The sequence below is a fragment of the Nematostella vectensis genome, chromosome 4, assembly GCF_932526225.1.
Source record: "Nematostella vectensis chromosome 4, jaNemVect1.1, whole genome shotgun sequence".
NCBI lineage: Eukaryota > Metazoa > Cnidaria > Anthozoa > Actiniaria > Edwardsiidae > Nematostella > Nematostella vectensis.
In genome coordinates, this window is record NC_064037.1 from 11,380,617 (window position 1) to 11,498,683 (window position 118,067).

Here is a 118,067-nt window from a genome sequence, read left to right on the forward strand (position 1 = left end):
ACGGGGTCGAAGCTTCCGTATTCTGAGTCTTCATAGTAATCAGCGTCACAACAGCAGTGTTCAGGCCCCACATCCGCAGTGTTACTCACATTCACCTCCAGCACCGAGCAACCGCCGGCTGTAGCCGCATCGTTTTTAATCTTCACCTCCGTCTTTAATGTCATTTTATCTAGGGCCTCATACGTCTTTAGACCAGAATAGCCCCTTGAGCTCCCCCTAGGTGCGACATGTGACAAAGTGATTGACAGGTGGGCTTGGCTATCACGTGATAAAGTGATTGACAGGTTCTTGACAAAGTGATTGACAGGTTTTTAAAGTGATTGACAGGTGGGCGTGGCTATCACGTGACAAAGTGATTGACAGGTGGGCGTGGTCGTGCAAGAGATCTTTGGCAAACTCGCGCATGCGCAGGTCGCGAGGCTTGGCGGAGGTGTGCGGAGACTTTTGCGCCACTTTTGGAATGAAATTTGGGGAGATCAAAAAGTTGCGCCAGCTGCGCCAAAATCCTACTACTCCCAGGGAGTATTTTTGTTGAAATTCTGTATTCTTGCATGGTGCTTAGCAAGAAGGACAACAATTCTGGTCCACATTTAAATGCAAACATTAAGTGATATATAAGAGACACGCGAAAAAAGCTCACAGCCATTGAGCTTCCTGTTCCGAATAAACAATACTTGTGTCATATTTCATGCGTTTTGTTGGTTCATCAGTTCAATAAATTCATACAAGATTGGCATGTTTCATATATCTGTTAGTATTTATTTCATTGATGACAGACTAATGACAATTCTCTTAAATTTACATTGTTTTACAGGGACCTGAACCTGATGTGCCTGATGCTATTACCAAATATTTGCATCATAAGCACAACGGCCACAAGGAGATATTTAATTGGGGTGTGGCACTGGCCCCACTATTTGAATGCATAAAAAAATAGAAGATAGGGGAGAGGGGTGGCTGCACCATTGTTGGATCTACCCTTCTCTCTTTTCCTAATCTACGACAAGCTGTTATAAGCTTAGAGTAGAGGGGGGGTGTCACTTTTCAGATTAAGTCATTTTTATAATGATTAGCCTATTTCTGTGATACCCAAAAGGTAAGGGGGAAACAAGAACCCAGTATGTATGTATGTATGATCAGGAAGAAAAACAATATATTATTAGGAAAGTCATGAGGAGTAGGTTATGAAACAAAAACAACCTCTTATCCTTGTGGAGATGAGAAAAAGTAGCCCAGGTGTCAGGGGATTCAAAATAGTCCATTTAGAACTTGAAGTTAACTAGTGAGGAATTCAAGAAAATATCATCATGCTCATCTCATGTAATGACTTTTCAAGGAAGCATGTGTTCGTGCTTCAAGACAAGCACAGAAGGAGGGCGCTAACACATTCTGTATCCCAATTATACACCTCATTCAAAAAACGTTCTCAGTGAAAATGACAAATGGCAGCTCAAAGACCAAAAGTTGTATGGGTACTAATTATTCGCAAAGATAAAACTTAATGAACTCCAGCGATGCCAGTGACAAACACTGAAAGCCTTGATGAGACCCATAGTACCTTTCGGTCTTAGACCTGCTATTTGCCGTTTTGATGACACGTTTTTTGAGATAGCTATGTATATAAGGCCGCCTTACCAAGTTGAATATCCGAGTCTCAAACCAGGATCATAAAAGGCAGCCTAAGGGATGAATGTCCTACCCACGGAAACAACCGTGCTTCTCTCGATATCTACCTGGTTCCCACTAGTAGTACAGGCAGTGATAAATAACTGTACCATGCATTAGTTACGGCTGGTCGACTTGTGGTTAACGTAAACTGTTCCAGATTTGCTTATTAAAATGTAAAAACAGTATATCAGTATTTAGCCTGTCTAGCAGCGCAAGGAGTATGAAAACTGGAGAGGAAAGTCAAAGGGAACAAATGGAAGACCTCCTCTAACGTTTGTTCTTCGCCAACGGCATCCTCATACTCACTTGCCCCTGCTTCGCAGGTACCCTGGGTACCAGAGGCTCGAGCTTCACTCGTTCACTGTCACTGTAGCCTCGCTCCTCGTAGACAAGACCGGCGTGACAGTACCCAGACTGGTACCCAGGTTACTTCTCAGGCTATATACGCGAGAATCAGCTTGATTGACATATAGTGGAAACTGTCATGACTAAAACAATTGCTTTGAGGAGGCAATATTACTGTATCCAAAGCTCTTAGGGCCTGAGAGTGAAAACACTGTGTCCTATGCTCCACAGAAGACTAAGGTAATGTAGAGTAAAATTGCGACGTCGAGCTAATGAAACGCCCTCGCACCTGTCTTGTCGCCTGTGATCAATTACAATGCAAGCTATCCGCATTCTCCAAAGATGAAGAAAACGAGTCTCCACCATGGAGAAATCTAGAAGTTTTAGTATTCCATTGTTCAAAGAAATGCCTCGCCAACGTACAGACAAAACACGTCGATGAAATACCAGGAAAAATAATAACAGCAATAATACACAACACGAGGCAATAATAGTACACCCTTTTCGTCACCGTATTACCCTTCACGTATCCAACATCAATTTGGGCTGGCCCGAGTTCGTAGCAATGCCCGTGATCACGGGTCCAATAACGCTTAGCCAATACCCAGATTTAGATCTTTACTCTGGGGACACCTTACAAGAAAACTTTAATAAAGAACTTTTATTATATAAGAATTTTTCCTGCTCGTATGGGGCTTCTGCTGTAGCTTCTGTCTAGATGTTAAAGCCCTATTGTCACCTCTATTCCAGAGGTCCGACGGAAACCTCAACCCTTAAAAAACAAAGTAATCTATTAGAATCCGAGACATTTAACAAGCCATCCGCTTTAAATTATCAATCACATACTCAAAGAAACTTCCAATAGACACACTGCTTTCAATATTTTGAAATAATTTTCCGTTAAAAATAGTCGGAGATTGCTACGTAATCGACCGGAGATAAATTGGTAACAATACGGCCGCTTTACCCTGGGAACCAGAGGCTCGAACTTCACTCCGACAACAATTAGCCGCGAAGCTCCTCGAAGTCAGTAGACGGTGCATGGTAAACGAACGAAGCTTGAGACTCTGGTACACTCCTGGCGCTTTTTTTGAGCTGAATTTACAAATAAAACAGACCGAAAACAGATACCTCCCCCCCCCTACTTTGAGTTTTATACAGCCCGTCAAAGCCAAACACCGCTGCAACTAGTCAGCGGTATCCTAGCTTTCCAACAGTGCCTTGCGGTCCCATTTCCAATCCCTCGTCGCTGTGCCAAATGCCAGCACAAGTTGATGGTTGCTTGTATTTTTCATAAAAAATGCAACTATGAGCATATTGGGAGGGTGTCCTAGGACATTATAAGGTCTATCGGGGCATAATTGAGTGCTGTGCTTATGGATATTTTTTATTTATGGAAAAGTTGGATTAATGGGGATTTTTTATTGTTTGGCTTTGCCTGGATTCGACTGGATAAAAACAATAATTTTCTAATGAGTCACCACAGCTCTTCTAAATGCTGTCTTAACCCTGAAACCAAATTGATTCCAAAATTGTTTACACTGCTATTCTGGGTCTTTATGGCCTGGAATTGATAACTTTGGCTGTGGTGTGAAAAGATTTAAAAAAATAAACGTCTGACTTTGGGGAGAGGAGTGTTGACTGATCCTCCCCTAGGAGTTTTTTTTTCCCAAATCTCCCAGAATGCTTTGCAATCCATTATGGCATCCAAGATGGTTTCTCAAGCTTTCAAGGAGTGGACATTGTGTTTTGAGGCCATGGAAATGAACCTGGAGGATCAGAATAAAGGTACCTATGTGTGTCTTTAGCTGTGTTTGGTGATCTCTCTCCCTTGTGTGGTATTTTGAGCGTTTTATTGAGAGAGGTGCTTTTCTTTCCTTGTTCGGTTTGAAATTTGTCAAAGAACCTGTGCTATTATTTGGCATAAGAGTAGTTACCAACACCTTGGTTGGATGCATAACTTAAAGACCATTTATCCCTTAGACTGATGCCTGAGTATCTTCATCTTGTTGTGTTTATCTTGCATTTATGAATTTTTTTAGTACTTCACAAATCCGGTACAGGCCGGTTGAGGGGTCAATGTGTTTACCAACACACCCTAAAAAATTATGCTTGCCTCACTGCCTGAGAACAATGCCTTTGCCTTTTTCGCAAGCTAAGGTGCATACAACAGTGTAAGCAAATTCTGCCTGATAGACAAACAAGCCTTAATTAAATTTTGGCTGATATTCTAACAGATAATTTTTTATGTTAAAACCATTGGGGAAACCACAGGGAACCCAAATTCTATAAAAAATATTTGCCTTTATAAATTCAAAGCAGCAGTGTCAACAAACTTTTGATACTTTTCCTGTATATTCACCGTCAAAGTAATCTTATCACAAAACCTTGCCTGAATCTGATGTTTTCTTGGGCATTTTTTCTAAAAAAGCTATGCATATTATCCCTATCAATGAGTCCAGTCATGTCCAAGTAAAAAAATTATATTTTCTAGGTTAAAGATATTCACTTGCTAGAAATGGCATATATGTGATCCAATCCACTGGTGTATCTCACAGCACAAGTCTAAAAAGGCCTAGTTATTTTGATTAAAATCTAGGGGTGGTGGATTAACCCATTGACTCCTGGCTTTTTTGGAGCTGAATTTACAAAAAACAGACTGAAAACAGATACCTCCCCCCTATTCTGAGTTTTATACAGCCCGTCAAAGTCAAACACAGCTGCACCTAGTCAGCGGTATCCAAGCTTTCCAACAGTGCTTTGCGGTCCCCACTTTTAATCCCTCGTCGATGTGCTGAAGCCAGCACAAGTTGATGGTTGCTTGTATTTTTCATCAAAAATACAGCTATGAGCATATTAGGAGAGTGTCTCAGGACATCATGAAGTCTTTTGGGGCATAATTGAGTGCCTTGCTTATGGATATTTGCAAGCAAAGGTGGATTCATGATGATTTTTTCTTGTTTGGCTTTGCCCGGATGAGAAAATAATTTTCTAATGAATCACCACAGCTCTCCTAAATGCTGTCTTTTCTGAAACCAAATTGATTCCAAAATTGTTTACACTGCTATTCTGGGTGTGTATGACCTGGAATTGATTTGTTTGGCTTTGGGGTGAAAAGACTTATAAAAAACCATCTGACTTTGGGAAGAGGAGTGTTGACTGGCCCTCCCCTCGTGATTTTTTCTTTGGATCTCCCAGAATGCTTTGCAATCCGTAAAGGCATCTTCGTGGTTTTACAAGCCTTCAAGGAGTTGACATTGTGTTTTGAGGCCATGGAAATGAACCTGGAGGATCAGAATAAAGGTATCTATTTGTGTCTAGAGCTGTGTTTGGTGATCTCTCTCCCTTGTGTGGTATTTTGAGCGTTTTATTGAGAGGGGTGCTTTTCTTTCCTTGTTCGGTTTGAAATTTGTCAAAGAACCTGTGCTATTATTTGGCTTAAGAGTAGTTGCCAACACCTTGGTTGGATGCATAACTTAAAGACCATTTATCTCTTAGACTGATGCCTGAGTATCTTCATCTTGTTGTGTTTATTTTGCATTTATGAATTTTTTGGGTACTTCTCAAAGCCGGTGGAGGGGTCAATGTGTTAAACACGAAGACGCGGTATAAAAGGCCGCTTTCCAGGGAAGCATCGGCTCATTTGTCAATCAACCGCCGTGGAATGAGGATCAAATTCAAGATGGCAAAAGTCAAGTACAAAATGCAGAGGGGAGAGGTTTCAAAGCGCCTCCTGATGTATAAAAATGCCAATTCTACCTTCTAGTCCGATAGAATGTGTAAAAAAGGAAGCTTAGTAGAAATAAAGCTACGAAACCATCGTGATTTACGCAAAAAAAAAACGAGCAAACGCATGAAAACAACGATTTGAAACCTCGAAAAAAGGTGAGTCTTTTATGCCTAAAATGTACTTTTCATATCTTTAAAACTCAGAACACATATAAATTAATATAATATAATATCATATAAATTAGTCATCAAAAGCTTATAGGTACTTAAAGTAGCGTGGAAACTCTGTATGCTAGAAAATGCAGTTATGTGTACTTTTGTCCACATAACTGCCGGTTGAAGTAATGCAGGCCTTCTATAGAAAAGATGTTGCTTGTAGATCAAATCTTGCTTTACTGTTGTTTGTTTTTATTTTTACATCGCCTCGAGCTCGGACAAGATTGTTTTGTGGTGTGTGAAGTTTTAATTCTATTTACAAGATACTATAAGATGGAATTTAAGTATAAATGTAGAAAATGGTAGTTTTATAAAGTTTATAAATTGGCACGAGGGCACAATGGCCTTATGACCAAGTGCTCTACAAGAAATCAAGTTGACTGCACTATAGACCCTATTCAAACAGGTGTACCTAGTACTCTGTTGAGTATACTTATAAATGACAGACAGGGTGAGGGTAAGTTGACAAGTTTCCTTAGCCTTTCTTTATAAGTCTTGTACTAACAGCAGGATGGCACCAGAGAAAGGACCCAAGGTAATTACCACCCTAGATAATGTAATATCAGAGTTTAACTTGCACATTCCCTGGATGCCGCTGAAATATATTACGAAACCGGGGTCGGTTGCCGAAGCCTGATCATAGTAAACATGTGTTTTGGTACATATTTACTGTACTAGCTGGGTTTGGAACTTGTCTTTATTCGGCCATTACAAGTCGAGTGTTTGCTCTGTACAAGTCCGCTGACTCCTAGCGGGCGCTACCACAGGGAGACCGATCATATCGTAACAACATGTATTGATCAACTATTAAATTTGGTACAAAGATAATAAAGATAAATCTTGACAAATTGCATTTCTGTCAAAGTAGAAGTCAACTGGGGTTTAACATCCCCTGACCTGCCCACTACACCAAATTTTCTTCCTGCTTAGGTAAATGTCAAAACACTTTATGGATTTTTGGTTAATTCTTAAACATATGTACAACAGCAGATAGGCACACTTTACATTTTTGTTTTACACCTGTTGCAGCAACAAGTAGAAATAATGGTTTCACTAGAATAAGTTTTACTGAAAGGTCCTCTTACACTACAGCTGTAAAGTGACTTATAAATAATAAAATATATATGATGTATCTTGACTTTATACCTTATGTTTGCTGCTTATGTTTAGTTCTAATGTCCTACTTTGTTTGTGTGCTATTTCAGTGTACAGAACTTACAAAAACACAGATTTCCCCTTTTAGGTGCTTCTTTCCAGAGTACAATGCTCTTCATTATTTCACCGAATGTCTAATTGAAATACGAATGCTACGGGCCAAAAAAGTGCGAAGAAATGAGGCGAAAACGCTAAACGAAACATGTTTTCTAAACACGCTAAGAATGGCAAAAATTAGCTCTGCTTGCACCCCGTTGCACGCATAATCCCTAAGGATAGGCTGCTAAGCAATAACTGTAGTCATTGCGGGCCCAAGCTCACCAAATGCTTCCCTAGGAAGGTCGGGAAGGTAAGCACACCACAAATGGCGTCAAAGGGAAAGGCGGGAGAATTGAAATCGCGCCGTAAATGTACGAATTCTAAGACAAATATGCATTTTTCGCTGCCAAGAAAGGCTTGAAGTACAAATCAAACACATTTTTTCTTTCATTTGGGAAATGATTTATTCGTTTGATATCAAATCATTAGATTTGGGGGCATTCTTTCTTGACTGGGCTCGTAACGGTAATGGCCGCCATATTAGAATTTTTCTCCATTTGGAAAATGGGGGCGGGGCTTAGGCCCTTATATACCGCGCCTTCGTGTTTAAAGTATCCCCTGAAATAGCCAGGCTAACCGCCTTCCGCTGACCTGATCGGGACAAAGCAGTGAAAGGTTAACAAGCCACCCTCTCCCCGCAGGAGGAGGTCTGTTGGCGTTGTCTAGTGGCCATTTAGAGTTTGCTGTTTTGGCTGCCAACCGAAACTTAGCAAAAATGACCGATTGACCGCTTTGTTTAGTAGAACATATAATATTTAGTCCTTTTTCCAACAATTTGAAAAGCTCTCGTATCTGATCACACTACAGCAAAAGCCCGCATATAAGAACCTAGTTGTTTTTTTGTCTTGCAAAACAGGTTCTTATATTTTGGGGTTCTTACTAAAAATTAAGGCAAAATAGGTTTTAATTAGGTTCTTAATTTTTTTTTTCAAAGTTGCTTAATAATCAGCAGTAGGATTCATAATACCGGAGTGTGACTGAATACTTAGCCATTTAGCTAACAGAGATATCCTACTGTATGTAAGATGTATCTGTAAACATATCTTGAATGACCAGCAAAACATTTAGCAAATTTATATTTTAAAGCCCCTTAATTTGTTTCAATTTTAATTGGACTAACTCATCAAATAAGAACCTTTTGATTTTTTTTTTGGCTTAGGTAGGTTTGTATATTTTGGGTTATTAGTTTTTAGTAAACATATGAGGTTAATATGAGCGGTCTAAGTCTAGGCAGATACATAGCAAAGGACAAATGAATCAAAATTGTATGTACCCCCCGCCCCTCCGGCAAAAATACAAGTAAACAGAGCCATATCTGTCTAGCTCTACGGCCTACGGCTCCAATCCTTCGCACATCGAAATAAAAAGATACCAAAACACAAGAAGCGGTTCGAAGATCATAACAGTCCAAAAATGGACCATGGCATATTTATTTGTTTACACTTCAAAACCAGTCGGAAAACTGCTACGCAGTAGCAAAAGATAATCAAGACCTAACTGGTCAACATATTTAGGAACCAATACCAAATGCGGTAAACCAAAAACTACCAGGTAAAAGAGCCTATGTATTCAAATGTTTATGGTATATTTTAATTATTTTATATTACGTACTCTTGGTCTAACTAACAATCTAGCAATACCACTGTTAATGGACACCAAAGTATGGGAAAGGCAGTAGAGTTTTCTCCAATACTGACTGCTCCAGCCTAACCAATTCTCCATGTGACCTTAAGCACATTAGCTTATAGCCCTCACAATATTCTTATAATCATGGCCTTTGTAATGACAATGGTGCCATAGAGATACAAATAGTTCTTCAGTTATTTGTGACTGTTTCTGTGCTATGTTGCATTAAAGGTACTTAAATTTTAATTCATACTGAACAATAACATTTTAAAGAGGAAAAGAAAACGTTCCTTTAAAGCACAGCTTTTAGGAAAATAATGACGGAGCCCCGGGCTCTGCAAAAAATAAGTGAAGTAAAGAGCTCGCTGTTTAGATTACAATTCAGTATTGGAGCTAATATTGATGTTTTTTAATTCCATGTCGCAGTATGTTTACTTTTCTTCGCAAACACTATATACAATATTATTATTTTTATGATTGAAATCAGTGACGAAGCGACTGTATTATTATGATTGTATTTATCTAGCTATACCATAATGATTCTGCTCATTCTAATTTACACATACCAAAACTTACAGAGGGGAAGCTACCAAAACACTATTCACGGATTAGATAATCAATCCTTAGACTCCAATATTAGGCAAGGTTTTCAATCTAGCTGCTAACGCGAGCACACGCTTGAATTTTTGTTTTAGGCTCTTCCTTGGTGTCACCATCGTAATCGGAGTCTTCCTCTCTCTTGTCGGCCGAGCGGGATCTCTTCCGTCTCCCAGCATTCGCATAAGGCGTCGTACTCCATCCCTTTAACACGGTGTCGCACTGATCCTTGTCAACCTGGGACTCTGGTTCCTCCACCATTTTCACATGATTGTTCTCAAGAATGCCAACATCATCTTGACCAACTACGTCAATCTCAATGTCTCTCTCGTCTTCAGAATGACTAAGCCCTTCGTCCGTATCTGTTTTTTCATCATCGTTATCTTCCAACTTAGACCATTCATTATAATACGTCTTGGTATCATTGTCAGAGGCTGCATGGTTTTCTTCGATCCCCGAGTCGTTTGTACAAGTACTCACAGCACCATTGCACTCACTTGAAACAGACGTTATGCATTTGACGCCCTCTTTGCTTGGACTCGGTGGAGTTTGAGTCGAAACAGACACTGGGCAGCTAGCCGCTGTTGCTGTTGTACAAGTTGATGGAGGTTTAGCATCTCCTATCGGTTTTACCTTGGAAACTTCTAAATTTGGTGGCAGCTTTCTCTCTGCTATTAAGAACTGTTTTAAGGCATCGGCTCGTTCACGCTTAGCACGGTTACTCAACTTTAGCTGGCCATACTCATTCTCATACTCTCGCTCTTGTTTCTTTAGAATCTGAAAAAGAAAAAAAAACAACTTGTATAAGCTATAGAAAGATGTTCTCTACACTTTCCAACTAACAACCCTTGATTTCAGACGTTACGCAGCTATTCACTCATTGTGTTAGGGTGTGAGCAAACGACCCTATTACCCTGTTAGGGTAAGTAAATGTAAGAATAGGGTTATTCGTACACAGGTCATTGTAATCCAAAGATCGGTAAGCTTCAAGGCTGACACGGGGATAGAGGTTTTCAATGACCTGCTCACAAACAACGGATATTGAAAAGGCTGTAGGGGCGTAGCCAGGGGGTGGCCTACCCCCCCCCCCCTTTTAGCAGCCAAAAATACAGTTAATGTTTTATACTTTATCTAAAGTACAGGGGAAAATGCATTCTGGGCCCCCTCCTGTTAAAAATTTTGGCTACACCACCGATGCATCCCAATTCTTGCTTTGCGCTCCACTTTCAAATTAACGGATTACATTTTATGATATTTTTAACATAACTTTTTCTACAAAGCGATTAACAGGCTGAGACATCACAACATCCATTTACATGTACACAATTTATTATTTAAAAAAAATACTTAAAATGTGCCATACGCATCTTTTAATGCATAAAATTACTTGATTTCACTTCTACAAATTTAACAAAACGTAAGGTTTAAAATGGTAAATAATTAGTATATGTGAAGCAGATACCTGAATTTAAATTACAGTATGTCAGTATTTGTTATTTCGTAAGTTAGCAAACTATCAAAGTGGTTAGTTCTCCTTGTTGGTTGCCTCTCAGGCATGTATCCAGAGACGGGATTCGAAATGGTTCTGGACCCCACCCTGCTCATGTAACGAGATGGTTCAGACCGGTTGATCCCTTTATTTTTAGTTTACACGGTTAATTTTATGTCTATTTTGATAGAAAAAAAAATTCTAGATGACTCCAGTGACCTATCACCAGAGCTAAGAAAGATGATTAGACTTGTCGTCAGTGAATTGCTAATCTGGAACCCACCCTACCTTTTTTCTCTGGACACAGCCCTTACAATTTGGAAACGATGACAAAATCATGAAAAAATGTTTAACACTTCTGTTGCAGCAGTTTTTCAACACTATCGTCAACATCCTACAGGCTTGGCCTAGATATTATGTGCCACACCCCTCCAAACACTTTTCAAAAACTTCTCAGTTATATGTATCACTTCCCTATTTTCTGCATGTATCAGACACATAAAAAAAAATAGGCCCCTTTAATTTTGGGGACTTATTGTCCGCTTACCCCCCTGATCATGGGTGTGTCTAGAGAACAGGGTAGCGAGTGGTACAGAGCAGTCATTCACTGAGGAGGGCCATAAGTTGTTATCAGATATTATGCAACCCTCGTTAAATAAAGTTTATTGTATTGTATGTATTGACTTCGTAGAACAGTCAAGTTCAAAATAGCATTCTTCCATGCCCAGTTAAGGTACTTGCACAGGCAAAAAATGAGGGTGTGCAATTAAAAAAAAATCCTACTCAAGTGGTTTTGGATAACCATCTATTCTTCATATATGCTATTTATTTTTCTTTGCATCAAAATATTCTCTCTCTAGAAGCAAGTTAAAACACGCTGTTTTTTTTGGATGTGAATCATTAATAGCTTTGCACATCTGTCAACACTTAGATAAGGTCATGCTTGTGCAACATCAAAATGTAAGTTTACTTAGTATTGAAGCGAAAAAAGTCGAATGTGCACCGAGTTATACATTCAATAACTCAAAATTGACAAAAGGAATGTAAAAAAACTTGGAAGGGTATTGTATTTAATTAATTTTGCACTGAAATTTATTTAGTAACATGCTGTTCAAAAGGTCAAATTAATTAGGGCTCATATATCACGCATTCCTAATTTGAATAGGATTGCACACAGAATTTTCCTTCTGGGGAGGGCTAGGAGCTATTTTTGGAGCAAAAGTCAGCAATATTTCAAGGAAAATACACAGGAGTTGATGCCAGCTTGTAGTTTTGCTGGAGTTTTAGTGGAATTTTGTGCAAAATGCATGCTTATTCAGCAAAATAATTGAACTATGGGGATTCAAACTATATTCTTTGGTGTATATCTACAGGATAAATAAAGAATTTGAGCCAAAATTGCAGTTACTGCTAAGGGCATTGAGGTAAACAAGTAAAGAGTTTTAAAACCCTGTTTCGTTGAGAGATTATAATTTTTTTGGCAGATTTACAATATTATCTCCTATACAGAAAGGGTCAAACACATTTTGCTCCAAGAAGAAAAATGGCTTTGCGATAAAACTTGCCATGTGTGTAGTAGAGCTAATAGGAAAGAAACAAGCGGGAGTTTTTTCCAAAATTCCATAATACAATTGCATGATGTTTTATGATATTTTGAATTTTTTTTCTCTATTTTCCCCGCAAAATGTTTAAAAAACTCCTGCTAGATTCTTTGTTTTATCATTGTGATTGAATATTGCTAAAAAAATTCTTTATTATCAAAAGCGTAGGTAAAAAACGCATATATAGTGAAAAAAGGACACAGGCTATTTAATTCAATTAACACCTTCGGCTGTCAATCTCATCAACCACCCTTTTCCAAAAAGTAGTAACTGTTCTTTCTATATCTGCAGTCAGTTTTGATCAATTCCATGGCAGTTCAATTTTATAACAAGCCCAAAATACCCAAAAATAGCCGGTGCTAGTACCTTAAGGCTAGTTGATTTAGAAAAAATCTCTGCAGTCTTTCTTGACTCTAACAGTAGTCTCCTACACTTTCACAAAAATTGCTCAGCCAAAAATATGTCCAGCAAATGTCTGTCTGATCTCTGCAATTTTCCATATCTATAACTAAGCATTTTCTCTTTTTACCAGTATTTGACACTAGCTGAGTTTAAATTGGCACAGCTTATTAGGCCAGATAATTAATTTGTTTGGATGGGTAGTAATAATTAAACAATGTGCAATTGTTTATTAAATAAAAAATGGACTGACCAAAAACATCTAGCTTATTAGCCCAATAATTTATTCGGTTGGATAGGTGTTAACATAAAGTGGGAATATGATAGTAAAGAATTAAACAACATGTTATTGTTTATTTTATAAACAAAACTAGGGAATGACCAAAAATATTTGAATCAATTTTTTTCTGTTATACTAACAAAGATTTGTGACATCTATAATAAAAGATATTCTTATAAAATTGTGTATGCTAACTAAGTTGATACTAAATGCAAAATGCCTGTACTTAAATCCAGGTAATTTTTCACTACAGTCCCTTCAATATTCCTTGAAGTGTACAGCTCAATATTTGAGCATCTGAATAATTTCTATGCCCTGAAAGCAACACCCAGCACAAAAAAAGCTTAGTGTAAGTTATATGAAATTACTGTAACCTGAAAGCAAGTTTACGTGACACATTGCAAACCCTTAGTCTTTACAAATCAGATGATATAAACAAGAGTTGAAGGTTACAGAATGCTGGAGAAGTGCCAAGTTCAGAGTGACTTATAGAGAACAACCAATAAGAGCAGCCCACAACATCCGATCCAGTCAGGCTATCATACCCAACAACCCCACAGCATTTATATAGCAAATTGTCAATTCTAAAACTACCCCCAGAGCGCATACAACTGACAGCATATCCCAAGCAGTTGATAGACAGCTTGTCTTGGTATTTCCCAAGAACCCTGGCTGTGGTGACAGAGGAATTTATATATATTGGTCTAATATCTTTATTGGATCAAACTGATTACCAATCTGACCACAAATAACTTTACAAGCCAAAATAAAAACATTTGAATTGAGTATTTAGGTCAAGGTGGCATAGGCAAATACAGAGATTCTGTAACCGAAATGTCATCAGTTCGACTGTAGCACTGTAAGCTACTCACCCCAGACAAGTCATATAATAGCACACTTTTAGGAAAAACAAATTAAGTATCAGTTTCACTTTAGCTAATTTAATCACAAGATAATTATGAACCATGAAGGAGGTTTAGCACAACACACAAATGGGACAATTAATAAACAAATGCTAAACTTAAACAGCATGATTTGTAAGTATGTGGACAATTGCAGCATGATTTGGAAGTATGTGGACAATTGACTGAATTTGATTGGTTGGCAAAATTATCACCCCATAACAACAGTTCCCATACAAAAAGAATCCAAACGCTAGAGAATTGCACAGGCTACAAAAATATTTTACAGACACTAGAGGCAACGTATCAATTGACTTGTAATTTGAAAGTTAATTTATAATAGACATTAACCATAATCGAAGCGGTAATGACTTTGAACAATAAAATTTGTACAGTCAATGTTTCCGTGATGTTATCTATATCTATTTTATCCCAATCGAATATGAGTAAAAATAAGAGGTTTTTTTATTCCAATAATTAAAAAGAAGTTCTAAATATGATGATTTATATAGAATCTTGGTAAAACTTTTAACAAAGGATTTTTTTTACAAGCCTGAACTTGTCCCTCCAAATTCCCGATTAAAATGCAAATGCGAGTACACATCACTAAAAATAATAAAACATAAAAAAAATATTACCTGAATGTGCTTTAAAGCACTTCTAAGTATGTTCAGATTGGAAGTTTTCTTGTCTTCTAAAGTTGGCACTTCTCGTTTGAGAACGTCGAAACACTCTTTCAGATGCGCTCGCCTACAAACAACACGGGACAGTGAAATAAGATCCGAACTACAGTGGCGTGAACTCTCCAGGGGCGAAGTGTCAAGCACGAAAACTTAAAATTTACCAATGAGAAAATATCCTAAAGCTTCGGTATAGTTACTGCACTTGCTATTGTTTATATGGATTTTAGGAATATGTTAAAAATATTCTGCAATAACTATGGATTTATTTTATAGGGCAATCACTCCAAATCAGCGGCGAAATACACACAAAGCTTCGCAAATCGAGAAATATATCGACCAGGTGAATCGTGGTTTTAATGTAAGAATAATATCCTATAAACTAATCGGTTCTTACCGATTCTTTTCCAGCTTATTGTGTGTTTCTCTTGTACCAGCACTAAAGAATACAAGTGATCCAAGGTCAGATTATACGACAAAGGAATTGCAAAGCGCGCCATCATAAGACTTGATCAAGACGACCTAAGACAAACAAACGAGTGTCTTCCTACCCGCCAGGTCTTCGGCGACGATCGAGGGCGTCAGACTCCGAGACAACTCTTCTCCTGTCTATATTAAAGACTACTGCATGTTGTCCTGTAGGTAGAATTACAAACTGGTGATTAAATAAGACGAGATTCCGAGGAATAGAGCGAGTTCTGGGTCCAAAACAACCATCTGGCGATTTGCACATGGCTAACTATTCCTACCACGTGTACTTGAATTTTCCCTCGGAGATCGCTCAGAAGAGAGCTCTAAAAACTCTGCAGCCTTCAGCAGTGTGTTTAAACTCATGACAATACTTTACGGCGGTCCGATTGAACCACGGGACTCGCAGAGCGTCGGTTTCTTATGTAGTGTTTTGCCCTTCTAGCAGGCCATGTGCAATTTTCCGCGCAATAACAACAAGGCAGCGGACAAAGATCTCTGCGTGTCGGAACGTCGTTTGATTGACAATAGTCCCTCGCTCTAAGCCAATCACGGGAAAGGATTCTGCCTCAACGTCAAAACCCTAAAACCACGTGGCTAGCCATGTGGCTCAACCTCGTTCTGATGTTTATAACTGGGAGGGGCAATTGAAAAAGGTCTTCGACCTCGAACCAAAACAATCGCTATATCGCAAGAAAATCTTCGGAAGATTGTATTTCCTACCTGTAAAGTTGAACTCATGTGTCAGCCCTAAAGAGGTTCTAAATATTTAGGCTATGACAGGAGAACATATACAAAATGAGGCGACTAAATCGGAAAACTTGAATACAGATTAACAACATAATAACATGGAAGACCATCTATAAACAAACGCAACAAGGATCGGACGACACAGGGAATGCTCTCGTACGTGTTTGATATCTCGAGAGGGGCCAAAGCAACAAATCAAAGAAGGACAACGAAACAGCGGACTATGTTACCATCCGAACTTCTGTCTGACCTTGCTATGTAGCCTGGCCTTCAGCTTATTTATCCCAAGGTTAAGTGAGTGGTTTTATGCAAGCGTTAGGGTAAAATAAATACAATGGCTGCTGAAAGTAAGTCTGTTGATTTTTCTGACGGGTGCTTAGTCAAGCTAGCCCAAGCTCGAGGCCCTGTAACCAAGGTAACAAAAAGAAGTGGAGTCGTGAAAGCTGGGAAGGAGGTCGAAGCCTCGCATAGCAATCTTCGCTTTACTCTGGGAGAGAAGTGAATACGCGGGGGGGGGGGGGGGGGGGGGGTATTCCCATGTAGACCTGATAGGGATGTGGACTTTAAAAGCACACTAGCATACACACATTGGCACCAGTCGGGCCAAGACGGGACTCTAGCACAGTCTATTACCCGTGCAGTTCGTCAACCATGGACAGCTGTTTCGTCCTTATTAGGACTCGTCAGCATGGCATAGCCGGTTTGCCTCAGTTAAACTTCATCGGCAAAAAAACTGCAGGGCGACTTCGACTCGAACGAAGTGCTTGAAACCACAGCTTAGATCCATGTGGGATCTAGAGCTGCGACCGGACTAGCGTGATGCCAATTGTGCGGATCACGCATGCGACCTTTGCTAGTCTAAAACTCCGTCGGATAGCCAAACTATCCTTGCGAGTATGTATACATAAATGTGGACTTGGTGCCAATGTGTGTATGCTTTTTGACAAATGGGGACTTTCATAGACACGGAAACGCCCCTCCGGGCCTCCCAGCCTCATTTTAGGCTTGGGGGGTGCGCTGGGCCCCTCCGACCCTTCCAATCCCATTTTAGGCTTGGGAGGTGCGCTAGGCCCCGCCGACCCCCCCAGCCCCATTCCAGGCTTGGGAGGCGCGGCGCGCCCCTCCGAGCCCCCCAGCCCCGTCTCATGCAGATGAGGCCCCGCGTAGATTAATAATTGCTAATTATCAATCTAGGTCGGGACCACTTCGCGTAGATAAATAATTGGCAATTACTAATCTACGTCAGGACCACTTCGCGTAGATAAATAATTAGCAATGGTTAGCAATCATTAATCCGGCGGAACTGGGGCCTTTCATAGAAACGGGTGGGAACCTTGAATTTAGACCCCCGTCTGTCCTGTAGTATATATATATATATATATATATATATATATATATATATATATATATATATATATATATATATATATGCACATGTGCAAAGCGTTGGGTTGGGCCGCCACCCTACGGAGCGCGGAATGACCGTTTTTCGGCCGTAAATTCAAAGCCGCTGGCGTGGCGTTTAAACCTGAGCTTTACTCGAACACCTCGCTCCCGAACTCCTCGCGAATTTCTCGCAGCCTCTTTTTCATCTTTTCGCGTGTTTCCAGGGAGGGCCCTTTCTTGCTTTTTTTCTCACGCGATGCAAGGCGGTATCGAGCTCTGATAGCGGCCTTGAGCGCGTAGTATCTCTCTTGTTCCTGAAGTATTAGCCGAAACTCTTCGTCTGAGATATGCCCGTCCTGCAGAGCCTTAGAGACCAGCTCGCTGATCGAGTTTTTCTTACTCTCCGCTAAAACCATCGTGTCTTCGTGTTTACTCACCTTGCTCGTAAGACCCCTAGAGACTACCCCTGCGCCCACGACACCGACCAGCCCAGCGACCCCTGCCAGCGGACCGCCGATCAGAACCCCTATCCCACTCAAAGAGACCCCCACCCCGGCGCTGGAAAGCGCCCCTGCAGCGATGCCGGATGTCACAGACACAGCATGGGTAACGGCAAAGGCGCGCTTATACTTCTTCCGCACCTGTCGATGATGCGTTATCTCGTTGTCTAGAACCGCCTGAGTGTCACATATTTTCTGGAGTCGGAAGCTTTGCACGTCGCTGCCGATGCTTGCCGGAACGGCAGGCGTCATGTGCGTACCCTTCGGGGGGCAAACACTGGGAAGCGAGGGGTATATGGCACTACTGCTAACGTCGCTGTTTGCCATGCTTGTTATGTCGGACCTAGGTTAGCTCTAATAGAAGGCGAACAGGCTTGCCCTTAAAGTCCACCCGTCTACCGCGGTCATCCCTGATCCATATTTGGATACTCGAGACAAACTCAGAGGAAGATGCTGCTGCACAAACGGGGATGTCGGGTCCATAGACGACTTTCTTGTGCGGCCTCCCGCGGGTTTCTAGGCAAGCGAGAACGTTTGAAGGCTCGCCTAAGGAGAGGCATTGCGTGCGGTCTACGATATCGCAGCAGATGTAGAGGGCCTCTATTTTCGGCAAAGTAACCTAAAGTGGGGGCCCCCCAAGGGAAGTGCGAGGCCCCGCTCCCCCAACTGATCGTCTTTAGCCTCTAGGCCAAATAGTGCGCAAAGTTCGGCATTCAGGAACGCAACGCCATTGGACATGAGCGCGATCTTCCCGGTGAGGGGATCCAGCTTCGCGGTCAGAATCTTGCTTTCAGCGCGGTTGATCGTTTCCACGATGGACTCGGCCGTGTGGTGCCCGGCTGGCAGAGTAGCGATGGGCGGGAGGGCAACTATAGTCGTTATCTGATGTTCCCGCTCGAGATTATACCAGCTGTTAAACAGCGAACACTGCCGGAGCGCCACGCAGCGTGGGCGCCTTATCGGCCGCTTGAAGAAGAGCGTCTGTTCGCCTTTGGTGAGCACAATATGTAGGACCACCATTGTGTTGAACACAGCCCGCCTTCGTGTTTAATAGGGCTGAGCATGGATTGGGAAGGCTCGCGGATGCTGAACGAGGGGGCGATTCCCCGAAGGGAGGTGGAAGAGACGAAGAAGGCGGCAACTGCGGCGGGAGCCTCTATAGCCGAACATATCAAACACGCTATAGCCGAACAAGTCAAACGCGCAATACCCGGTTTCCCTAGGCCTCTGACCCTCGGGCAAAAGCTCCTCTACGCCGTGCCCGCGACCGCCGTGGAGAGCACGGCCTCGGACATCACCCCACTACTCACGCAGCTAGAGATACACGTGGCTGAGAACAAACCATTCACGACTAGGGTCCGAGACATATTCAAAGAGACAGTAGTCACGCACAAGTCCGCCAAGGAGTCTCGCCGGTGGCTATCGGAGCCTTCCTATGTGTACTGGCCACAGCAACTCAACTTTGCGGTCTGGTGCGCAACCGCCGGATGCGGGGTGTCCCTAACCGACCCCGCTTTCGCCAAGCTCCCCTCTGTCATCAGGGGATTTCTAAGGTTTCACGTCTACTTCACCACGCGGAGGATACTCTTCGAGCTCGGCGTCCCCCTGCCTGGCGACAGCCCGTTCACGCAAAAAAGTAACCCCTACAAGAAGGCCGCTTTCGAGCGTCTATGTATAGAATTCGGTTTGCCGTGTAAGCCGGACTTCCGATGGAAAGGCGGGCGGAACCACGGGCTAGGCGATGTGTTTGTGTTCTACCCGGGGGAGGGGTATCGCAACGTGCACGTGATCAGTGGCTACGACACGGCGGCGGACGAGTACCCGAGCCACCTCAATCTGTTTAGCGACGAAGGTGGGACGTACAATAGTGGGAAGCAGGTGGGTCGAGGCGTTCGTCTACACAGTGCTTGGCGCGCAGGTAAACGTCCGTTCCTCTATCGCGGGGGCCGGTGGGCCGGCCATGGAGGCGCAGGCGGAATTCACGAAGCTGCTTGAAGACGCGATCATAGAAAACGACATCGCTCAAAGCGTGCAAAGGTACCAGTTAGCCGTGCAGGAGGCCAAGGTGAGACTGAGTCTTGCGGTCGCACCAGGAGTGTGGCTGATGCCGAGCGATCTGGTGATAAACACGCAAAGCGTCGTGGGCTACAACAATAAACTGCAGAAAGCCACAGACTCCATGACGCTCGGCGCAAACGCGATCAACACCGAGACAAAGCCAGTCGGTGCTCATAACATGGCCGGTGGGCATCCTAGGGTGCAACACGTGACTGATCCGAGGATCGACCGCGTGCCGTTCCGGCGGCGAAGCAAGGCTTTAGCACCTGCGAAAGCGCACGCAGAGGGCGCGGCGCCTGCCCACTCTCCACGTATGCATGCTGCGCATAGCATGACTGCCGTTGGAACGATAGCCCGATAGCCGTAAGCCCGTTACCGACCCCTCTGGCCACGGAGGAGAGCGACTTGCCGAGCGACGTCACAATAACCGCGATCGTCGTCGCTACTGCCAACCCGATAATATCGACGAATAATACCGTCGTGAACAACGTCGGCCGAAATCTCGTGAGCCGCCTGAAAATCACGTTTGCAGGAGAAACGCTCCAGGACACCAGCCGCTACGATGTCTTCAAGACGTATGAGGAGCTTTACCTGTCCAAGGTCGAGAGAGAGGACCGCCTGGAGCAGGGCATACAGTCAGAAAACATGCGCAAGCTTCGCTCCAAGGCTGGCGATAAAGCGACTAGTAACGACAAGGAGAACGCTCTAAACGCCGCCCACGGGGCGAAGTACACCATCCCGCTAGACCATTCTCTGCTGACGGACCACGGCGTACTGTACCCAAGAGCGCTCTCCGAGGCGCTGCTCTTCGAGATCACGCTCGCAACGGTTGACCAGGTAGTAGTCGGAAGCGATGCTACAAAATTATCCTACGGCATCAAAACCCCTAGAGCTGGAATACGAAAGCCTGAGGGACGACAACCTTGCCCGGTCTGCAGCCGCCGCCTACCAAAGCGGCACAACGTTCTTCTACGAGCAAGTGAACCTCCACAAGACCTTCGTGATTAGCAAAGGGACGGACAGCATAATCAACGAGAGTGTCAACCTGCCGCGAAGGTCTATGAGTGGTCTGTTGCTCCTCTTTGTGGAGCCATACACGGCAGGAGCTCGCGACTTTGAGAAGTTCGTGTACCCCGACATCAAGAGCGTCCGCGTTACGATCGACGGCATGCCAAACAAGGTCTTCAGCCAGGGGACTACGGCCCACTGATTTCTAAAGGGAGGCGAAAAGGCGGTTCGTCCGCCCCTCCCCGGGGGGCACAGCGGAGCGCCTGCCGCCCCGGCAGTCAGCCCCGAGTTGTTTTATGGCGATAACAAGTTTGCTCTGTGGATCGACCTTCGAACGACGGACGACAGTGCTATCCATGGGGGTGGTCTCCGATTAGTCAATACCCGCGACGGTGTGCGTCTCGAGATAAAACGCACGGCAAGCGGCCAGGGTACCGTAAACTGTCACGTGTTTGTGGTGGCCGACGCCCAAATGAACCTTATGAACGGACAGCTAGAGTCCATACAATACTGAGCACAGACACCGAAACGCGTTTCTGCGAGAAGCGCTGCGCCGGAACGGCAAGCGGTATGGACCCGAAAAACATCCCATTTAACGCTCTCATCGTGAGCCCGACGTCATGCGGGAAGACCCGATTCATAGTGGACCGGCTGCGCGGCCCTTTCCGGGGTTTGACTACATCGTACTCGTGTGCCCTACCTTTGTCTACAACAAAACATACGACGGCTTTGGCGAGGGCGACAATCATCTGTTTGTCGTCACACCTGAGGCGGGTCAGATCGACATACTGCTGAGGTTTGTCACCGCTGTCTTCGAAGGAACTAATACGCTAATCATACTCGACGACTGTGCGGCCTCGAAAGACGTAAAAAGGCGCTCTGACCAGCTCGTCAACTTGGCGTTCAGCGCGCGCCACGTGGGTATTAGCGTGTGGGTGATCACGCAGCAGCTCACCAGCATCACGAAGCCGTTCCATGAGAACATCGCGGCCTTGGTGGTCTTCTATACGCCGAGCAAGGCGGACATAAAGCTATCCTGCATGACTACTGCGCGGAGCTCTCAGAAGAGAGCTCGAAGTTAGAGTTTTGCTTGCGTCCCCCCTATACCATCGCCCTAGTTGAAGGGTAAGCGCAGTAAACCACTGCCCACGTATACGTATATATATATATATATATATATATATACACGCATCGATCACACCGCCCTCAAGGCACGTGAATACGTTTACGTATATATACACACGTGTTGCACCTTAGCCACGGCAGGGGTGCATGATGAGCGACGAATACTTTGAGAGTCGCAGGGACGCGAGGGCTTGCGCGCGCGCGCCGAAGATGCCTCCGCCGGGACGGCAAGCGTTGGCACGCCTTCGGCACACACACCAGTCCCGGAAAGCAACTCTGCTTGGTCGGCTAGCTCGGTTATCGGGGTCGCTGGTCTTCTAGTGTCATTGATCGGCCTCTACACACGTAGGCGGGAGCTAGCTGCCGCGTTCACTCGTACACCAGCTGTTAATCAGCGAGCTACCGATCCACTTGCTACCGAAGGTACCGACGACGTGACTCCGCCGACACTTCCTGTCTATGGACAGCAGGTCAAGGATCGACCACTTGCCGTCCCGGCGACAGCGCTTCGCGCTCCCGGACAGTGCAAATCTCGACTGTTAGCAATGGAGTAAGCAGACATTTAAACACAAAGGCCCCACCCATATCCGCACGTCCGTGCATCTTATACGTATACGTACACGCGTATATATGTCGATGACGCAGCAAAGCAAGATTACAAAGACCATCACCGACGCCGCAGTCATAACCGGCCTCGTCGCCGGTATCGGCTGTGTTGGGCGCAAGGTCTTGCGCGAAGACTTCACCAAAGACCCCTCCGCGAACGCCATGAACTACGCAAAAATGATTGCCGCCGTTGCAGGTGCTGTCGCTTTGAAGGGTTACCTTGAGGACCAGAAGATCCTGCCCATTTAGTAGTGTACTGTGGCACACTACTACATGTGTAGGCCATGTATTAGACTCGTGTCCACGTACACACAGCACGTGAAGTGTGCGAAGCACACACACACTACTCAATGGCCTCCATCTCGATTTTGGTTGATGGCGCCGTCCTAAATGCGACTGCATTCGTTGGTGGCAACTACCTCGCAAAATTCCTGTCGAACGATGAGAGCCCTACCTTAGCTGAGAAGGAGAGGCACGACAAGGCCCTAGAGAAATAACAACAAGACTATGGACGCTACCAACAGCGGCGACAAAAAATCCTCGATTGGCAAGCGCAAAGTCGCGAGAGAGGGGCCCTCTCAAAGCAAAACTTCACCGACACTGACTACGCGCTCAAACTCTACAACCAGACCCGACCAAAACAATCCCTGGAGTCGATGCGGGCTCCTGAGCTGTCCCACTACTACATCCCCAGCAAAACGCAGAAAAACGCCGAGTTGGCGTACATTGGCGCCGGCGTTCTCGCCATTGGCTACACAGCTAGCCGCTTGCTGTGATGCAGCTGCCGTTCCGGCGCTGCATCTAGGCGGCCTTTTTCCATACTGCGCGTATACGTATACGTATAAGATGATTGCAGACCAGTTGTGGAGTGCTATGCACGAGGTAGCAGCCGCTGCTAAGCGAGTGACACCGAAGGTGCCGTCAATGGGTGGGTTATGTAGCTTTGGTGACATTGCTACCCGAAGCCTCGAGTGTGGCGCGCAGACAGGGAGTGCGTTAAGAGGTTCGCCAATGTCGTTCTCCGAGGGCCTACCGACCTCAGAAATACCGCCTTGACACTACCCGAGCAGACGGCAACCGCCTGTTGGAGACTGATACACCTGTTGCAGTACATTGAGGACACGTAATGGCGGCGAGGCGCATGTCCGACGAAGAACTCGATGCGTTCCTTCGTCCTATATACTACGCCAGAGGTGGCTTCCAGGGAGTGACCGCTCTGCATGCCAAACTTCCCAAGGGCTCAGCCTCCATAGATCGAGTGCGCAAGTGGGTAAGCTCGCAGCCCGTCGGGGGCTACACACAGACACCCCCTCCTCCGACTACCTACGCCCACTTCTCGGAGCAGATACCAAACCGTATCCACCAGTCGGACCTGCTATTCTTGCCAACCGACCGCGGGTACAAGTATGCCCTGACTGTCGTTGACGTTGCTTCACGATATAAAGCCGCCTGCCCACTGAGGAGTTTTTCCGTGAACTCGCTGACATCTATGCAGAGATGGCCTAAAGTCCTCATGGTTGATGACGGCACGGAGTTCAAGGGTGTTACCACAAAGTTCCTAACAGACCACGGGGTGGAGGTCCGACGGGCTGAGCCAGGGCACCACAGGAGCCAAGCTTTCGCCGAGTCATTCAATCGCTGGCTGGCACAGCGCCTATTTCGTGCGCAGTACTCGAAGGAGCTTGCATCCGGCGAAACAAACCGCGAGTGGGTTACTGCTTTGCCAATCGTCATCTCGAACATAAACGCAACGAAGACTCGCATGACTGGCTTTGAGCCTAAAGACGCCTTAAAGCTGAGGCGCGTGCCTCTCAAAGCCCTTAGAGGTCGGAACGGAGGTGTACATCGCCGTAAACGAGGAAGACCTCAAGGACAAGGGCCGACGGCGAGCGACGGACCCGTGGTGGACAAGCAAGGCATACCCAATACTAAAGAGGGTTATGGAGCCCGGAAAGCCAGTGTTGTATTACACGGCGTACGGCTTCACGCGTTCGCAGTTGCGTAGCGTCACGCCAGCGTGATCATCGCTTGTGCCTTCTATTGCAGCTAAGTCACGTGAGTCTGACATTCCACTTGTAGTGACCCTGACTGTCGTCCAGCCGGTCGATACTGAAGCATTGGGGGTGGCTCTTGGTGTACCCCTGAAGCAGAAGCTGAGTGCCACAGACCGTGCACTTCTTTTCCGCGTCAGCAATCATGCCGAGTACGTGTTCTACCGTCAGAACGTGGTGCGATCCCGTGTACTTTGTGCGACCCTTTTGCCTGTCGTCTATAGCGTATTGCTTGATTCGCGCTATAATGAGCTCTTCACTGGGCGTAGCCTGCAGTCCTGTGGGGACCAAGGCACCGGTGGTGTTATCGGGGGGGTTCACGCGGACTATCTGGCCGGCGTGCCGCACGCGGGAGATGCCGGTGTATACAGCATTCGTGATCCAGCCCTCTAAGCTGTGGTCTATGATAAACAGACGTCTTGGAGTCTGGATAGTCTTGCCCTGCACCCGGTGGACGGTTCCCCAGCCCGCGTATTTCCACTCGAGGGGAAGCCCGTTAAGGACCGCGTCGAGAGGAACCTCGACTACCGTGCCTTTGTATGCGTCGACCTTCTCACCCCTTTTGCCTGGCACGGGCACTGGCCGCCCTTGCTTGCGATAACGATGCGCGACGCTAGGATCGGGGTCAAAGCGGATGGTTGTTGGCAGTCGGGGGTAGTTTTTCCTGTGGTGCTATATCAATCGCTGCTGAACAAGAGCCCCTATCTTGTTGGTCGAGCACACCCACATATCGCTTGGGTGGGCCTGCTCGATCGCCGCGTCGAACGCCACCCCATCCCACTCCTCTCGAAACACCTCAAGCTGTTTGGAATCTGGCCGACACCAAATCCGGCCCTTTATGTCGTGGAGCCTGGAGGAGGGCGCGGCAGAGCCGCAGTCGCATGTACTGTACGGCTTTCCGCAGTCTTCACACAGGCAGCGGTAGTCAGACTCGAACCAGCGGATGTTCCCTTTAGCCCACTCCTTGAGCATATCGTAAGGCCCCTCTTTATCTCCCCAGGGCGGGACCTGCCCATAGTCGCCACAACAGACTACCTGACACGGCCACGTGGCGAGATACCCTAGCATGGCGCGTAGCACTTTAGTCTGTACCTTACAGCACTCGTCAATGATGATTACTTCTGCGAGACGGTCGAGTTTGTGCCCCAGCTCGGAAGGTCTCCACTCCTCTATCGGCTTCTCCGCTGGTATGCAGAGGTAGTGGTGGTAGGTTTCAGCCTTCACCGCGAGGCGCGGGTTATTGCGATGGTCGTGGGCGAGGTCGTTCTCGGGGGTGAGCCCCACAACGTCGCGGCCGCGGAACATGCTCACCGCCCACTCGGTCTTCCCCGATCCCCCTTGGCCGGCTAGATTCATCTTTGCAGAGGCTGCGGCCACTAGATCGCACGGCAGACTCGGCGCAGTGCTTGGCTCCTTGGCCAAGCTCCCCAACTTCTTCGGACCCCAAGCCGCTTCGGGTCGCCACTTGTACCCAGGCTTCTTGTGGCGCCACTCTCCATACCTCGGATTTCGCTCCACGAGCTTTACACCACTGGGCACCGCCTTTGCGTATATGGCATCTGTGCACACTCGGAGGACGTCTTCGCGAGGGATCCGCCTCAACATGCGTCGCGACGCTATGTTTGTGTACGCCAAGACGAAGGCCCTGATATGGTACAATTGTGAGCGTAGGACACCGTCTTTGTATTTGATCAGATGAGCCCCGTCGGCATGCTCGAAGTTAAGTAAGTGGTCGGTGCCCGCAAGGAGGTTTGTCAGATACGCGGCTTCTTCACGGTCGCGGACTACGATCAAGGACTCGTCGCCATGGCGAGCGCACTTGCCTACGAAACGGACGGCGAGATCTCGACCCTAAGGGTACTGCGAGTCTTCGCCGCCGGGGCGGCACGCGATGGAGTGGGGGAACTTGATGGAGTCCTTTTTTCCGACGCTATACAACACCTCCCCCGCCGTGGCCATGACGAGGTCACCCGAGTCTAACAGGTCCTTGAGCTCTGGCGTGGTGATCCAGCCCTCGTTTTGTTTCAAGTGCTGCCCTACCCTCCCGGAAGTGTAGGGGTGGCAGGCCTCAGAGAACTCCCACTCGGTCAGCTGAATGGCCCCGGTTAGTTGAAGAACCTCGCTCAATGGCCGTCGCACAACATCCGCGATACGATACACGTTCGTAGGGAAGCCGTATTTCCGTGCCAAATCAATGGCGTCCGAGGCGCCGCCGGAGAGACTGTCCTCGCATCCTAGGTACGCCGCACGCATGTTGGTGTGCGCATGAGGCTGCGCCCCTAAGTTTTCCTTGCTATTCCACACTTTGGACTCAACCTGCGCCGCTCGCCAGACGTCCCTGTATTTAAGGGGCGTTGGCCTGATGTTTTTTCTTTGGGTCCACTTCTTTAAGCGATACCCTATTGCACCGCCCATCAATTGCGTAGCTTCGGTGTACTCTTGGTAGGCTGGGTGAACATCAGGGAGCCATTGAGAATCACATCCTGTCTCGTCTGTAAACGCCCTGTCGATAGCCGCTCCGCCCTGTCCCGATTGGTACAGTTTGCCTTCGTGCGTGACTATAACACGCCCGCACAGCCAGATCCTCGTGCTTCTGGGGATCGCCCTGTTTATAAGGCGAATGAGCACCTCTCGCACTCTTGCCTCGCGCGTTTTTGTGGCGGCAGTGGTAGCGCAAAGCGCTGCCTTCTCCTGACATAACGAACGAAGCTCCCCCTCAGCCTCGAAGTCTAGGCCGTGGACGCTCGTGATCGCAGGTGGTTTAGTCGGAAGCTCCGCCCAGGCGTGGTTATTGTGGCAAGGGATAGTGATCCTCGCCTTAGTCTTGTACTTCCCCGAGTCCCACATAACGTTGCCCAGGGCGTCCACGGCTACTAGCTTTACATCGAGCTTCTTTTCCATTTCAAAAAGGTCTTCTTTGGTGCATCCCGTAGTGGCCAGCATCTTGTCATATCGCTCGAGGATCTTGCCTCGTGTCTTGGTTAGACCAAGAGAGCGCGAGGTGCCGCGATTCCTCAAGAAGTCGGCAACATAACTCACAACACAGTTAGAGAAGGTGTCACCCCCTCTCGCTCAAACATTGGCCCAGGCTCACCATTTTGCTCAGGTAAAGGGCGAAGCTCGTATCTCACGTAGACGAGGTACTCCCGTCCTTTCTCCCAAATACCCGCATCGATGCCTTCCAGGGCGCCGACTGCGATTTGGTCCCCTCTTTTGACTAATGACCCACTGATCTTGTGCTCCGAGCGCCCTTCCTCCTCTGTGACTGGCGCCAATGGCTCTGCGGGGGCCTTACCAACGACCGTAAAGAGTCTGTAGCGCCGGTCGGGGTCTACCATCTCAAGCACCGGTGGCAACACTGCTTTTGCCCGCAGAGACTCTCGCTCGTGCGAGACCCACCACACCGAGCCATCGTCATTAATGTCAGGCCCCCGCATAACCGGCTTTAGAGCAATGACACCTGCTCCACCAAGACCTCGTATCTCCTGGTAAACACCGGCAGTTATGTCTTGGCCCCGAAGAGTGGCATCCACGCTTGGGAACCGAAGATGGGCGCCGCCGACGAAGAGAGAATAGTACTTCTCGGGGTCTAAGCTCTCTCGGCCCTTTTGCCGCCGTCCCGGCAGCAAAGGGTCGAACTCGCGCCAGACTTCCTCTGTCCACGCTTTCGCCGGTAAAAGCGGCTTAAGCAGCTTGTGTTTGACATCGTCGGGGATGTCCTCGTCCAGGATGTTCTGGACCAGCCCTGCTAGTACGGCAGGCGCCTCTTTGTCAGGCATGCTATTGAGAACCTCTTCTATGTAGGTGTCCATGTTTGGGTATGCCTTGTGCCACCCAGTCTCTAATTGCCCGTATCACAGCCGGCGGGACGAGTGTTTGGGTATACCTTGTGCCACCCATTCTCTAATTGCCCGTATCGCGGGCTGCGATGTCAGACAGGACGAGTGCGAACCATTCCCGAGCGCGCCTCTCGGTGCCGTGCATCCTCTGCCCTACACGATTCGCTCCGCAGGGGCAACACAACCGCGTCTCCGACTGCGTTCCTATGCCGCAGATCCTGCACGGCACGGGGAGGGGGCTGCCCTTACGGAGCCTTTAGAGGTGCACCTTGCAGTAGGTGTCCATGCACCTCTGGCCGCACGTGTCTGTATGGCCGACCTTTAGCCACCCGCAGTAATCTTTTCCGCACTTCATCTTTCGAATGCTATGCACATGTATATGCATATACACATGTATATGTATATGCACATGTGTATATACTACAGGACAGACGGGGGTCTAATTGCAAGGTTCCCACTCGTTTCTATGAAAGGCACCAGTCCCGCCACCCTACGAAGTGTCGATAGACAGCGGATTAATGATTGCCAATTATTAATCTACGCGAAGTGGTTCCGACGTAGATTTATAATTAGCAATTATTAATCTACGCAGGGCTTCATCTGCATGAGACGGGGCTGGGGGGCTCGGAGGGGCGCGGCGCGCCTCGCAAAGCCTGGAATGGGGCTGGGGGGGTCGGAGGGGCCCAGCGCACCTCCCAAGCCTAAAATGGGGCTGGGGGGGTCGGAGGGGCCCAGCGCACCTCCCAAGCCTAAAATGGGACTGGGAGGCCCGGAGGGGCGTTTCAACGTCTATGAAAACCCCCAGTCCCCCCCCCCCCCCCCCCCGCAGCTCTAGATCCCACATGGATCTAAGCTGTGGTTTAAAGCACTTCGTTCGAGTCGAAGTCGCCCTGCAGTTTTTTCGCCGATGTAGTTTGACTGAGGCAAACCGGCTATGCCATGCTGACGAGTCCTAATAAGGACGAAACAGCTGTCCATGGTTGCCGAACTGCACGGGTAATAGACTGTGCTAGCGTCCCGTCTTGGCCCGACTGGTGCCAATGTGTGTATGCTAGTGTGCTTTTAAAGTCCTGATAGGGATGTTCGTCGTATTGGGTCTAAATTAGGCCTCAGGTGTTTTAAGGGGGCATCCGAGAAAAAAAAAAATAGGCTCTTGTCTTAGAAATGGTCTTTTTAGGGCTTGTGAGGCATTTTTTAGGGTAGCAATTTTTTGAAGGCATTTAAAGGGGTATTTTTCATATTTCCCCACGAGCATCCCTACTTTGACCCTAAAGAACCGGTCGCTGTTCCAGAGCGTAGGCTTGCTTGATAAAGACGATGTTATCTATTTTTAACTGTTTGTATCATTTTTGTCTCGTAATCTTTGTTAACCCCCTGCCCCCCTTTGTAATCGCAATCACTTTTGAATATATGTAAACGTATATACAAAAAGAAAAAGTATTCATTCCAATGAAAAAAATTCCAAAGAACAAAAAACGGCACGACTCCAGAAAGTATAGCTAATGGTCCCCTGCTAATATATATAGAAAATAAATTAAATTTTGTTCTTTTTCGAGCACTAGATTTATTGGGTTAAATACTCATGTAACTTATATTTAGGTATACGTCCGTCTGTCTGTCTGTCTGTCTGTCCAGCACCCCCCTCCCCCCGGCCACACTACCGCCCCGCCCCCCTGGGGACCATTTCCGCCAACCAAGGACAGGGTTTCCTGTGTTGAAATTTGTGTTATTTTCCTGGGTAATAAACAAATTGGCAGACGTGTTACCAAGTGTTCCACGCTGCGAGAAGCGTAGCTAAGGGGGTGTGCAAGGGTGCGCACACTTCCTCTCGACAACCCCCCCCCCCCCTTATTGAAGGCCTAAAAAAAGCTTAATTTCTTATTGAAGGCCTAAAAATATTATAATTAAAAGATTTTTGCTGTCGACTTCTGGGAACACCAGCAGGTACATTTTTATTTTTTTCATATTATCTGTGACTCCAGCCCCATTGGTTCATGGCTTACAACAAATTTTAGGTTTTATCTACATAGGAAGAATTTAGAATGTGTGCACACTTTAAAAATGTGCTTTGGTGAAACAATGCATCAAGGGAGATAAGTTTTTTTAACCACAAAACATTAAGATAAGAGGTGGGGGGCATAGTCATAGGTATCATATGGAAAAAGCATAGTTTTCAATGGGCAGCCAAGGCCTCTGTTACGTGCCTTCCAATAGAGTTAAAAAGCTGAACAGGCTAACAAAAGCTAAGATTATTTTTTTGCAATGTCTTCTGTACCCGTCTTCCTTTCCTCTTCTCCACTTTTTTTTTCCAGAGTTTACTGTTGTTTAATCTTTGACCGAATATGTAATTGAAGTTACCAAATGCTACCCGACTAAGAAAAGTGCAAAGAAATGAGGCGAATAGGCAGGCCATTCGAGCTATAAGCATGCGCGCGCACTCGACATGGAAACCTTCCTCAACTACCGTCATGCAACACGCGAAGCTAATTGCTGGAATGAGGACAAAAGGTTTTCGAAACATGCTAAAGATGGCAAAATTTAGGAGACACTGCTAAGCAATAACTGTTGACATTGCGTGCCAAAGATCACCAAATCCTTTCCAAAACAAATAATGCATTTCTCGCAACCATGAAAGGTTTGAATTACAAATTAAACATATGTTTCTATCATTTGGGAATCATTTATTCGTTTGATGACCAAATCATTAGATTTGGGGGCTTTCTTCCTTGGCTAGCTCGTAACGGTAATGACCACCATATAGGACTTTCGATCCCTTTGAAAAATAGGGGCGGGATCTTGTGGAGTTAAAAAAAGTGGGTGGAAGGGTCAACTAGTTTGAAAAAATTTAAATGGAAAATTACAAAAAAAGCTGCTCTTCATCGCGGCACGTTGTCACTGATTGCAGCAGCATCTGGCGAATTGCATTCCACGGAGAAAAGAACGACAAAATGTCCCGTATGTTGTCGTCGCCATTTTTTTTTAAATGGTCTATAGGCGAGCGCGAGAAACTAAAAATGTTCATTAAAAAAAAGATAGCAGGGTGGTTTTTAAACTTTACAAGATACCTTAACTAAGCGGCATTTATTTATTTATTTATTTATTTACTTATTTACTTATTTACTTATTTATTTATTTATTTATTTATTTATTTATTTATTTATTTATTTATTTATTTATTTATTTATTTATTTATTTATTTATTTATTTATTTATTTATTTATTTATTTATTTATTTATTTATTTATTTATTATGTCGTGAACTGATTTGACTACGCTCCGGCGGTTTGATAGGTTAGCAGGCTCTTAAATTATTCTCTCGGGGAAGTTTTACATTTGTTTCAAAAACACCTGCGTAGGTTTTTCTAGATTGCTTGGAATCCACAAATAGGCATACATGCAAAGCGTAATTTATTTAAATATTTATAACATATCGGAAAAGGAGAGGGACGACCTACCAAATTCATTTGCCTTCTTCTTTTGTTAATTGTTAAGATAAAAGTGAATCTGTGAGTGTCCTGTTGTGAGTCACTTAGTTTACTAAAAGGGACAAGCTGTGTTTGCCTCCAGTTGCTTCAGAGGGCCAATTGCACAGCTTTTTATTAAGAAAGTGTTGACGTTTTTTAAACATTAGTATATCGACTTGGAGCCTTACAAAAACAACCGCCCTGCTCGAGGTTCCTTTGAGATGATAATAATCTTCGAAAAAAAAAAAAAAACAGAATACGCACCAGCAGAAGTTATAGCTTTGGGCTGAGAAATGGGAGCGCGCAACTTAATATATTTCTATCTGAGACTACAGTTAAAGAGAGAGTTGCTAGACAACAAATCAACAAATTGAGGTGTTGATGACCTGTTTTAATACATTAAAATACGTCAAAGAGAAGCAAAAACCGATTAGAATTTCTTTTAACGAATCGTGAGAGGGAAGACCAAGGGTGAAAAAGGTAAGCATTTCTTTTAAAAAGACAGAATACTTATATCAGAAAGTAAACATATCGTCAATTTAGATTTTCCAAAAACAAAGGTGGAGCGAGAAAAATAAATTAAAACTCTAAGTGGTATATCAAATGCTTCTGAAAGGGGTATTACATATTACAATACTCGATGAGTGTAAGGTTATTAAAAACGGCGGATATACTTCGAGAACTATACAGACGCTCATCTCTACTTGCCATTCTTAAGAAATAGTCAAGAAGGAAGCGAGAATCCCTAGCTAGAATTGCTATGATCTAAGTAGATACAAATCGCATATAAAAACCTTTCACCGCCATAATATTTTCACATGTATGTGCAAACTGTCTGGAAGTTTGTCACTAGGAAGTGGCAAAAAAGCGGAAGTGTGAAAAATTGCAAAACAATATCAAGTTAACCTTGTCAATATTAATATAGTTCTTGCCTAAGTCAGTTAAGCCCGAGATTTATCATATTTTTGACAAAAGATAAAGATATACCGAAAAACATCAGAATAACCTTATATAAATAATTATTTTGAGGTGGGCTTTAAAACCTGAAAACGGCTCTTCAGACACGTAAGTCCGATTTATCCGTTTAGCGATTAACATATGTAGCAATGGGGTAACGCTAGGGAGTCAGTGATTCGTACTTTCCGTGTCCTTTCTTGTTAAGGATAGCCTAGACAAGAAGTGAAGAGACCGACCTACCGTCTAATTTTCAGTTGAGGCTGTGCCGTTCTTATTTCTGGAGCATTTTAAGGCTGAATATGTTCATAACAATGTTCTTAAATTTCAGTGTATATAAGATTTACTGAGGGGGGCATAATTATTCAAGAAAAAAAGTGTGTGTGTGTGAGGGGGGGGGGGGGGGGGGAGTTGAAGGGGTGCGTGTTCAATTTTTCTCAGGCTCATATAACGGCTTGACATCCGGCTTGTTTCTGTGACACCGCGATCTGTTAGCGACAACTGGAAATATAGGAACTAGCTCGTAGACTGGTTTTGTGGTTGGTTTTGGGGTTCGTTTCTTAAGGTCGGCTCCTAAAAGCTATTGGCTAGCACTCGGTTAAAAAATGTTAACCAGGCCCAACATTTTACTCTTTTTTTTGTTTCGCGGGTGCTTTCAATATTACCTAACTTCGCGTTCATAAAAGCCTTAAGGCACGAATAAATACGCCCCCGTCAAGCGGTCACAGCGCCAACCTTTTAGTTAAATCACTTCTAAAAGTGCCAAAAAATTTGATACTCGCTATATTTTATACGTTGTATTTACCGGTGGTCAAATATATTGTTAACGACTTTCCAATTTGTTATCAGAGGCGTTAAATCAATCATTTTATATGAAAGATTTTAAAATTGTTGAGCCGTTTTTTTTTATCCGTTTACCAGTCATGTTATGTAACTGCACGATACACTCAAGGGAGGCTTTTACAGCATTACCCGCCGCGAACTCAAAAATCAAGTGAGAAGTTATAATATGAGAAGAACTCAGAACTGGATTATTAGTTCTAAAAAAAGGCCTAAAATTATTAGTCCTAAAAAAGAACTGGATTATTAGGTCTTTTAGCTGAATTTACAAAGAAAAGAACGAAAACAGATTCCGTCCCTCCTATATTTTCACAGCCGGATAAAGTGAAACACCGATGTACCTAGTCAGCGGTATCCAAGCTTTCCAACAGTGCTTTGCGGTCCCAACTCAAATCTCAGATCGTTATTGCTAATGCTGACACAAGTTGATCTTACTTGTATTTTTAATAAAGAAATACAGCTATTTGCATGGGAGAGTGCTCTAGGCCATAATTAAGTCTCTTATGGGGCATAATTGAGTGCTGTTGTAGGGGCAAAGCGACGCTATTTTTGATAATTTCCTTATCATATCAGGAAAATAGAGCCAAAATTGTGGTTTTTGCCAAACGCGATCACTTCCATATAAGGAAACTAATATATTCCTTATTTGAAAAGTCTGCATGATTCTTGTAATTTTTAAGGTGAGCGTACCGCAGGGGCTTCGTAAACTTTATTACTGGTAACCAGAAGAACAAAACAGTTACTGTGACCATCTTTAGTTAGTTGAGAAGGTCTCTGAAGTTACCAGACCCCCCAAACGACAACGTTTTCTCCATATGAATTCTTTATATATTTGGGGGGGGGGGGGGACGTGACCCCGTGGCCCCACACTCTGATACGGCTATGCAAGGGAGAAACTGCGTTATTCAGTCTGTCAGCAGTTTCTACAAATTTATGTGCAGGTAAAGCGTTGTGTCATCCGCGTTCTGATTGAAAATACAGGGTCCCAATCGATCCTAATGGAATCCGAATTGTACGACGAAGTAAGCCTGATCTGGATGTATCAATTTATAATTATTATGAGAGACTTCAGTGAATCTAAAAAATCTATAATTTTTTTTCGCAACATCCGGCAACGTTCCAAGAGTCCTCTTCGTTGTATTGATCTGGGTCGGTACGGTTAGGAGCATGATTGGTTTTTTTTATCTGTGGATAACCTGCTATCCGGTTCGTGAGTCGACGGTGCAATGAAATGCTTACCTTGGCTTTCGCGCACGCAGAGAATTCCGAATGCTCGAACACAAAACATTTCCGAATTATTATAGTTTTGATTTAAAAATCGTATAGCATATCAAACATTCTCAACAAAAATGCCAAGTGTTTTGTACTGATTGGAGCAAAACTAAATAAACTAACTCATTGCTTTGTTTTATAGGTCAAAAGTTGACGTAGAAAAGGGAAGCAGATACATAAAAAAACATGATTCAATCATAATCAACATGTAGTGGAATAAACATAACTACAAACTACATAGGGAAGACAAAACAACCGGTGCTTCATATAGCAAAAGATTGCAACATCGAGAGACAGTACAACGGTTTATCCTGCAAAGGACTTTTTTTAAATTTAGAAGCCGATCGTCTATCATTGTTATATCTACCAATCGAACGTTTGATCTGTTCTAGCAATGAACTCTTCGATCGAGTGTTCTAGCTGGGCCAAGTCATTCGACCCCAAGCCCGTTACCGCCGTTTTCTGGAGCTACATTTTCTCGTGTATTCTAACTGTCCTAATGCTGACACCAGCGGTTTTTCTCAATTTCTTGGTCATTTTCGTAATTACCCGAACACGCTCTCTGTGCAAGCCATCGAACATGCTTTTGTGCAGTCTGGCGCTGGCGGATTTTGGTACTGGAATACTGGCTCAACCGCTTTATACCACTCACATCGTGACGGAAATAGAGGGTGACGTGACTTTATTTTGCGTGACAGGCGCCATTACGGCATTCGTGTCGTACACACTTGCGGGCGCAGGCCTTTTCACCTTGACAGCCATCAGCGTCGATCGTTGCCTAGCAATCTACAGGCCAATGAAATATCGTGCTTGTGTGACACCTAAAGCCGTGGTTCAGGCTTCGGTTTGCATGTGGATTGTTGCAGCTTTCGGCGCGTCAACGCGTCTCTTACTCAACGTTAAATACTTCATGTTCTCGCTCGGGGTCACGATGTTCGTTTCCCTGACAACGATCTTGGTTTGCAGCGTTCTAGCGTTCCGTTCTTTGAAGACACAAAAGGAACAGATCGCAGGGGAGATGCGACTTCACCAAGGCAAACAAATGGTACAACTGGCTTCATACCGGAAGTACCTCAAAACCATGCTTATACTACTAGGGTTCGTTCTTCTCTGCTATGTGCCTTTCGTGACTGTTACCATGATAACCGCAATGAATGGCATGGAAAGTAACGCAACGCGAGCTGCGTGGAACGTTGCCGATAGTATTGGTTACATGAACTCCACTATTAATCCAGTTGTCTATTGCTTGAGGATTCCGGAGATCAGGAGAGCGTGTCAGAAGGCGTTGCGTGACATGGGGGCGAGAAGGGGTGGGAATGTGGTAGTACCGGCAAAGAGCGTTACGGTCAGTCTGAGGCAGCGGTCACATGTCCTAGAGGCTATTCCTGAAGAAGGGAGTACAGCGAATCTCGAGCCTCCAGTCTGCTGACGTCAGACGCCGCATTGCAGACTCTTGCAAGTTAAAAGTAGTGGTATAAGATACTGTGTATCTTATGTTGCAGTGGTATAACATGAGTTTGACTTAAAGGAGGAGCGTCACGGTAACTCGCAAGACGGGAAGCCTGTGTACTATTTTTCAAAATAGCCAATCAGAGATGTCCATTATACGAGAGTATCGTGTAACAAAGATTGCAAGAGAATCGCGCTAGTTAATCGTACTGTTTGTTTTGACTCAAACCCCCTGAAAATTCTCTTATTTCTTGATAAAATAAGCGTCTTTATGTTTTCAGCGCTTGGAGAGGTCCCTGGAGGCCATATCGAAGACTCTAAGGCAATGTTGTGGTTCGTATTCGATGTTTATTCCGTTGTCAATTCCAGAGTTACGCTTCGGAGCTTTGCGTGGCTGAACAGATAAATTACCATTCCCTCTACTAACAAAATATTCTATTTGCCGGTTATTTTTCCAAGGTGATGACTGTGACTGTGACTAGGAATAAGCAGAGACCACCAGTAGCAAAAATATCCGAGATAAAGAGGAGACAAGAGAGAGATAGAAAAAGCAATACTCGAACGGAGAGAATGACATATATATATACGTCAAGTTGTGTTCACATATGCAATAAATAAACTTTGCACTAAAAGTCTTATGATATTATTCTTGTCAGCATTGAATATCCGATTACCCTTCTAATAAAGATACTGAGTACTCGCTTCGATCCAAATTTATGCCTGATTTGACTTCCAAAAGTGATCGCTGGACCTCCGCTCGCTTGCTAAACCTGACGAACGACCCCAAATTTCATCTCACTGATTTTTTAATCAGAAAACGATAATCTTTGAAAATATAACGCTAGCTAATAAGAAAAAACATTGTTCGTAACAGAAACTTGGGTTTAGCTTTCGGATGGGCAGTAAAACAAAGAGAATTTTGAAGATTTATCAACGGAATTTTTCCCCCTTCTCAAAGATCGATCCGGGCTATCCGTTTCGGAAGGCTTGAGAAGGCATGACGCTTCTCCTTTAAAGAGGCAGTGACACGAGTTTTCCGTGGGCCACGGTTTATTCAAGAATCCTTTGTCAGTGAAACAGCCAAAGCAATTACAGACTCACCATAGCGAAGTCGACCGACTCGACCGTGGGTTCTAGGCGTTCATCTCGCACGGCCACAGACCGAGAGAGCTCTCTGACGAGAGGAAGGTGATGTGGGGAGGGGCCATCACATACGGGGTAGCCGATAATTACAGAAAATACCTAAGAATGCTTTTACCGTTGGAGACGAACATTCAAGAATGTATCGTCCCGCTTACATGTTATCGGAAAGAATCTCAATCCAAATGAAGTTGTGGTAGATATTGCATTTTGAGTTTTTTAGGCACAGAACGGGCTCACGCGGGATAGCGGCAACTGGCTTTTGTCTCACTGCGGCTAGAAAGAATGGCTATTAAATAAATCCCTTGCAATCAGACAAATAATTATGAGCTACGACCCGAGTTGAACCCTAACTTTATTTAAAACTTGTTGTTTGACTTTTTACTGGAACAGATTTCTAAATGCTTATTTTCAACATTTGGTTTATTAATTTGCGGCATAGATTTTTGTTCTTGCACAAGCCTCCTATTTCTCTAATTTTGATAATTTAGCCAAAACACTACAATTCTTAAAAAGTATTTATTATAACTAAAGCACCATGTTATAACTAAAGCATTATGTCCGATGTCCGGTCACTTTATACCATAGCTTTTAAGGGCAAGATCAGCAATATACTCCCCGGACTTAATAGGAGGGTACTTGTCCGAACCATCCAAACACTTAATCAGTGCTTTTTTGTCCGGTATGCAGAAAAATACGACCGACTTACGCGCTACTTTACGCTGGGGCTCTTCAGGGACATGAACACGATGAAACTGAAGGAAAAACCAAAAAAATATTTAGTAGTACGAGGCAAACACAGCCCTGTAGGCTGGATTTGGGGTGTTTTTAGGCTCCCTATTTAAAGTTAAAATATATATTGCAGTCAATAAAGTCGCGTTTTCACTGAGCCGCGAAGGATACGCTCAAACTGCACACTTTGGTTTCAGTCGTCAATAACTTTTTTGGGAGTCTTTTATGATATACTCATTTAAACATAAAAGGCGGCGTGGGAGAGAGGGGGGCGGGTACCCCCCAAAGCCTTATGGGGCCTGACACACCTATTGTCTCAGGTTGTGACCAGCGTTTGTCTAAGGTCTGTAATGTAAATACGTTTGACTTGAGTCTGTCTAAGTTGTGTCATGTGAATAGCGTTTGACTTGAGTATGTCTAAGTTCTGTCATGTGACTAACGTGTGACTCGAGTCTGTCTAATGTCTGTTATGTGGCTAATGATTGATTTGAGTCTGTCAAGGTCTGCCATATGACTTGCGTTTGACTTGAGTCTGTCTAAGTCCTGTCATGTGACTTACGTGTGACTTGAGTCTGTCTAAGGCCTGTAATTCGACTAATGTTTGTCTTGAGTCTGTCTAAATTCTGTTATGTGATAAATGTTTGACTTGAGTCTTTCTAAGTTCTGTCATGTGACCAATGTTTGACTTGAGCCTGTCTGAGGTTTGACATGTGACTTACGTTTGACTTGAGCCTGTATAAGGTCTATCGTGACTTACGTTTGACTTGAGCTTGTCTGAGGTCTGTCATGTGACAGGGGAACCCGACCCCCTCTCTCCCACGCCGCCTTTTACGTTTAAATGAGTATATCATAAAAGACTCCCAAAAAAGTTATTGACGACTGAAACCAAAGTGTGCAGTTTGAGCGTATCCTTCGCGGCTCAGTAAAAACGCGACTTTATTGACTGCAATATATATTTTGACTTTAAATAGGGAGCCTAAAGGTCTATGGTGACTTACGTTTGACTTGAGCCTGTCTGAGGTCTATGGTGACTTACGTTTGACTTGAGCCTGTCTGAGGTCTGTCATGTGACTTACGTTTGACTTGAGCCTGTCTGAGGTCTGTCATGTGACTTACGTTTGACTTGAGTCTGTCTGAGGTCCATCGTTGCATCAGGTCGCCAATGTTCACAATAATGGTTCCCTTGATGGGTGTGGCTTGTACATAACTCCCATCCCGCGTTTGGACCTTAACAAATCAATAGGCGATTTGTACTAACTGGCCACGTGACTTTTTGAGTGACAAATTCAAGCAAAATGACGCAAAACGTGCGTCACGTCAGAGAACGACAAAAAAAATAAAATCTTTCAATGAAAAGTGGAGAGGGGGTTTGCGGTTTTGCGGCATTGGCATTATTTTATACGATATTGCGGTAAAAGAGCAGAAAACATGCAGTATTTCAAAACACTGCGAGATGCGAGTTTTAATTATCAAACGGAGGTTTTACGTTAAAAAAATAAAACATTCCGGTGTTTTGGTGTTAATTAGTCCTGCGGTGCGCTGGATTTGCCTGTTGTAGATACATGATGACCTAGCAGAAAATGTTGGGGTGTCGCGCATGATCTTCAAAACCTCGTCCTTCTGTGTGGTATGCGACATTTCCGATTTTTTTCTGCGATATCGCGGTATTTTCGAATTTTATTTGCGATCCCTCCCTTATTTAAATATGCCCTTTTTGACAAAGAAAATTTCTGCGCTAAATGAGCGCACGAGTTTTCTACCCAAAAATTCACGTGATCTGTTAGTGCAAGGGGCTTTTTCAATCAAATATTCATAGTTTGCATCAGGTAACAACTATGCATCAGGTAAGTCAACAAGTACTGTAACTAAGAAACTATCAATCAAATTACTTAATAAAGTACCAGACTCCCTGACCCTGCTTTTGTACTTTGATGCAAACAATAATAGATGAGAAGCTGATCTTGTCAGGCCTTAAAAAAATGTAACAAAAGTTTTCTAAAAGCTAGGAATGGTGCTTTATGCAGAGTTTTACCTCAAGTCCTCCTATGTCATCTTGTATGAGAAGTGTTATAGCACCAAAGTCTGTGTGGGCACCACATCGCATCTGACTTGGCTTGATTATTGTTTCTTGGTCAAGGGCAGGGTAATAGTTGAGGCGTATTACCGTTCCTCCTTCTAGCTCACCCATGTGCTCGAAGAACTCACTAAAAATTCTTTGATCCTGTTAGTGAAGAGTGACGAGGTAATAGAGCTTGGTACGGCAGGAAAGCAATCTCTCAGTCTCATGCTACAAGTATTGCATGAGCTTATGTCCCCATCTATGAACATGATATAACGGGGTGGGGGGGGGGGGGGGTGGGGAAGCGGGGCACTATACATCATAAAATGCCGAAAAATACAGAGAATGTAGAGAGGACCTAATTGATAATTATCCAGGGACCCCCTGGGTCCTTCATGTGCTGTCATATTTTTCTCATTATATTACAACAGTGCCTCATGCGAAAATCTCGGAAATACCTTTTTTTAAATATGGCTTCCACAGATGTATCTGACTATTACAGCACTCTGATGCAAAATACATTTCCCTTAGGGAGAGGTCATTTATTACGGGGGCGGCTGGCAAATATGTAGGGGGGGCTTAATTTTTTGGGCACCGATTAAGGGGGGGTCACATTTTTTGGGCACTAAATTTGAGTCTGGTTTTAATTAAAGTTAACAAATACTAAACCTTGGTAAGAAAAAGGCTGTCAAACTTTAGGTGTCTTAGTTGAGTCTAATGGTCAACTCTTATTTTCCCTCTTATTTAACTCCACTATCTATATTTTGTTTATTATCAAAATAGCATTCTAACAAGCTTTGACCTTGTGAAGAATATATCGAGGATGTAACAGTATTCCAAAGAATTCGATGCCATACTGTAGTTTTCACATACTGAAACTGATTATTCAGAAGAATGTGTTGAAATTAAACTCCACAAATATACCTCCTGAGATGCATTACATATTGGTGCACCCAACCTTTGGCCTTTTTTTTAGAAACTTTGGATCCACCCATACAGGCTACTAAAAAATAAATGCAATGGAGGCAAATCCTAAATTACTGAAAGTTTCTTATTACAAACCACCAAACCATGTTCATTGATCTATGTTGGGGGCAGAGAGAAATAAATATACAAATAAACAAGAAGTCAATGGGGAGCGAAGAAAAGGGAGAAATGTGACTCTATTTGAAAAAAAAATGTTACTCTATTCTAAAACATGTATAACAATAATGCAATAATAACTTGACTGAGCACTTTCCTAGTATTTTTCCCTTTCCCTATTACCTTTAGGATTGATATAAAACTGTTTTCTTTACAAATTTATTTAATGAAAAAGCAGAAGTTTGTTGTTATCTTTATATAATTTAAGTACTTTGATCTAATAAAAACCTCTTCCCTTTATAGAACTTGTATCAAAGCTACATTCTGACCAGCTTTGCCCTTGTAAAGAAACAAATAATGAATGAAACAGCATTCCAAAGATATAATGATACAGTTATACATTTCAGGTGCCATATGGAAGTTTTGTCTATCACATACTGCCAATACTCCATCACCAAGGATATTACAGTCATGCATTAAATATTGGTGCACCCACCCTTTAGCATGGTGGCCTGCTGTTTGATAGAAACCCTGGATCTACACATGCTAATGCTACTCGAAAATTAAATGCAATGGAGAAGAACAAATTTACTTGGGAAGCAAATTCTAAAAAAAATCCTTGATATTACTGAAAGTAGTGCTAAATGAAGTACTTTGATCTAATAAAAACCTCTTCCCTTTATAGAACTTGTATCAAAGCTACATTCTGACCAGCTTTGCCCTTGCAAAGAAACAAATAATGAATGAAACAGCATTCAAGTCGCATAGCTTACCATATTTCTACACCTATGGAGCTCCGCGCGGGGCCTTCGGCCGCGCTGGCTCCACTATAAAAATTGAAGGTGGTTGTGGTGGTGGTAGTGTTTGGGGGGGGGGGGGGGGTTGCAAATGTTTGGGCCTCTGGCTATGAGGGGGGTCACGATGTTTGGCTTGGATTTGAGGGGGTTCATATTTTTTTTTAGCCCAGGGTTTTGCAAAACTAACTGACCCCCCTAGTAATCAATGAACGCTCCTTTAGTAACTACTTCAGCAAATCCCATAATCAGCACTTTCTGATCCCTGAATCTATAGCTTCATACGTACCATACCAAGCCCAATGGCCATAACAGACAGCACTTGTCTGCTAAGTGCTTCCAAGCTTGAGAACAACGACTGAAAGACAGGCTTTAATTGCGGGGCGTGCTCATCTGGCCATGCCTGGGACATTGTTAAGATATCATGAGGCATTATCATGAACTTTTCCATACATCTTTAATTAAGCCCTCCCCTTATGTTGATACATTTTTACTTACAAGCTCCATTTACCAGTATATGATGTGCGACAAATGATTGTCAACATGTCCACACACAAAATAATCTTTTCCTCACCCCATGTAGATGAACAACATCATATGACTCCCTCAAGTCACCAGGTACCTTGGGGTCATCCCTGCAAAACATGTGTCGGATGATTACCCCATCACGTCATGGGCAACATATTGGCAAGATTGACTATTAGCGTACGGTCAATGCAAAATTTCTGCAAGTTCAGAGTTTTGAAATCTAAGATTGAGATGTTCTTGTCTTTTTTTTAGTGTTTGGAATCTTACAAAAGATTAACCCTTTTTAAAATGTCTAATTTTCAGTGTCCATTATTACAAGTTTGCAAGTTTTTGTGCCTCCATCCTGTCCCATCCATTCAGAGCCATCACGTCAGTCTTGGAATACTTCGCCTTGGTGCCCTGGTCCAAGGTAAAGAATTCATCCATGACATTTAAAGCAGTATCAATCTGAAAACCAATGTCAATAAATCAATTTTATCTTTCTTTTTGCAATACATCTGATCAACTTGTACACTTTTTCATATCAGATATGTGAAATTACAGGAGAAAAGAGAAAAATGCAGGATGGGGTCCAGAGTAGCAATTCACTGACCATGGATCGATTAAATAAATTCAGCATTTTAGCTCTGTTAATGGGTCACTAGATCCAACTAGAACCTTTTTTTGTCCAAATACATAACTTAACCAACAAAGGGGTCTACTGGAGCCAAGGTCATCTTGACACATGAGAAGGGTGGGTTGGGACCCCTTGGGCCCCATTCTCAAGACACACCCCTGGCACAGCAAAGAACAAGTGATTCCTCCAAAAGGTGCTGGACTTTGTGTTGGATTTGGGTTAAAAAGGAGAACAGGCTTGTAGCTACTGGAACTTTAGAAGCTGGAGCGTGAACAGGATTTAAGCTGAACAAAGACAGGGAAAGATGGGAACAGATCACAAAAGCTGCTATGCAAACAGGATTTGACAACTTCACCCCATACCTCCCCTCCCTCATCATACACCCCATACCTCCCCTCCCCTCCCTAAATACATACAGTATTTTCAGAATGACAAGTTCAAATAAATTATTTGTTTCCATGGCTGCAAGGAAACAGAAGTTGCAAGAAGTTAGGGGTGGTGTAGTGTATTAGCACACTTTACTTAAGTATCATATAACAGAGATGGCGTTATTGATAATGATTATTTGTAATACCATATAAGGTCATGGCGTATGCCATAAGTTGTAAATACTGTGATTCTTTTATCAGTCTCTATCAGTCTATATTCGCAAACCAAAGCGTGCGGTTGTGTTAACTGACTCCAATGAATATATAGCGAAAGACACTAGAGGTGGCATTACTGTAATCATAGTGAGAAACAGGTGCCGTATTTTAAATCAAGTTTTGGTATAACCTTAGCGCGCACACCTTGTCTCGTCTTTCTTTTCCCCCAACCCTTTGAGCTTGTGACGCAGGCTATCCATCTAGTATGAGCGTATCAGTCATAGCAGAGGAAGAGTATTTTTTGCTGATTCAGTCAAACAAAACAAAACAAAAAGACCTGCCTCGCTTTACCTGGTTCTGTGGAATACCGTGGTTCTTCAGGTACACAAATCCAACCGTACTTAACCCGTGGTATATATTTGTCGCTAATTCTTGTATCTCGTCACTTCCACCATCAAGTGTTGACTGGTGTACCACGTGTAAAGCGCCGACATCTACAACAGGGATCCCACAAATACTCTCCATACTACGCAATTAGGTTTCAACTCGTCGTTTCTCAAGCGAAGGGGTGTGAAGGAGGTTTGTTTTCGTGACTCGAATCAACAAACTTTTCATGCATGACGAATCGCTCGAGATCACCACAGGAACCCCACAAATATGTTCACCATATGACTTACTACGTGTTGTTAAACACCGTATTAGTAACTCTATCCTTTTGTCTACTTTCTCCGTTTTATTTTCCACTATCTTTTGCCAATGCACGAGACAAAATGTGCAAATTCGATTAATGAAGTGTTTGTGGATGGGGGTGCTTCCCATGTCAACTTGAAAGTGATGCTCCTCGTATTTTTAGGGGTCAAAATCAGTAATTTTTTATGGGGTATCCGAGAAGAAAAAAGGTTTTCCTCTTAGAAATGGTATTTTTAAGGCTCGTGAGGTATTGTTTAGGGTAGCAATTTTTGGTCGTGCAAGTATTTTTTAGGGGTATTTTTAGAATTTTCCGATGAGCATCCCTATCACTTATCCCCCTATCCCTATGACAACCCCCCCCCCCCCCCCCCCCACCCCCCGGAGGTGTTTGTTGAACTAGTTTTAAATCAACAAATCTAACAGAACAGATGAAAGCTTGCTACAGTGGATGTGTTCGCATGTCAGGTTCTACCCAGGTGTCATCGTCACATGCCAGGCTCTAAATACTTATTAGAATGTACAAAATAAAAATATACAGTATTATCACAATTTTTCTCATTTATCAAAATGTGTCCACCAAATAGAAAATTCACACAAAGTGGCAAGCCACTTAAATCCTGTCTTTACAACCCTGTACATCATAAGGAAGTGTCCATTTAATACTTGCCCAAAATATTTTTAAGGAAAGGGTATAAAATTTGTTTGTTTTTTCTACAGAAACCCAGTATGATCCCAGGACCCAAGACCCCTACGTCCCAAGTCTCCTGGCTGATCCCAAATCCAACTCTGACTTACTTAGCTGTCTTGGGATAAATTCAATTTCATGCCCTTTAGGTATTCAATTAGCGCTCCACTTACTTGGGGCAAAAGAAACCCTCACCCTCTCTGCCTCATGCGCATGATAAGACGAAGCTAGAGCTTGTATCAACCAAGAAAGAGTAAGACTGAATAATCAACAGGAGAAAAATAGTACTGAGAGTATTGTTGCCCTGAGCAATGGCTGTATGCCATTCAGCATCACTTAAATATTCTGAGAAACAACTTTTTTGAAACTTATTCAAACACTGAACAGTGCACGTGGCTTGGCCAGTTGTGCGTACATACTTATGGAATTTATAAGAATTCAGAATGTTACTATTACTATTATTGCACCTAAAATGTATCACAAAGCTGGGATACCAATGTAGGAAACCATAAAATATTTAATCCCACAAACAATATAAGTGGGACATGAGAGAAAATCAATCAATGGATCTGCTCTGCTGAAATGTTAGAGACTGAATATTTAAAGACATTTCTAAGTCTATTCATAAATTACATTACCAGCAACCAAGAGATAAAAAAAAGTGATCCAAGAGGGATAGAAAATAATAAAAACAAACAGATTGACAGAGAAAGAGAAAGACAGACAGACAGTTATGTCAGGCTAAACAGAGTGTGCACGCCCACGTCTTTATGTCACTAGTGCGCACTAGGCATTAGAAAAAGAAAGATAATTAGACAGAAAGTAAAGCAGAGACAGAGACAGAAAGAAAGATGGACAGTCAGACATGAAAAATAGGGGGCCAGACAGACATAAAGATTTAAATAGGAGAAAAATAAACCGTCCTTTTAGGCAAAGACATGTGCACCAGTGCCCTGTTACTTTCTTTTACGCTGTTTCTTGTTACCTATCTAAAAGCAAAATTCTGTACCCCATACTGAACTAAGCATAGGTATCATCATCTTGCTGTAGTGAAAGAGTTCCTTGCTCCCTTCTGCCGATTGAAATAACCCCTTTGCTTCACATGACCACCTCCAGGGTGTTTTCTCCCATGAAAGTCTGTGGTATCATTGTAATATATCACTTGACCTGGACCTGAAATTAGATATCAAAGTTTGGTACTGTATAAGAAAATGCAATTCAATCATTAACTCATAATATTTAATAATAATAATAATAATAATAATAATAATAATAATAATAATAATAATAATAATAATAATAATAATAGTAATAGTAATATAATAGTAATAGTAATAGTAATAGTAATAGTAATAGTAATAATAATAATAATAATAATAATAATAATAATAATAATAATAATAATAATAATAATAATAATAATAATAATAATAATAATAATAATAATAATCTTTACAGCTCACCTTTCTTGATCTGCTCCTGAACCTCCATCCATCCTTGGAGGGAAACAAAATTGGTTAAAAATACATTCCATCCTTAGAACATACAGCTGGAAAAATAATAGACTTAAGATACATTCTATCCTAAGATCATAGGAAAAATTGTAGGTTAATGATGCATTCCATCCTTAAAACATAGGGAAAAATAGGCTTAAGGTACATAATAATAGGTTAATGATGCATTCCATCTTATGAAAAATTAACAATTTGACGGTATAATTTTATTACCACTATTTTTAATAACAAAATAATACTTTTCTTCACATTTCTTTATTATTAGTGTATCAAGACTAACTCCCTTATTAATTATATGATATACATTAAATTTGGAAACCAGGTGCACATTAGCATAAACTTTATTTACAAGAATATTCAAATAAACAATTTATGAGAGAAGCCATAATGAGGATTTGAAAAGTAGAGCTTACTGCTTATGAGCATGTTTATGAGTAGGATGTCTGTATTACTAACCTTTAGTGAGAAAGTCTACGCACTCTTTGTGATTAAAGTGATCCTTAACTAGGACAGGTGACTGAATACCAGAGTCGCATGAGCTGACGCTATTGGCGTCCACACCACTGTCACTGCTGTATTGTAAATCTTCTGGGAATGAGTTAAAATAATCAATATTATACTGATAAGCGTAATGAGCTTTGGAAAGTCTTGTAGGCCTCAGGGAACATAACAATGCCATGGCAGCGCCAGGAATATAGGATTGCTCTACTTTCCCATAAATCAGCCATGAAAATAACCACAGTCAGTCATTTTGATAAAATTAAATAGCTGAATAAAAAGGTGTCACGAATGAAAAAGAATGCAAAACCCTAACCATTTAAAAAAAAAAAATTAAAAACGTTGTCAAACTTGTTATTGAAAAAAGGTAATGAAAGACAACTTTTTTTTTATTGAACAGCATCAATTTGTAGTCAGTCTAAGTGTGAAGATGTGGACGTAATATATGCTGTAGAGACAATATGGGCTAAAAAAATAAATGTCAAGGAAACTACTCAACATAAAACTCCATCTCTGTGTTAATTTATTTCCATTATATGTATCTTCAGCATTATCACCCTATTTAAAGGACTAAGTATAGACCGAAGTGAAATTGTCATTACCTTTAGTCTTGCTGCTCTTGGCTTTGAGGAGAGCATCCCGATAAGAGAATGCTGCACTGTCTTGCAAAGTCAGCACTGTGGGTCTGTCTTTGACGTCATTATTACCACTCTCTGGTGCACCACTGCATGGCAGCTGTGTATTGTTTAGACATCCATTATGATTACTTCCAATGCCATCCTTCATGTCTTGCTTATAGTTCATTGAAGGTGTCTCTGTGTGTTGATTTTGCCCCTTGTGGCCAAACTTGTTATCATTTCTATTCATCCCCCTTCTGTTTCTCCTAGTATTGTCACTTAGCTTGCACTCCTTGTGAGATTTAACAGGATCTGTCTTCTTTTTAGATCTCCTAGGCTGTTCCCAGCCTTCATCCTCAAGACTCTGCAACTCTTCTCCAGTGCATGTTAACATACATTCAGATTTTTCCAATAATGGTTTGTTCACCCCTACAGTGCTAAACTCATCAACTTTCACAGAAACACTAAGCTCCTTAATATCAGTACCTTTTTGGCTAATTGACATGTTTTTTAGCGATGTAGATGGGGGTGAAGTGTGTTCATTGTCTATACTTTGAAGAGTTGCTTCAGAGAGTAAACCAAGAGCAGAATTAATAAGTTGATCAGCAGAAAGAGGGAAACCAAATGGAGGCCCATCCAGCATAGTGGAATCTGAAAGAAAAACAGAGTATTTGTGTTTAACTTTAATCATTGCAAAGGATGGTAAAGGCAATAATGGACAACTAACACATGCAAGAACATGGTTAGATTTGTGAAAAGGTAGTTCATGGGTATGTGTACAGTATATGTTGTATGGGTACAATGGGGCTACTGTATGGAATGAATGTTTTTGGGGGCAGGGGTAGCAGAATTACAAAAAAATTATAAAGCCATAAAAATATAATTCCAAAAGAAAAATCTGGGAACACACAAAAAAGAAACATACAGAACACAGAAGTACTCAAAATAAAATGCAAACCATACCATGTATCCTTTCCTTTAAATTTGTAATTGTAGGGGCAGAGAGGAAAGATATTAGCAGGTGCTACTAGCTGGTGCTTATATTAGGTGGAATTTTTTTAAATACTACTTTTAGTCTACCTGACCTAGTTTATGAATTGTGGAATTCAAGAAGAGTTTTGTCCAGCATACTATTGTAAACATAAAAACAGTCAAAATACACTCTAAGTAGTATGGCTCTTTTTTTTTTCTAGGGCTATTCCTGCTTCTACTTATATAAAGGTTACAAATTGATAAATGACCAGTTGATGTGTGTCTCACCCGCTATAGTACAAGCCGGCTCACTCCAAGAACTTTTCAACATTTCATCACTTTCTAAGTAATTTTTATTGTCTTCTTTTAAATTTCCTTCTTTTTCTCCAGATGAAATGTCTGCTACAAGCCTCTGGTTCATTGCTACAGTTCTTGATCCATTTGAGTCCAATAGCTTGAATTTCATTTCTGTATCATTAACCGGAACTACAACCAACTCCTCCGGAGTGGCCGCATTGACATTACCATCAGTGGTTTGTGTTTTCTTTTTAGATTTCTTTTTCTTTTTAGATTTGCATGAAGTTTGTTGGTCATTTGTTAAACCTTCCACACATGCCTGCTGAGTCTGATTCAATACATTACCCCCAGGCTCAGAAGAAACTATAGGTTGGTTGCTGTTTAGACCCTCAAATTTAAGCTGTAACTGGGCATGGCTGGCACTATCACCAGCTGTAAACTTTCTTCCTTTACTCCTATACAGGTCAAACTTGGGAAGTGCAGCCAACTGTCTTGCCATCTCCTTAATATGATTAATCTAGAAGAAAAAAATGGTCAAAATTATACTGGGCAGTCTCATTCCATTTATACTGGAACCTCGTGTTTCATAAATGGCCCTGTTAGACAGAAAGAATGTTATTTGCATGAATCATGTGAGCCTAAGGAACCCTGATATGTTTAAGGTAATTCCCTTGAATTGCACTGTGCACATCTTCTGCACATAGTACGCTGTGTGTGTGTGCGCCACAGTTGTACAAGAAAACACAGCAAAAGGCGCATGTTTTTTTACTTAACATCGCTTTGCAAGAAAAACAAAGTCGGTTACCCCCATCTTTTATTTGCTCAAATAGTTAAATATATACAGAAAAATGATATACTGAAAGAAAAAAAGTTGGGTTGTCGAAGTTTTGTTATTTCTCTTAAAAGCCGTAAAAATGGCGCTTTTTACCTTATGAATAGTGGCAAAAACAATGTCTCTTAGTGCGATCTCTTAAAATGTGATTTGTTTTGAACATTAGCCACTACAAGTTATTGTTAAGGAGATGGGATTTTGGCAGCTTGACAAACAGAACTTAATTTTAGACTATAGGCTCTTTTTTTGAAAACTAAAATTTTATATTTTAGACTATAGGCTCTCTTTTTGGAAAACTAAAAGTTGGGATTTTTCCTCGCGCGATCAGTGAAAACGTGTCAACTCTACGCCCCTCTGTTGAGAAAACGGGGTCAGTACCCCCATTTTTTAATTACATTTTTTGAAAGCCCTTAACTTCAATATTGTTAATGCCAAGTTTAAAAAAATTCTGGGTTGTAGAGCTATTTCAAGGGAATTACCTTAACAAGATGTTTCATGAAGCTTTTGAAATAGGGGTTAATAAGCCCGTACCCAGGGGGGGGTGCAGGGGGAATGGCCAAAGGTCCACTTTCGGTTCTCAATAGATGTGCTATTATTTGTAGACAAAATTATTAAGCATCAGCTAGATCTCTCTGGTATGTAGCCAAATCTGACAATGTCAACGTCCAGTGGGGATACTGCAAAGGCATGGTCAGATTTCTTCAAAGAAATCCCCCCCCTCCCCCCGGATATATAAGGCCCACTTTTTTTGGATTTCGCACCCTCCCCAAGAAAAATCCTGGGTACGGGCCTGGATTAAACATATTATTGGAAGGTAGAGAACTGAGAATGAAATACTGCCCCTGCAGGCTATCAGCCTTAGTAAGCAAGAATTGGGAGAAAAGATTCCTAAACCCCAAATAGGATTCTAATCACATTATAGGACTGAAAAAAAAAAAAAAACAAGATTAAAAAAGGCACATAATTGTCATTTCAATTATAAGCAAAAATAAGAACAGGGTGCCAGTATTTGATTTAATCCAAAGCCAAAAGGTTTATATAAATGCTATAGAGCTGCTTGATTAATAGCTTAAAAGAGTGTTTTCTCCCTCTGATGTCATTACCTGACAGATGTCAAGGGTTTAGTTGTTGGATATCCTTATCCTCTACCTCCAGAGCAAACAGACACTACTAAACTCAAAATTGAAACTTGAACCTGACCTTCAAATATGTAAGCCATTGAACATTCGATGGCTAATAAACATCCCTGACCATAATATTTACAATTTCAAAGATTCTTTACACATAGTGGGTACTTGAGTTAGATTTAGTTGTTAATAAATTAAAGCTGAAGTAGAAATGAAACAAAACACCAAGGAAGTACTATATTATTTAAGTGGAAAAAAAATCTGTGGTCAATTATATTTTGTATAATTATATTTTGTATTGTACATACATTGTCTAGATGTCTGTACCATAAACAAAAGATCTCTAAAATAATAGCCCAAAGGGGCATTCACATATATATCACATAATGGCTCTCCATTACAAACCCATTTGTTGAAATTCTAAAAGGATAATGGGTCACCCATTAGTATACGATTTAGCTTATGCATAAGATTTTTGAAAAATATAGTTTAAAATAAAACGGCCTTTGACATTTTGCCTCAGTACATAATTTCTTGTATTTTAATAGATTAGTATGTAAAAACTACATGCAACAGTGTCACTCATTTAGGGAGGTATATGCACTGAAAACACTAAAAGCTGAGGCTAAATGCACGTGTGCCATATCCAATAGCTGTCATGTGCTGTGACAAACATATTCAAACAATTATCTTTGCTCAAACAAAACTGCACGCGTTTTTTTCACAATATCATCACTAATTAATGCACACAATAAAAACTACATCGACTGTGTACTGTATCAGATCGATTTAAACCAGGAAATACTGTTCGGATATAAGAGAGATAATGAAATTTTTGAAATAGCAATAACTTCAGGCTTTCCTCGTGTATATTAAGTAACTTACTTTTTTTTTACAATTTTCATGGAAGGAAAAAGAGCCATAAGCTTACCACAAAACGCATCAGTAGGGTCGTTATGATGTAATCAAATGATTTGTGTTACTGCGTAAGTTCCGATCTGTCCCGTTGCCTTGTAGAGGACGTATGAATTACGAGCCAGAAATTAATAAACGGAATTCGAATGCGAGCGTGCAAAACTGAACGACTATTTTACCAAGTCGTCAATGCACTCTGACCTCGACCACGCTGGACGTTAAAATTACTAAAACGTCTTAAACGATTACAAACTTACCTGCACAAGCAATGTCAGGAATTAAACTAGCTGTTGATAAATGCTTGACTTGTTTCCTTATTTTTTATTATTTCCGACAGAAAATAACCGTGAGATGTACACGGTATCGACAACGACGTGTACTGGTAAAGAATTGCATAATATCTGAGGTCACATGTCCCTGTTGCATATTAACTACCCACCTGACGAACAACAAAACCAAGCTGGTCAAATGTCAAACACAAGAAGCGGTAATTCGCTTGAAATTATGTGAAAACGCGAACAACCAACGCAAAAGTCTAAAAATTTCGCGACAAGAAGCCGAAATGTTTGCTTGACAACCGTTCGTTTTCGCTTACCCGCTCCGTAGAAACACTCTTAGGGATGCTGTCATAAAGTTCGAGGAATTGTTCAACGTCATCTGCAACCAATGAGTCGGCTAGTTCGATGGTTATGGATAATTCAGCTGAGTCAAGCCCATTCAGTAGAAGAAACTCGTTTTGCATCTCTGCCATTTTGTCAACTCCATCGCAGTCTTTGTCCATGGAGCCTTCGTAAAATTGTCAGCGGTGTCATATATAGGCAGATCCCTCATGTTTGATACGAAACTGCTCATCAGTTAGCTCCATATGGTTATTTCATCAAGTCATTAGAAAAGGCTGAGCCTTATAAATTCTAAGAAGAGTATTTTTCGACGAATTTCGGCTCCTTTACTATTTCTTTATAGCGGGACCCCCAACGTTGCCCGAAAAATTTTCCCGTGTCCGCTAAGGGGTTCCTTTGCGAGCCGTGTCTTATACGCCCTTTTTCCTCTAGGTAGAGCCCCTTCTTTATGGTTGGTTCTCACTAGGACGCAAGCGCAAGCGCAAACGGAAGCGCAACACAAGTGAGAATCAGTCAAACACAAGTGCAAGAAAATCAATGCCCTTATGTTCTAGTGAGAATCGGAAAACTACTTGCGTTCCGCTTGCGCTTACGTCTAAGTGGGAACCAACCTTTAGGCGTGCCCGACGAACCATACCATCTTGGTTTCTATGTTATCCATGAGCTCACTTAGCCTCTGCAGCTTCAAACTTTACAAAAAAAAATCGCTAGTTGAGTACCAGAGGGAGTACAAAAAAAAAAAAAAAAAAAAAAAAAATTCGCAGAGAATCTGAAATAATTGATCACGGCGCGCAAATCCTAAACCCCTGAAATACGTACGCCTATTCCTAGACTTGCCTCAAGTCGCCCTCTTTGATCGTTTCCTAAAAAGAGCGCGCGATCTAATGGGTATTTTCTTCAGTTAGCGAAGCAAACAAAATCGGGCGCGCGGAGAGGGGGCCTTTTGCCTCTTGCACAGCAAAAGCCAATTTCTAAAAAGCCGACCAACGGACTTTGAGAAAGTCTAGCTTATCATCATAGGCACACAATATTCGTACATACGCAAGTACACTGACAAAGCGATAGCCATTATACATGACATCCACAAGTTTATTATAACAACAGGGTTCCATTTATGTGTCAATGTTTTAAAAAGCACCTATTTACAATCCTGAATTACTACATCGAAACTATTGTAAAGTGACACAATACATCAAAATGACGTAGTGAGAACGAGGATTTTGTACTGAGTGTTCGCAGACGCACATTCCGTTATACGCATGCGCAATAGAGGAGGGAAGGCTGGTAGTGTTGTGTATTTCGAATACCTCAGAACAGGACCAAAATAAAGATTCAATATCTCGCTCATGTTTGCTAATGAAATGACCATATGTGCATCTTTAGCGTTTTAGGGCAGTTTTTCCCAGTTTTTTTCCTTTCTTCATATTTCATGGTGAACAATCTTTACAAGGACGATCACATTTTACCACAAACATGGTCTAAAAGCAACAGGCAATTTTGTGTTCATAGATCAAACACAGTTCTTTACTTCTGTAATCTTTACTTCTCTACCTCTTTTCATACTTTTCAAGGGAATAAATTATTATAAACAAAACAAATTTCCCCAGAAAATGCCCCATCTAAAATGTATCCTTACCCGCCCAGAATCAAGTTTTTATATCTTGAAATGCTCCTAAAAATCAACTTTGGCTTATGTCGAAAACACCTACAGGACACAAATACAGACACAAAGATCAACCTCGCAAAGAAACACATCTCACCAAAGTCACACATCTCATCAAAGTCAACACATCTCCTCAAAGTCACACATCTAATCAAAGTCAACACATCTCACCAAAGACACAATGATTTTCCTAAATTACTTCTAATTGGCGTTATTGAAAGTCCTTCCTTTTCCCTCTCCTTCCTTCCACATTCCATAGCCACATGGACACAACAGGCAAACGCCTTTGCGCCACATGCTTCATTTCCACAATGTAAAAATGTAAAAAATGCCGAAACCTGAAGACGCGAGTTCTTCTCAGAAGCTTCTTTCTTCTTACTTTTGTGGATTTATAGCATTTGTTCTATTTTGCAAAAACTTCTCATCAAGTCGTCTATCTAAAAACAAAATGTCTTCTTCTCTGCGTTTTTTGCCTGAGATTTAACTAGGGATACTATAAATTACATGACTTTAACTTAAATACATATCTAACTTAATGACTAAGTGACACTTCCAAAGCTTTACTGCGCTGGTAAGAAAACAACGCCCAACTTACCTCATTTACCTTAAACTCACGACACAACTACTAACCTCATACCGACTCGCCCTGCCCCGCTGAGCACCAGTCACGTGTCTCTAGCACGTGACTCACACTAGATACACTTGACAAGAGCTCAGCGTGCAACGATGTAAGTATCCCGGATGTAGGCACCACTCCTTTGCGTGTCGTCATTAAACTTACAAACTTGCAGTCGCTACCAGGCACAAGCGCAAAAATAAAAAAGAAATAAAATAAAAAAAAAAACGACAAAAAAACAATTCTCACCGACCTCATAGAAATAATGTCCTATACAATATGGCTAAAATCAAGAGGGAAGGAAATATACGCGAACTCGTTTATCTTTTTTTTACCATTCATGTGACAGAACCCAAGAATTGTAATAGCTTTTAATTTCGGCTTTTTCTCGCAGTTTTACAGTAGACCATTAACAACACTTGATAGAGTCTACAAAAAAGCAAACACACATTCGCCACGTCCAATCACTAGTAGAACCCGGCCCACCTGCCAGAACTACACGCTACCTGAACCACGGGAACACGTTTAACATCCATAAGCAAACTTTATCCTCTATAACAATAATGAACTCTAGTATAAGTCATGCCGTATAATTCATAATTCAGCTTTGACCCAAGCATAACATACAAACCAAATTAGACATATGACTTACTAATCATCAACCCTTGCCAATTGCTGATTGAAGACGCCATACGCCACCCAATTCCTAAGGGCACTGGGGATATTTGCACTATTCAAGCATGTATTCATTCGAGATGCAGTCTCGAGTCGAAAATTCTAGAGGCTGACCCCGGCTGACACGCTTATGATTTGTACAATGACAAGGTCAGCCTATATAAACATCGAGGCAAACTGTGATCGCACCTCGTAGAGCAAGAAATCTTCTTTTAGGTGAATAAATTCAAAGCCCTATCTTTGAAAGGAATCGGGCTTACTGCGGTCTGAAAATTGACATTGTGTTAATCGGGTCATCAATATATCGTCTTAGAAAATAGAAGAAGCGATCAGATATCTGCCGAAAGTGGTATTAGAGTTCTTAATAAAATATGGTCGCGAAGTCGTAAAACATTTGCAAACCGAAAGTGGTATTAAAGTTCTTAATAAAATATGGTCGCGAAGTCATAAAACATTTGCAAACAGAAAGAAGATTAAGAATCTGATGGGTGATTCGTTTAGTATCTTGTCAAATAATATTTTTATTTTTGGTCCTGTTTGAGAGGATTGGTTGGTCATTTTGAATGCATACCTCTATACTACCGCTTCCCCTCCATCCTTCTTAAATCATATCAGCTTTTGCCTTTGTGTGAGCACTACGCCTGCGACTTCAGTGACGATTTCCTCGATCTCTTCTTGAAAGCCTGCTTGAGAACTGAAAATGCGAAAGACTTAGAGCAAAAGACTAGAAATTCAAATACAATGCCAGTCTATATAAGAAGGAATTCCAATGTACGTTATTAGGAAAATGAATAAAATGAACCTGAAGTAAATATCTATTCTTTGAGAAGGTTATTAGGTAATTATTTGGTAGATTATTCGGCATCCTTTCCTCCCATGAGATGGTGAAACACTGCTTTATTATCACCGCTCTAAAGGCTTAAGCCTTTGGCTGCCGAAAAACCTACAGGAAGGAGCATCTGGCCCGGACGGTGGCCTGTTCGGAGAACCCCTAATGGCCCTCCAGTCGGCCGCTTGCTGAGGACGGCCTCACGTGCAGCTCGCATATTGGCGTGACCTTTCGGTGCTTCAAGCTCGATGGTCGAAGCTTCTTCAAGAATGCAAAGACGCTTTTGTTTGACGAAGATGCCAGCGCTTCTGGTTCTGGGCTGGACTTCGCAGGAGTAGGATCATCTTTACTCGTACTCGAAGCTGATGACTTAAGCACAGCCTCGGCGCTAGATTTTGAATGGTCCGATGTCGAGCTTGCTGCATCCGGTGCGGGTCTGGCTGAAGGCAGCATTTTCATCATGTTCCCTTGTGCGAGTCGCGGTTTTATCCCGATATTCAGCACATCCACAAGGAAGAAATATTCAATGCCAAGCATCGGATTAGTCTTGTACTGACCGTTCTCATCCAACCAGGCCTCGGCGAAGGTAGTATTATCCTCCTCCCAACGTCCAGTGATCCAGTTCTTCCGGGTCTTCTTCGGCTTGCTTGCGCTGGTGCTCGAGCTGTGATTATTGATTTTGGCGGAGCCAACTGTAGACAAAGTTGACACGCTTGCAAGCGACTTTGACGGTGCTGGGGTGATCTGGGTGACTGGAGTAGATGCACAGATAGATGTTGCAGTGACGGTGGTGGTGGCAAAGCTAGGGTTCGTTGGTGCGGTGGATGCGCTTGCGGTGGTGGAGATACTGGAAACAGTTGCACTCGCAGGAATAGTTGTGGCAGCTGTTCTTACCGCGATTAAACCGGTGGTGTTTGTACAAGCGTTAGACGTCCAAGTGGGAGATTTGCTTTGCACGGTGGTGATGGCGTTAGAAGCAATTGGAGTAGTGGGAATCGTGATGATTCTGCCCGTATCTGTGTCTCCGACTGTCTTGACAGTGATGGTGTTGATGGCAGCGGATGTTTCATTGTCAGTAATGGCGGTAGTGTTGTTTGGTTTAATAGCAGTTGTAGATGAATTTGTCGCGCTGCCCGATGCTGAGAATTTCTGTTGTTTGTTATTCTAGAAACAAAAAACCTAAACAATCAAATACAAAAAGTGGAATAGCACAGACAATACAAAAATAACATACAGAATAAAACGATAAAAATAGTTTGAAAACATGCATTTTATTCTTTATGACTCTTATTGAAAAATAAACTGCTTACGATGAAGACAGTGAAAGCGGGGAAATTTGTGGTCTTCTTACAAGAGAGTCAGGTGGCGGAGAGGCTATCAAAATAGTCGCTAACCTGACAGCCATCTTGTTTCAACAAGTTATTTGTCAAGGAAGAGGTAGCGATAGGCGAATGATTTGGAGATGACTTCGAGTTGGCTTCTTCGACCGCCGAGCAAATTTTATCTCTTTGGGTCATACCTACAGGAGACAGATAAAACAGATTAAAAATAAAACAGAAAAGATAAAACACAGAAAAAACAAAGAGGAAAAACAGAAATAGTTTAGCAGTGGAGGAAGGAAAAAAGGTCAAAAAGGATCAACAACAACAAAAAACGAAGAAAAACAGCAACAAAATTATCAACAACAAGAAGAACATCAAACAGCAACTATGTAAAAAACATCTTCAGGCACCTGAACTCAGTTGTGTTGTTTTGGGTTTTGTTTCTTGGGTATCCGATACTTTTGTCCTTTTTCCTTTTCCATAAATACTTGCGGGTGTAGGAAGTTCTGGTGGATTATCAGTTCTGACCGCTGTGACTTCACTTGCCCTGTTCTTCGTAACAGTCGCTGCTTTCCCTTTGCCATAAATGCTCTTGGGCGTCGGCAGTTCTGGGTAGTCTTTAGCTTGGACCGCCTCGCACCCCGAGACACCTATCCATCCTATCCCGGCATTAGATTCTTTTCCTTTCCCATGAATACTTGTGGGCCTAGGAGGATTATGGTTGTCTTTAGCTTTCCCCTCCTCGAAGCCCGACGTCTGACTTATTCTATCCTTCCTGGGATTCACTGGTTTTCCTTTTTTATAAAAACTGGCGGGCGTAGGAGGTACAACGACCCTCTCTGATGTCGATGCTAACTGCAGATCCTGTAATGTATCCTGTAGACCCGTGCAAGGCGCGTGACTTCTGCCAGGTAGATACTCATCGTCGTCTGAGGATTTTAATAGTGGGGGGGATTTATTGCGCATTGCCAAGAATGAGTGGACATTGCGAGATGTTAGTAACCGACGCCGCAGCCGGTTTGGACGTGTGACAATAGGATACGACAGGGAAGCATAACCAATTTAACAGATGTGGACGAACAGGTAAAAGATGCGACGATGTATAGTCAGCGCGACTATTCACCAAACAAACCAATCAAACTGCAGTGATCCGCGTGTGTTCAAAACTTCAAAGCGATTATAAGTATAACTTACTTTTACTCATCCTACCCCCTCTCAATATGGCATTAAAAGGCGGCATAAAAATATTAGGAATAGTTTTCTCAAAATCCACTTTTCAAACTTTGAATTTATTCCAGCCAATCAAACAAAGCCGATCAGCAGTTGCTTTTATTCATTGGCAGTCAAGACTAGCTTTTTTTAACACTTTGTCTGAAGTTCCCCAGTAATAATGTAAACGGCTGTGATCTAACGTAGTTTACCTGAGGCGACGTCTCTAGTTCCCCCGGTCCACACACAATATCTGAACAGGCTCACGAGAGTGAACCACGCGTGCGCGAGTGTGCCTTGTGGTCGCCTCTTCTCTCGGCGACGTTGGCGCGCAATGCGCACCCTCTCGGGAAGTCGCGCCTAGGACGCAACACGCTTGCAATCAGGACAAAATACACGTGCAAAGAGGGCAAAACATATGTGCAATCAGGAAGAAATACATATGCAATCGGGACGCAACATACGTGAAACAAAACAGGGTTTAAAATCATCTCAAAACAGAACTCGACTTACCATGCGCGCGCACCTTTAGTACAGTAACTTTTCTTTCTTTAGCTCTTTTCTTACAAACCCCGAATCAAATATCCTTGTTAGCAACAATTATACTCACGAATAAAGCTTAGCACATTACATGTCCGCTAGGATAAGAATGCTAAACTAAGCAGACCTGGGGCATGATAATCACTTAATTGTATAGTGACGTCACTAAGTGATTATTCTAGAATTATTTTTTCCCACGGCGAGTGGTCAGCGGATACCTCGCAAAAACTGCCGAGAACGTTAAACATAGAATGCAAATTGTTAGCGCCATTACATGTCAACATGCAGTGAGTTTTGTCCACGACACTTTTATTCCACATATTGATCAACCTACCCTTTCAGCGTAGAAATTTGAAATTAAGATAAAATCTAACAAGCAACCATTGTCTGCTTCATGGTCGATTATCCAGGAACCGGAGCTGTTTGGGCGGGAAATCCCGAACCAATTGCGGGAGAATGATTTTTTATGAGTGTCGCGCACATTTCATGAATCGTTGTTACATCAGATTCGAAACCTATTAGCAAGTTATAGGTTTCTGATCTGATGGATTGTCACGGTGTATCCACATCTTACGAAGCTAGTTTTAGTTATTTGTTGTCCTTAGCGGAAACATAGAGTTAGCATTGTAGTCTCGTCTGCAAAGATGTTTTTGTAGGAAACTCCCCTACGTCAGCTCTATCATATTAATCAATATTTGAGAAAGGCTCTGCTCAGAGGAGTACGGTATTCCAAAATGTTTCTTCCCAGCTGTCCCAAAGATTCTAATCTACCACACCCTCAGTAAAAAGGGCTTAATTAGCCAAGTGCAACCGTGAGAACCACCCCGAGCCGAGCCTTATAAAAAGGGCCTGCACGCTCTGTGTAATTCACTCTGTTCACTTATAAAATCACTTCTCTTTTACTCATCACTTTAACCACAACTCCAGTCAGTACTCTTCTTCTCAAATAAAGCAGTGCCATCAAAGATTCTACAGTACTTGGTACCTCTCGTTACAGTTTTATGGTGCTTCTGATAGGCGACAAGTTTAGATCAAAAGTCTTGGATTTTTTTTCTTTGCTATTTATTTACAAAATTACAAACAAAAGACAATTGGCTAGTAATCGTTGTATCTTTTCAAAATGAATTGGACAGACGTAGTAAAGTCAAAATCGATCTCACGGCTTTTCTCTCGCCGCTGATTTAAGACAACCGCTCAAGAAACTATTTCCCGCAATTCAAGGGGTTATAAGGTTTGGGTTGCCGGTGTCATTATTGGTTCCCTGTGGTGGGTGTTCGCGACTCGAATTTGACAAGCGCGTCTAAGAGTTCGTCTCCTGTAGATGTTGGACTCTGCTCGAGTGTTATATTCAGGTATCGCTGGCGCAGGACAAAGGCAGCGGCTTTCGGCTGACGTTCACGCGTCAAGATTCCCTTCTTGTTGCCGACAACTCGGGTGACCCCTAGAATGTTGAGAGAAAGGAGAACGGTGGGAATTGGAATGTTACATTCTTTACACAACATACTATTTAACTAGCCCTGAGTTAAGTTGAGGACAAAACTGCGCTAACACTTCTAAACTGCGATATGTCAGGCACAACCGGAGGCTTGGGCACGAGACTGGAATGAAAAGGAGGCGGATGAATTTGAAAATTGAAACAGAAAGGAAAAACATGAGAAATGTAGAGTAATGTTGGCAAAAAGGCACCATCTCACTCCTGTGATGATAAGGGATTTCTAGAGGGAGTCTAAAAAATTAGACTTTGCGGACCCCAAGCTCGCGCTGACGTCACCGGAAGTAAAGTTTATTCTACATTTTTGCCATAAAATGTTTTTTTTTCCGTAGGGTAGAGGCGAAAATGATGTGCTGCTATTTCGCAGTTTGATCGTGAGTCTTACCTTGCTGGGTCATGAAGTCCGCGAAATTCCATATCATCTCTCCTACTAGAAACTCTTTTCTGAGCTTATCGAACACGGGGAAGTACTGGTCAATCGACTCGATCTGAAAAAAAAACAAAAAAAACAAACATAGTCATCATGATTATAATAATCATAACCAATACCACCATTTTTACTAACAGTACCCGGTCCTGTCTCCATTATCATCACCAATCACTTTAACCATCACCGTCATCAGTACGACTATCACCGTAACTACTTTACCATCATTATTATCATCACTACCACCATCACCATTATTACCACCCTCACTATCATCATCATCATTATCATCATCTACATCACCATCGTAACCGTTATCATCATCATTCAGCAGCAGCCTAAGCAGTCACCGATAAACATAATCGTCACTGTCTTATTCAAGACCGTTACCTGGTATTCTTCAGTGAACATCAAGGCTGGATCCTGAAAAAAGGAGAACACATAAGTAAGAGTCTGGGCCGTACTAAAATATCAAGCCATATTCAAAACTGATGTAATTCACAGAGATTTTATTTAAAGGTGTTGTCCCCCCCCCGCCTCTCCCCCGGCGACCCGGCTCCTAACACAGTGTATAATAACCCTTCTCCAGGAAGGGAGCTAGTGTCTGAGTTTTACCGAGTGAAGGCCTGCCAAGGTATCTGCGCCGTATTCTGCTTGTACCACAGGCTTCTTGAAGGTTTTGTACCAGTCCATCAGCTCTTCCTCTAATTGCCTTGAGATGAGCTGCGTTTGTCCGAAATCGTGGTACCACGCGTAGTAGCGGTTACACAGAATCACGTCCACGAACTGCACCTGAAACAAACGAATTCCTATTTTGGAATAGCGCGCAGGCCATCCTTGGGCATCCAGGGCATCGAGGTCAGTGTAACGAGGCGGCGGGGGGCGAGGGAGTGCCTCGTTATCGCGCCTTGACTTCGATGCCCTGGGTTCCCGAGGATGCGCAGCTTATTCCTTGGTATCCTGGTTAGGATCTCTGTATCGGGCCTGGCGCCCGTTTCTCTCGAAACACCCGAGAATTCTCGGGCCCGAAAAAAATATTTTGCATTTTTGCCCAAATTTTCGCATGTTTTCCTTTTTGAGAACCGCTTTCATGTTTTAGAACAGTTTGAACTTCCTCTTGGTTCATATTCCATATGATGATTTTCGAAGTTTTGCTGAAGCCAGGAAGTTATCCGAAAGGTCTCATTCTTAATATTCAAGCAATGTGAATTTTGGGCCCGAGAAGTTCGGGAAAGATCAAAATCTATAAATCTATGAAGAGAATCATCCTTTACATAAATATCTGTGGTAAAATACGATGTTTGACGATATTTCAACACATTTCGATACCATAAATTTTATAGAAATTAGCTAGCTTTTCAAATTTAAGGAATAGATCGTTTTCCGGCCCGAGAATGCACGGGTGTTTTCGGAGAACGAGCCCCAGAGGTGGAAAGTCAACGGTCTCCTGCGTTTTAAAAGCTTTCCGTGGTTCATCTACAAACTCAAGAACCGGTCATGAAGCGGCCAGAATGCAACCAGTCATGGTGCAAGCCAGAATAGGAAAGTCTGGACGCATCCTCGGATCTAAACCTGTTACAAATGGAATATTTGGTCCGTACCACTTTGTCGCTCCACGCTTTGAAGTTCGTAACGAATGTGACAGGCCGAGTTGGGTCAAGTTTACGGGTCTCTGAGAAGATCGGGCTGAAAGAGTGATTTACAAATGGGTGAGTGATTGGGCAGGCCCGTAGCTGGAGAGATTCGGGGGTTCGGAAGAACTCCTCCATTCGAATGGAATTTCCGCTTTAATTAAGGAAAACTAACCACCACTACGACGTAGGACAAGCTTTTGTTGTGCCGAATAAAATACCACATTTGTTTTGATTGGGGCAACAGAAACTTCACAACAAGTTTTCTTTAAATACTCTCAACCTATTAAGCGCAACTCATACATCACATTTAGATTCGCACAGCGAGAGCGCGGCGTATGAAACGAGAGTAAGAATCCAAAAAGGACCAGCAAAAAGGAGGAGGAAAAAATGAATCCACACTATATCATCCTAAGGCCACGAAAACAAAAACACATCAGGAAGTTATGGCACAATTTGGACTGAAAACAGTACGACCTTTTTTCCATCCCTTTTTTAATGAGCCGTTTTCTAGATAATGGGAGCCCTGTGGATTGAGGTTTGTTTACAGCTGTTTGTCACTCTTTCTGTGTCACGTGAACGAATTCCAGTAGCTCTAACAGAATGCGTAGCAAGAACTTATTTTTCATGAACTTACGCGAAGTACTTTTCGGCTTGGGCGAGGTTCGACAGGGGCTCGTTAGCTACAGACCACATGACAACCGCTGGCCTGTTCTTATCGCGGCGCACAAGCTCCGCCATGACTTCTTGGTGATGCTTGAGGGAGACTGGGCCAAAGTTATCACTAAAGTGAGATGCAGATCAATAGTTATGCATTTTTCAATAACATCCCATTTGATTTTACAAATTCTATAATTTATTTACTGTCTACTACGCGGCCACGCCCAGATGACGTCTCGACATTTAAATTGCTGATACTCTTACGACAATCAAAGGTGTTAATTCACAGCCAAACACGGCAAACAGATTTTTATCGAACGCCTATTTTTATACGAAACTAATGCTCACACAATGAATATCCTCTATTTTCTCGATAATAATTTAGCCAGGGGCTAGACGTTTTTTTTTCACGTACTGTGCCTGTGATTAAACCAATTCGATTGTTCTATTTGGACAATTGGACAGTACATAAAAAAACAGCAATTGTCCAAGGCCTCAGCCATCTTGAGTTGTATGATCATCCTGAATGGTAGAAAGAATTAAGAATCCTCGTGGACATTCGCTAAAATTTGGCGCCTTTTAACAATCACATGTTTATCAAGTCAACATTTTGATTGACAGAAGAGTTTCAGTTTAAAGCCGCATTGTCACCAGTTTACTTCCGGTCGATTACGATAACAATTTTAGATGGTTTTTAACGGGAAACGCGAAAAAAATATTTCAAAATATTGGAAGCAGTGTGTCTATCGCAAGTTTCTTCGAGGATGTGATTGATAATTTAGAGCGGATGGCATGTTAAATATCTCGGATTCTAATAGATTCTTTTGTCTTTTAACGGTTGAGGTTTCCGTCGGACCTCCGGAAGTGAACTGGTGACAATGCGGCTTTAAGACTTCCTGGGAAGTAAGCAATCAGACATAACTGAAGATAGACAAGCATCAAGATTCCGAAATCCTTTATCGTATACTCACGAATAATGAATTCCGACGCCGGGAGACTCATCAATGACCACTATGCCTGTCCGGTCGGCCATGTCCATTATTTCCTCGGCGTACGGGTAGTGACTTGTCCGAAATGAGTTACCTCCCAGCCACTTCATCAGGTTAAAATCTTTAGCGATCAGCACGTTGTCGAGACCCTTGCCTCGGATCTGAGGAATACGAGAAGGCCGCATTAGCTTTACTAGAGGCGGGTGTAGGGGGCGCGTCCTTTCCCCCACCCCTACCCCCACCATCGTTACGCACCCCCTTGTCTTCTCGGAAAGTAAAGCCATAAGGAGCATATTAGGGACAACGGCTCGTATAATAATTATTCTTCTAGTGAAACGCTGACCATCTTTTAAGTTGGGGGGATATAGTGAAGATTGAAGGGGCTGAAGGTTAACTTATTGATCTCCTAGTCAAATGGGGTGATAAAAACCGAAACTTACGTTCGCATCCTCGTGTTTTCCAAAGCCTTTGAAGTAGAACTCTCTGTTGTTGAAAAGAAATTTTGTCCCTTCGACACGAACAGTCCTGATTCCCACAGGAAGGCGATAAACGTCTTGTAAAGAAGATTGGGTTGACGATGTTGAAATCTGCATAGGTAAACATCTATTATGAATAACAATGCTACAATACTATGATGCGTGGTAGGCGATAGACGTCTTGTAAAGAAGATTGGGTTGACGATGTTGAAATCTGCATAGGTAAGCGCGTACCCATGGTAAGCGCCTACCCAGGATTTGCTGGGGGGGGGGGGGAGGGGAATAACAATGCTACAATACTATGATGGGTGGCAGGCACGTACCCAGGATTTGCTGGGGCAGGGGGGTGGGGGGGCGCAGGCAAAGGTATCATATGAAAAAAGCATAGTGTTTGAAGATTAGAAACGACCCAATTTTTGGTCGCCAAGGGGGGTGCGCGCATTGTTGGTAGTTATGGTAATGGTAATGATAATGAATGTGAGTTAAACGATGATGGTGATGGTGGTTGTTGTGATTGTGATGGTTGGTGATGGTAATGGTGTTGATAATGATTGATGGTACGATGATGGTTATGGCGATGATGGTGACGGTGGTTGTAATGGTTATGATAATGTTTGTGGTGAAGGTGATGGTGACGGTTATGATGGTAATGGTAATGGTGATGGTGACGATGGTTGTGATGGTTTTAGTAATGTTTGTGGTTATGGTGATGGTGATTATAATGACGGTGGTGGCGATGATGGTGACGGTGGTTGTAATGGTTATGATAATGTTTGTGGTGAAGGTGAAGGTGATGGTGACGATGGTTGTGATGGTTTCAGTCATGTTTGTGGTTATGGTGATGGTGATTATAATGACGGTGGTGGCGATGATGGTGACGGTGGTTGTAATGGTTATGATAATGTTTGTGGTAAAGGTGAAGGTGATGGTGACGGTTATGATGGTAATGGTGATGGTGAAGGTGATGGTGACGATGGTTGTGATGGTTTTAGTAATGTTTGTGGTGATGGTATTGGCGATGGCGGTTATGGTCATTGCACCCTAAATGCTATAGACTGATTTCCTTAGCAGACCTTTAGAGTGTACAGATACGCCGTGTTGTTGCTCATTCCAATTGGCCACCATAGGACCGGATTCCGGACAGTCAACTCCCCCTCAAACTTCTCTGTCCCCTCAACGGATGCCACGACAAACCCCTCGTGATCCAGTAATTCGTACTTCATATCGATATCCCCTCTCGGAATAGACTTGATCGCACCGACCACTGACAGAAACTTGACAGTTCCGACATTGTCACTGAATGACGTTGTTATGGTGATGTCAGAGAGGTAAACTACAGGGGTGGTGTAGAGTTTGACAGGGCGATGGATTCCCGCATAATTGAAGAAATCAAATTGATAGGTCTGGATGAAGTAGCCAGGGGGGTGCCTGTGTGAGAATTAATGAAGGCACAATTGTTAATCTAGGATTTAGGGGGGTTGTGGGAGAATTAATGAAGGCACAATTGTTAATCTAGGATTTAGGGGGGGGGGGTTGTGGGAGAATTAATAAAGGCACAATTGTTAATCTAGGATTTAGGGGGGTGGGTTTGTGGGAGAATTAGTGACCCTTGGTTGATATAACTTATCCATATATTCTCCTGATTTAAGTGGCAATACACAACGTACACATGATAACTTTCGGTGATAGGACTGCAATATGTCAATTACCGATTTTTCGCTTTAAAACAGGTGTATGTTCCAGGTGTGTTTCGCCAGCTTACTCGCGCTTAGATAATAGACCGAGTTGCAGGGTGATTCCTGTCCCCCTTTCTTCGCAAAGTACTGCATCTTTTACCCCGAGGGGTTTGGGAGGCTGTGAGCGTGTTGTCGCTATGGGGGAGGGGGTAGTAGGGTAAGTGTGTAAGGGGTGAGCGTGTTGTCTCTATGGGGGTAGTAGGGTAAGTGTGTTGCCCCTCCCCAAGTATTGCATCTTCCCGGGGGGGGGGGGGGGGTAGAAGGGGTGAGCGTGTTGTCTCTAGGTGGAAGAGGGTTGTAGGGTGAGTGTTTTGCTAGATAGAAATGTGATACTCACCAGTCCCAACCCTCGCAAAGTATTGTATCTTCCCCGGGGGAGGGGGTAGTAGGGTGAATGTTTTGCTGATAGAAATGTTATACTCACCAGTCCCCACCCCCCCCAAAGTATTGTATCCTCCCTGGTGGGAGGGTAGTTGGGGTGAGCGTGTTGTTGATGGCCGCTGTAATTCTATTGGTCTGGTCGTAGTGTAAGAATTCACTGACATCTGCTTCAAATGGAAGGTGGCCTCCTTCATGCTCCATCACTTTCTCGCCGTTTACCCACTGAAAAATGACCATAAAAATGGAATATGAATCTCAGTAAGACATTCATGCACTGTCACCTAAAAAAGCACTCGCCTTCAAAATGACCATGCTCCATTCACATATGACATTATTATCTCCTTATTATTTCCTATTGTTTTCCTTACTCTGAAGGGATTTTAGGGAACTGAAGCGTAATGTGATGTTAAGGGGGTTGGAGGGGTGGGATGGGCATTGTTTAGACACTTCCGAGTAAGTATCAAGTGGGTAGAGGGGGTGGGGGTGCATGAAAAAGATAAGGTACATTTTATGCGAGTCTGAGGTACGCGCACGGCCGAACACCCGACGGCGGGACGAGCAGATGCCGAGTGTTGATCGGCCTTTGCGCCAAGTGAAAAAAAAAGTACTTCCAAGCGCCCCTCCTTTCCCCCGCTTATCGCTTATTTTACTTAGTCTGAAAGTACTTACCACAATACTGTAGTAGTGCGCACTCTCAAAACGCAGAACCACCCTTGTTGAGTTGTCCTTCCACCTCTGAGGGACATACGTGTCCATGTCGTACCAGGCCCAGCCGATAAAGTCCCTGATAGATTTCTCCTGGGTGATGTCGTTATAGCTTGCAGGCACCGGCATTGGTATCACTCTACCAGACTAAACGGTGATCAGAATAACACAGAAGATGTTTAAGGGCTCATACCATGGTACCCATAATACATTGGTATCACTCTACCAGACTAAACGGTGATAAAAAAATAAAATATGTTAAAAGGCTAGCACCATTCTACCCATGATGCATTGGTATCTCCTATTAGACTGAATGGCGATCAATTGTTATAAATGCACTCACTATAACGACAGGCGCGTACACAGGATTGGCCCGAGAGGGGGTGCGCAGTCATAGGAATCATATAGAAAATGCATGCTATTTGAAGATTTTTGAAGATTCCTTAAACACGAACGCGCACTATAAAAGCTGTCATAGGAATAAAAAAGAAAATGCATGCTATTTGAAGATTTTTGGCATGTCAAGGGGGGGGGGTGTGTACGCACCTGAACAATACCTGCAATCTGGTTGGTTTGCTATTCACCATCTATCCAGCGATAGATAGCGTGTAGCGAAAACCGGCGTTTTAAGCGAAAAAATGTCGGGTTTATTTTCACGATTTGCAAATATTCTTGAGAAGTAGATAAAATGATCGATGGATCAATCCCTTAGAAAAAAAAGATTTCTAATTGCAAGATATGATTGCTTCGACAAATGACGGTTAAAAGCTAAAAGTTGCTTAGTTTTCGCAGTGGTTCACTAATGAAGAAGCAATGAAGCAATGTGAAGAGACTGCAACTTTGGAAGTGCATAAATTTGCTTTATATCTCAATTCGGTAAAAATAATCGTGCACGATTGAATTTATACAGCGAGACGTTCGAGGCTCTGGAACCAGGGTTCCGTCGTCGTAGCTTATAAATAGAAAACGACCAACGCAAAGTGACAGATAAAGGGCCCCCGAATGGTCCCCCGAAATTTCGATGTGCTCGCTGCTCGATTTATTCAACAACTAAAAAATCCTCGCATAAAAAAAAACGCGGAGCTCGCAAGTGCTCGCCAAATACCATTCCCCCTAGATAAGGAAAAGCACTGCAGAAAAGCGTAACTATTATTCTTTTATTCGATCATGGAACAGTGTAAACAGGAACAGTGGAAACAGGATATAGTATTGACCTATTGTACTGACCCAACACATGTATTTGTGATAGCGACTCGTGTCCACAGGTGGAGTCGGTGGCAACTGACCCGAATAACAAATGTGTTTATAACTGTTGAAAGCGGATACAAACTGACATTCTTCGAAATTATTACCTCTCGTGGCTACTTTGAGTAACCAAATCAATATAAAAAGATAATTAGCATGGTAACAGAATGGATTCATGAAATTTAACATAAGAAAAACATAAATTACACTGAATAATTCAGAAACTTGATGTTTGAAGTTCAAATAAATATCCAGTGTTCATAAGAAAATTTCCATTTTTACATAAAAAAAAACAATTTTTGGTGCACGGATTTGTCACACACTTCCGCGAGGATAAAGCGGAGCCCACGATGTAATAAACGAATATTAAACAAATATGACCATACGAGTTCGAGGCATAAAAGAATAACGATACGTTCCTACCTTTTCTAAAGGCTTGCTGTACCATTTCTCCTGAAACCCAGCGTCTCTGGTTTTACTCGAGTCAACCCTGAAGTTCCAAAGACCATTTAAATCTTTTAATTCTCTACTTTCAGATTCTCGTGGAAACAACATTCCCGGCAAAGGATCGGCGAGGTTAGGCTTGGGAATAACAGTTAGGCAACATATAACGACAAAAAAGGTTCTTGTTCCCGACATGTTTGTCTCGGCCTCGTCTTTTAGCAGTCTTCTGCTTCACTCTAGATCTATTTGTGTAGAACTTGATGGCGCTGTAATTCAAATACGGAGAACTATGGGTAATATTTATTCTACTTCCGGTTCCGGTGGACTAAAAAATCACAACAGATCATCTAAGTCAATTAGGGTTTAGATTAAAGAGATTTCTAGTATCAAATACATTAATGTAACACATAATTTGTTTTAATTGCTGAGAAAAAAGGGCCATAATTTTTTTACATGCATTTATTATTCCTGTACATAAAATGAACAAAGGGAAGCAAAATTATAACGTGATTGGAACAAAAAAATGAGAGTTGAAACGCTTGACAGCTTTTTTTATTCACAGCGACACACATATGATTTATACAGGGTGATAATTGGTACTTTGGTAGCTGCAAAGAAATCATCTAGTTATCTCTAGAAACTTTTGTTTATTGATTTCTCTTGTCAAAGTCTCTGGAGTCTAGAGATTAAACATTTTACTGCTTTATAAACACTTGCGATTAAAAAAGTACAAGGATGTTAGTGCATTAAAAACCATCAGGAGCTTGTTGCATTTGCGGCACAGTTCTCATCAGGTTCACACTTGTCTGTCTTCTCTCGCTTAGAGGCAGGCTCATCTTCCTTTTCATTAGAAGATCTCTTTTTCACCTATCATGATTAAATATGAAAATAAATGGGACTTTGTATACTACTAAAAAACTATCAAATTTAGGCTACAAGCTTGCCAGGTTTACACATAATATCTCTATTTGTAAGCAATTTTTTTCATGATTGGCAGAAAGAAGAAAGGAGTTATTCAATAATAATAACCCAGGGAAGTTAAAGTCTGTGTAAAATGTGATAAATTTACACAATATGCAGGTCCGTACCCCGGATTTTTCTTGGGGGGGGGGAGGGGGGATCCATTAAAGTGGACCAAAATTTTTTTTTTTTTTGGGGGGGGGGGGGAGTTCTCTGATAAAAATCTGACCACCCGCAAAAGAACAAAGAGGTATTTTTTTTATGCAGTATCTCCACAGGACGTTTATTGTCAGATTTGGCTACATACCAGAGTGATCTAGCTTATGCTTTATAGTTTTGTCTACAAATAGCATATCTATTGAGAACCAAAAGTGGACCTTAAGCCATTGTGTGTGTGTGTGTGTGGGGGTGCATTCGCATCCCCTGCACCCCCCCCCCCCCTGAGTATGGGCCTGGTATGATACAAGGACTTACATTGGTAACAGTTGGGGGAGGCATTTGTTTTCCAGAATACATGAGTCTGTTTGCTTTCTCAATCACCTCCTCATCCTAGAGATGAAATAGATTGTTAGAATAATAGTATGAAGCAAATACAATATGGTACCTTTATCCCAGACCTAGCCAACTGTTCTGTGTGTGTGGGAATGAACGCCAAGGAGTGGGGAACACAGGTGGGAAGGGCATACAGCAGGACCCCCCAAAAACAAGGATGGCAACTAGCCACCCCCCAAAACAAGCCATGAATTTACCCCCCCCCCCCCCACCTAAACAAACATATAATAAAACTAAACCACAGGACACAGTTTTCAACCCAAGAGCACCTTGATCCATGGGTGCTCCAGCACTTGTTGTATTGTGAGTCTTTTGCTAGGATCTACAGTCAACAGTTTTTTGATGAGATCAATAGCTAGGATTACAAACAAAGAAACCAATATAAGTGCCACTGCTGAGTAACAGGGATAAGAGTCACAACCAATTGAACTCTATTCTTTGCTTTAGCTTTTGTGATGAAGAAAAGGTGATGGCTTGTTTACAAAAGCTTAATATCTTTCACCCCTCACCCCCCACACACAAAACTTTCACTACCAGGGGTAAATGTTCAACAAAATGATTTATTTACCTTCATCAGAAACACATTTCCAATGTTGCTTGGGGAATGTGTACTTTCCTGCTAAAATAAGTTTATTGACATCGTACGGTTCTACTTCGTCTGAAAATGGAGCATAGCCTCCAAGACTGCAACAAATTATTGAGAAAATCAGAAGAAAATAAAAAAAAAGACTCTATTGACCAGATTTTCTATTCCCTTTCACTGCGTTCAGCCGAATAGAAAATATTTATTGTCTATATTATGAAATAAGAGAGACAACATGTAGGAGGATATCCGTCCAGCTGGTTTAGTTTATTGAGTAATAACAGTATAGGCGGTTAATATACAATATAATTGGCGAAAATATATCATCGATCATCTAAGGACACAACTAGTTCAGTGAGCTGGAAGGCTTAAAGTGAATAACGTGATGCCGAAAACTGCATAATAAGGACATACTAAAATCATGTGACTGAAAAAGGCACAAAAAAACAACAACAACAAACTCTTTAGTACCGAAAATAAATTCATCACTTGATTTGCCAAAATGGTTGGTCCATTTTGACTCGACACAAGCTACGACTCCTCTAACAGGTAAGAATTGCTGATGACCACAACCAAATTGCTTTCCCTTAGGAATTTTTTTAATGGGAGTCAACCTCCTGGTAATCTTACCAAATGTATAGCATACACCCTAAACTCCAACAATCCACGGCTTTTGAGTAGCCTCCTAACCCCGCTGACCGTAAGACCTCAGGAGCAAGGTAGCTGGGTGTTCCACATAGGGTTTTCATCAGGCTTTGTTCTCCAACCATTTTAGACACACCGAAATCTGTTATCTAAGGCAATAAACAAGTACAAGAGCAAATTTATTTAATTGCTAAAAAAAAATTCTACTGCAGTTGGAACAGACCTTTAGAAGAGTCTCATTCTTATCAGAGCATAGTAGGATATTTTCTGGCTAAAAAAGGAAAACAATATAATATGAACATCATTATTTTCGCCACAATCAACAATGTCATTTTTTTCATCTTTATCAATTATGATTTAGTTGAAGGTCATTTTGTCATCAACTATATCATAAGGTATTCTCATTACCTTGAGATCTCTGTGTGTGATTCCCTTACTATGTAGATACTGAAATAAAAAAAGACTTGATTGATAAAAAAAAATGTTGATACCCCTATTATGAAAATATGGATTGAAGCAGTTATAAAACAATAAGAAGGAAATACCTGAATGAGGTATTACTTACCTCCACTGCGACCACCATTTGGTAAAACAGTAATTTGGCAACAGACTCCTCAAATCGTTTAACACTAACTACCCTGTCGAACAGTTCTCCACCTTCCACAAGCTCTAGCACAATGTACAACATATCTGGCGACTCAAAGACATCTGCTATCTCTATAATACAGGGGTGGTTTAACGCTTTGAGAATATTGACTTCATCTTTGATGGACGCATGACTCACTGGACTGACAGAGAACTGCCTTTTGCTGATCAACTTAACAGCAAATTTGTGACAGGTTCCCTTTGTGAAGGCAAGCCGCACTTCCCCAAATGCTCCCCTGCATAAAAAACAAACAAACAAATAAAATGACAGACGTTAAAGGAGAATCACTCAAAAGTTTTTATTTCATGTACAAGTAGAAAAACAATGACAGAAACTTCAGAATATACCTTCCAAGAAGTTTTGATAAAGTGTACTTCTTTCTAAAATCCTATGAAGAAAATTATAATATAAGCTAAAAGTAAAGAAATAAATAATACTATATACAAAATGGAAAACATTTCCAGCTTTATAATAGTGCATACCTCTGGTATGTTTGCTACCTCCTCTTGAGATTTTCCCAGCTCTTGGAAAATATATGCTGTGCATGGAAAAAGATAGTTTAAAAACATATAATTTAGTTATCATAGTCAGCTATAGAAAAATACAATTAAGTTGCCCTATTTATTGAGCTATGTAATATTTTTGTTAATTACCTTTATTTTTGGTGACAGAAAGGCTTATCTCATCATTGTGATTTAGAACATGGGTTTTATTTTTACCTGAAAATGAGAATCAAAGCCAAAAGAAATCAATGTAGAAGCACTTTCTGAATATTACACATATGGCAAGCCTAAGCAAGGATACAAACCAATTTTTTCCCCATTCACGTATGTGCCATTAGAGCTGAAAGAAAAAAAAAACAATAAAAAAAGAAATTGGTACCTTTTAAAAGAATTGGCAATTTTTCATTTTTTTCTAAACTCTGATTTACCTCAAATCTGTTATGAATACATCAAATCCATTATTGTTATTTTGTTTCTAAAAACAAAAATAATGTTATTTCTGAGGCTTAAAGGAGTATATGACATTCTATATGGTAAAAGGCTGTAATGATGCATATATACATGTTAAACCAACAGGTTGTACAAGAACACAGCTACACAGTAATGGTTTTTTGGGGTGACACAAAGTTGTAAAATAATGATTTCTGTTCTCAAATCGACTAGAAGTTTGGACATAATAATAACTTACCCTGACTATTTTTAAATGCTTTGTGCTAAATGCTTGATAGTGTGCATTCAGCTTAAACTGAGTTGCATCAAATCTGCAATTGTTCATTGACCCTCTTCCAAACATGTACTCATCCTCAATAAGTTCTGTTGGCAAACGACAAACAATATTGAAGCCCTTATGTGATTTTAAGTATAAATAAAAAATAGTAGTAAAACTGAAGAATACAAAAGTTAAATGGGGACTGTGCCAGGTACATAGCCCAGATTTTCTATAGTGGAGGGCAGGTGGGTGGGTGGGGTGGTGGCGCACATACATAGATACCATATGGACAAATCTTTAATTAACAAATGTGCTCCCTCACCCCTCCTTCCTTTTCTATTCAATTTCAGTGGCTCCACCTTTTACGTTAGACGACCAAGATTCAATTTCAAGAATGGGAAACATACGAGTAACTTGATTTTGATTTTTGTACCCGTCATCTCACTCCATTTAGAAGATTTTTCATTAATCTTTATTTTATGCAACACAAGCTAGTGTAATAGCAATTGCTGCATTATAAATGTCCAAATCATAAATCATACGCTTCTCTTCTTACTATAATGAAAATCCTCTCTTTACTTAAGCTTAAGTACTTATAGAATCGTTTGAATGCCGCTACTACAACAACAAACACCAGCATATCAACAAAACACACCATTTAGCACTCCCAAATTCAACCCCTCATCTTACCCTCACAACACGTCTACATACACCCTACATAATGTGTTCTAAGTCGTACCTACTAACTGGAATCCCGGGCCGAGAGGAAAGAGTCTTCCCCACCCACATGGAGAAACATCCTCTTCCTCGTCTGACGACATGACTCCGTCCACCATGTCCTGCGTGGGGACGGTCGCTGCCGTACTACCGCCACTGTCCATACTAGATGGAACTGATTGGCTTTGAGAGCTATGGGAACTAGGGTCCCCACTCGAGCTTGATGGTGTGTTTTCAGCGACACTGACACTCATGTTTTGGAAGGATTCGCGCACATTGCCGGGGCCACCGGGCTCTGTGCAAGACCCAGGTGCACTGTGGGATATTTTAGATGAACCAAAGGTAGCCCAAACGCTCACGTCTGGTGTGTAAATAAAAAAAATACGGAAAAATATATACAGAAAAGAAGAGTTATATTGTCATTAAATCACGTTTGGATTTAGTTTTAATTGTAAGAAAAAAAGAGGCGTGTAATGCGTGTGGTACTTTTCACACTTTGCATGGCGCTATATCGCGTAGTGTCTGCGTTATGAGTTTCGCAGGCTATGTATCGCCTACAGTACTAACCTGAGTATCAGGCCCTTACTACTGTACACTATGAGAGACGAAAATGAAAATAAATGCATGCAGCGCGTATGATCAACGAACCCGGTGTTGTCGCATCGCCACCAGTTTACTTCCGGAGGTCCGACGGAAACCTCAACCGTTAAAAGACAAAAGAATCTATTAAAATCCGAGATATTAAACAGGCCACCCGCTCTAAATTATTAATCACATCCTTAGAGAAAACTTCCAATAAACGCACTGCTTTCAATACTTTGTAATAGTTTTCGCGTTTTCTGTTAAAAATCACCGGAGATTGTTACGTAATCGACCGGAAGTAAACTGGTGACAATGCGGCTTTAACGTCATCACGTATAATATGTAACTTGTTCCTTCAATTTCCTTGGCAATATTTTCAACCAATCAGATTTCACAAACAGCATACCGATTTAATCTTTTACATGAATTTGCGATCGACATGAAACACAAATAAATCGAGCGGTTTTAGAAACCGAGTCATCTCGTTCGAATCCTGTTACCACACAAAAGAGCATCGATTATATTACACGGGAGCGAACGTTCCTGAATTTTACGAATCGATTGGTTTGAGCTGTACCAGGGAGTGGATACGAAAGTTTACAAATTCTGCTTTGTCCGCTTTGAGCACGGTAAGAACAACATCATATTGTCAGAATTATTTTCAAACTGTAAGAGCACTAAAAGGGTTGACAAGGGTTATACACAGCAGGGCGATAAGTTTAATAGCCTACCCAACGAGATCAACATCTTTGAAATTTCCTAGTAGCCCAATAACCCCGATTGGTCGTAATTCTAGCGGTGGCGGTGTAAGTATGATATTTAAATAAATAAATAAGAGAAATAGGGGAAATAAAGAGCTGGTGCCGCTTTCAACCTTTTAGACTAACAGTTGTGGGGTATAGATGTATTCTATTGCCAAGATGGTAGTAAAATAAAATGCAATATTCACTTCAACATCACCAAGCTACTATTTACATAGCAGGGTTTATTTAGTACAGCTGCAGCATATTTTAATAACAATTTATTCCACAAATGCAATATTCCTTAAGATTAAATTAGTAAACTCTCTGTACACCAGTCAGCTAAGAGTTTGGAGTCAAAACCATCAGGATGAGTCAATAGTTTGGCTTATTCCATGTTGTTTAGAGTAACTTTACTGTAGAGTGGTAAGAGATCATAAATCTGATCTCTTTCTAAACCCATTCAGCCATTCTTGCGGTTCACCAAGCATATGGCAAACCTGTAAAAGCACCAGGGACTATAGGTTTTGCGAGGAATGGCCATAGCGCAGGGCTTGCCTTAGGGAGGGGCAAGCTTAAGACAAAAGTTAGAGACATCTTGAAACTGGAGGTTTTCAAGTATAGGTAATCTAGAGACATTTATGGTTTTCCTGGGAAGATATTGACATTTTTGAACATATCAAACCCTAAAATTTCTTCAAACTTGAGCAACAGCAACATAAAGTATTTTCCCCTGAATTCTTTCAAATTTGTTACACATTTTAAAACTGATATACTTAAAAGTGTTTGTGTGTGGCAGATTGGGTTAAAGGGCACTGCCGCCTCACATTAAATCAGGGGGTCTAATGCCTCCCTTACCTGCCGCCTATGAATAACAAACCTGTCAACTCTCCCGCATTAGGTGGGAGTCTCAAGATTTTGGACCCCTTCCTCCGCGTTGAGCACCAAATCTCCCGCTTTTTAGTGATTTTTATCACTTCTGAAAAATTATTCTATAGAAAATCTTCATTTTGCCTATTTCCTATTAAAATATTTGAAACAATAATTCCCTTGCGTAGCAAAATTAACTTACACCCTCATGAGATCTATAAGTTTGTTTATGAGAGATTTCTATACGGCAAATGCCTGCAAGGTTAAACTTACCCCTCCCTCAAAAAAATGAATATACCCCACCCCTCCCCCCAAACAATTCTCAAGCCTTGAGATTTTCGGTAGTTGACAGGTATGGAATAAGGCTCTACCTGCCACCTATGCATGAGGCTTAAAATGTGGTAGTCCCAGCTAGATATAGTTGTCTTGACTCTCTAACCCTAGTAGTTACTTATATTAAACTGAATTTGAATTCCCCTTATCAGCTATGGCATCTGTGGAACAGCAGCCAAGTGCGAAGAGGGAACATCCAGAAAAACTTAGGTATTTACTACTGTAACTTTGGTAACAACTCAACTGTACTTGCAATAACTACTAGGCCATAAGCATAGCCAGTCCTGTAAAATCGAGAACAATGTGAATTTTTTGGAATGTTTGTGCTTATCAATCATGTGCAAGATTTTTAACCAGTCAACTAGGAATATTTTTCAACAAGTCTAAAGGCCTGGCTTAACTAGGCGACATTTTGAGTGTGACATGTAGCGTGCAACATGTCTCCTGAATGTTCCTAGTTTAGGCCTCACCAAAAACATGGAGTGCATGACAAGTTTTGTAGAGCAGAACATGAAAATGTTTCTTAAATATCAGAGAAACATTTCTTTGTTGCTGCTACAAGATTTGGCGTGTGCTAAATGATTTTCAGGGTGGCTAAGCTGGTACATGTGGCAAGCTACATGTCTCCTAGTTTAGCCAGGCCTTAAGTGTCTGACAGTAAGCCTTTCACATATATTTTTGGGTGTTGATGGTTTTTCCGTATTTACTCATGTACAATACGCACTAATGAATAATATATACCTTGATTTTTGAAGTCATTAAAAAAAAGTACAGTAGCTATATTTGACAAAGATCCTAGATGAAAAATATGTTGAAAATTATATTTAAAACTAATAAAAAGTCAATAAATACAAACATGCTAGAGGCATAGCACGAAAACAGTATTTTTCTATGTTCAAGTTTTTATTTACATCTTTGCAGAGTTTAAATACCTTGATTAACTTATTCGCAGATCAAAATACTCAAAAGCTTTCTATTGTTTTTGTTATTATGCAAATGTTTTAACTCGCAAACAAGAAGTTTTATGTATACAGGGCTTCTGGAATTACGCGCTTGTGCGGAAGTGCGTAATTTGCCTTTTTCCGCGTAATTTGGCTAAATTTTGAAAGACAAAACATTTAATTGCACAGCTGATGTGTTCTTTTAGGGTTGTTACCTCTATTTCTCGTGAAAAAAGAGATATTCTTCGTAAGAGTGCGATATTTCGAACTGAATTTCCGAAAACAAATAAAATGACTAGGCGTTCTTTGCTAAACCGCGAAGGCCTAGGACTAATAATAAAATCATTTTTTTAATTGGCTGGTGGCTAGGAGCCAATGAACACTCGATATTTTCACGCAAAAAATTAACCTTTTTTATTTCAGTACAAAATGTAGTTTGGGCGTAACAGTTGATATTCCGTGTAATTTAGCGCGTAATTCAGTAGAGAATCCCGCAAAATTTTGATTTTTAAAGAAAAATGTATTGCAAAATCCCGCGTAATTTAGCGCGTAATGATTGATTTTCCAAGTAATTTAGCGCGTAACCTAGCCAAGAATCCCGCGTAATTTTGAGTTTTTTTCGCGTAATTCTAGAAGCCCTGTGTATAATACACACCCTGATTTTGGAGGTCATTTTCGAAAAAAGTGCATACTATACATGAGTAAATACGGAACAACGATGATGCTGTAATGGTCTCCATAATTATCATAATAGACAATAATGTACTATGCTGTAAATATTGTTTGTTTGTCATTCCAGATGTCTAAAGGAAGATATCATTGCTGCTGTGGTTATTTTTATCATCATATTGCATGTTGCCCTCTTTGCTGCTGCCTCATTTCTCCCAGCAATGAAAGCACCTCCTTTGCCTTCATTTTCAGAGCCATTGAAGGTGATTATTGTGGCATAGGTGTAACTTAGGGGTAAACAGGGTGTAGCATAGGCGTACCCTGGGGAGACAAAGGGTATGGCATAGGCATACCGTAGTAAAAAAAATGGGGGTGGGGGAAAATAGGGTGTGGCATAGGCATACTCTAGGGAAAAACATTGTGTAGCTTATAGGCATACCCTAGGGGGGAACAGCAACAAGGGTGGGCCTAGGGGAAAAGAAATGTATTGTTAACCTAGAACAACGGTATGTTTTGGTACATTTTTTTTACCCGTGCCATTTATATATAATATAATTATATAATCATATATGGTAATTGTTATCATTTTGTTGTTACTGTATACTTATTGTGTTTTTTTACAGTACTGTTATACTATATATATGTTTCTTTTAACAGGGATTTGAGCCGAGGGGAACTGATCTAAGTAGCCGTATGGTGACAATGAAGAAAAAGGGATATACAGCCCTGACTACAAATATCCCTGTGCAATCAAGCATTTCCAAGAGGTCAACAAGAAGATCAAGATCAATTTCATACTGTGGTTTCAATGAAAATAATGGCCTTTTAGCCTTTGAATCCACCTCAGGGGCAAGCTTGTTTAACGCAAAGAGCTTCAAGGAGATGTGTTATTTGGAAGAAGATATTGTTCAGAAGAATTCTCTGTTCCAGACATATTGCCTTAAAGACACAAATGGGAACTGTTGTTCAAGTTATTCACTTGGAAACATGGTCGCTTCAGTGATGCGTAAATCATCCTGTCAAGACATAACTGATAGTGATGTGAACCAAGCGTCTACTTTGATAGAGAGTTGTGCACCTTACTTTGTTAAGGGACTGCTGAAAAATACTTGTTCATGCAATACCTTAATAAATGGAACCACAGTCAACAACTGTCCAGCCGTTCCATGTTTGTGTTTTCAAGATCAAGCAACACTTCTAGTTATGAACTATTTGACAGACAACAAGTTTCTTTTGACACCAAAGGATAAGTTTCTAAAATATGCTTTATCCTTCCTACCTCTGTCATGGTGGGATAATGATTTCTACAAGGATGTTTATGACTCCAAACTAAAGAAGTCTTTACCAAATCATGGAGGAGTCAAAGTAGTTGGTTTTGACTTTGGCAATTACAAATACGATTTGTTTAGCACATTACTGATAGACAATGCCAAATACCCAGCAATTGCTATGGTTGTGCTCCTAATCATCATGTGTCTTTATCTGAACTCCATAATCATTGCCTTTTGTGGTCTTCTTAGTATTATCTTTGCATTAGTTGATGCCTACTTTATTTACAAAATCGTTCTTGGTATCAATTTTTTTCCATTTCTGAATGTAGTGACTCTTGTTTTTCTGGTTGGGATTGGAGCAGATGATGCCTTTGTATACTATGACATCTGGAGACAAACTAAGAAAGCTCATCCTAATGAAGACTGCCTGACTCTGACATGGAAGACGCTGAGATATGCAGCTCTTTCCATGCTTGTTACAAGTATGACTACTTCCGCTGCCTTCTTTGCTAGTGTCTCATCTAAAATTACATCCATCAAATGCTTTGGTATATTTGCTGGAATATCTATTCTCACATGTTATCTCATGATGATAACATGGTTTCCAGCAGTGGTTCTTCTTCATGAGAGATGGATACGTAGAAGAACAATTGATCAAATGCCAAAAGCAGAACCAACAGTACAAAGCATCCGCGATGGGGAACAAGAAGCAAGTGCAGTAAAACCTACAAGTAAATGTGAAACAATTTGTTGGGGATTTGATTTTCCCTGTCATTTCATACCCAAGTTGAACACATTCTTTGGGAATCTGTCAAAGAAAATGTTTGCAGAGTGGCTGCCTAATGCTGTATTGAAGAAAAGACTATACTTTCTCTGGATTGTCATCTTTATTGGTCTCACTATTGGCTTCATTTGTGTGATATTTGTCAGCCCCAAGATATCACTACCAAGCAGTAAAGACTTCCAAGTGTTTGCTTCAAGCAGTACCTTAGAGCAATATGAGATGAATGTCAAAAACAACATCAGATATGCCCAAGGCCAAGGATGGGGGCTTTGGGTCAAGCTTATATGGGGAGTAAAACCAGAAGACAACGGGCACCACTTAAATCCAGATGACTTAGGGACACTGACATATGAAAATAACTTTGATCCATTTGCTCCGGAATCACAAAAATGGATGCTTTCCTTATCAAAGAATCTGCGGAATCAGACGTTCTTCTCAAAGACTAAGAACTACTACCCAAAGACACCATTTGAGATGTTCCTGGACCATGCAATCCAAGAGTCATGCCTAGAAAATTATACATTTCCATACCCAAGAGCAGTTTTTGAAAATTGTTATAAAAAACTTGATTTCTACAACAAATATGTTCTTTATGATGAAAATGGTAAGCCAAGAGCTGTGTCATGGGGGTTTGCCACAGATTTCAGTTACACCTCAGCATTCAAACCCATGGATGACTTCTGGAATGAGATTAATAGTTGGTCTACAAAAGAAATGGCCAAGGCACCTAAAGGACTTCAAAATGGATGGGCAGTTTGTGAAAGCTTGGACTTCTACAGCTTGCAGGCCAGTCTGTCTGCGGGTACATTCTCATCTATGAGTATTTCAGTTGCCATTGCATTTGTAGTCATGCTGCTTACGACTCTTAATATCTTTATTAGCCTCTATGCTATTATCACAATTGTGGGCATCCTTGCGATTACAGTTGGTTCGCTAGTTCTTCTTGGTTGGCAGTTGAACATTTTGGAATCTATTGTGATGTCTGTGGCAGTTGGTTTGTCTATTGACTTCACCATGCATTATGGGGTAGCTTACAGGCTCTCTCCATATAAAGACAGAAGAGATATTAGAGTGCGTTACTCATTTGTGCATATTGGATCAGCTATTTTCATGGCAGCATTGACTACGTTTATTACAGGTAATAAAATCGAATATGGAATTTTCCAGTAGCAAAGATTTTCTCCAGGTTTGTTTCTAACAGTTCATTGCGTCTAAAAACAAATATGCTAATGAACTGCTTATAACAACCAGGAAAAAAGCTCTGCTAGCAGGGTCGTAACAGATTAAAAAAATCTGGAAAAACAAAAATGTTCAATAGTGCACAGTTTAACTTTTTCTATTTGTTGGCCCATCTTCCCGTTCTGTCCTCAAGCAACCACCAACAATGAACATCCATGTCTCACCTTAGAATAGTAGTCATGTAGTCAATCAACAATTGAACCAATTTAAGACTTCAGTGTTGTTACTGCACTCTATCACCATTTGGATGGTTTGATTTGAGATATGAGGTAATGGCATTGTTCTCATTGTTCTTCTTCTTTTTCCTAGGACTACTAATGATGCCTGCCATAGTTCTAGTATACAACCAGCTGGGTGTCTTTCTAATGCTGGTCATGTTCTTCAGCTACATATATGCAACTTTGGCTTTCCAGTCCATGTGTGCACTGATTGGACCCATCAACAACTTTGGGCAACTAAGCATTTCAAGGTAACTTGTAGTTTAGATGGAAGACCACAATTAAGATCAGAAGCATCATCAGAGTTGCTCATTTAACCAATACAATACTGATATACTATAATTACTAGAAATATTAGATGTGCTCCTTTCTTGCTGAAGTTTTAGTTTAGTTAAAGTTTAAATATGGCTTTGTCACGCAAACAATATGGTTGACAGTCTGACATAAGGAAAAGCCTGATGTAAGCAAAAGGAAAAGTATAACTGATTTAATGCATTTTCCAGCTAAGAGTTCTAGAATGGAGTAAGATCTATCCCATCATCCTATCCTAATGATCCTGTGGTTATTGTTTACAGGTGCTTGCCTGAGCGTTGCCAGGTTGACCCAGAGAGTGATAATAGGCAGGAAGAATTACTGGCAGTCGATAAACCCAAGAAATCTGGGGAGAAACCAAAGGGAGAAGATAATGTAGTAGACAATAGTATGGTTACTCCTCTGTAAATGAATGTATTTAAATTATTTTATTTTGGAAATGTTTGCTTGCCCAAGCGTTGTCAAGTTGACCCAAAATGACAATAGTCAGTAAGAATTACTGGCAGTGGATAAACCCAAGAAATCTGGGGAGAAACCAAAGGGACAAGATAATGTAGTTGATGATAGTATGGTTACTCCTCTGTAAATAAATGTATTTAGATTATTTTGGAAATGTTTGCTTGCCCAAGTGTTGTTGTTGACCCAGAGTGATATTAGTCAGTAAGAATTATTGGCAGTCGATAAACCCAAGAACTCTGGGGAGAAACCAAAGGGAGAAGATAATGTAGAAGATGATAGCTTGGTTACTAACTGTAGATAAATGTATAAATATTATTTTTATTTTTGGCATTATTTATGATTTTTATGTATCTAATTTACAATGTTTGCCCATTTTGAAATATCTAAAGTATGAGGTCAACTCTTTTTCCGCATTGCCTTCATTATACTTCATAAACACCAGATATATTTGTGGTATTTTTTAGGAAATCTTTGAAGATCTATGAAAAGAATCTACAATAAAAACATTGTGGCATTGTATATTTATTGTCAATAATATTTGGGAAGTGTTATTATCTTATGTGCAGAGGTGTTCATTATCAAGCAAGGAACAAATAGTTTTTCTTTTTACATTTATTAGAATTAATTTGACACTACTGTTTTCCAAATTTGCTTTGAGGATATTGTATAAAAGAAAAAAAAATTAATGTCATCTACAAATTTTGTTTAGATCTTATTCCTCTACCCCCTTCATCCACTCCCCAAGCCAACTCCCCTTAATTGACGGGAGAGCGAGAGCCAAACATTTATTGTGACAGATTGATTCCCAGGAGTTTTCTTTTTGTTTTTTGTTGTCCATGATATTCTATTATTCTAGATCTAGACCATTATCAAGAAATAGGTAACAAAATTGGGGTTTCACAGCACAAGGTGGTAAATGGGGTATTGAACATGTTTCACGAACCGCAGAAATTGATTTTTCACGTTTCGCGGACCAAAAAATGGACTTTTCACATTTCACGATTTTGAATACCGTAATATCGCGTCCAAAACTCGCAAATACCGCAATACCGCGTCCAAAGATCGCAAATACCGTAGTACTATTTCCAAAATCCGAAAATACTTTTATTTAACTTAAATATCTATGCTTTTTTTCAAAAAGGTCGAATGATTCTCCTTTCACCACAACAACTTGAGCTAAATCTCGTTCTAAATCACGCGTTTTACGGACGTCGAAATTGACGATTTCGTTATTCTTGACATTGAAAAATGACCAGATCTCGTTTCGCCAAAATATGCTTTACCACCCTGACAGCAGCCTAGTAGTCCAGTTTATGCCCTGATTCATAACAGAATCATTGATTCAAAACACAGCATGTTCCTTAGGTCTGGAAGGAAGCCTCACCCCGACCTCGTAAATAAGTAAGTACAGATCCCTTTTATAAATTTGTTACTGTAAGATTCCAACCATTTCTTAATAACTAACTTTATAATTTTTAAATAATTTACTTACTTACTTTAGTAGTTGCGTACATAGCCTGTAATTCAGTCACACTGCATAAGGCTTTAATAAGCTATATATTATCATTATTATATTATTAGGTGTGCTTTCTTAAACTTTATATTATTATTATTATCATCATCATCATCATCATCATCATCATCATCATCATCATCATCATCATCATCATCATCATCATCATCATCATCATCATCATCATCATCATCATCATCATCATTATTATTATTATTATTATTATTATTATATGTGCTTTTCTCAATTAAAGTCAAATTCTTTACTTTTCCTTGACAAAGGGAGGGTTCTTTTTCTGTCATCGAGCTTTGAGTCAAATCAAATCCAACTCTAATTGCTTTTTCTTAAATTATGCAATGATAAATAATACTCGCCGTTTTGTGTCTTGTTCTCTTTCTTTTATTCAGCCGATTTTGTTTCAGCTTTCTTTTTGTGTAGCACGTTTGAATTTTGCTTCAAAAATGGCGGGAAAATAAAGATCTGTGATTGGCCAGTCTAAGAGGGTGGGCGCGCGCAACAAATCATTTCTCTTCCGGTATCAATTGTTTTGTTTCTCCCTGTTTATCCTCTTTTTTAGTTCAAATAATCATGCACATCAACAGAATTTTCGGTACTCCCCCTGAACCAGTGTTCAACATGCGGGTAGCTTGCTTATCAGCGGAACTACTCGAAGAAGCCCTCTACGTGTTGGCCGAAGAAAACGAGAAAAATATGGACAATGCCTGGGATAGACAAGGATTTTTCAAAGGGGGGAAACCTTCAGGTATGCTTGATTTTTTACATCCCTCAACTAGATTTGCAAATTCGATTTCTCCTTTGCTTTTTATATTTCCAGAATATACGTTTTCTCTATGCAAGGAGATGGAGTTGCCGCCCGAGACGCGATTTTTGGCAATCGAGTTATTTGACAGGTTTGTTACAGAATAAAATGGTAAATTTTCAGATGGAAACTTTCTTTTTAAATATTTTATAACCTGTTGCAGTGAAATTAATATGTGACAATACAAGCGAATTAAAAAAAGCCAAACAAAAATTTAAAATTCAATATTTAAATCAATTGTTGCTAAGAGAGAGAGAGAGAGAGAGAGAGAAAGATAAATCTCAAAACACGGGATGGTGACGAACCCGGTAAAAGCCAAGGGCAAATTGACGACTCGTCCTCCCCCCCCCCCCCCCCAAAAAAAAATATATATATATATATATCGTATTTTCGTGAAAATGGCTTAACAAAGTAAAAAAATATGTTATTCAATCGCAGGTTCATGGCAAAACACGTATGCAGCTTGTATGATTTGATCCGCTCAACAAAAGGGGTGTCACAGAAGGACTGGACGGAGGTAGAAAACAGAATAAAAACTCAGCTTCCTCTGAGGGTTGTATCATGCGTCCAGATAGCAAGCAAATTGATTTCGCATTACAAGGTACGTTTGAGGCTTTATGTCGAGTTTCCCATTAATGTCAACCACTAGTAAATTACTGATAACCAGTTCGAACTTAGGCACCGTCCACACGTATCAGGAAATTTTTGAAAACGCCAGAGTGGAATTTTTTTTTATCCGATACGAATACGTATACACAGATACATGTGGACGGTCGTATCCGAAAAAAAATTGAATACACTTACGTCATTCTGTTGGGTACGGCCGGAAATTACGCTGGATACTTGTTAATGAGATCCAGATTCGTAAAAAAAATTGAGTTTTCACAAATTTCAGGATACGTGTGGACTGCTGAAAACGACGCGGAAATTTTCGCATCCGCGATGCAAGCTGCAATTTGATTGGGCAAATGAGCAATATCCGCACGTACCTCGACACAAAGAACGAGAAGAATAGAGACAAAAGAACTCCTCTGTAGAACACAGATAATAGGAGACAAAGCAGCTGCGTACTCACTCAAAAAAAATGCGGGAAAAGTAGGTCAGCGGTGTACCTAGGATTTACTGGGGGGGGGGGGGGGGGGTTTGCACGGTCAAAGGAATCATATGGAAAATAATAGTATTAAATCTTACGATTCCTCAATAAGAAATCACCGCATTTTTGTACGCTCCTGAAGATCGAGTGTTTTTAGGGCGCATGCACCCCTCCTATCTAGTACGAAAATTTGTTTAAGAGCCCCTTTAGAGCATTGCTTATATATTTTTAGACTATTGCTTATATTTTTACCTCCTCAGTCGATTACGCCAAACAAAGCTCGCCGCTTTCTGAATTCTATTAGCTGCCGTTATTCCAATGCAAGTATCCTAAAATCTGAGCTAAGAATACTGAAGACGCTGGATTACTCCATGTTGGTACCCACACCACTCACATTTGTGGAGACGATACTGGAAATCCTCGGTACGTGAAAACCTGTCAGTGCCGTAGCAGGCCTTGAAATATAGGCACAATACAAAAACATTAAGAAAACATTGGGGGCACAGCCATGCCCCTACTGGTTATTTCCTTATAATTATTTAAAAATATTGTTGGGGGGGGGGGCACGTGCCCCCAGTACCCCACCCCCTGCTACGGCCCTGCCTGTGAAATGCCGTGTTGTTCGTTGTCGTATACAGAAATTCCCAAGATGCAATATTACGCATGGTGTTGCCCACTCGTGTAGTGATGACGTTATGTAGTCTTTTGTACAGTTCAGCATGACACTAAGGATGGCTGTGCAGGTGACGGGGGCTGGTCCAGTTTCCCAAGAGCAGCCCCGTGGTTTTGGGGTGGGGGAGTTACTACCATTTGCATTTCTTTGTAACTTATAATGCAACTTTTGTCTCAAACACTTTGAAGTGTGAAGATTGGACACAGCTAGAACAATGTCAACATTATTTCCGCTCTGTAACGTTATACTTACTTTGGCTAGGTCACAATGATTCCCGCGCTCAAGTTAAGCTGCTGCACGATACATCAATAAAGGTTCTAGATGTTGTATACCTCAAGCACCATGAAATCTACAACAAGCTGTGTATGACGGCTACAGGAGAGAAGGGCACAAGTGGGGACAGGCAAAAGCTTGCTGTGCTTGCAAGCGATCACATGCTTTTGGCTGTCAGTGCTATAAGCACTGCCTCTTACTTGACCGATAAGTCTTCGTCAGATATGGTAAGGCAAAGGAGGGAGTCTGGGCACTAGGGAGCAAGGGTCTGTTTCCCCGCGTTTCATTCGGGTTACCTGTGGTTGACAGTGAAATGCTGCATGTGACGCCACAAGAGCACCTATTAGGGACTTGGCCGAGAAAAACACTTTAGCATTTGACGATAACTTTGAAACAAGTTTCAATAAACATTCAAAGGATTAATATCAAGAAACAAACACAAATTAACTGGAGACAAGGGTGACTTCATTTCTACAATGGCGAACAGAGTTAGGCCAGCTTATACTTCAAGCGTTCGTGTCCTCGCTTGACCGTAAAGCTTGATTTTTCACGTCGTTGTTTGGCGGAGAGCTGTTAAAATCTATCAAACAGGATACATGTTCACGTGCGGCCTTTCAATTCTCAAATAAATTTTATTGTTTTCTACCGTCGCCGCACTGGTATCTTAAAGTCCCTATTACAGCAACTACACATGGAACAAAAAAAAAACACAAGTAGAAATATTTTAAAATACTTGGCGGCTTTCGTAACGTTTGGTTCTTTGCCTTACAATAAGGTCTCCATTTTGACATCAATTACCACAGGAAACCAAAAACCGGGAAAATTAAACATCTGGTACTAGGCTTCTTTCTGGCAAACTACCCCCCACCCCCCAATTGTAAGACAATGTTTGTTACTTACGGCCATTCTTTTTCATATATTCTTCTTCATTTATCTTTTAGGTCATTGAGCAGCTCAGCCAGATCACACAGATTTCAAAAGAAGATATTCTTGATTTTGCAAATATTATACTCGAATTTATTCTTTAACAATATGCAAGCTTAATATACTGAACAAACACGTCTGTGATCAATGTTGTATTTATTGGAATTGAATTAATTTTGTTTACAGTTTTTTCTATCCTACAATAACTCTTGTTTTTGTTTTGCCATGCAAAAAGTAAGTATGAATCATGGTGACAATGACTAACATGTAGTTGTAGACTCACTCAAGCAAATACTGTATCTAAGCATGTTAGACAAAATAGAAAAAAAACAGTTCTTTTTAAGATACAAAATGATTTCTATGGGATATTAAACATGTTCTGAACTACAATACTGTATGAATAACAAAGAAAAGAATTATTAAATAAAAGAAAGAAATTAAAATAATATTCAAGTAGCAGTAACCAAAAAATATTTACATTGTATAATGGCTACAAAAACTTTATTAACAGTAGAGAACACTTCCTCATGCAGTCTGCATTATAAATAACGATATACTCTTATCTTATATCTGTTCTTTGTTGTAGAAGAGAAAAATGTACTGTAATCTATGATTATCAGTCATGCAAAGAATGATTTCCAGCTAAAATATTTTATTTTATTGTGATGGCATAAAGCAGGACCCTGCTGACTCAAACCCCAAAAGAGATGAAAAACAATTTGAATCAGCAAGGTGTTCATCAGTACTTGAAGTGATCTGAGTTAGGTATCTAGGTATCTAATTCTATCAGGGTTCCACTATATAACTTAATGCAGAATGATGTTTGCTTCGTCCCCTTATTTAAACTTAGAGTGTTGCAAAGGCAAAGAGAGTGTTGCAAAGGCAAAGATAGCAAATGACAACAGTGTAATTATCGCAGTTCCACTGCATGAACCCTATCCAAGTAGTGGCAAGTGGTGCCAACGTCATACTGCATAGTGATTACCTCTATGAAGTCATATGCTCAGGGGCAGATCCAGGATTTTTAAACCAGCTTGAATGGTGAAAACACCCATATATAAAACATGGTGTGAGGTGAATTTCAAGAGTTTAGGAATCTGTTTCAGTTATTTGCCATTTACAATTGCCATTTACCTTCCAATGGACAATTTTGGTCATGGTTAATTTGCATTACTTTAGTTTGAATGTTAGACTGAAATGACTGATAAACATAGAAGAAAGTGATTTTGATACTGTAGCCACAGAACATACATACTAACATAAACTATGACTTTGGCTGCTCAGGAAAATCAGCTTTGTGCTTCTTTAGGGGCGGCGGGCTTCCAATCTGTAAATTGTCAAAAACAATATAATTATATACAATATCCCATAGAACCAAAATTTTCAAACAAAAGAAAGAGTCCATAAAATCAATCTGAAAAGCTTTCTTAAGGTTCAGTATCCTATGACCCAGACCCCAATACCAGACTGCTCCCCTCTAAAACTTGGAATTATGAGATGATTTGTAACATGAACATCAAATGATTGCTAACACAATTATTATTGGTCATGTTATCTATATTCAATGCCCTTGAGTTTTGACAATTCCCTGCTAAAGTATAAAGATTTTCCAATCTTGGAATCTGTGGCAAATTCAAACGAAAGAGAACATCTCTCAGATTAATTCGAGAAGAAAACAATGCAGCAATTGGGACTAAACCATTTCTCAAAATTGTTGGTGAAGATTTGGTCGGTCTGCATTGTGAAAGACTCTGACCTCTGTCAGAGTTCTTTAAGATAAATACGGACCTTCAAGCTGGTAAATACTGTAACACACAGTCGTTTGACAAAACATTGTTGTCAACCAGCTTTGCGACTACGGGATAAGCCCACATGTAAGCATGGGTAAAAACCACTGAAGTGCCTAACTGCATATAATAGCCACTGCATTACTTCAGATTTAGACCCATTAGAGGTGGCTTATATATGCAGCAAGGTGCTTGGTTTTTACCCATGCTTACATGCAGGCTTGTGGTGAAGTCATGAAGCCAGGTGATGACAACATTTTGTCAAACGCCTGTATGTACATCTCCCCACCTTGCTGTGGTTCTCTGACCTAGATGATTCTAAGGAGGGCTTGCTAAAAGTATGTTTGCTTTGCTCCGTGCACTGGCTAGATGCAGCAATTGACGTTTTTTTGGTAGTGGCTTGGTTTGATGCTGTACTATCCCTAGAATCTTCTTCATCTTGTAGCATGTTGAGGCCCAGCCGATATGAAATTGTGGTACTCTCCTCACTACAAAAATACAAAAAGAAGTCAGAATATAGAATTACTATATAGAAAATACATACACAAGGCTAATCATGTCTTAACTAGTATTGATGGTGAGGGATTAGTATATGTCAACATTTCATGAAACAGGATAAATACAGTTTAATGCAAACAGCATCAATATTGTTCGTATGGAGTCAAACTTTCTTGTGAAACTATACTGTCCGTTTGCATGAGGATGTGGGCTTACAAAAGCCTAAGTTTATGTCACTGCTGCTAGCTGTCTCTCCTTTAGCAGAAATTCTAAAGAAAAATAAGGTGGGACAATTGGGTGAGTGCCGAAGGAGCAAGAATTTGAAAAAAGTACTTTCAGCGGTTTCTCGGAACTGTCTCAGTGTGCTCACCCAACCTAGAGAGAAACCTACGGTTGATTATACACAATATATTTATCTAGTTGATTTAGGTCAAGAATGTAATGAGTCCCCCATTATCCCTCAGGAATAACAAGGATTGGTCATGGAAGCTCTATTGGGAATATAGATGTGAAAGAGAGTACTACCTAATGGTAGATATTGCAGTGTTGCTCTCATCGCCTTCATCCTGTACTGGGTCTCTGCTATTTTCGTTACTCTGATCTTGAGGTATCCTGAAGTGTCTATTGATTCCATCATCACTCCCAGGGAGGTTAGAATCATCTTGACTGTCAAACTCCATGTCTTTTGCTGCTTCACTGTCACCATTAATGCTGTCGAGGTTACTGTCTTCATTTATGTCAAAGGCACTACATGAGTTTTCATCTTGCATAAAGCTCCCCATTTCACTACCTTCTTCATTTCCTAGAAGGGATAGGATGGATGCCTTAGGATTTTTAATACTGATATTCCAATTTATAAGCAAAGCAATAAAAAAGGCATACAGAGAATGGCTTGTTTGCTCAATATACAGTATACTTGATGCTACCATAAGAAGCTTTGGGGAAAGGCATGTTGTTGTTTTGCATTTCAACTTATGAGTGAGTTGACAGTACTATGAATAAAAAGATACATCAATCTGATTATTTTTGTTGATGTTATTCAGGCCTTTTCCCCCTAAACAAAATGGTGTTAACCTCAAGAATATACAGTAGAACTCCAGCACAACAAAGCTAAAGGGTTAACAACCCTTGAGAAAGTATGTTTGGATAATTACCTCCTTGGCTGTCCTCGCCCTCTATTTGGCTGTGGTCTCTCTTACTTCCACTAAACTGCTCTTTCACATTTGATTTGCCATTCTGTTGGTTCTTTTTGTTCAAATCCGGAGACTGACTAGCCATGGTAGGTGAGGAAGCATTACTGCCATTAGTTCCTCCTGTGCTTGATGTTACTGATTGGTTATCTTTCTCAGGATACTCTGCAACAAAAAATCCCGGATCAGTTTTAAAATGGTTCAAATGTACACATTTCTTCAAATGAACAGCAAACAAAAAATTATCTCTGAACTTTCATGTACAAATGAACAGTAAACAAAGATTTACCTATGGCATTTCTTGTTTGTCTCTTTTGCTTGGCTCCTGTCTTTTCCTATGACAGATCCAATATGAATGTTAAGGCTTTGCAGTATAAAAGAAAAAGTAGAATTGATATTTTGGAAAGATATAGGTTTCTTTTCTAACCCTTTAGGGATGATGAGAAATAACCTGCTATAATTTAAATGAGTTAAAACAGATAAACAATGAATACCTGCTTCTTGTCTGAATCTGAAATTACAGCTGAAAAACAAATAAAGTAAAATAAACCACACTCATTTTATATCATTCTTTTCAATGATTACACCATACAGGGGAATCACCACAGAGGAACCCAATATAGACAGGGTCAATATGGGGGTAAAATTGTTTGTGAATGCTCAGAGATTATAAGTCATAGTAACATTGAAAACTGTCCTCAATATAAAAAGAATATGTCCTTACTACTAAATAGGGGGTCCTTGAATCAGGGTTCCACTGTATTTAAAACATGGAAAAGATGCTATGACTTATCCATTTCCATGCTGAAATGATCACTCAAAAGCTTTCTAGGGCAAATTCAAGGCGGTGGCTAGCAGAGGTTGTAAGGGCGTAGTCCCCCACCCCATCAAGAAGAGCCAGGATTTTATGAGGCATAAAAAAAAAAAGAAATTGACGAGGGTTGCAGTTCCCCAATTTCCTTCCCACAAAAAGTTCTAGCTACGAAACACTGCTTGGTAGTTTATTTTGTGACTTCCGTCTTTATGATGACGACATTTTGCCAGTTTGAAGGTCAAATCAATAGTCCATGTATAATTAAATTCGTCAACCATAACAGGTTCTGATTGGTAGGGCTTTCGTCTAATCCTACTTCGGCGGGACATTTGGTTCTCATTATCGGCTCTCAAAAACACCAAGGGTAGGTTCATTGCAAAACGAAAAACAGACATCTGGCCTGGCGCAAAAGCGTCGTGGTTCGACTAAAATGTGCGACCCATGGTAACTTTAAGAATATATATCTTACCTGGAACCCATTTGAAGACTTTCAAAGAGCAGTTTCCACCTCCAACATTTACCCATTTCTTTTCCCTGTATGAAGAAACAAGGAGGTCGAGAGTCATAGCGTTTGTCTTTTTTTTAGTCTTTGTCAGTCAAGCCAAGTCCATTCAAACGACACATGGAACCAAATAGATTTAAATAGGCTTTCATCCTGGTGATAACACTTGAAAATATAATAGTTTGGAGCAATTACCATTTCCTAACTCGCTCCACAGAGAGCATAACCCGTTTAACGTCATCTTTGGCTCGGCTTCGCGTTTCTAATCGCAAAACCCCGCTTCGATTCATCATGGCGGCGGGCAGTCAGTCGAAATAAAATCCCGGATGTGATGGATTTGCCATATATGGGCATGGAAGTTTTTCTGCTCCGGGGCGGCGCGGTATTTTTGTTTTGCGAGAACATTTTCTTCTTTACAATTTCAGGATTTTCCTCGCGTCCCCAGTGGTTCTTTTACGTCCTTTCGGTTCAGGTTAGTGTAGTGCAGCTTGAAGAGACGGGACCTCCGGTTTAATATCCTTATCCGAGAAAACTGGAAATACGGGAGAATATAACTTTATCTCACTTGTGACACATGCACAAATTCGACTCAAGGCAGGAACCCGGAAAAATCCCCAGTTTGAGCCAGGATTCGAAGCTGGGCTACAGCGGTGAGAGGCCGACGCGCTAACACACTAGGCCACCCGTGCTTCAGAAAACACAATCACAAAACAATCATGGAAATACTACTTTTACACATAATCCACCATGTCCACGTCCAAATGAGCATTGAATGTGGCGTAGATGGCAGGTTTTAAAAAATACTAATTATACTAAATACCATGTAAATGTTTTTTATATAGAATGATAATTGTATATAGCTTACAATTTTGTATTCTTATTGTACATAGTTTTTAACTCAACCATCAATCTTAATTTTTTTATGTATACTTCCAGGCGTAAAATTTCTTATTTTATCTTACATAATATTTATAGTCTTATACAAATAATAGCTTTATTGTTATAGATATATGTTAAAAGTGATTAATAAATTAAATATGTGTTCCAGGTTTGCATGTTTTCTTGACATAGTCAAATTCACAACCCCAGCGTGGTCAAAACAGTTGTCGGCAGAGTTCTCGGCAACATCACTGTGCTCATATAATTACTATTATAGTAATTATTATGTGTGGTGTGTATATGTGTGTGTGTGTGTGTGTGGTGGTGGGGGGGGGGGGGGGCAGTTAGACCCTCAAATACCGTAATTTGCGAGCCCGACGGACCCCCCCCCCCCTCTTTGTGAGTTCACCGAACAGCGTTTCTCTGTGACCATCTGCTTTTGGCTAACAACAAATAATGCCTCTTTTATGCGTAGAAAAGAAAATACATTTCAATTATTACTGGTACTTGGTGAACATAAAAAGGGTGCCTTGTTTTTTTTTTTTTTTTTTACCCCATTTGTCAAAATATAATTCAATTATCAACCCGGAGGCTTCTATTTTAGTTTCATTTCAGGTGGCGTCTATTTTTTACGGTATTGTGATAACAGGAAGAACTGGAAGATGATTGAGTCTACTTAATATCAACAAACCAGTACAGTAAAGTGCTAGACACATCGACCGTGGAGACAGCCTTTGGATTGATATTTTGTCTGAGATGGTTGTCGAACTCGTTGGTCAGACATACGTCTAACCATAACCAGAAAGTTGAACCCTTTAATAACAAATGCAATATCAAAATTAATATTTTCAGTGTCAGCGCCCTTTTGCGTAAGAATTTAGACATACTACAAACTCGACTTCCAAATTGTCATTTGTTGTGCAAAATGTAGGTAGAGAAATAAGCTTTAACAAAAGAAGCGAAAATATATATGAGACACCCTAATATCTTATAGTTGAACATTTTCCTTTTAGAGAAGCGGAATAAAACAATTATCTTATATGGTGTTATTTATCTGTAACGGAAAAAACTCGGGAAAAATTTAGAATTACTTCCAATTCTTCAAAGACGGATTTTAAGTAATTATGCTCTGCACTTTTGGGGATTGTAGCGATATTTCGGAAAACATCAGAAAACAACATTTTCGTAAACTGGACTGTTTCAAGGCTATCAACCTGAGCACGAAAATATCACGAGTAAACAACCACAAAGTAAAGAATAATCGATTGAATTACTGTATTGATAATTGTTAATTGATTATATTCTTGGCTATTTTTGTCTCTTTTTGTCTCTTTATTGAACCCGGCCTAGCGAGGACGGAATTCATTTAGGATGTTAAGAACAACGAAATATTCAATTATTTACTGGATAGTATCATCCAATTGCCATGGATCGTTTTATCCCACAGTGACCAATTAATATCTATATAGCGTACTCCAATCTGAATTGTTTATACCGCATTAGAAGTGAGACCATATCATAGTGGAACACCTATCTCGAACCTATCAATTCCCAGTCTAGGATCGAGGTTTGTGTTTTTGGCGACTGTCCAGCATAAGGCGCGTTTTCAAACCTGCTACAGGTACCTTCCAAACAACCCATCCCCACTTCATCGGAAATTAAAATATACTGGCTGTAGCGTCGGTACTTGTCAGTAAACAAGAGCACTTGCAGTTTGAATACGAATAAGGTAATTGCTTTAAATTCGTTTTAGGGTGGCACTCGCGTTGAGACAACATACTAATATTTTTTCTTCTGATATTGTTTTTTCTATCAAACTGGCGACACTAGAAAAAAGAGCTGTGTGTGTGAGGAAGAGGAGTCTACAAATCAAGCTAAAGCTTACTCCGAGCAAAATGCCGGTGTCAACGCATCCACTTCAAGCAGCAAGCCTTATGGGCCACAAGACCTTCGTGGAAGGCGTCGAGTTTAGCAGCAATGGGAAATATATTATTTCCAGCTCTTCAGGTAATTACAAATGCATTTGAAAATTCGTGTTTTTGGGGGATTGATGAGTGTTTCGTTTTACATGTTTTTTATCTTTTATTGGATTTAATTAGGTTAAAAACGCTGAATACCTTTGGTGTGCGATGAGATACCATTTTACAATATCGATATCATTGCGTCCTAACTGCTTTATGCAATAATACAAAAGCATGAGTAAGTTTTACCAAGCGCGTTCAACTAAGTTAGTACTACACTATTTCATGTTCCTAGCAGAGTTTGCGATTTCGATCTTCTCCTATTATGCGTTATTAAATACTCGTGATATGCGTTTAGCGTGAAACGTGAAGCATTATTCACGCTATCACGAAAACGAGGCTCCGTACAGGTGCTTGGAATCCAAGATGGCGGATTCAGCTGGGTTTGAAAGCGCTATTGGTGTTATTGCCATTTCGGCCTGTCTGGGCGCTGTTATCCTAGCTATTTTTGTTTTTGTGAGCTTAAGAAACAACTCCCAAGATGAAAACAGTGCTTCGGATTCAAAGGAGAAGAGGGAAAAAAGCAAAGAAAAGCCCCAAAATGGCACAAAATCCGCAAAGGGAAAGAAAAGAAACCAATCCCAAGGAGTGATGAATCACCGGCGGCAGTTTGCGGCTCTTAAAGGCCACACATCCGAAGTTTTAGATCTGGATTTTAGTTTGAATGGGAAACTACTTGCGTCTACTTCACAAGGTTACGAGATTTCCGATATTTATTTTAGTATATTTTTATTTTTAATCTGCTGTTGTGAAGTTGACACGTGTACTTAACCACCAAACATCACTTGCAGGAATTATTATTTTTGTATACTTACTAGAGATTAATATATGACCTTTGGCATTCATAATTTATATATATCCAGTCGATCTGACACTTGTATTCTTTGTGGACCCCCTTTGTGGGTATGACTTAATTAACATTATTTATTTGTTTTAATTGGCATTTTATTTGAAATGGATCTTTCGCCTTGATATAAAGTTATCATAGAAATTTTTAACCTGTGCTTATTATATTAATAGGGAAAGGAGCAATTTGTGTTCCTTTGCAACTTTAATTTTGCTTGAATAGATTCTGATGTTATCAATTGTAAACTTACAGTCATTCTGAAACTGGTCGTTCTCCACATCTCTTTTCCTTATTAATTCCAATACACTAAAAACTGGTCTGCCTTGAAAAAAAACTTAATAAAGACGAAAATTTGGCAGAGTTGAATACCAGTTTTTGGTGTATTGTATTCATTCTTATGGTTTACGAACACAACTCTTATGGGCTTTTTGTATTTATTCCTTCATTCTTCTGGTTTACGAACACAACTCTTATGGGCTTTTTGTATTTATTCCAATAGACTCTGATTACAATGACAGAGCTGTTTCATTTTCTGACTGTTTTGAAAAAAAAAAACATTCAATATCAAAATTTTTTTAGCAATAGCAGATCAATGTAATGTTTTCGCTCAATGTGTACAACATTTTGCACACATTTGTTGCTGTAATTAGTTCTAAATTCATTGTTCTTAATTAACTTTTAAGGATGTTTTATGGCTTCTCTTTGTCTCCACTGATAAGATTTACCTGTGTGATGTTGTCATGTCAAGAAAATTTAGATGGTTGTATAGGCTGAATTTTGAGAGGAATGTCAAGCTGCATTATGTCAAAACAGTTGCAGCAAGTTTCTATTTCTGAAACACTGGTCATCTTATTTCTGTACACTTCTTTGTATATTGTTGATGGGTCAAGTGTGTGAGAAATGTTTTAATAATTTTACATTAGATGAGAAAACCACAATAACAATACTAGTTTGGCAAATCCAATACATTTCTTTATTATTGGCTAACACTATTCATTATTCTTAAATTTGTGGTTATTGCTTCTAAGTAATCCAAACAGCCTATTCTCTTATTTTGTCTAGGTTGCTAATTATCTAAATTGATCTTTTTTTCTAGACAGGACTGTAAGATTGTGGAGTGTCAAGGATTTTAAAGAAAAGGAACACAAGTAAGTTGTTTGGTATTTGAGTGACAAATCTAAAGATATATAGTAAGATTGCGTTTTGTTGTTATGTTTAGTTAATGTACTTTCTAGGGTTTTAAAGATGTTTAATGGAAATAAGTTAAGGGTTCTTGATTTGGAAAGAGTGTGAAGACAATACACATTAAATAGCATAGGATGCCATTCATAATCTTTTTTTGGCATGCTGAACGTGCCATGCCAAACACAACAAGTTTACATTTTTTTAAATTAACCTGCTGATTTCCAGTTGGCGTGTGATTAAATATACATAAGGATAATTAATATATAACAGTGCTGACAGCTTAGCCTCTCAGTGGGAGGTTGGGAAAGGGTCCCCATGTGCCCTCTCCCTTCCCTCTCTAGCTTCAGTCCAGAGTTTAATAAGAAATGTTTTGGATGCAAAATCCATATTATACTCTCTGTGTTATGCGTATCTCTGGGTATATTGGTACTGATACATTTCCCCCCCCCCCCCCCCCCAACCCCAAACTAATTGTTTGTTTGAGTTGCTGTGAACCCATTTCTGAGATTTACTCACTGCTATTATCCATCTGTCAGTTTCCAGGTGTTTTCACTTGTGAGTTATTATACTGCATCAGAGTTTATGAATAAAATCAGAGTTTATGAATACATGCAGATACTGTATTAGTGTAACATGTCAAATAAAGGAGAACAAGGATAGGATGGATATAGCATGTAACAGGAAAAAACAAGCATTCTGAGTTCTTTTTAAACATTAGCATTGCCCTAGCAATTACCATTGTGTGGCGTTACCATTGTGTGGATTATTTGAAATAAACTATATTTTCTTTCCTTCAGATATGTGCGAGCAAATGTTGACTTTGATCATGCAACAAAAGTAAACTTCAGCCCTGATTCAAGGTGAGCCTGATTATTCCTCTGCTGCTGGGTTCATTATGTCAGACGCAAAGTACCCTGTGTAGGTAGTGACCATTCAGTTCGGGGAATGCCTTCAAATCTCATTTTACGCAGCATTTCACTTGCATCAGAGAGTGACTAGTTTCCAATAATAGGGAATGGCTTGCAAAGAAGTTGAGAGAACTAGACTAGAGAGCCATGATGAATGCTTTTATTTGTATGACATTACATGTATGATATTATTTGTTGTTAGGGATCTTTTGTGGGAATATCCAGTTTTTTTTACAACCTGCTAGACCAAAAGAATAGACCAATTATTTTGAGAATTCATCCCTTCATCTCCATATGTAGTTAAATTGATTAATTGTTTCAATGCACAGTCTAATTTGGGGAAGGTCTCCTTAGCTTTTAAGCCTGTATCATAATTTAAAAAAAAATTGTATGAATGTTTTTTTAAACTACATTTTTTGCAAATAATAAATAATGTTGTATTAAATAAAAAGAACCCAAATAAACTTCTTTTTGTTGCTAAACAATTCTTATGTGCTTGTACAGTATGCTATTTAACTGAAAGAAAGCTAATGCTCATTTAATGTATAAATGAAGATGCTTGCATGATAGCTACTAGTATTTTATGTATATCTCATAGCTGTACTTTACACGCAATGCAGTTCATATAGCTGAGTATTATTATTCACATTAATCCCTTGAATCATTTTGTCACTACTTGCCACACCATAGTATATCTCAGGCCTAGTTTACAGGCAACTTTTTATGTACCATTCTAAATGTAAATGGATAAAAATAAAGATGAAGCATTTGGCTTTGTTCATATGAATGTATTTGTATTTCAAATTGTATATGGTATTGTATACAACTGTGGACAACTTTGGTATTGCACATACTGCAGATTTGTTATTTTTCATTTAAATAATCTTTTTATAATTTCACTTAATTTGTTTATTTGTTTTTTATTGAAGTTGTTGCACCATGATCAAACTGCATGATACATGTATGCAAATCATGCATATTTTTCATCAAAACCTTCATATTGCAATAATTTCAAAGCATTTGTTCCATTTTTTTCCTTTTTTTCAATTTCATTTTTTTACTCCAATTTTGCACATTATTTTTTCAGCACTGGTTTGCATGTTTTTGCACAAGTAAGCACTTTCGTTTTGCACTCATAATTTCATAATTTCCCGGATATTTAAGTTTCCTGTTCCATCAACAGTGAAGATATAGCTCAACAACAACAACAACAACAACCTCTACGCTTCAGGTTGGTTGTCAAAGATGTTTTTGGTGCATTCAAAGAATATCCTTAAAAAAAGTCACTATTAAATCAAAAACTGTCATTAGATTTGTTTAAACTTCAAATACATTTTTCTGTTTGAGCATTTTTTCTGGTGGCTTATATTATATTATTTCTATTTTTGCATTTTTCTACTATGGATTATATTTAATGTTTTCTCAGGCAAGGCTCAATATCTGTGATGTTTTGTAGACACTTTGTCTGCCTTAAAGATATTGTTAAAGTATAAATAAAGTCCTTGATTATAGGCACATACTGCATCTGTCTATAACCTAATAACTTTTAAGTCATGTATAAAAAAATAAAAATTAAGGCTTGAGCATTCCCTATAAAAGGAAATAAAAAAAAATAAGTACAAATCTTAAGTAGACATTTAAAAATTCAATAAGATGTGAGATTGTTTGTTCTTTTTTTAAGTTGCTTGGTGTTTTGTTGACCTAATAGAGATTTGGATCCACTTCTTCCTGTCTAGGGCATTTATCACAGCACTAGCAAATGGCAATACCATACGAGTATTCAAAGTTAGCAAGAAAAAGGATGGCACTGGTACTACAATAACAGGAGAGTTTGACTTTCCTGTCAGACATAAAGCAGAAATTATCAACATTGCTGTGGCTTCTAACGGCAAATATATCATGTCATGTTCCAAGGACACTACCATTATCATCTGGGATCTTAAAGGTGAACATTAGTCAAATTAAAATAAGAATGTTAAAGGCACCAACTTGCAATTTGCAACTACCATTTTCAACAATCCAAGTTTTTTCTAAAGGTTATTAACCTAAAATTGGAAGAGGTTTGGTGATAAAATATCTCTAAAAGGCTGGCAAGGACAATGTGATACCAAAAACTGAACCATTAAGGGGGTTGAGGTACAAAGGGCATAGCAGAAATTTTCCCCAAAGGGGGTGACAAATCACCTTATTTTCCCTCCCTTGATTTCACTTGTACTTGTCTGGACATTCTTACAGGAAATTTCACATATGCCATTCCTTACCCCTGTTATTGTTTTCTTTTTTTTGCAGGGGAGGTGCTTGCAACCTTAGACACTTTACAAATCAACAACAGCTTCTCTGCTCTGTCACCTTGTGGGAGATTTGTAGCCTCTGCAGGTATGCTACACTAATCCCCATATTCTCTATAAATATATGGTATATAGTGGGGTGCCTTCTGTCAATGCAAACTAGCAAGGACATTGTTGTTTAAAACAGTCCTCTGTTTCCAGGTAAACATTTTAATGTTTAAAAACTGTTTATTATGGACACCCTATTAATTAGGAGTGTTGTAATAGTGAATGTCATCAACTGACCTTTTGCCTTTTTCATGACAGGATTCACTCCAGATGTCAAGCTATGGGAAGTGAAATTCAACAAATCTGATGCATTTGAGCAGGTGAGTAAATGTTTTCAGGAAGATCACTCAGTCAGTCAGTCAGGTGAGTAAATGTTTTCAGGAAGATCAGTCAGTCAGTCAGATAAGTAAATGTTTTCAGGAAGATCAGTCAGTCAGTTGGTCAGTCACTGACCAACTAATTATTCACTGACAAACTTGAGTCATTTTCTAGTAATATATTCTAGTTACTACAAGCTGGAGAATTCTGCAAACTCTTATCAACTCATAAACTGCTTGTTTCCATCTGTCAAATTACTTTTGACTTTCAGAAGTGGTTTGTTGATTAGAATTCCTAGTTATGAGTTTGCAAATACCTATAACTCCGAAGAACTCATGGTTTTATGCTATTTACTGTAGTTTGATTAAACTTCTGTAAGTAAGTAGATGTGGCTTAAACCAAATGACAACTAGGTTAGTAGCCACTTGCTTTCTCATATGTATCCCCTCATAGAACAAAAAAATAGTATTAATAGGCGTTATTATTTATTGGAGATTTTCTTTTTTAGGTTTCCAGAGCAATGGAGCTCAAAGGCCATACTGCAGGTATCTATCACTTCAGCTTCTCGGCCGACTCCAAGAGAATGGCGACAGTGTCCAAGGACAGTACATGGAGAGTCTGGGATATTGATGGTAATTCATGTTAACACAAAGTACCTTATTTGCAGCTTCGCATGCTATTTCTTTAGAGTAATATTTTAAGGTCTTAGTAAAGGTAAATTTGACACCACTGTTTGTTTTTGTGGTTTTTGCAAAACCTGTATCAATGGAAAAATTTTTTTTCACAAATCGCATTCTAAGACGGCTAAAATGTGCTATTTCCCGTGACCTGTTGACCGTTAATTCACGCCAAATCTTTGACTTTTCTAGCGTATTATTTTGAGGCAGAACTCGAGCTTGTCGGGCGTAACCTCGCAACAGATTTTAAGATATCGCCTTTAAATTTTTGGGATCCGATAGATAATTATGCCATGTTAAAGTGTGTGAGGATTTTTCGATTTTCGACTGAAGATCGCTTTTATAGCATTTTTCGTGTCCAAATTTCTCTAGAATGATAGTTCCAACTTTGATTCGTGATATTTTGTTGACAGTGTCAAATAACAAAAAGTCCTCACTCACTTTGGTATATCATCTATCTGTCATTGGGATGCAATTACGTGCAAGTGCATGCGCAATGACGCGAAGGTGCATTACGCTCTAGAGTAAACTCCGTTCTTTTGAGTTTGAGGCCTCAAATCTTAAACACGGAATTAGCTATTGCAAAAATAAAACTTGCAGGAGATAATTCAATCCTTTATCGGACACGTCGTTTACCTTTACCGACACCTTAAGTTAAAAGAAAACAACAATCTAACTTGCTACATACATGGTAAAAACCATTGGGACATTGCCGGAATTTGTCCAAATTTAAATTTTTTTTTTTTTTACAACCCCCCCTTAGAACCCCAATGTTGCGTCAAGTGTTTTGGCGTTTGCATCATCCAACATTGAAGAGGGGGGAGACGGGGGGGGGGGGGGAGGGTAAATAGCGCGTTCCATAAAGTATGTGAAAGCAGCACTCAAGGCCTTCTAATTTGGACGTTCAAACTCTTTTCGTGAAGTCCATAAACGCTAAGCTAATAGTCAATAGGATTAACTTTATTATAAAACAGTCCTGATTCGCGTTATTTTAACATTATAGGTTTTATACGGGCATTCAACTCAAAACAAAAATAGATTATGTTCGCACGCTTTTTTAATCGCACCGGAACCCTGTGTCCCGATGCAATGTGACCACGATTGTAGTGTCACGAACTGAGATACAAATGGTTTTGAAACTTGAGTTTCCTGCAGCCATCTCGCTTAGCTCCATTATCTCGAGATAGCTAGCTAATCAGGTCTTTTGAAGTTCCTGCAATTGATAAGTTATGGGGAGTCAGGAGACAATACTCAAATAAAATAATCCAGGTAAATAGGAAAACCCTAAAACCGCATTTGTAAGCAGTACAGAATATTCTAGAGCCTTCAAATCAGCATATTTTAAACAAAAAAAAAAACAGCACCAATCAGAATCAACATCCCCAAAACAATAGGTATGATTTTATCCACAAAACTGTGTACGCCCATGTCTCACGTTGTGATTGTAATGACATGCATATTTTAATTGGTTTGGAGGTGTGTTGTTAGAATATAGAATATATATAATCAACCGCACATTAAAACTAAGCATAAAATATTGTTTGAAATCAAGAGACCATCGTGGTCTCTTGTTGAAATCTAACACTCTACAAAGCCTGTGTGTAAATCTCAATGAACTTTTGAATAGCGTTAGGGTAGTTTGTAGCTATGGTGCGCACTCAGTAACTTTTCCTTTCTGTTCTTCTTCTTTTTATATACGGGACAGAAAGTAATGAGCCCGTTTGCCTTGTCTCTGTAGTGGAATACACGAAGCAGCAGGACCCCGCCCTCCTGATGACGGGTATCTACGACGCATCATGTAACATGTACGATAACATGCTGATTTCTATCTCGCCTGATGCCTACGTCACGGCCATCTCCATGGGTCGCTGTATCGCTCTTTTCAACACAGAGAATGGGAACTTGGAGGAGCTTCTCCAAGACGTCCACGGAGGTACAGCCAGGAATAAGCTAACACAAAATTTGGAGTTCACCTCTGTTCCTTATGTCTATCAACCACTTCTTTGTTATTATATTTTATAATTTAAAATAAAATGGTTTATTTTCAATTAAGATTACCATACCAATTTTAATGACGATATTTGATTTGAAATATCTTGGTTACTCGCCTGAAATGGCCGATGGAAATGTATGGCTTGTGTGACTCGGCATTGAGTGGGAGCATAAAATAGCGGCGTGATTGGCCTTCTATAAATCGGCTTGAGATCTCGTTTACTCTACGATAAGCAGCCCAATTATCATCTGCACTTTTATTTTTATGCCCTCTTCGCAGACACTATAACAGCCATTGCATGGCACCCGAGTTCCCGCTACCTGGCGTCTGCAGGAGGGAGTGACCGTCAGATCAGGGTGTGGCACAATGCGGCGGGGATCAAGGTGCAGATTGACGACCTCAAGGGGAAACTTGTTCGCGCCAAGAGCGACACTATACGGGTAAGACTCGACACGTATAGCCCGAACATACTTGTTCGCGCCAAGAGCGACAATATACGGGTAAGACTGGACACGTATAGCCCGAACATACTTGTTCGCGCCAAGAGCGACAATATACGGGTAAGACTGGACACGTATAGCCCGAACATACTTGTTCGCGCCAAGAGCGACACTATACGGGTAAGACTCGACACGTATAGCCCGAACATACTTGTTCGCGCCAAGAGCGACACTATACGGGTAAGACTCGACACGTATAGCCCAACATACTTGTTCGCGCCAAGAGCGACACTATACGGGTAAGACTCGACACGTATAGCCCAACATACTTGTTCGCGCCAAGAGCGACATACGGGTAAGACTGGACACGTAATATTCCTGATCGCCTCTGAACATACTTATTTGCGGCCAGATCAGACGTTTACATCACTTAGCGACCCAGAAAGTCTTAACATGCAAAACACTTTTCCGTCAATCAAAATCGTTGAAGCCGTACACGTGTATGAAAATTGATTATTTAACTTATCACGTCTTTGTTATCGAGGGAATTCTTTGTTCTGAGCCGCCGATCATATTTATGATATAATTTTTTTTATTCTAGGGTCGCATTGAACAGCAAATCTTAGAAGCAAGGTATGGAAATAGTTTTGAAACCCTAACTACTGCAAACCGCTGTTTTATTCCCGAGAGGGAGGACTCTTCAAAAAAGAAGACGGGGGCGATCGTCCTATCTGTTTGGGTATAAAATCTCGACCAACTGCTAACAGCCAATTCTGCCATCCCTTAGGGGTTGTTGCAGGATTTGTCCAATTCTGCTACCTTTAACGGGCATAAAAATTCTTTCGACCACACCAAATTTGCTGTTAGGGGTAAACAATTTTTGTTGACCACACCAAAAGTGCTATCCCTTAGGGTTTAAATTGATCTCGCCGACGATCACCCCCGTCTTTTTTTTTTGTATTTGACCGTTTGCTGTTTTGATCACAGTGCATCTCTGGACGAGCTCAATGTCTAGCCTCGCAAGGCCGCTGACAGCATGCAAGACCTGGTGGTGGCGAATGTACGGAACAAACAAGAAGTGGACTAGTTAGGCTAGACGTTCAATTTAAACGGGCGACTTTTTGTCCACTTTTTCGTATTATCTTTTGCAACGCTACCTAGTTGCATCGCATGTATTAATGGGCTGTGAAACACCAGAGCAACATTTCTAAAGAGAACGATAACAAAAGGAAATTTCTTTCTGATGTTAGTCCTTTCGTACACGATGCCCTAGTCCCACTCTTTTTGGCCGCGTAAAGTGACTCTTCTGAAAGCGACCGCAAAGGAGGCTGGGGTGACTAAACACGGTATAGTCCCGGCTCTATAAAGGAGTTTAAATTTCGCATAGAACAAATTCACGATTTAATCAATCCCCTTTTGATTTCTTATCCGCCATACAAATTGAAAAGGGAATAATATATCTTTGAAAAGCCCCTATGAATTTTAATTATTTTAAAATTATTTAAAGATCGGATTTAGGTTAGTGCTGAGATTTCAAAGTCAAAATGGAAATGAGAACAACAGTGTCATGGAATTATTTTTCTGTTATAGTCTTTGTTAGCTGAGCGGGAATTCTAACAATAAAATATAAACTGATTAGAAGCTTATTTTGTGTAAATGGATCGACCCACATCCATGACGTTCCATTCAGGAGAATTTTGAATAAAATATGTCATGAACGTGGAAATTGTCAAGCTTTCTCCTGAATTATAACACCGCAGGTTTTTTGGCCGAAAAGAGGATTCCCACGTAGACAGAGCCAGTAGAGAAAATTTATATATTGTTTTAAAGTGTTGAAGATTGACTAATTCATCTGATATCCGAATCGCTCTTGGAATGCATGGTTTATTATAATAACTTAATATTGCGTCTTGATTTGTCATGGGGATTCATGTTTTTGGGTTTCCTCAGAATAACAAAAAAACTCGAATAATTTCCGCTTTCCAATTCTTCCAATGATTGAATGTTACTGTATAAGCATGATAACATTGTCAGGTATTCCTCACAATAAAGAAGGGGAATAAGAAGTCAACTATTTCGAGCTTTAGCAGGCTTCCAATAATAAAGGGGGGGGGGCACTATAACATTAATATTATGTGGCCCTGCCCTGCTGGTCATTTCCTTTCAAAATTAAGGGGGTGGGTTGGTGTGTGTGTGGGGGGGGGAGGGGAGGGGGGGACGTGCCCCCATTACCAAACATTTACGCTGCAAAGATGGCAAATTTTATCAATTCCACTTGCAGTATAGTCTGCTTGGCGGTACTCGGTGTTTTCATCGCGGAAATACCTTTCCGTTCGATTATCGTACGCCACCTTGTATCACTTGTATTAGCGACAAACGGCTTAAAAGTAACTGACTACCGACAAAACATGAAAATAACTAGTGAATAGCGACAAAAATTTTTTGCCGACTACCGACATTTTATTATTTCCGGTATTTTTACTATTTACTTCCATCGTCAATCTACTTAACTTCGGCCATTTCAGAATCTGCACTATGTATTGCCTGTTGCATCAACTTTTCAGTCAATTATTAACCCATAATTAATTTATTATCAATTAGTTATTAACCCATTGACTCCTGGCTTTTTTGGAGCTGAATTTACAAAAAACAGACTGAATTTTTCTTGTTTGGCTTTGCCTGGATGAGAAAATAATTTTCTAATGAATCACTACAGCTCTCCTAAATGCTGTCTTTTCTGAAACCAAATTGATTCCAAAATTGTTTACACTGCTATTCTGGGTCTGTATGACCTGGAATTGATTTGTTTGGCTTCGGGGTGAAAAGACTTATAAAAAACCATCTGACTTTGGGGAGAGGAGTGTTGACTGGCCCTCCCCTCGTGAATTTTCCCCTGGCTTGCAATACGTAAAGACATTTTCGTGGTTGTACAATCCTTCAAGGAATGGACATTGTGTTTTGAGGCCAAGGAAATGTACCTGGAGGATCAGAATAAAGGCATCTATTTGTGTCTTGAGCTGTGTTTGCTGATCTCTCTCCCTTGTGTGGTATTTTGAGCGTTTTATTGAGAGGGGTGATTCTGCTTCTCTCTCCTTGTTCGATTTGAGATTTGTCAAAGAACCTGTGCTATTATTTGGCTTAAGAGTAGATGCCAACACCTTGGTTGGATGCATATCTGCAAGACCATTTATCCCCTAGACTGATGCCTGAGTATCTTCATCTTGTTGTGTTTATTTTGCATTTATTAATTTTTTGGGATGTGGGTACTTCCCAAAGCCGGTACAGGCCGGTTGAGGGGTCAATGTGTTAATTACCAATCAATCCTAAATAATTTTTTATCTTGTTTATACGTGAAATCTATTACAAAAGCGAATACTAGCTTAGATTCACCGACTACCGACAAAGACAGAGAATTCTTACCGACTACCGACAAATTATGGAAATTTCAACTGACTACCGACATGTGGACCCCTCATCCAGACCCTGTATTTTGAGCCGCGCGTCTACTGGGGGCGAGCGCAAAACGGACGCAGTGTTCCCCCCAAGAACCTTTCCTCGATAATAACCTGAAGTACCGCCTGCAGGCGGGCTACTTGCAGTATCACTTTTCCCCCTCTCTAAAGTCCGATTATAACAGAGCAGCTTTATTATTCGCTGTGCTACAGGTTAGAACAAATGTATAGGGGTTCGCGCAAACCACGCCATCACTGTATGTAGAGCAAGAAAAAGACACGTGAAAATAAAATTAATCATATTTTTGTATCAGACAATTAGAATAATGATCAGCTTTAACATAACCTCAAGACACCAAATAACTGCTAGAGACGCAAAACACGCTTACATTTCAAACCCGTCTTCACAATATTTAGCTGATAATAGGGTTTTTGAATTTTGTAAGTGATATTTTATTTTATTCATCCTTAAGAAAACTATGACTTTAAAATAGGACAAACGTTTCATTATTAACTTGTTGTGAGCCACTGCGTGTTTTCATTCCTTCGCCCAGCTCATTACCAATCGAGCCAATGAAAGCTTATGGGAATTATAGGTGCAGATGTGCCTTCAACAGCTGCCAGAACTCCTGTATTATCGCTCCTATTCGGATCCGCTACTGCCACTAAGTTGTTCTAAGCTTCAAGGCACAAGTTCCAGTGGAACAAGGGCGATAGGTGGAGAGAATTTAACCAGCGTTAAGGTCAACATGAGTGGTGGAGTTTCCAACGCTAGCTTTGTCCTTCTCGGGCTTCTTGCGGTTGTTTTCTTCGATGGAACTGGTGAGTTAGGCGCGGCATGTGTTTACGAAGATTGAGTTTTACTATATATAAAAACTTTGGAAATTTAGAAGAAGATTGAGTTTTACTATATATAAAAACTTTGGAAATTTAAGCTAACGGGCATTTCTTATTACTATTTCCAATATTTCCAAAATGTTTATTTATATAATTATGATTTTTGATGAATGGTGGATATTTCTACGGCTTTTTTTTCGTCCTCGCCTATTCAACTCAGAGGCAATATTCCGTACGCATTTTTTTTTTTTCAAATACCTTTACACTGGTGGATTTTAAAATTCAATAAAGCAAGAAACGATATAGCTCGAAAGTCTTTTGAAATAGTTTTGAAAACAAACAAAAAGCTTTTTACGGCTACCGGCCAAAACAATACGAGACTTTTTGTCTATTAAAGTGTTCCAGGGACATTTGGCTTCATGATAAAGGCTCTGAATGCTTCTTTGGTAACTGCGGACGGTTCGTAGTTCTCGCAATCTGCCTTCGTACCTCCATGAAAAATTTTGAAGGTGGTTCAACTCCACGGGACATAAGTTACTGACGCAAGTTTTCAATCTTTGTGTTTTCTTTGCTAATGTCTTTTCTAAAAAATGTCTATGTTTGACTTGGTCTCTCACATTGTCCTTCTAGCTTTCTAGTTAAGAACAAATTTGTCAATATAATCTTGGATCGAGGCAAGATGATTTTCTCTACCCAAGACTTTTCTTGTTAAACATGGCTGTTGTTGTTTTCATCTTCAGGGTAATACAATTCGCTTCTGAATGTTCTGAGTTTGAATTCATTCTGACTTCCAAACCATGTGGCATTTTTGGGGGACTGTATCGTTTGTTGTTTGGGGCTTCTTTATTCAAATTGAGAGATTCTTTATTAAAATTAAGTAGCTCGAGTTTTTCCGAAACATTTGTCTGTCCGTACGGATTCAGTAGGGCCTCCGGTTCAGTAGGGGAAATCTCGCCCTGTGTTCCTTTTACTTCGCATTTTGCTACAATGTTTCTGTCTTGGAGATCTTTGTCGTGTACTGGAGTGACAGCAAGGTCAGGAATCTTGCTCGCACCTTCCTGTTTAAAGGTCACACTGTGCGGAAATGCGGCATGCAGTGAGTCTCTTCGCTTATTAAAAGGTGCCGCTATTCGTTCGCTTGTGGTGAGCCATCGGTGATTTCATTTTTATCACAGTAGTTTTTGAATTCCTTAGACTTCAATTCGGGACCATTATCAGACTTAATGTTAGTGGTAGCCCACGCTCTCTACTCCGTTGAAATCCCACAGAAAATATTTGCTAAGCAGGATACCCTCCCTCATCCGGTCGTATAAAAGTTTTATAAAATTCCTTTTTTACTCCAAAACCTTGATATTCTGTGTTAACCGTTTAACATGTCACTTATGGTAGTAAGCCGTAGAAAGCATGAATAGCATGCATCTTTCGCACCTACTCGGCTGCAAAAGTTTACAGGTTCTCTGCTCATTTTGCCATTTTGTCAAATAAGGCTATTTGTGTTCTTCCTATTGTCGTATGCTTGCTTTCTCTTTATTCTCTTTTTCTCTTTCTATATCAATGTAATATAAATTGTTTGTTGTTTGGTTGTATTGTAGTTTCTGACATTGATGTTTTTTACGTGTTTCTAGATGCAACAATCCTTTGTCGCATTCTGCCATTGCTCCCAGCATCCAATAACACCGCCCTAAAAAACCACGTGATTGCTAACATGTCTGTGGATAACGTGAAAAACTGCGCCGCAAAATGCTTCCTGAACCCGCGATGCGCATCCGTGAACTATCAGCAGTCAACAGACAAGGTCACGTGCGAACTGAGCTCATCAGATCACCTCCAGCACCCACTGGATCTGGTCCCTCAGCCAGGATTCATGTACCGTGGAACTAAGGTTGGTGCAGGGAGTTCTCCATTCTCTCACAAAATCCTGGTTGGTGCTATTATCGTGTTTTCAATACCAGGCCCATACCCACGGGGGTACAGGGGGTGCGAACGCACACCCCCCCCCCCCCCCCCACACACACACACACAACGGCCGAAGGTCCACTTTCGGTTCCCAATAGACGTGCTATTTGTAGACAAAACTATAAAGCATAAGCTAGATCGCTCTGGTTCGTCTGGTACTCATTCCCTGCCCCCCCCCCCGGAAAAATTAGGTACATTTTTTAGGATTTAGCACCCCCCCCCCCACTAAGAAAAATCCTGGGTACGTGCCTGAATTCCATGCTTTGCGTCCATAAAACATTTGTTCGCGTTTTTGTATCAAACCTCGGTCTTTGATTGGTTTAAAATCTAACGATTCAAACATTCAAAACAAAAACAACTAATCAGCGGAAGAAAACGAGACAATCTCTTTCTTTAAAACGTATACTTCAAAAGTAAACTAGCTCAGAAAAAAACCCAAGGCTTATTGATGCTCGCAAAAAAATTACAATAGTCCGTGCTAAATCTTAAAAAGAATTTCAATTGAAAAATAATCGTAGAAACTTCTTATCGAACAAAAACAGTAAAGGTTTGTTCTCACTTGGACACAAGTGCAACGAACGCAACTGCTTGATTTTCTTGCGCTTATGTTTGACGATTCCCACTTGTGTTGCGCTTCCGTTTTCGCTTACGTCTTAGTGAGTGCCAGCCTTAACAGGTGACTAGAGAGGTGACAGGCAAAGGGCTAATGGTCGAAAGCAAAGGTACTTTGTTCTCAGTGGCGTACAGCATGCAACCTTGTCTTAATTTTATTACCCCGAAAAAAGAAAGAATAAAGAGAAAAGGGGATCACATTGATTTATCAATTTTTTTTTCAACAGAACGGCTGTTCATCGCATCAGTGCCCGGAAAATGCCACGTGTTTCCCTGGTCTTAGCCCTGACACGCATAACTGCGCTTGCCCAGAAGGATATACAGGAGCCCAGTGTGAAAATGGTGTGGTTAATTACAGCCACTAAAAACACAGCTACCACCACCCTACAGCTTTCAACCCCTTATTACGTGCAAAAACCTTACGAACAACTACCACATCCCTACAACTACCACCACTGGTACAAACACAACGTGGTGGTTAGTGTTTAGACCACCTTGAAAACACCTACACCTACAATAACTACCAACACAACTACAACCCCATAAAATGTTTAATTACCCTTGTTTTGTTGGTAAAACTTCAGTATTCCAATTCTGGCACTGTTTGAACACCATGTTGGGAGGTTTTGTGAAGTTCGGTCCACCACATCTACAAGTCTTTTTCTCAATCGAATTTGGGCGTGCCAGCAACACTGGCCAATGTTGGCGCTGATTGTACGGGACTTGAAATTGCCTTAATGCGCATTTTATTTCAGATGTAGATGAATGTTCAAGCGATGATTTCCCTTGTGACACGAATGCAACCTGCAGTAACACTCACGGTTCTTTCGTGTGTGCATGCAAACACGGCTTCACCGGAGACGGATTGACCTGCAAAGGTAAGAAGAAAATATGTATTATTGAGACATGAGGGTTGATGCGTAAAAAGTACAAATTTATTTATTTGGCTACTGTGTATTCCTATTCTGTCTTATTTTTTTAGTTATTATTTCGTTTCTCTGCTATAAGCCTAACCCTATTCTTTTGAACATAAAGTTGAACCCCTCTAACTTAAACTCTGGTAACTCGAGTGACATGCTAATAGATCGAACTAGGATAACTCGCGCTCTCTATTCTAACTCGAAATTCTTTAGTTTGCTTTTCTTATTCTGACACAGCTGCAGCAGGCCTCGAAATATTAAGGGGAACGATACAAAAACATTAAGAAAATATTGGGTGACACAGTCACCCTAGTCATTATCGTGGTTTGGAGGAAAACGCTTGAAATATACCAGACAGCAGGGGCGGATCTAGCTTTTCACTTAAGAGGGGTTTGGCTCAGTGACAAAGGGGGGAGGGGGTGTTTTTATTTGTTACATATGGCTTTCTGGAAGCCCATAGGAGGGGCGATTAAACCCCCTAAACCCTCTCCCTAGATCCGCTACTGGACAGAGTCTATTTCAGTCTGGCTCTGGCTCTGAGTTTTCTATTGTTCAATTGTTTGTAAGCCAGCCAGCCTCCAGTAATAATGCACTGAATATCTCTTTTTGCACTGAATTACCTGAAAAGTACACAGCTCTCAGCCAATCAGAATCGTCTTTATTATCCGCTCATCTGTTTTTAAGATGTCAATGAATGCGAACTGCCGAATGATTGCCACGTGAACGCAACGTGCCATAATACCATTGGTTCGTATACCTGTACGTGTCAACCATCTTATCTTGGTGATGGCTTTACTTGTCTACTAAAAGGTGAGTCATTATAAGCAATTACACTATCAATCAGCCTATCTATAATTATTCTGCACAGTGTTCATAAGGAATTCATCTGTTCAGTTGCCGATTGATGTCACGCACAGTAGCTCTTATATTGTGCACTAATATATAGTTTTAGGACATGACGGAAAAACCTGGGAAATTCGCAATTCGAGATTGGCCATCGGTTCCTTGTATTCGCGGACTGATTTTTGAAACACAAATAACGTGAGGCCGAAATGCACATACCCAGAGTTTTGCTTTTCAAGATATTTTTTAAAGATATTTTTTCCTTGATCATCCTTGCGCTATGTATGAGCTCAGGGACGAAAAGCTCAAATTTCAATGTCACTTTACCAAAAGCCGCATCAATTTTTAAAAAAGTCGCATTTGATATTTTGTTTGCTATTACTTACTAAGTACTTAGAGAAATTTTCCGCCTTATTAGATCTGAAATGAGCTTATTTGAAGCGTTAAGTCATGTTTTTCCGTCATGTCTAGTTTTAGGCATTCCCTAAAGGCGGAACACCAAACCAAATCGTTAATATTTATTATCGCTCTAAAATTCCAATAAAAAGCTTTACGAATGCTTGCGATGCTAACGATGACGTCACAAATCACATGACTATCTCCTTGAACTACATACACATTTTCTATCTGGTTGTCTGACGCTGTTTCTACTATGAGATATCAAATTTTTATTATGTCATCCCCTTGACACCTTCATGACACATATCAAGTTTGGTTGTCATATGGAGTTCCGTTCTTGAGATATGAATATTATTGTTCTTAATTACATCGGGATAGTTAATTATTGATTTATTGCTTTATCTGCATTTGATGCACATTTTTTTTTTGCATTGCAGATGCAGATTTTTCATGCAAAGACATCTTCAAGGAATCCAGGTTTGTATTAATAGGTTTCCGTTAATAGTTTTTTGACGTTTCCAGAAAATACGAGGGTATTGATGACAGCTGTGCGAGTATCGCCCTTTAGGGTTAAAATACGAGGGTATTGATGACAACTGTGCGAGTATCGGCCTTTAGGGTTAAAATACGAGGGTATTGATGACAACTGTGCGAGTATGGGCCTTTAGGGTTAAAATACGAGGGTATTGATGACAACTGTGCGAGTCTTTAGGGTTAAAATGTGCACATATGTCAAGTGTAGATGAGTTTTTAAACAGTTACTCCAAACTATTTGCAAGATTTGATGATTATCCGTATATTTTAGCGTTTCCTAAGACCGACTCTTGTAGTTGCTGTTGTTCTTAATAAACCACATGTAAAATTGAATCAATACACATTTTAAATTTGCAAAATGTTAAAAAATAAGGCGTTTTCATTTTCTCTTAAAATAAGACTCATATCATGTCTCTTGTCTCATACTGAATCTTGATAAGCAATCAACATACCTTTAATACTGTGAGCTTTATTATCCCCGGTCTAACCCTTTTTTCTAACAGTATACGCACGGACAAGGCGTACACTATGGTCGTGGGCTCAACTTTGACTGAAGTGTACTGCCAAATGTCAAGTATCTGCGGAAGTGGGGGATGGACGCTGGTCATGAAAGCAGATGGCTCAAACGTCAGTAGTCTATTTCGCCCCTTTATAGCCTCCTCTTCTTATCGGAAAGAAAAGAGAAGGGGGCTTACTGTGGCGAATAGTAAGAACAATAAGCAGGGGGGGGGGGGGGGGTTACAGGTAGCTCCCCTCGTTACCATTCTCTCGCGTTTTTTTAATACAGGAATCCCGAATCTGAATAAAGGCTAGTTCAACATGAAAAATTACCGAGAAGAGTTGCCAGTAGTCTCCTTTGCAGCCCCTCGTGTCGGAGTCACGAGCGGCTGCAAAGGAGACTAAGTTGCCAGCGGAGGAGGCTACCCCTTCTAACTCTTTGTGGATCTATGCTGGTCTGGTAAAGTGATAGTCCAGACCTGGGGCTCTCTTTGCGCTCGACATTCTGGCTCGCGTGAAAGAGGGTCCAGTATTTATTGCATGCGCATGCGCGAACATGTACCAATCAGCGACCTTCACGGCAAAAGTTGAAATACGAGCGCGCGCAATAACGGACGTGCCAAAGGAGGGTCGATTCCCGCTAGACTTTGTCGAGCGCAGAGCTTCGAAAATCGATCATCGCTAAGTTGAAAATAATGGATTGATATATTTTCCAGACTCTAATTATCATCTGTCCTGTTCTCAGAAAAGATTGACAATCAAGTATTTACCCACGACCAAAATCAGCGTATTATTTTTAAATAAACCCTCGCTCGTCCCCTTCGCAGCCATCTTGAATTAAGCAACCAAGCCACACCGCATATATGCGGTGTATTTTCGCGCATGCGCATGCAATAAATACTGGACCCTCTTTCACGCGAGCCAGAATGTCGAGCGCAAAGAGAGTCCCAGGTCTGGACTAGTAAAGTGACAGCTGTGCGTGGCGTAAACGGTATAAGGCATTGCCAGGGACCTCGCTCTCGCCTCCTTATTAATACGTGAACCTCGGCGTTTGGTATCTTAGCATTGCAAACAATTCTCTCTAAAAAGCGGTGTTGGGGCCGAAATCTCCAGCCTAGCCGTAAAGCGTTCAGCTTTTTAGGCTCGATTTTCCTTGTGTGGTTTTGCTTTTTTTCTCTTTTCTCTCCCTTTTTATGGTCACCTTATGGTCAGACCTGCAGTAACTTCGGTTCGGAATTTAAAGATCATTCCTCTATTTGTAGGATGATTCCCTCCTCCTACTTCCATAAATTCAAAAACCATCTCGAATTTTTTTTTTGTAGAATATGTTTTGCACGCACAAATCATAGTGATCAAAACCTTTCAATGCAAAGGTGCATTGTGGGCAGGGAGGCATTCATTACCGTATTAAAATATCACGAGCACAATCACCAGCTTATACCCCGTCCTCCTACCTCCCCCCCACGCCCCCCTACCCCCTCCCCCCCACACACGCCCTCCCCCCATCCCCGTTTGGAAGAGCCTCCTCTCTCATGTATCCTGCATCTAATGACAAAAAGCACTTTGTGTTGGTTTTTCAGGAAACATTTGAATATGACTCACCCCTTTGGTCAAATAAGCTTGAATACAACCCTAAAGCAGGATTAACCGGTTTAGACGAGCACGAAACCAAGCTATCCACCTACTGGAGTGTTCCATTCGAAGACATCTGTATCGGGATGAAGGTCGGGGATGACCTGAGATGGCTTAACTTACACTACCCCTCTGAGTCCTTGTATGACGTCATTGCTGATGGGACTTTCAAGAATTTGTCCATGCCGAAAGCTGATTGGCTGGGTCTGATTGCAGACTCAGAACTTCAAAAGAATTGCGGCAGGAATGGTTTTAATAACATGAAGGTTCGCATCGGAATTATTGGGAATGGAGAAGACGATTGCCGAACCCCGGATAGCGAGCTAGGATTTGGGACTAAAGAAAGTGGTTATCGGGTAGGGAACACTTGTCAGCAAACATGCCAAAAACGGTTTACTGCATTTGGGTATATTTTTGTAAAATAGCTCTCCAAAAATGAGGGGAATATTTTGGGTTAGTTATGGGCTGTGCCTCTACCCCTATCCCCTCCCGAAAAAAAAATGTTGTTAAAAGTTATTGCAATCTCAGTGGCGGCGGACCCTTTACAGCCCACTTTCCCCAGTAGAATAAATCATAATTATCCAAAATCACACTGACATACGGACATGAACCCGATCTCCCCCCCCCACCCTGACTGTCTACATTTCTACATTCAAAATTTCTGCACCTTGTGAATTTCGCTGTCATAGTATAACAATGAAGGAACTTTCATTGTTATACTTGATGTAAATATTTATGCTTTGTCAGGTTTTTGTACTCTGATATGGTGTTCTTGGGCCCACATTGAGAGCCCTGCCCCTCTTTTTTGGGGTGCTCCGCAAACCGTTTATAAGTCTCTGCATGGTAGAGGAACATCATGTGAATGCTCAACAGTAGCATCCATACATACATATTAAACTTTGCACAGCCGTCGCTAGAGAAGGTCCTTCAAATCGGCCATTCCAGCTAAAGCGCGAGCGCGCACGGCATGTCGGTTATGCCTAGTGCACAATAGTGACCTATATCGACATAACGACATGGGCGCGCGTACTCTTATCTTCGACATAACGACATGGGTATAA

General features: G+C 40.9%; 12 protein-coding genes and 1 long non-coding RNA gene across 31 annotated transcripts; 6 read left to right on the plus strand and 7 right to left on the minus strand.

The window, feature by feature from the left end:
• Positions 1-7,195: 7,195 nt before the first annotated feature.
• Positions 7,196-15,678, minus strand: LOC5516612. The gene is made up of 5 exons (XM_001636622.3): positions 15,536-15,678; positions 15,338-15,422; positions 15,184-15,225; positions 14,745-14,856; positions 7,196-10,212 (listed from the first exon to the last, which is right to left on the minus strand). The coding sequence occupies exons 1-5, from the start codon at positions 15,618-15,620 to the stop codon at positions 9,493-9,495; spliced, it is 1,044 nt and encodes a 347-aa protein (XP_001636672.2). The 5' UTR covers positions 15,621-15,678; the 3' UTR covers positions 7,196-9,492.
• On the plus strand, positions 10,211-16,351 carry LOC116620744. Of its 3 annotated transcripts, none has more exons than XR_004297195.1 (3): positions 10,211-10,357; positions 15,063-15,129; positions 15,224-16,351. It is a non-coding gene; the product is annotated as an uncharacterized LOC116620744 (long non-coding RNA). The 3 variants fall into 3 exon arrangements; XR_004297197.2 differs by lacking the exon at positions 10,211-10,357 and adding an exon at positions 14,846-14,976 and having other exon boundaries at positions 15,063-15,147; XR_004297196.2 differs by lacking the exon at positions 10,211-10,357 and adding an exon at positions 14,846-14,976.
• Positions 16,352-31,952: 15,601 nt separating this feature from the next.
• On the plus strand, positions 31,953-37,188 carry LOC5516547 (beta-4C adrenergic receptor). 4 transcript variants are annotated; one of them, XM_032386443.2, is made up of 4 exons: positions 31,954-32,521; positions 35,250-36,152; positions 36,838-36,889; positions 37,016-37,188. In XM_032386443.2, exons 2-4 carry the CDS (start codon positions 35,502-35,504, stop codon positions 37,036-37,038), a joined length of 726 nt encoding a protein of 241 aa, XP_032242334.1. In that variant the 5' UTR covers positions 31,954-32,521; positions 35,250-35,501; the 3' UTR covers positions 37,039-37,188. The 4 variants fall into 4 exon arrangements, 3 of the variants coding, with proteins under 3 accessions (XP_048583168.1, XP_032242334.1, XP_032242333.1); XR_004297194.2 differs by having other exon boundaries at positions 31,953-32,521; positions 35,250-36,889; XM_048727211.1 differs by having other exon boundaries at positions 31,953-32,521; positions 35,250-36,205; positions 36,838-37,188.
• An 845-nt stretch (positions 37,189-38,033) lies between these two features.
• On the minus strand, positions 38,034-45,124 carry LOC116620739 (proline hydroxylase buaE). Its single transcript, XM_032386444.2, has 7 exons — positions 44,444-45,124; positions 43,209-43,339; positions 42,939-42,999; positions 42,654-42,767; positions 40,461-40,649; positions 39,545-39,655; positions 38,034-38,451 (listed from the first exon to the last, which is right to left on the minus strand). The coding sequence occupies exons 1-7, from the start codon at positions 44,615-44,617 to the stop codon at positions 38,269-38,271; spliced, it is 963 nt and encodes a 320-aa protein (XP_032242335.2). The 5' UTR covers positions 44,618-45,124; the 3' UTR covers positions 38,034-38,268.
• A 198-nt stretch (positions 45,125-45,322) lies between these two features.
• On the minus strand, positions 45,323-53,046 carry LOC5516548. 5 transcript variants are annotated; one of them, XM_032386439.2, is made up of 6 exons: positions 52,835-53,046; positions 49,357-49,882; positions 48,082-48,747; positions 47,438-47,566; positions 46,931-46,963; positions 45,323-46,640 (listed from the first exon to the last, which is right to left on the minus strand). In XM_032386439.2, exons 1-6 carry the CDS (start codon positions 53,018-53,020, stop codon positions 46,504-46,506), a joined length of 1,677 nt encoding a protein of 558 aa, XP_032242330.2. In that variant the 5' UTR covers positions 53,021-53,046; the 3' UTR covers positions 45,323-46,503. The 5 variants fall into 5 exon arrangements, with proteins under 5 accessions (XP_032242330.2, XP_032242329.2, XP_032242332.2 ...); XM_032386438.2 differs by having other exon boundaries at positions 47,438-47,569; XM_032386441.2 differs by lacking the exon at positions 52,835-53,046 and adding an exon at positions 52,497-52,653 and having other exon boundaries at positions 47,438-47,569.
• Positions 53,047-53,930: 884 nt separating this feature from the next.
• LOC5516613 (pneumococcal serine-rich repeat protein) lies at positions 53,931-60,413 on the minus strand. Its single transcript, XM_001636624.3, has 5 exons — positions 59,687-60,413; positions 59,386-59,533; positions 58,375-58,893; positions 58,037-58,161; positions 53,931-57,806 (listed from the first exon to the last, which is right to left on the minus strand). The coding sequence occupies exons 1-5, from the start codon at positions 59,687-59,689 to the stop codon at positions 56,805-56,807; spliced, it is 1,797 nt and encodes a 598-aa protein (XP_001636674.3). The 5' UTR covers positions 59,690-60,413; the 3' UTR covers positions 53,931-56,804.
• A 180-nt stretch (positions 60,414-60,593) lies between these two features.
• LOC5516549 (beta-glucuronidase) lies at positions 60,594-70,182 on the minus strand. 2 transcript variants are annotated; one of them, XM_048727213.1, is made up of 12 exons: positions 69,879-70,182; positions 68,175-68,357; positions 67,549-67,727; positions 66,462-66,816; positions 65,353-65,499; positions 64,895-65,073; positions 63,901-64,047; positions 63,234-63,318; positions 62,248-62,424; positions 62,023-62,055; positions 61,591-61,693; positions 60,594-61,154 (listed from the first exon to the last, which is right to left on the minus strand). In XM_048727213.1, the coding sequence occupies exons 1-12, from the start codon at positions 70,092-70,094 to the stop codon at positions 60,964-60,966; spliced, it is 1,995 nt and encodes a 664-aa protein (XP_048583170.1). In that variant the 5' UTR covers positions 70,095-70,182; the 3' UTR covers positions 60,594-60,963. The 2 variants fall into 2 exon arrangements, with proteins under 2 accessions (XP_048583170.1, XP_048583171.1); XM_048727214.1 differs by having other exon boundaries at positions 68,175-68,440; positions 69,879-70,018.
• A 251-nt stretch (positions 70,183-70,433) lies between these two features.
• On the minus strand, positions 70,434-75,980 carry LOC5516550 (serine/threonine-protein kinase Chk2). Of its 3 annotated transcripts, none has more exons than XM_032386399.2 (16): positions 75,782-75,973; positions 75,237-75,575; positions 74,477-74,601; positions 74,217-74,263; positions 74,094-74,128; positions 73,939-74,004; positions 73,768-73,823; positions 73,633-73,673; positions 73,424-73,520; positions 73,048-73,086; positions 72,863-72,910; positions 72,625-72,788; positions 71,980-72,095; positions 71,681-71,766; positions 71,334-71,408; positions 70,434-70,766 (listed from the first exon to the last, which is right to left on the minus strand). In XM_032386399.2, the coding sequence occupies exons 2-16, from the start codon at positions 75,466-75,468 to the stop codon at positions 70,656-70,658; spliced, it is 1,338 nt and encodes a 445-aa protein (XP_032242290.1). In that variant the 5' UTR covers positions 75,469-75,575; positions 75,782-75,973; the 3' UTR covers positions 70,434-70,655. The 3 variants fall into 3 exon arrangements, with proteins under 3 accessions (XP_032242290.1, XP_001636676.1, XP_048583173.1); XM_001636626.3 differs by having other exon boundaries at positions 73,205-73,520; positions 75,782-75,972; XM_048727216.1 differs by lacking the exons at positions 70,434-70,766; positions 71,681-71,766 and having other exon boundaries at positions 71,335-71,408; positions 73,205-73,520; positions 75,782-75,980.
• A 207-nt stretch (positions 75,981-76,187) lies between these two features.
• LOC5516614 (protein dispatched homolog 1) lies at positions 76,188-84,151 on the plus strand. Its single transcript, XM_032386397.2, has 6 exons — positions 76,188-76,425; positions 77,892-77,949; positions 79,480-79,612; positions 80,007-82,542; positions 82,953-83,112; positions 83,437-84,151. The coding sequence occupies exons 2-6, from the start codon at positions 77,894-77,896 to the stop codon at positions 83,579-83,581; spliced, it is 3,030 nt and encodes a 1,009-aa protein (XP_032242288.1). The 5' UTR covers positions 76,188-76,425; positions 77,892-77,893; the 3' UTR covers positions 83,582-84,151.
• Positions 84,152-85,606: 1,455 nt separating this feature from the next.
• LOC116620722 (cyclin N-terminal domain-containing protein 1) lies at positions 85,607-89,374 on the plus strand. Its single transcript, XM_032386401.2, has 6 exons — positions 85,607-85,908; positions 85,981-86,056; positions 86,404-86,566; positions 87,319-87,481; positions 87,993-88,231; positions 88,946-89,374. The coding sequence occupies exons 1-6, from the start codon at positions 85,734-85,736 to the stop codon at positions 89,030-89,032; spliced, it is 903 nt and encodes a 300-aa protein (XP_032242292.1). The 5' UTR covers positions 85,607-85,733; the 3' UTR covers positions 89,033-89,374.
• On the minus strand, positions 89,068-94,053 carry LOC5516551 (B-cell CLL/lymphoma 7 protein family member A). 2 transcript variants are annotated; one of them, XM_032386400.2, is made up of 8 exons: positions 93,915-94,053; positions 93,687-93,751; positions 92,898-92,926; positions 92,693-92,738; positions 92,368-92,568; positions 91,739-92,015; positions 91,024-91,203; positions 89,068-90,255 (listed from the first exon to the last, which is right to left on the minus strand). In XM_032386400.2, exons 1-8 carry the CDS (start codon positions 94,010-94,012, stop codon positions 90,234-90,236), a joined length of 918 nt encoding a protein of 305 aa, XP_032242291.1. In that variant the 5' UTR covers positions 94,013-94,053; the 3' UTR covers positions 89,068-90,233. The 2 variants fall into 2 exon arrangements, with proteins under 2 accessions (XP_032242291.1, XP_001636677.1); XM_001636627.3 differs by having other exon boundaries at positions 91,005-91,203.
• A 2,283-nt stretch (positions 94,054-96,336) lies between these two features.
• LOC5516552 (transducin beta-like protein 2) lies at positions 96,337-107,049 on the plus strand. 6 transcript variants are annotated; one of them, XM_032386458.2, is made up of 12 exons: positions 96,337-96,605; positions 98,563-98,614; positions 99,449-99,511; positions 100,743-100,790; positions 101,296-101,504; positions 101,849-101,935; positions 102,154-102,215; positions 102,722-102,845; positions 104,596-104,823; positions 105,163-105,323; positions 105,925-105,956; positions 106,311-107,049. In XM_032386458.2, exons 1-12 carry the CDS (start codon positions 96,494-96,496, stop codon positions 106,336-106,338), a joined length of 1,206 nt encoding a protein of 401 aa, XP_032242349.2. In that variant the 5' UTR covers positions 96,337-96,493; the 3' UTR covers positions 106,339-107,049. The 6 variants fall into 6 exon arrangements, with proteins under 6 accessions (XP_032242349.2, XP_032242350.2, XP_032242346.2 ...); XM_032386455.2 differs by lacking the exon at positions 96,337-96,605 and adding an exon at positions 96,630-97,313; XM_032386456.2 differs by lacking the exon at positions 96,337-96,605 and adding an exon at positions 96,633-97,313 and having other exon boundaries at positions 104,629-104,823.
• A 1,639-nt stretch (positions 107,050-108,688) lies between these two features.
• On the plus strand, positions 108,689-117,497 carry LOC116620734. Its single transcript, XM_032386429.2, has 8 exons — positions 108,689-109,597; positions 111,238-111,494; positions 112,408-112,522; positions 112,936-113,058; positions 113,785-113,910; positions 114,780-114,819; positions 115,380-115,503; positions 116,955-117,497. The coding sequence occupies exons 1-8, from the start codon at positions 109,378-109,380 to the stop codon at positions 117,429-117,431; spliced, it is 1,482 nt and encodes a 493-aa protein (XP_032242320.1). The 5' UTR covers positions 108,689-109,377; the 3' UTR covers positions 117,432-117,497.
• Positions 117,498-118,067: the final 570 nt, after the last annotated feature.

Coding starts and splice junctions, on each gene's coding strand:
- LOC5516612 (XM_001636622.3), bottom strand. CDS start 15,620: ATGAGTTTAAACACACTGCTGAAGGCTGCAGAGTTTTTAGAGCTCTCT. Junction 15,423..15,535: donor GGAAAATTCAAGTACACGTG/GTAGGAATAGTT, acceptor TTCTACCTACAG/GACAACATGCAGTAGTCTTT. Junction 14,857..15,183: donor AATAAGCTGGAAAAGAATCG/GTAAGAACCGAT, acceptor TGTTGTTTGTAG/GCGAGCGCATCTGAAAGAGT.
- LOC5516547 (XM_032386442.2), top strand. CDS start 35,502: ATGAACTCTTCGATCGAGTGTTCTAGCTGGGCCAAGTCATTCGACCCC. Junction 36,153..36,837: donor TTCACCAAGGCAAACAAATG/GTACAACTGGCT, acceptor TTATGTTTTCAG/CGCTTGGAGAGGTCCCTGGA.
- LOC116620739 (XM_032386444.2), bottom strand. CDS start 44,617: ATGGAGAGTATTTGTGGGATCCCTGTTGTAGATGTCGGCGCTTTACAC. Junction 43,000..43,208: donor GCACAAAAACTTGCAAACTT/GTAATAATGGAC, acceptor CATGTTTTGCAG/GGATGACCCCAAGGTACCTG. Junction 40,650..42,653: donor TGGCCATTGGGCTTGGTATG/GTACGTATGAAG, acceptor CTTCACTAACAG/GATCAAAGAATTTTTAGTGA.
- LOC5516548 (XM_032386438.2), bottom strand. CDS start 53,020: ATGGACAAAGACTGCGATGGAGTTGACAAAATGGCAGAGATGCAAAAC. Junction 46,964..47,437: donor CGTAGACTTTCTCACTAAAG/GTTAGTAATACA, acceptor TTTCCCTCCAAG/GATGGATGGAGGTTCAGGAG. Junction 46,641..46,930: donor TCAGGAGCAGATCAAGAAAG/GTGAGCTGTAAA, acceptor ATCTAATTTCAG/GTCCAGGTCAAGTGATATAT.
- LOC5516613 (XM_001636624.3), bottom strand. Junction 58,162..58,374: donor AACAACACAACTGAGTTCAG/GTGCCTGAAGAT, acceptor TGTCTCCTGTAG/GTATGACCCAAAGAGATAAA. Junction 57,807..58,036: donor TGAAACAAGATGGCTGTCAG/GTTAGCGACTAT, acceptor TTTTGTTTCTAG/AATAACAAACAACAGAAATT.
- LOC5516549 (XM_048727213.1), bottom strand. CDS start 70,094: ATGTCGGGAACAAGAACCTTTTTTGTCGTTATATGTTGCCTAACTGTT. Junction 65,074..65,352: donor GAAAACACGAGGATGCGAAC/GTAAGTTTCGGT, acceptor CGTATTCCTCAG/ATCCGAGGCAAGGGTCTCGA. Junction 61,694..62,022: donor TGTTCACTGAAGAATACCAG/GTAACGGTCTTG, acceptor TTTTTTTTTCAG/ATCGAGTCGATTGACCAGTA.
- LOC5516550 (XM_001636626.3), bottom strand. CDS start 75,468: ATGAGTGTCAGTGTCGCTGAAAACACACCATCAAGCTCGAGTGGGGAC. Junction 71,409..71,680: donor TGGAGCACCCATGGATCAAG/GTGCTCTTGGGT, acceptor TTTCATCTCTAG/GATGAGGAGGTGATTGAGAA. Junction 70,767..71,333: donor CTCCCCCAACTGTTACCAAT/GTAAGTCCTTGT, acceptor TAATCATGATAG/GTGAAAAAGAGATCTTCTAA.
- LOC5516614 (XM_032386397.2), top strand. CDS start 77,894: ATGGCATCTGTGGAACAGCAGCCAAGTGCGAAGAGGGAACATCCAGAA. Junction 79,613..80,006: donor CATTTTCAGAGCCATTGAAG/GTGATTATTGTG, acceptor TTCTTTTAACAG/GGATTTGAGCCGAGGGGAAC. Junction 82,543..82,952: donor ATTGACTACGTTTATTACAG/GTAATAAAATCG, acceptor TCTTTTTCCTAG/GACTACTAATGATGCCTGCC.
- LOC116620722 (XM_032386401.2), top strand. CDS start 85,734: ATGCACATCAACAGAATTTTCGGTACTCCCCCTGAACCAGTGTTCAAC. Junction 86,057..86,403: donor GCAATCGAGTTATTTGACAG/GTTTGTTACAGA, acceptor ATTCAATCGCAG/GTTCATGGCAAAACACGTAT. Junction 87,482..87,992: donor GACGATACTGGAAATCCTCG/GTACGTGAAAAC, acceptor TACTTTGGCTAG/GTCACAATGATTCCCGCGCT.
- LOC5516551 (XM_001636627.3), bottom strand. CDS start 94,012: ATGATGAATCGAAGCGGGGTTTTGCGATTAGAAACGCGAAGCCGAGCC. Junction 93,752..93,914: donor GTGGAGCGAGTTAGGAAATG/GTAATTGCTCCA, acceptor TTCTTCATACAG/GGAAAAGAAATGGGTAAATG. Junction 90,256..91,004: donor GGTCAGAGAACCACAGCAAG/GTGGGGAGATGT, acceptor GACAATTTACAG/ATTGGAAGCCCGCCGCCCCT.
- LOC5516552 (XM_032386455.2), top strand. CDS start 96,986: ATGGCGGATTCAGCTGGGTTTGAAAGCGCTATTGGTGTTATTGCCATT. Junction 98,615..99,448: donor TTTAAAGAAAAGGAACACAA/GTAAGTTGTTTG, acceptor TCTTTCCTTCAG/ATATGTGCGAGCAAATGTTG. Junction 101,505..101,848: donor TATCATCTGGGATCTTAAAG/GTGAACATTAGT, acceptor TTTTTTTTGCAG/GGGAGGTGCTTGCAACCTTA.
- LOC116620734 (XM_032386429.2), top strand. CDS start 109,378: ATGTGCCTTCAACAGCTGCCAGAACTCCTGTATTATCGCTCCTATTCG. Junction 109,598..111,237: donor TGTTTTCTTCGATGGAACTG/GTGAGTTAGGCG, acceptor ACGTGTTTCTAG/ATGCAACAATCCTTTGTCGC. Junction 114,820..115,379: donor GACATCTTCAAGGAATCCAG/GTTTGTATTAAT, acceptor TTTTTCTAACAG/TATACGCACGGACAAGGCGT.